This window comes from Palaemon carinicauda, chromosome 15, assembly GCF_036898095.1.
Source record: "Palaemon carinicauda isolate YSFRI2023 chromosome 15, ASM3689809v2, whole genome shotgun sequence".
Lineage (NCBI taxonomy): Eukaryota > Metazoa > Arthropoda > Malacostraca > Decapoda > Palaemonidae > Palaemon > Palaemon carinicauda.
The window spans coordinates 130,425,286-130,555,483 of NC_090739.1; the positions used below are offsets into that span (position 1 = coordinate 130,425,286).

General features: G+C 39.4%; 2 protein-coding genes across 7 annotated transcripts; one reads left to right on the top strand and one right to left on the bottom strand.

The window, feature by feature from the left end:
• The first annotated feature begins 15,087 nt into the window (after window positions 1-15,087).
• LOC137654749 (calcium channel flower homolog) lies at window positions 15,088-80,781 on the top strand. 6 transcript variants are annotated; one of them, XR_011046709.1, is made up of 6 exons: window positions 15,088-15,288; window positions 43,955-44,027; window positions 56,269-56,394; window positions 57,703-57,810; window positions 65,924-66,088; window positions 75,344-80,781. XR_011046709.1 is itself a non-coding variant. In XM_068388676.1 (6 exons), exons 1-5 carry the CDS (start codon window positions 15,207-15,209, stop codon window positions 60,649-60,651), a joined length of 459 nt encoding a protein of 152 aa, XP_068244777.1. In that variant the 5' UTR covers window positions 15,088-15,206; the 3' UTR covers window positions 60,652-60,679; window positions 75,344-80,781. The 6 variants fall into 6 exon arrangements, 5 of the variants coding, with proteins under 5 accessions (XP_068244777.1, XP_068244778.1, XP_068244773.1 ...); XM_068388676.1 differs by lacking the exon at window positions 65,924-66,088 and adding an exon at window positions 60,582-60,679; XM_068388677.1 differs by lacking the exon at window positions 65,924-66,088 and adding an exon at window positions 60,582-60,652.
• Window positions 80,782-88,382: 7,601 nt separating this feature from the next.
• LOC137654750 (V-type proton ATPase subunit F-like) lies at window positions 88,383-120,169 on the bottom strand. The gene is made up of 5 exons (XM_068388678.1): window positions 120,014-120,169; window positions 105,630-105,711; window positions 103,637-103,719; window positions 90,061-90,186; window positions 88,383-88,673 (listed from the first exon to the last, which is right to left on the bottom strand). Exons 1-5 carry the CDS (start codon window positions 120,062-120,064, stop codon window positions 88,644-88,646), a joined length of 372 nt encoding a protein of 123 aa, XP_068244779.1. The 5' UTR covers window positions 120,065-120,169; the 3' UTR covers window positions 88,383-88,643.
• Window positions 120,170-130,198: the final 10,029 nt, after the last annotated feature.

The window sequence follows — 130,198 nt, forward strand, 5'->3', positions numbered from 1 at the left end:
ATATATATATATATATATATATATACGAGTATACAGTATATATATATATATATATATATATATATATATATATATATATATATATACTCGTGTATGTATATATATATATATATATATATATATATATATATATATATATATATATATATATGTATATATATACTCGTATATGTATATATATATATATATATATATATATATATATATATATATATATATATATATATATATAGTATATTTATATATATATGATATATATATATATATATATATATATATATATATAAATATATATATATATGTATGTATATATATATATATATATATATATATATATATATACATATACGAGTATATATATACATATATATACATATATATATATATATATATATATATATATATATATATATATGTATATATATACTCGTATATATATATATATATATATATATATATTTATATATATATGATATATATATATATATATATATATATATATATATATATATATATATATATGATATATATATATATATATATATATATATATATATATATATATATATATATATATATATATATATATAATATATATATATATATGCTCGTATATATAATATATACAAATATATGAATTCTATATATATATATATATATATATATATATATATATATATATATATATATTATATATATATATATATATATATATACTACATACATACATACATACATACATACATACATACATACATACATAAAGTATACACATAAACGCTTGACGAAGCGTTCATACAATCGAGTGACCCATAAATCCTCCAAGAGATTTTCTTATAAGCAACGCTAAGCATAAATCTCTTTCCACGTAAGCAACATCGTGTAGCACTCGGGGAGGAGCTTTGGACAACGACCTCTGGAGTTTGGTCATTGGATTTTGGGCTCACACGCCCCGTATCAGTGGTCTTAGGGCCACAGCTTCATTATCTAGGTGCAAAGGCTCCAGGGGGTGAGGGGGTGAGGGTAGGGAGAGGAAGAGGAGTAGAAGAGAGGCACTCAATGACACGGCAGGTTTACCAGGTTGGTCTTTTTTTTTTCAGACCAAAAAATTCTCAAATTTGGCCTTTTTTTTAAATTAGTTGGCCTTTAGTAATATAGAAAAAAGGGTGCTTCAAAGACTATATTTTTGGCCTTTTTCTAATAATGGGTTGTCCTTTTAAAGCTGTGGTTGATTATAAGTTGAAATTAATGTCTAGATCGATTACATGTTTAATAGATTTTCCAGGGCTGTTTTTTTTTTAGTGTTTAAGTGGTTTGTTTTTATTAGATAGATAATTATAATATCCCTTTAGTCTTACTTTCTAGTTTTGAATTAGAAAACACAATAGATTCTTTATATTTTACCTCCGTTTCTTCTAAACAACAGAGGTAACGATTGATCTCACGAGGAGAAAATGGTCTACATGCATAAAAATGGAGAGATGAATTCGTGATATATTTTCGTTCTAATATTCTTATATCGCATTTTTTTCAAGTACGCATTACTATCAAGTAATATATAACTAGTTTTAGTTATACTTTTATTCTTATACTTAGAGATTTTTACGTTGACTTGCAGGTCTTTGAATTTTCATTTGAGTTACAGTTTTTTTTTTTTATATATTATTAATTTTTACGTATTTATCTTAAGGAGGACGTATATTTCACGGTAATTTTCTAGTGCAAAATTATCTTTATATAAAATTTCCTAATTTATATACGTGATATCGATGAACACATTTCATGCAAGTTTCCTACTTTGTAACTTTTGAGAGAGAGAGAGAGAGAGAGAGAGAGAGAGAGAGAGGAGAGAGAGAGAGAGAGAGAGAGAGAGAGAGAGAGAGAGAGAGTTTAGTTACTAAAGAGAATACAGTGATATCGAACTATTCATATTTCAATCATTATTCTTTTTCTTAAGGCAAAACATGCAAATTATTATTATTATTATTATTATCATTATTATTATTATCATTATTATTATTACTATTATTATTACTATTATTATTATTGTTATTATTATTATTATTATTATTATTATTATTACTAGCCAAGCTACAACCCTAGTTGGAAAAGCAAGATGCTATAAGCCCAAGGGCTCCAATAGGGAAAAATAGCCCAGTGAGGAAAGGAAATAAGGAAATAAATGAAATGATGAGAACAAATTAACAATAAATCATTCTAAAAATAGTAACAACGTCATAATAGATATGTCATATGTATAATTATCTTTTCTCCCTTAGTTCGCTAATTCTAATGAATATACTTCACCCAAGGGGTTAACTACTGCACTGTAAATTTCCGTGACCACTTTCCTCTTGGTAAGAGTAGAAGAGATTCTTCAACTATGGTAAGCAACTCTTCTAGGAGAAGGACACTCCAAAATCAAACCATTGTTCTCTAGTCTTGGGTAGTGCCATAGCCTCTGTACCATGGTCTTCCACTGTCTCGGGTTAGAGTTCTCTTGCTTGAGGGTACACTTGGGCCCATTATGCTATCCTATTTCTCTTCCTCTTGTTTTGTTAAATTTTTTTATAATTTATATAGGAGATATTTATTTTGATGTTACTCTTCTTAAGATATTTCATTTTGCCTTGTTTCCTTTCCTCACTGGTCTATTTTCCCTGTTGGAGCCATTGGGCTTATAATATTTTGCTTTTCCAATTAGGGTTGTAGCTCAGCAAGTAATAATAATAATAATGATAATAATAATAATAATAATATTAATAATAATAAAAGGATACCAGATTCAATAAGGCCTTTTATGGCGAACCATTACACACTAGTTTAAAGGCAGAAGGACATTTAAAAACTTGATTTGCTTGTATCATCTTTCCTCAATATTTTATCAAGATAGAAAATGTCCCTCCAATCTTTAAGAAGTTAAAAAAAATGAGATTAAAACTGTGTAAAGGCCACAGACATTAAAGGCCAAAGTACAATGCATTAAGGCCTTACATAGATCTAGATTTCTTGTCCAAATGAAGAAAAAAAATTGAAGCCTGTCAAAGATTGTCAATGAAACAATATCCAACAGATTTTGTAGATTTGAGAACAAAGTAGTCAGAAGAATATTGAGAGTTAAATGGCACGACATGGTTAGAAATGAAACTATAAGAGAGATTACTCGAGTTCCATGCGTAGAGTTCATGGTGAGGGGTAGATGGAGATGTTTAGACATGCTCTTCGTACTCCCCAAGAGAGATTAGCTCACCAAACTTTCAACTGGGCTCCACAAGAGACTAGAAGAGTTGGGAGACCCAGGCCTACTGGCTGAGGACTATAAATCGTGAAGTGGGAGATGATGAATGGAGAAGTATTGATTAAATGCTCAAGATAGAGACGACTGGCGAAATCTGACCGAGGCCCTTTGCGTCAACAGACTTTAGGAGGACATGATGATGATGGTTATAGACTTGGACAAAAGTAAAACTCTCTCTCTCTCTCTCTCCTTCCTCTCTCTCTCTCTCTCTCTCCTCTCTCTCTCTCTCTCCTCTCCTCTCTCTCTCTCTCTCTCTCTCTCTCTCTCTTGTTCTTACATAAACTAATCAAAATTTATAACAGTTTAAGCAATTGGGCAAAAAATTCAGCATCTAAAACAAAACACATTTATAGAATATAAAAAAAGAACAATAACTAAAAAAATTACATTACTTACCAAAACTCAGCGCAGTTAAAATCCAAACACACTTCGTGCCCATATTTACTTATTCATAATTTTCCAATATTTCAAAAATAGGCAAAAAAAAGCCGTCTTCCCGAAAAAAAAAGTAAACAATTCAAAACGTTTGAGAATGCACTCTATGATTCCTCCTTTTCGAATCTATTTCTCTGATCCTCTAGATATCCTGAATGATCCTTTACCCGAGATCAGATTCTTAAGTATCAGGAGGATTTTGCACGTCCGCTCAACCGTGACAGAGCCTCGTGTCCTACTGAGCCCACCAGATATCATTAATGACAGATGTACTGAATGATGGTCCTCCCCCAGGGTTGCCAGGTTTTCTAAAGGAGAAAAAGGCCAACTTTTAAATAACAGAAGCTTTAAAAGGCCAAAACTTAGTAGTAAAAGGACAAAAATATAGCATTTATAGCCAATCAATTTCAAAAAGGCCAAATTGAGATATTTGACACTAAAAAAGGCCACAATTAAGAGGTTTGGCCTGAAAAAGGCCAACCTGGCAACCCTGATCCTCCCCTATCCTAGTCGACCCACCTCCTCCTCCTCCTCCTCTTCTTCTTCTTCTTCTTCTTCTTCTTCTTCTTCTGATTCCATTGTAACGTACTTACAGACCATTGGCCACTTAATCTTTCTACTCCTCCTCCTCCTCCTCCTACCCCACCCTTTGTAAATCTTTTCATTGTGTCTCTTTATCATTCATTTCACAGTTTTTCTTCATAACGTGATATCTCGATTTTTCTCTTTGTCTGTTCTTGGTTTCTCTCGATCTTTCATTTCACAGTTTTCAAATCCGTTCTTCCTGTTTTTCTTCTTTCTTTTGGATATAATTTAAACCAAAGCCTTTCTCCTTTCCTCCTTTTTCCTCTAACATTTTTCATAACTATATTCAAGAAGATCTAAGTAATAAGTCTGTAAAGAAGAAATCACTAAGTGCATTCATCAATTTTTCCCCTTCCCTCCCTCTCCTTGTTACAAAATTATTCTTCTCATCAAACCTTATTTTCCTCTTCTTCGTCTCCCAAAAACCCAGATAACCAGATAACTTATCGCTTGTCATCTTGACCTCAAATAAACAGATCTGTTTACTGATTTCACCCTAAATTGAATCGTTAAATCAACTGACCATTGACCTCGTTCAGGTTTCCATCAGGATACATAGGAATGCATTCGTTCTCTTTAAGGCCCCGAGCACACTAGTCACTCTGTGGCACCACAAGTGGCCGCGCAAAGTGGCGGGCCAGAGCACACTAGCCACTTTTTAGAGCCACAAGTTGTGACCACATGTGGCGACCACATGTGGTTTTGTTTTGAATACCCAGCCACATGTGGTCGCCCAACCGATATCACTACATCTGATTAGCAGCCACATATGGTAGCCAGAGGTCACTAGTGTGCTCACAGCCAGCCACAAAACGTCGCCACAAAATGCGCTGTTTGTGGCGGGGGACGAGTGACAGCTTGCCACAGTCGCGAGCCTCAGACACAAGTGTGATCGGCAAAGCTCGAAAACAATAGGAACCTATGGGAGAAAATATCCCCGCCACAAAACGCAGCCACTTGTGGCTCTACAAAGTCGCCAGTGTGCTTAGGCCCTAAAGGTTTAAAGGCAACTCATGAATGGCAGAGGCAAGGAATAGCGTCAAGGCCTAGCTGGACAATTCCCTAGAGGAGACTAACCATAGCCTCTCCCTCCTAGCTGGGCCAGGGAGCACCAGGCAATGGTTGCTGATGATTCAGCAGGTAGACCTATAGGCTCCTCCAAATCCCCCATCCTTTGTTCACAAGGATGGTGAGGTTGCAGACACTACAAGAAACTATCGAGTTTCAACAGGTCTCGAGCACGAGTCCGGCCTGACGGTAGGCAGGGAAGTTTTCAATAGACCACCACAACCAGATTTAAACTTTCCTCAAAGTAAATTCGAATATTTCATTCCTTTGACCTTGCTTTAACTTCCAACAAGATATCTCGGAATATCTTCATTGCTTTGACCCTATTTGAACTCTTATTAAGATGTACCTGAATGTTTTAGCTCTCCGGACCTTAAATTCGACTTTTAGCATATCTGAATATCTTCGTTCTCTTGACCTTATCTAAACTTTAATCAAGGTATCTTTAGATATCTTTATTATCTCCCTTCCCATGACATCATTCAGGACGAGGACATTAGAGTGTAATACACGTGTATAAATGTATTCATTTAATACCGGGTTTTGAAATGTTTATTGCTACATTATCATCATCATCATCATCATCGTCTCCTCCTAGGCCTATTTACGCAAAGGACCTTAGTTAGATTTCGCGAGTTTTCTCTATCTTGAGCTTTTAAATCAATGCTTCGAGTTTTCTCTAGCTTGAGCTTTTAAATCAATGCTTCGAGTTTTCTCTATCTTGAGCTTTTAAATCAATGCTTCAGAGTTTTCTTTATCTTGAGCTTTTAAATCAATGCTTCAGATTTTTCTCTATCTTGAGCTTTTAAATCAATGCTTCGAGTTTTCTCTATCTTGAGCTTTTAAATCAATGCTTCGAGTTTTCTCTATCTTGAGCTTTTAAATCAATGCTTCGAGTTTTCTCTATCTTGAGCTTTTAAATCAATGCTTCGAGTTTTCTCTCTCTTGAGCTTTTAAATCAATGCCTCTCCATTCATCATCTCCTACTTCCCGCCTCATAGCCCTCAGCCATGTAGGGCTGTGTCTTCCAACTCTTCTAGTGCCTTATGGACCTCAGTTGAAAGTTTGGTGAACTATAGTCAATCATTTTTAACGAGACGCATTTGCACCGACTCGCAGTGGTCCCCTTTTAGCTCAGAAAAAGTTTCCTGCTACCTGATTGGTTAGAATTATCTTGTCCAACCAATCAGCGGACAGGAAACGTTTCCAAGCTAAAAGGGCACCCCTGCGAGACGGTGCAAATCTGCCTCGCTAAGAAGAATTGACTATAATCTTTCTTGATGAGTGCGAAGAGCATGCCAAACCATCTTCATGATGTAATGGAATTGTCCTTATTATAAGTACATGAAATTTTATCAACTCATGATTATTTGTAATGCTAATTCGCAAACAGGATTGCTTACATGTTAGTTTTAAAGGAATAGGACATAACGTTTATTAATTGAAGAAAAATATTAGATGTTCATAAATTCATTGTAAATTCTAGACACAAGAATTTCCTTGCGATGATAGACGAAGATGAATAGCCCAGTTGTTTATGACAGGTTGAGTAAATGAGATAGTATGGATTTTGCCTCGTTTCCTTTCCTCACTGGGCTATTTTCCCTGTTGGGCCCCCTGAGCTTAGAGCATCTTGCTTTTCCAACTAGGGTTGTAGCTTAGCAAGTAATAATGATAATAATAATAATAATAATAATCATAATAATAATAATAAGAATAATAATAATAATAATAATAATAATAATAATAATAATAATGATAATAATGGACACCTTTCAAATTCTTCTCTTCATTCATTGTCATCCCTACGTTATCAACAGCAACTTCCAGAAACAATACCAGATTTTTTTTTATCACAAACTGAGATTAAAAAAAAAAATTATTGTTCAAAACATTTTTATTTACAAGTAAGTTGGAATACCATACAGACAAGGCAAAATAAAACCCTTTTAGTGTGTTAAGACCGTTATTATCATTATCATTATTACTTGCTAAGCTACAACCCTAGTTGGAAAAGCAGGATGCTATAAGAATAGGGGCCCCAAAAGGGAAAATAGCCCAGTGAGGAAAGGAATCAAGGAAAAATAAAATATTTTAAGAAGAGTGACAGCATTGAAATAGATTTTTCTTATACTGTATAAACAAAAACTTAAACAAAACAAGTAAGAAGAGAAATTAGGTAGAATAGTGTACCCTCAAGCAAGAGAACACTAACCCAAGACAGTGGAGGACCATTATACAGAGGCTATGACACTACCCAAGACTGGAGAACAAGGGTTTGATTTTGGAGTGCCTTTCTCCTAGAAGAACTGCTTACCAAAGCTAAATAGTATCTTCTACCCTTACCAAGAGGAAAGTAGCTACAGAGCAATTACAGTGCAGTAGCTAACCCCTTTGTGAAAAGAAAAATTGTTTGCTAATCTCAGTGTCAGGTGTATGAGGACAGAGGAGAATCTTTAAAGAATATGCCAAACTATTCAGTGTGTGCGTAGGCAAATGGAAAGTGAACCGTAACCAGAGAGAAGGATCCAAAGTAGTACTGTCTAGCCACAACGTTGATAACATATGAATCACACATTACTTCATGTCTTATCATTTCCACCTTCATATCTAAATCAGTCATCCTTCTAATCGAAATGTTCCAGTTTCGATTTTATAGAACACAGAAAATCTATTTCTACTTACGTTCGAGTAAAATGCTTTTAGTTCGCTTTGGCATTAATGTGGAAAGGTTAAATCGAATTCTTTGTGGTAGTTAAGTAAACTGGAACTTAATTTTAAGGGAAATTGCCTTATACTAGAAGTATTAAAGTTATATATAGCACTGTTTGATTAGCTGTAGAGCATAGCATTGAAATGATATCCTCCATATATATATATATATATATATATATTTATACATATAGACATATATTTATCGATATATATATACATATATATATATTTATGTATATATATACTATATATATATATATATATATATAGTATATATATATACATAAATATATATATATATGTATATATATATCGATAAATATATGTCTATATGTATAAATATATATATATATATATATATGTGTGTGTGTGTGTATATATATATATATATATATATTTATATATATACATAAATACATATATATATACATATATATATATATATATATATACATAAATACATATCTATACATATTTATATATACAGTATATATATATATACATATATATATATAGAATTATGTAAATATTTATATATATAAAATTATATATATTTATATATATATATATACTGTATACATGTATACACACACACACACACACACACACATATATATATATATATATATATTATATACAGTATATATATATACATATATATATATATATATATATGGGTGTGCGTTACCATAAATATGCGAAATCCGTCATTATGCAAAATTCCTAGTAAACATGCATAGTAACGGATACTCCATTTGATATGGATAATCACTGAATAACTCCAATAAATATGCATAATTCCTAAAATCTTAGTAATTTTGCAAAATAACGGTTATAAACGTGGTTATCATACAAACTTGTTATTTACTCCGAGCCAATAATAATAATTTAGATGGTAATAATGGAAACAGCAAGCAATGTTTTTATTTATCTCTCGTGAAGAATGAAAAATAGCTAAGCAATAAATCTGCCTTGATGAAAAGAGATGAATACGACATGATTCTCAATTGACTAATTGAACATGAAATGGACGATGGCCTGGTGGTAGTGTCCTTGCGTGGTGATTGCCAGACTGGGGTTCGAGTCCCGCTCAAACTTGTTAGTTTATTTGGTCACTGCAATCTCACCATCCTTGTGAGCTAAGGATTTGGGGGGCGGGCGGGAATTTTGGGAGCCTATAGGTCTATCTGCTGAGCCATCAGCAGCCATTGCCTGGCCCTTCTTGGTCCTAGCTTGGGTGGAGAGGGGGGCTTGGGCGCTGATCATATGTATGTATTATCAGTCTCTAGGGCATTGTCCTGCTTGATAGTGCAATGACATTGTCCCTGGCCTTTGCCATTCATGAGCGGCCTTTAAACCTTTAAACTTTTAAAAGGATTATCGTCTCTTTAAGAAGTATGATGCAATGAACATAACAGTGGAAGACACAGCAGTGAAAAGGGGTTCGTGCCGTCTATATTTGTTCTAAGATTTACTTGAAACTCTTCTGTCTATTCATATAGCAAATGAACACACATTGGATGAGACATTTTATATAATAAAAGAAATGAAAAATTTTGCAAACATAAACATTACCGATATGTCTGTTAAAATATAGATTAAATTTAAGTTTTCCATATATAGAAAGCCTACCAATAACTTTTCATATGTACATTTCTACTCTGGCCACTTTAAAAATATAATAAAGTATTCTGTTTTTTCCTCCATGTACCTTAAGGTACGTAAAGAATGAGTTCAGTAAAATTGAAGAAATTGCTACTCATCTTTGTTATCCCAAATATTTTCTAGAAAGCTGTATGAATAAGGCTAAGAAAACATTTTATAGTGTCCAGTTAAAGAAAAAGGAAACCATTGATAATATGCTTTGTTTGCCATTTCATGATTGTTTATTTAGATGTTATACCCCTTTTGAAAAAACTAGATACTATAGTCAATTCTTTTTAGTGAGGCAGATTTGCACCGACTCGCTGGGGTGCCCTTTTAGCTCGGAAAAGTTTCCTGATCGCTGATTGGTTGTACAAGATAATTCTAACCAATCAGAGAGCAGGAAACTTTTCCGAGCTAAAGGGCACCGCTGCGAGTCAGTGCAAATGCGCTTCATTAAAAAAAATGAGTATAGGGTAGTGCTTAAAGGTAATTGTACATTAAAATAACATGTTGATTAAGAATACTGTAGCTCTGAAAAGGATAATAATATAGTATATAGTATTCCTTGATAAGATTGTAACTTATTCTATGTCATCCAAAGATATTTCAGTCTGATTAAAAAAAGCATAAAGTGACCGTCTCTAGGGGTTCTCTTAATAATGCCTTGGCCTCCCACTGGTTAAGATCAAGTCATAAAATTGGATGGTCAGACACGAGTGAAATAATCCATGTAAATGACTATACCCAAAGGAATATTGTTAAATCCTCTTTAATCTCCTGTGTCAAAGGTCAAAATTTGAATCTTAAGCCCTGGTCTGTTTTCCGTTAATCCGGTGTTATCCTTTTATCTAAAATCTGACTTTTCTGGAATTATCAAAAATTTCACAGCTGTTGGATCCCCTTCGCCTGTATAAATACGATGTCTTTGTATATGTATTCTCATTGTTGAGTCTGTTGATGTCCCCAATGGACGAAAGTACTAACTCCAATCAAGTCTTTTCATTTTTCCTTCCGTAGCTATAATACACACACACACACACACACACACACATATATATATATATATATATATAAATATATGTATATATATATGTATATATATATATATATATATACATATATATACATATATATATATATATATATATATACATTCTAAATTTTTACACCTACTTCTATGACTTATGGAGGAGGGTAACACCAATTGTTCTTAAGGGTGAAAGTGCTTGATCCATACCATTGCGTTTGACCCCAATCGTCACTGGTACCTTTATTAGCTGAGTGGATTTCTATTATACCTCTATATTACTTACAGGTGAAATATCCTAATTCTACTATTCAAACGTTGAAGCTTTGTAAAAGGAGAGAGAGAGAGAGAGAGAGAGAGAGAGAGAGAGAGAGAGTTGTGTTTAGTTTTCTTCTTCCTCTCTACCTGCGACCCACAACGGCCGACCAACAATTAGGTACATAATTCACTGCTTGGGTGAACAGAGGCATACCGGATTGATAGGCTTCGCTATGTACAAAATACTAAGTATATATATATATATATATATATACTGTATATATATGTATATATATACTGTATATATATATATATATATATACTGTATATTCAGCATATATATATACGTATATATATATATATATATATATAGAGTATATATATACATATATATATATATATATATATACACTATATATATATTTAACAACAACAACAACGTATGCAGCCGTTTCTGGTTCACTGCAGGACAAAGGTCTCAGATATGTCAATTCATGTCTGGTATTCTAGGTTTTAGCCAGTTTTCATCACCCCGGTGGCCAGTGCGGATTGGTGATGGTGGGAGATTTTCGTATGTTCGCTCATAGTGAACCAACTTAGTAAGATGCTTAGGATTTTCAAGTACTGACCCGCAATTACTTAAATATATTAAAAGCAGAATGATGAATACGTTTAATGTAAATAAAATAGAATTTAAAACTATTAAAAAGTATTCACGGCTAGATATATTTTTTATTTAAAAACATATTTAGATAAATAGTAAAAATTTCAATTGTAAATACGCTATATGTAAAATAAAAGAATATTTATTTAGATATACTATGATGTATATATGTTATAAATTCTAAAATTGTAAAGGTGTATTTCATAATAAATGCTAAAAAAAATAATGACGACCCTGACTAGTTGAGCTTTGTTTATCTCGAATTCACAAACCCTTTCACCACATTATTGTATCCCCACTTATTGTGTATGTGTATTTATATGTATATATATATATATATATATATGTGTGTGTGTGTGTGTGTGTGTGTGTGTGTAGCCAAGTATGTGCGTGCATTGTTTGAGTCCAGCAGCATATTTCAAGATCACATCCACAGTACATCCGGTATTTGTAATTATTGTTATCGCTCTGGTTTATCTCTCATATCTTATCTGTGAGAATGATTCATTAGATTATGGGTTATACAAATTAAATACGACGCTGACGATACACTTAGATTATCATAGACATTCCATGGCGGATAAGAAAATCCGTAGACATTGCGCACCAACGAAAAGAAATAGGCCGATTTGTCTCCTCCTCTTCCATCTTGGAATAGGCTACCTGGTTGAAGGCAAGGCCTTGGTTGAAGGGAGGCCCACACCGCTATCGTATCCTAAATGACAAAGAATATTCTCTAATACGCAATACTTTTCAAATCTTTTACTTTTATTCAGCTGATAAACGACTAAGCTAACGGAAATTTGGTAATCATTCTTACATTCTAGAAATAATTTTATGTTTTCTATTCATTTACACATATTTGAGTTTTCTATAGAATAATGAGAAACTGTATTTGACATATCCCTGATAACTTTGTTACATCAAAGATATGTAGGCCTACCTAAGGTATGGAGTATATATATATATATATATATATATATACATACAGTATATATATCATCACCTCCCGCGCCTATTGACGCAAAGAGCCTTGGCTAGATATTGCTAGCCGCCTCTATCTTGAGCTTTTAAATCAACACTTCTCTACTCATCATCTCCTACTTCATTCTTCATAGTCCTCAGCCATGTAGGGATAGGTCTTAGCAACTTTTCAAGTGCCATGAGGAGCCCAGTTGAATGTTTGGTGAACTAAGATATATATATATATATATATATGTGTGTGTGTGTGTATATATATATATATATATATAAATACACACACTATATATATATATATATATATATTCTTTCCGATCACGCCTAATGGCATTGCCAGACGTATGACTACTCATCCTTCAGGGAGTGAGGAAGGGTTGTTGAATCTGCAAATCTCCATTAGTGTGCGTATGTATCTGAATATTTAATTGTCATTTTTGATGGGTCACATATACTAGTAGGCCTATATATACATAGCAGTTGTGGCATTGAGTATTGGTAACACTTTCCTAGTATGCTGTATCTTTTCTTGTCTCAGAGGACTGAATTTTGAAGAAACAGACTAAATTCAAATCTAGCCAACAGCTGTTTCAACCAGTAATTAATGGCTTCCATCAGGGCACATTTACAGAGAAATCCTTTTGCAGTGCATTCATACAAATGAAAATTAAAATAAATCTAAAATCAACAAAATAGATAAAAAACAACAAATATGATCGAGTGAAGATATTTTGCCCAAAAATTTAGAGTAAAAGACTACTATAGACATTTGGATCCCTATTATAACATCAAAGTTCCATATATATATATATATATATATATCTGTGTGTAGGTATGTATGTGTGTATTTATGTGTATTTACATATAAATAATCTTTACGTTCTACTCGGTGTATTTACGTTAACCGTTTGGAAGTAAATTCATGTTATAAATAAACACACACACACATACATATATATATATATATATATATATGTATGTATGTGTGTGTGTGTGTATGTGTTTATAAACTGAACTTTATGAGTTTTTTTGCTGATTTGAAAGAAAAAATACGAACGGTGTATTTCTGCCGTTAATACTTTGACTATGAAAATTATGACATCATTGCCTGCTCCAGTAGATGTGATATGCATATTAAAGTAATTGCTCTTTGCCTTTAGGATAATTACGTGTCTGGCATTATATTTTCAACTACAATACATTTTAATGATTGGAGGTTGCCTGCTCCAAAAGGATATGATGTTATCATTTCTATTGTTTTATTGACAATAAAGTCTGCGTTCCTCTTTTAAAGCATAATAACTATATATATATATATATATATATATATATATTCCCTTAAACTCTCTCTCTCTCTCTCTCTCTCTCTCTCTCTCTCCTTTCCACAAGGTCATTAGGAAGAGGTATCTTTCTAAATTGTAGATTTCTTTCTTTTCATCACTATCTTGGAGGTTTTAGATTTAAGGAACGTCTCTCTCTCTCTCTCTCTCTCTCTCTCTCTCTCTCTCTCTCCTTTCCACAAGGTCATTAGGAAGAGGTTTCTTTCTAAATAGTAGATTTCTTTCTTTTCCTCACTATCTTGGAGGTTTTAGATTTAAGGAACGTCTCTCTCTCTCTCTCTCTCTCTCTCTCTCTCTCCTTTCCACAAGGTCATTAGGAAGAGGTATCTTTCTAAATTGTAGATTTCTTTCTTTTCCTCACTATCTTGGAGGTTTTAGATTTAAGGAACGTCTCTCTCTCTCTCTCTCTCTCTCTCTCTCTCTCTCTCTCTCTCTTTTCCGCAAAGTTATGGAGTGGGGTTGCTAACATCACGTCTTCCCCAAAAGTATTCATCAAAGTTAATATATATCAACACCATCTGTCTCTACTTCTTGGTAGGCCATACAAGTGTAGACCAGACCCAAGGATGCCATCGCGGGGAAAACCTGTCATCTTATCCTAACATTTATTTTATTACACAATAGTTAGATATTAGAGGGGATTGAACGTCATATATATTGTAGGTACAGTAGAGTTTAGCGTGAAACATGATGAAATACAATAGGCTACAGTATTGAATACATTCTGGTGCATGTTTCCTGGCTGAAGTAACTTCTAGCATCAGGTTATAAGTTATATGAATGGTACGTTAACTAAGCCACTTATTTCATCACGTTCGTTGCTCACTGAATGGTCATAAAATGGTTTATGAGAGAGAGAGAGAGAGAGAGAGAGAGAGAGAGAGAGAGAGAGAGAGAGTGGTAAGTTGATAATGCCCAATATATATTTCCATATGATAATAATTAATCAATAATAAAAAAAAAATATCATAAAACTGCTCGAAAATTAAGAATAATGACTTAAAACTGTGTTTAAAAAGTTGTTTTGTGATCCCGTACGAAAGGAGGCAGAGGACATTGGCGCTAGTGGTCGTCGTTTGTTCTGTTGTCAGCTGTCATCGACGAACGAACACCAGCAGTTCTGTTCTTGCCGTGCTTTGGCCGTGCTGTGATTGTAATTACGAGTGCAAATACTTTAAGGACCTCCGAAAAATGAATGCCCCATTACAGCAGGAAGCCATTCCATGGTGGCAAAAATATGGTGCCCGTGGTGTGGGCTGTGGAGGAGGCATAAGTAAGTGGCGAAGGGTAGAAAGTGTGATCTGCTCCCACACACAGATTTTGGTCTTTCGTCATTTTTATATAAATGTCTTTTTTATTCTCTCCTTAGGAACTAATTCACTTCTAATAATAGCTTATTTATAGTCAATTAACTTATTTCGAAAGATCTCTTCATTTAACCTGTTGGTTAAACGTCTTTGGATTAGGTCAACTATACCCTAAGCTAGGCTAGCCTCCGCCATTATTCTTTTTAGCCTTAATAGCTTTAATTGTTTTTGGGTAGTTTGTAACACATCTTTCAAATCATAAAAGTGATTTTGATATAGGCAAAATCTATTTTTGGGTGAGATGGCCATGTCGTCCTGATGGAAGTTCCCTTCGGCTGCTTCCTACTGTATAATATTTCTGCAAGTGGGGGAATGTCATAAACAAGTGATTTAAAGAAATAATAATAGGTCAGAAATGCAAAATAAGCCCAAGGTAACCAGTTTGAAAAATATATGGGTCATGTAAATGGCTGAAAACAGACCAAAACGTGATTATTTAACTTTTGATATTTGTTAAAGGGTACAGAACCTAATAAACCCACCTAACCTAACCTAACATAAGCTAACCTAGTAGTTCCCAGGTCACAACCCCTAGCCAGGGGCCACCCCCTTCCCAGGTCACAGCCGCTAGTTGTACCTCCCTTCCCAGGTCACAAACTAAATCACAAATAAATCCTTACCTTATGATTGACACCGTTGCCTTTTTCTTTTCTTTTTTCTCTTGGCAATCTTTATAGAAGCTTTGCAATAGAAAATGTGCTGGTCTTCCCTGAAAACTAAGTCAGAATTGGTCCTTTGAGGCATTATTTTGCTGTTCTTTTTTAATTTCACATGAGTAACCATAGCTTTACACTGAACGGAGTGTATTTCCATCATAATCAATTGCCGACATAAACGAAATTATACTAAATTTTGAAATAGATTGATGTGCTTCCCATAAGTTCCCTCTTGGAGATGTCTTTAGGTGATGGAGGTTAAGTTGAAACTGAAGGTGAAGGTGGTAAAAGAATGGCAGTTGTAGAACAACATCCGGGAACTTATGAAGAAGTACCTGTGAGCTGTTAATTGGTTAAAAATACCACCTGATAGATACGTCATTGAAAATGCACAGAAACCAAGCATGCGCAATAAGTCCCCTTCAGTCTGTCAGATGTAAACAATGGACAGAGTTAAAAACATACTTCACATTTTAATCGACCAATACGTAAGTTATCATGCCCCAGCCCCTAATAAACATACTTATAGAAAAAATACCAAACTAGCCAGCACTCGCCCATTTCTTATAGCAAATTCCAATTTTGCTAGAAACTAGAGTATCATATATTTACTGTTTTTAATTTGTTATTAAAAGCTAGCTAATGATTGCCTCATAAAAAAAAAACTAAAGCTGCTAAAAGTGATTGCAATCAATGCATTCCCAGTAATCCCCAATCAGTCTCAAAAGTAAACAATGCACCTAGAAAATGATATGTTCAGATTTTAGTCAAGCGATGCACAAGTTGTTATGCTCCAGCCTCCATTAGTCATTTTAGTGAATTCCAGTTTCCCGAGAGATTAAAGTATCATATATTGACATGTGTTTTAATTTGTTTGGGCAGTTTATAGCACATCGAGTATATTGTAAATCATCCTTGATACTTAAACGTCATTTTCATCTATGAGATTTTAGATAGTTTATATTGTTTTAAATTATAATAATAGCCTATGATACTAACAAAATGATCATGAGTAAGGTTGGGCTACAGTAGGATAGACTGTTCTATCTCATTTTATACAACAAGTACACTAAAATTTGCTCAGAAATTAAAATATGGTCATGAAAGCAGGTCAATGCTAGTGTTATATACTTCGGCCTCCACATTATCTAACATAGCTACAAATTGGATTCATTCTATTTTACTGTCTTCATCAGTATCCCCTGTTATAGCCCCTTGAGACTAAAACTGGTACATTAATTTAGTTTTCTACCTTATGGCTCTGTACAGTAGTTAACTTTGGTTTCAGACTTAAGGGTGGGAATTTAAATTTCATCAAAGTCACACCAGAAACTGTATAACATTTTAAATCTCGCATATAACCGTGACTGTTTTGTGGTATTCTTACACCACTTTTTCTTTTTTCATGTTAGGGGGTTTTGTGCCCTATGATTTTCCAATTACCTATATAAACCTAGAATGCAGTGTTCCTCATCATAGCACACCCAATACCTGTGAACAGCTCTCATATAAAGTTATACCTTACAAAGCTCTTGAGTGTGATTTATGTACAATCTTCACCCAACCCTGAGACAAAATCAGTTGGCAAAACCAGAATTGTAACTTTTTGTGATCTATAACAGTTTCCAGATATTTATGTATATCTGGCTAGTCACAACTTATATGTGAAACTAGTCACATTAATCTGTATTCATGGTGGATACTCGAACACTAATTTTCCGGTGTCTTCTACATTGTAGACAGTCAGTGTGAAAGATTCCAGGGTACATATCCTCCCTCTATGCAAATTTGATAATTCCTGTGTTATTTATTATATCCAAAGCTTGAATTTCAAATGCAAAAAAAAATTAGCTTGAGAAAGTTTTAAGATTTATGGTGATCAATATATTCTGAAGAAATTTTGTTTATAAACATTAAACTTACCCGGTGGTTATATAAAAAATAGCTTTAGTCTCTGATGTCCGGCAGAAATTCAAAACTCGCGGCAATCACAGATAGAGTAGCCAGGTGTACACCAGTGACCTCACGCAAGATACATAGAACCATTCCATAATTCCTCAGATCTTCTCTGCCGGCGACGTTGTTGGAATTCACTCGTTAATTAACCTGGATTTTGGCAGTTATCTTTGGTGATGTACTACAATTTTGGTTATTGGTTTTCGCTTGTTGGATTTTGCTTTCGGATTCTCTTGAAACTTTATTGATTTAGATTATTTTGATTATCTTGACCCTTGCTTGTTTTGATATCTCTTATTAACTATTCATAATGGCCGACCCTTCTCCCGCTCATAGAAAGTGTGTGAAAGGGTGTAAGACCCTGCTTCCTAAAGCAGCTGTAGATCCCCACTCAATTTGTGTTAAATGTAGGGGTAAAGTATGTGAGTTGGGGGATCGGTGTGACGAAAGTGTTTTGTTGTCTGAGAGTGAGTGGCTGGCTTTTGACTGCTACACTCGTAAACTTCAGAGAGACAGAGTTATTATTATTATTATTATTATTACTTACTAAGCTACAACCCTAGTTGGAAAAGCAGTATGCTAAAAGCCCAGGGGCTCCAACAGGGAAAATAGCTCAGTGCGGAAAGGAAAAAAGGAAAATAAAATATTCTAAGAAGAGTAACAACAATAAATATCTCCTATATAAACTATAAAAACTTTAACAAAAGAAGAGGAAGAGAAATAAGATAGGAGAGTGTGCTCGAGTGTACCCTCAAGCAAGAGAACTCTAACCCAAGACAGTGAAAGGCCATGGTACAGAGGCTATGGCACTACCCAAGACTAGAGAACAGTGGTTTGATTTTGGAGTGTCCTTCTCCTAGAAGAGCTGCTTACCATAGCTAAAGAGTCTCTTCTACCCTTACCAAGAGGAAAGTGGCACTGAACAATTACAGTGCAGTAACCCCTTGGGTGATGAAGAATTGTTTGGTAATCTGTGTTGTCAGGTGTATGAGGATAGAGGAGAATATGTAAAGAATATGCCAGACTATTCAGTGTGTATGTAGGCAAAGGGAAAATGAACCGTAACCAGAGAGGAGGATCCAATGTAGTACTGTCTGGCCAGTCAAAAGACCCCATAACTCTCTAGCGGTAGTATCTCAACGGGTGGCTGGTGCCCTGGCCAACCTACTACCTAGACGTAGTTCATCTCGTTCTAGAGAATTATCCTCTTCCCGTGTCATTGAACCTAATCCTTCCCCTGTAGTGGTAGTTTCTGATCCCACTACTGTTACCACTGAGCCTGCGCTTAAAGATATGATGGTCGCGATTCAGGCCCTGGGAGTAAGGGTTGAATCGCTCGCTGCGGACAGGAACCAACTTATGTCCGATGTGAATCAATTAAAAAGTGTTAGTGCGAAAAGTGCAGTGGAGGGTGCGTCTGCTCGAACCTGTGGTTCACCTAGCCTTAGACCCCTTCCAAGCTCCCCAACCCCTGGGAGAAGGAATGTCGATCGGCGAAAGGGAACGAGAGGCGTTATCGCTCGAGCAGATGTCCCCGCGAGCGTACCTGTTGTCGCTTCACAGGACGCTCACCCTCACCATGGGAAAGGTGAGGTTAAGGTGTTTTCCTCATCCTCGGATGACGCAGCGCACAGCAAGGGCTGGCGTCAAGCCTCCAGACCTCTTAACCCTTTTACCCCCAGGCTATTTGGAACTTTCCAACCCTTAACCCCCAGGGATAACATTTTTTTCAAGCACATTTTGCAGTATATTTTTTTTTAAATTGCTCTAACAGCCTTAATTTTCGTCATAGAGAGGTCAGGTTGGTCTCAATCTCTTGAAAAATGCCTGAAGTTTCTCAAAAAATTATAAAAAATATGCAGTTTTTTGCAAGGACGTATCGGTACGTCCTTGGGGGTAAATGGATGAGTATTGTTAAACGTACCAGTACGTCCTTTGGGGGTAAAAGGTGTAGAACACCGGAGAGGGGTTCACTCTCTCGGCTAAAGTTCTAAGTTATTGGCGTGTAGGTCTTGAAAACTCACGTCTTTTATAATTAGATATATTGAAGAGTACAACTTGTATATCGGACGAGGTTTTAGCTGCAAACAAAAAAAACAGCTCGTCAATAAGAAAATACAGCAATGGTACAGGATTACATTAATTGCAATAGGGTTCATTATAATACATAAATACAAGTCAATAAAGAAAATACAGCAATGGTACAGGATTACATGAATTGCAATAGGGTTCATTACAATAAATAATAGACTTACATCTTTTCCCAACGCCAATTCTGTTTCAAGTTCAGTTCAAAGAACATTCACAGGTGGTACCGTTAATCTCCTGCGAGTGATTAGTTATCAAGCCAAATGTGTGATTGGTCCTTCACACACGGAGAGACACTCCTAAATCACCGCATCAGTCAACACAGCAAGCTGAGCACAGAGATGCTCACACCACAGCGGACAGCCATGCACTGCCAAGGTCCGGGGCCGTGACGTCACTCTGTCTAGCGCGAGATGCCCCTCTGAGCCGACCAATCATGGAGCTAGACCATCGCTATGCCCATATAAGGTTATGTTTTCAGCGCTTAGAGTTGGTCCTGGAGAACGTAAAGGAAAACTAAATTAATCCTCATGGTTAACAAAGAACACAAAAAAGAAATTCTTGGAAATACGTTATGGCGTATCTTACAAAAGGGTTAAGAGGAAAATGGATGCAGTAGCTCATCGTCGTGACTTGTCGCCGCCAGCGCCTGGATGTAGCCATTGGAGCAGTCCTGAGTGTTTCCCTTCGTCTGATGAAGGTTCTGCTAAACGTCCTGATAGGATGTCAGAATCTGACAAATGTCTAGAGCCTGTTGCGGATCTAGTTCCTGAGTCTGGTATCACCGTTCATGCTCCGCCGCCACCGTCAGACTGGTTGCCGTCTTCCGGACGCTTGGCGCGTTTCTTGAGCGATGAAGAAGGCAAGTTTGCGGTTGAAGTTACTTCACCTACGTCACCGCAAGATGACCTGAATTGGAGTATGTTGCAAGACATGCAGCAGCAGCTCTCGTCTTTTATGCAGACGTATCATCCTGCTGTCAACAAGGAAGTGGTTCGCTAAGGTCCCGACTGCAGGAAAACTTGACTGTAAGCGTCGTAAGGTGGCTAGTATAGAAGCGCTTGACGACTGACAGCTTCCCAAGCGTCAAGCAGTTAAACACGGCTCTAAACGTCGTGATAACGTTTCTGTGAAACATCGAGATCCTGATCCTCTTGACACCAAACGTCAAGCTACCAGGCGTGACGCCGAGCGTCAACCAACCAAGCACGACGACCGCCATGCAGCTGAATGTGACGCCGAGCGTCAAGTTAGACGTGACGTCGAATGTCAAGTGAAACATGACGCCCAACGTCAATCAGATGTTGAACGACATGCAGTCGGACGTGACGCCAAGCGTAAGAGCAGTGGACGTCATGATGACGTCAGTCTTACCGAGCGTCAAGATCGTGGGCGCCGTAGTGCCGATCCTCATGATCGCGAGCGACTTCTTTCTGAGCGTCAAGCGTTGGATCATCGTGACACTGTGCGTGATGACCCTACACCTGTGTTGGACAGTGGTCGGGCTGGTAAGGAGTCTCCTCTTGTTCTGCAAGATGCCTCTACGACAGTTAGTTTTATCAGAGGAAGAGCCTGATGTTCACTTTTCCCCGGCTGAACTTTTGAATGATTTCTCTGAGGGAGAAGAGCCTAAGACCTTAAAAAAGATTATGAAAGTCTTTACGGAACAATTTCCAGACCAGTTTGTTCCTGTTGCTCCGCATTCACCGCCTTCGGAGTTTACCTTAGGGAAGGCAGTGAAAGAATCGCTGTTCACTATGATGGTTCTCTCTCGGTCTTCGAAGAGAGCTTTAACCCTGGATAGGTACGCTACTCGGACACCCCTTTAAGGGTATACTCGGTCGCGTGCGACCCCGACTCCAAAAAAAATTCAGGAAAAATTTAGTTATGCATCAATCTGTATTGTTTGAGTTGCTAAAAATACTTCAAAGAATGCTAAAAACTACTCAAAATATAAATGATACCCATCTACAAAATAACTATTTATTGGAAATATATTAAAAATTTAAGTATACAAAAAAAAGACGACGTAAATATTCACAAAAAATAGAAATATACATATACACATAAATCCCTTTAGGGACACCTTCTTAGATGGCAAAGCAACAGCGTGTAATTGCTGTAAATGAGTTGGACCCATAGAAGTCAAGATCTGAAATGAGAAAAAAAGGGTAACTTTTTTTGGCCAAAAAAATTTGTCCAAATTTCAATAATTTTTTTGGGTACCCAAATGAAATAGGAAGAGGCTAATTTTTTTCATAGAATAAACTCATATTATCCTAGAACAGAAATACATAATAAAATGTGCACTAAGATGTAATTTACTGTTATATCAGGGGCGAAATCTAAAGGTCATTTTTTGACGGCCTAGTTTCATAATGTAAATTTCTTATGAAAATCATTGTATCTCCTATAAAATATGATATTCATGCATTAAAATATACCAAAATATCACGAATTCTATACAGAACAAGAATATATAGAGATATGCCAACTTACCTTTCGGGTATGTCAACAAAATGGCCGCAGACCTCAACAACTCTTACAGCCCAATCTACCACTTGAAATGAAGAATGGGTATGTAAATTTCAAGGTTTCAACAACATCTCTTTTTAACTCCATTAGAAGTGTGTTGATGACATCCATGCCGAGGGAATACTGCCTGCTGGCCATTATTGAAGATAAATTCTAAATAAATAGAAAAAAATCAGAAATTTGCAAAAAATTAAAAAATTCAGAAATTAGCATTTGAGGGAAAATGGACCTCATGGCTATATATGGCATCTAAGCCAAAACCAATGTCATGCAAGTGGTAGACACACCATCCACCCACACTTTCCAACTATAAAGAACCAGACAAGTATCAACACTATTCGACAATTTATAATTATGTAATAACTTTGCTGTTTGATCACTTACCCCTATAAAGGTATGTCAGGGTCGAGGTCGACCCCTGGGGGGATAAAAAAACGGGGAAGGAGGGAAGTTAGACGAAAGTCAGTCCTAAAGCAGACAATGGCATGTAGACTAGTCACCCCTTGCAGGTCGATCACTTCCATATTCGAGACAGCTGATGATTTATGGGGAAAAAACAGGTTTTGAAAATGCTGTAGGGGTCGCGTACGACCCATCATACCCTTCCAGGGTTAAGGATGTTGGGAGATTGGATGCAGTCCCAAAAAGACCAAGGCAAGACAGCCTTCGCTTTTCCTCCAGCTAGATTAGTGTCCAGGTCAAGTTTGTAGTACGAGATAGGAGAAGTTCGCGGCTTGGGAGTTCCTGCCTCTGCCCAGGGTGACTTTTCAAGCCTAGTAGACTCTCCTCATCGGTTGGCCATGAGAAGGACTAAGATTCTATGGTCGACTTTTGAGTTCGATCATCTCCTCAAAGGCGTCTTCAGAGCCTTCGAGGTTTTCAACTTTCTGGATTGGACTCTGGGAACCTTGGGGAAGAAAGTTTCAACCCTAAAAGATCCTGACACCGATACTTTTATATATATGTCGTGTATGGATAAAGCCGTTAGAGACTGCTATAATGAGTTGGCAGCCCTATTCACAGCTGGGGTTCTTAAGAAAAGAGCAGCAGTGTGTTATTTTCTTTCTATGGGGGCTACTTCCTTCCAGAAGTCGGAATTGCTGTTTGCACCTCTTTCTCCTTCTCTGTTTCCTCAGGAGTTAGTGAGAGAGGTTGTTTCCGCTTTGACCCAGAAGGCCACTCAAGACTTGGTCTCAAAGACTGCTAGGAAGGTCCTACCGACTTCCTTTACTAGCCGTAAACCAAAAGAAGAAACTCCTTTTCCTGAATCTTCACAGCCTTTACGAGGAAAGTCCATCAGTAGGGGTAGCTTCAGACCCGACGGGAGGAGAGCTAGAAGGAGAGGTTCCAGACCTGGGCCAAGCAGAGTCTGACTGCTTTCGCCTTCAGACAGCAGTAGGGGCCAGACTGAACAACTTCTGGCGAGCCTGGGAGAGAAGGGGAGCAGACCCTTGGTCCGTTCGTGTTTTAAAGGAGGGATACAAGATTCCTTTCATTATGAAACCTCTGTTAGTTTTAGATCCGATAGATCTCTCTCCCAGATACAAGGAGTTGAAGAAACAGGCCATGCGCCTCCAAATGTCTCTTGTTGGAAAAGAAAGCAGTAGAGAGGGTGCGAGACTTGAAGTCACCAGGGTTCTTCAACCACCTATTCCTGGTTCCCAAGAACTCGGGGGGATGGAGACCAGTCCTGGACGTAAGTATCCTCGACGACTACGTTCAGAAGACGAAGTTCTCTATGGAGACGCCAAAGACTGTGCTAGCAGCAGTAAGAAAGGCCGACTGGATGGTCTTGTTAGACCTCCAGGACGCTTACTTTCATATCCCCATCCATCCAAGTTTCAAGCGTTAACTGAGGTTCGTGTACAGGAAGGAAGTCTTCCAGTTTCGGGCCTTGTGTTTCGGCCTCAGCACCGCTCCTCTAATTTTCACGAAGCTTATGTTAAATGTAGCGAGTATGCTGCACTCAAGAGGCATCAGAGCCTCCTTGTATCTGAACGACTGGCTTCTCAGGGCTCATTCCTTCAATTGCTGTCTGGAGGACCTGCGTCTGACATTGAGATTGTCTGAGGAACTGGGTTTTCTTGTAAACACAAAGAAGTCTCAATTGATACCATCACAGAAGATCCTCTATTTATGGATGGAGAATCGGAGTCTAGCTTTGCAGGCTTCTCCGTCACCCTCAAGGATACAACAAGCCCTCCTGAAACTTCGTACTTTTCTAGAGAAAAGAGTTTGTTAGGTAAGAGAGTGGATGAGTCTGCTGGGAACCCCCTCCTCACTGGAACAATTTGTTTCCCTGGGAAAACTGAATCTCCGGCCTCTTCAATTCCACCTCAATCTTCATTGGAACAAAGAGGAGAGCCTCGAGACGGAAAGCATTCCCCTTACGGAACCAGTAAGAAGGTGCCTCCGGTGGTGGAACGACCTGGGCAAGCTTCAGGAAGGTCTCATTGGAACAAAGGAGCCCAGACCTTGTGTTGTGTTCCGACGCCTCGGACTCGGGGTGGGGAGCAGCACTGGGCAAGTTGGAAATCTCAGGTCTGTGGACAAATGATCAGGAGAGCCTCTACATCAATCAGAAGGAGCTGTTGGCAGTCCTGTTGGCCCTCCAAGGTTCCGAAGGGTCAGTGTTGAACAAAGTGGTGCAGGTCAATGCCGACAACACCACAGCATTGGCCTACATAGCCAAACAAGGCGGGACTCACTCGAGGTCACTTTACGAGACTGCAAAGACTCTTCTCATTTGGGCAAAGGAAAGAAATGTAACCCTGCTTACAAGATTCATCCAAGGAGAGAAGAACGTGATGGCGGACAGCCTCAGCAGGAGGGATCAAGTTCTGTCCACAGAGTGGACATTGCATCTAGAGGTATGCGAGAAGCTATGGCGGATTTGGGGTCGTCCGTCCATAGAATTGTTCGCAACCTCGAAAACGAAAATGCTGGAGACACTGCTCCCCAGTTCCGGATCCCGAAGCAACACACATAGACGCTTTCCTGCTGGATTGGTCTCACCTGGACATGTACGCGTTCCCACCATTCAAAGTTCTGTACAAGGTGTTACAAAAGTTTGTGTCACACGAGGGAACCAGGTTGACTCTAGTGGCTCCCTTTTGGCCATCAAGAGAATGGTTCACAGAGGTACTGGAATGGATGGTGGACTTTCCGAGAAGCCTCCCATTGAGAGTAGATCATCTCAAACAACCTCACTTGGCAAGACACCATCAAAACCTCCGAGCTCTACGTCTAACTGCCTACAAACTATCGAAAAACTCACAAGAGCTAGAGGATTTTCGAAGGAGGCAGCTAGGGCTATCGCTAGAGCAAGGAGGGCTTCTACCATCAAGGTTTACCAGTCCAAGTGGGAGGTTTTTAGAGAATGGTGCAGAACTAACTCAGTTTCTTCATCCAGTACCTCTGTAACTCAAATTGCTGACTTCTTTTTAGACCTTAGAAGAAAACGCAACTTTTCAATATTAATCTTACCCGATAATCATGTAGCTGTCAACTCCCGTTGCCCGACAGAATTCTACGGAAGGGATACGCCAGCGATCGCTATACAAGAGGGGGGTGTACTCACAAGCGCCACCTGTGGCCAGGTACTGCAGTACTTCTTGTTGACACCACCTCAATTTTTCCTCTGTCGTGCCTCCGGCTAGACCTACATGGATACGCTGTTGATTCTGGAGTTTTTTGCTCACGTTTTGGTGATGTATTTGCTCTAGAGTTTAGCTTTCGCTATTCAGGAAGTTTTATCATTAGCTTAGCTAGCTTTTGGAATTAATTTGATTAATTATGGTGACGAAGAGAGTATGAACTCTCTTTCACTTTTAAATGGCCGACCCTTCCCTTAGACGGAAGTGTTGGTGTCTAAGAGAGTATAGACTCTCTTTCTTAATTTTGCTTAACAAAAGTTATAGATTTATTTTATATCTCTCCGCCTTTTATAGGCCTCTTCGATTAACTTCCTTTTATTATAAACTTATTAAAATTAATTTTTATATTTGTTTATATTCGACCTTTCCTAATAGTAGGCGGTCTTTTCTTGGTACCGAAGTTAATTAACATTGAGCCTGTCATTTCGGTTTTACCTGTTAACATATTATGCTATTTTAATGTTTTTCAAAGTTGAACTAACGTTTTGTTTTGTCTCTGCAGTTGTTGACGTTCAGAACGTTCAACTTGCGCTCTATCGTTACGATAGAGAGAGAATTTTCACGGTGTCACGTTGCAGTAAGAGTAACCGTTTCTAGCGTTTTGTTCATTCTTTCTTAGCTTAATGGTTTTAATTCTAATAAAGGAACTTTTTATTTGGGAAATCTTTCAGTTTTTTTCCTTTAACAATAATATGTTTTAACGATATATATGATTGGGCTCTTCTCTCAGGTTCTAAGTCAAGAGAGAGAGAGAGAGAGAGAGAGAGATAGAGACGGAGGGAGAGAGAGGAGGATAAACGTTTCGTTCAAGCGAGTAACGTTGTTATCGTTTTTGCTCTTCTCCCTAGTCTCTTTAGGGGAAGAAGGTAAATGTTTCTAGAGTTTTATTCTTGTTCTCAAGCTTTATGCGGTGAGAGATTTTAAACGTAGTTTATTTGATCTAGTGTTTAGTCTCTTTCCAGCCACTGAATTATTTATCTTTCATTAGATTTTTCTGTTACATTGTAATTCTGTTTTCGCAATTACTAACTTTTAAGGAAGGATAGAATTGCGTGTTTCAGGTACAAACCACTTAAAGTTTCGAGTTCAGTGAAATAAGTGCGAACAGAAAATCAAAAGTGATAAGTGATTAGCGCAAAGTGTTACAGTGTTGCGTTCGAGGGTTCGTCTGTTCGTGCCAGTTGTTCGCCTAGTCTGGGACCTCTTACAAGCTCCCAAGCCCAGGGGAGAAGTAATGTCGAAGGACTTATGGGTTCAGCAGGCCTTGATCGACGAACAGACGTTTTTCCCTCCGTGGTTTCGGGTGTATCTACACACGTTGCCGACGTGATCACCCCACCCACACAAAGACGAGAGAGCCCTTTTATTCCTCGTCTGCGGAAGAGGTTTCTCGCAGAAACCATGGACCAAATCTTGCAGCTTTTAAGTGCAAGTCGGTCCCTTCCGCACAAGTCCAACTCCTAGGTGTAGCCATTAGCCCTGGGTCAGTTCGGACTTGCTGCAGTACGACAACTGCACACCTCCCAGAGAGGCAAGGTGGTATCGCAACAGGCAGTAGCTCCGTCTGTTGCCGCACCAGCTGTTTTAGACCCTCAGTCTCAACGGACAGTAGCTCCGTTTGTTGTTGTCTTTCTTAAACTCTAGTGGTCTATACTGCAGACAATGCAGTCTCAGCTTGCGGTGTTGATGCAGGAGTTTCAGGCAGAGAAGGTTTATACACCTCCTCCTGCGAACGCTCCTCCCCCTCTGCGCAGTACAATCTGCCAGACGTATGAGGTTGAGGTTCCTCTAGCTACCTCCATGCGTGAGCTGCCGCGTTGGGAGTTGCCAGATACCAGCGCTGTGCAGCAACCTCCACTTTCCTTGAGGCTGGAGCCTCTTACCACGCAGCAACCTCCTCAACAATGGGGGCAGGAGCCTTATGCCTTACAACCTCCTCTTCCCTTGAGACAAGAGTTTCTTGCAGTAAGACCATCCTCGAGGCAGCAACCTCTTGAGGTACGACAACCTCTACCATCCTTGAGGCAGCCACCTCAGCTCTCGCAGCTGCAACCTCAACTCTCGAGGCAAGCACCTCAAGAACATCAACTCGTGAGACAGGAGCCGCGTTCTGCGCAGCCGCCACCTCAACTCTCGCAGCTCACACCTCAAGAACCTCAACTCGTGAGTCAAGAGCCTCTCTCTGCGCAGCCACCTCAACCCTTGAGGCAAGCGCAACTCTTGAGGCAGGAACCTCATGCTATGAGTCAGCCACCTCAACGCATGCATCTGCCACTTTCTCCTCAGCTTGAGCCTCTTCCCATTCAACTTTGAAATAACAAATGACAATAATAACACCTCATTACTTTCATAACTTGCATTTGTAAAACATATACATGTATGCCTACACAAACATTATGATAATGGAGGTTATTCGTATTACTTAAAAAAATATATATGTATTCCTTGCAATATATTTTTAACAAAATCGCAAAATATGGCAAAAATATCTTCAAAACAAAAATGAATCATGAGTTATGAATGTAATGTAAATATTATGTTGATATTAAAACCCCATGCAAGCATGCATGAAGTAATGCAGTGTTGCCAACAGGGCGAGTTTCCCTTTCCTGAGGTGAAGTAGATTATAGTACGTATATTTAGTGCAGCTTAATTCTACGATTATCATGCCGGCTATCAAATTCATCAACAAAACAGTCTAAATCAATTCCCTCGGCACGTGCACTTTCAATGGACAGTAATGCGATATTACTCAATCTAGCACTGGTCATGGAATTTCTGAGAAATGTTACACGCCATGCAACATGCTCTGCTTACCTTACAGCATGCTCTACATACAGCATGCTCTGCATACAGCATGCTCTGCATACCTTACCGCATGCTTCTCAGTCACACATCTTTGGTTGTTGCCAACTCACTAGACTGTCAAGCAGTTTCATAACGTTGCCTTCTAGTCTGCTGCTTTTGCACCAGTGAAACCCTCACTGAGAGAACTTAGCTTTTCTCGGATATGGTCCCTGTAGATGAGAAAGTGCTTTTCTCCCTCCTTCTGATATTCCCTTGAGGACTCTGTCATTTGGAGAGGACCCTTTAGCTGCGTAGCCTCCTATGGACTTTTATTTAAGCATAACATGCTTCCAGGGAAGGTAATGGTTCCACTTCAGTCGCTAACCCCGTCTGTTACCACACCTGCTCCCATAGACCTTGAGCTGTGTTGCAAGACATGCAGTCCAAGCTTAGTCCTTGTTAGAGGATTTTTTGTTTACGGAGTCAGTGTGTCACTGGGAAGACGTTCAACAACCAGCAGAAGTGACTTGTTGTGACGCAGTGCGGCAACCTCAGCAACCCGATAAGGAGTTGTCTGTACGACCCAGACAGTCTAGATAGCTTCGGGTTGTCACTGTACTTCCTCGCTTCCCCATGGTTGACAGTTCACAGACTGTGCAGCAGTACCATGATCTTGTGTCCGGCTCCGTCAGACGACTGGCTTTTAAGAGCTCCCACAAGTCGTCGCTGTCTGGAGATTCTCAGATGGACTATGGATCTGACCAAGGAACTGGGCCTCCTGGTCAATTTTGAGGAGTCCCAGCTCATCCCATCCCAGACCATTGTCTACCTGGGTATGGATCTTCAGAGTCGAGCTTTTCGGGCTTTTCCGTCGGCCCCAAGGATCTTCCAAGCCCTAGAATGCATCCAGAGCATGCTGAGAAGGAACCGATGCTCAGTCAGGTAGTGGATGAGTCTAACAGGGACACTTTCATCGCTGGCCCTGTTCATCGTGTTAGGGAGACTCCACCTCCGCCCCCTTCAGTATCATCTAGCTGCTCACTGGATAAAGGACATGACGCTAGAGACGGTCTCAGTTCCTGTTTCCGAAGAGAGGAGGTCTTCTCTCGCGTGGTGTAAGAACAGCTTTCTTCTCAAGGAAGTCTACCTTTGGCTGTTCAGAAACCCGACCGCCGTCTCCTCTCGGACGCATCAGACACGGGCTGGGGTGCGACTTTGGACGGACAGGAATGCTCGGGAACATGGAATCAGGAGCAAAGGACACTTCACATCAATTGCAAGGAGTTGTTGGCGGTTCTTCTGGCCTTGATAAACTTCAAGTCCCTCCAGCTTAACAAGGTGGTGGAGGTGGACTCTGACAACACCACAGCCCTGGCTTACATCTCCAAGCAGGGAGGGACTCTTTCGTGGAAGTTGTTCTAGATCGCAAGGGACCTCCTCATCTGGTCAAAAGATCGAAAGCTCACGCTGGTAACGAGGTTCATTCAGGGCGGTATGAATGTCATGGCAGATCGCCTCAGCCGGAAGGGTCAGGTCATCCCCACAGAGTGGACCCTTCACAAGAATGTTTGCAGCAGACTTTGGGCCCTGTGGGGTCAGCCAACCATAGATCTGTTCGCTACCTCGATAACCTAGAGACTCCTGTTGTATTGTTCTCCGATTCCAGACCCAGCAGCAGTTCACGTGGATGCTTTTCTGCTGGATTGGTCCCATCTCGACCTGTATGCATTCCCGCCGTTCAAGATTGTCAACAGGGTACTTCAGAAGTTCTCCTCTCGCAAAGGGACACGGCTGACGTTGGTTGGCTCCGCTCTGGCCCGCGAGAGAATGGTTCATAGAGGTACTGCAATGGCTGGTCGACATTCCCAGGACTCTTCCTCTAGGAGTGAACCTTCTACGTCAACCTCACGTAAAGAAGGTACACCCAAACCTCCACGCTCTTCGTCTGACTGCCTTCAGACTTTCGAAAGACTCTCAAGAGCTAGGGGCTTTTCGAAGGAGGCAGCCAGAGCGATTGCCAGAGCAAGGAGAACATCCACTCTCAGAGTCTATCAGTCTCAAGGGGAAGTCTTCCGAAGCTGGTACAAGACCAATGCAGTTTCCTCAACCAGTACCACTGTAACCCAGATTGCTGACTTCCTGTTACATCTAAGGAAAGTAAGATCCCTTTCAGCTCCTACGATCAAGGGTTACAGAAGTATGTTGGCAGCGGTTTTCCGCCACAGAGGCTTGGATCTTTCCACCAACAAAGATCTACAGGACCTCCCTAGGTCTTTTGAGACCTCAAAGGAACGTCGGTTGTCCACTCCAGGCTGGAATCTAGACGTGGTCCTAAGGTTCCTTATGTCATCAAGATTTGAACCTCTCCAATCAGCCTCTTTTTAGGACCTCACATTAAAAACACTTTTCCTCGTGTGCTTGACAACAGCTAAAAGAGTAAGTGAGATCCACGCCTTCAGCAGGATCATAGTTTTCACATCTGAAACGGCTACATGTTCCTTGCAGCTCGGTTTTTGCTAAACGAGCTTCCTTCACGTCCTTGGCCTAAGTCGTTCGAGATCCCAAGCCTGTCCAACTTGGTGGGGAATGAACTGGAGAGAGTACTTTGCTCAGTTAGAGCTCTTAGGTACTATCTAAAAAGGTCTTAACCTTTACGAGGACAATCAGAAGCCTTATGGTGTGCAATCAAGAAGCCTTCTTTTCCAAGGTCTAAGAACTCAGTTTCTTACTATTCAGGCTTCTGATTAGGGAAGCACATTCTCATCTGAAGGAAGAAGACCTTGCTTTGCTGAAGGTAAGGACACATGAAGTGAGAGCTGTGGCTACTTCAGTGGCCTTCAAACAGAACCGTTCTCTGCAGAGTGTTATGGATGCAACCTATTGGAGAAGCAAGTCAGTGTTCGCATCATTCTATCTCAAAGATGTCCAGTCTCTTTACGAGTACTGCTACACCCTGGGACCATTCGTAGCAACGAATGCAGTAGTAGGCGGGGGCTCAGCCACTACATTCCCATAATCCCATAACCTTTTAACCTTTCTCTTGAATACTTTTTATGGGTTGTACGGTCGGCTAAGAAGCCTTCCACATCCTTGTTGATTTGGCGGGTGGTCAATTCTTTCTTGAGAAGCGCCGAGGTTAAAGGTTGTGATGAGGTCCTTTAGTATGGGTTGCAGCCCTTGATACTTCAGCACCTTAGAGTTGTTCAGCCTCCTAAGAGGAACGCTGCGCTCAGTAAGGAAGACGAACTTATTTAAGGCAGAGTAATGGCTCAAGTCGACTTCCTTACCAGGTACTTATAATTTCATTGTTATTTTGAATAACTGATAATATGAAATACGGGATACTTAGCTTCTTGATATACATGTACACTGGTTTTCACCCACCTCCCTGGGTGTGAATCAGCTACATGATTATCGGGTAAGATTAATATTGAAAAATGTTATTTTCATTAGTAAAATAAATTTTTGAATATACTTACCCGATAATCATGATTTAATTGACCCACCCTTCCTCCCCATAGAACCAGTGGACCGAGGAAAAATTGAGGTGGTGTCAACAAGAAGTACTGCAGTACCTGGCCACAGGTGGCGCTTGTGAGTACACCCCCTCTTGTATAGCGATCGCTGGCGTATCCCTTCCGTAGAATTCTGTCGGGCAACGGGAGTTGACAGCTACATGATTATCGGGTAAGTATATTCAAAAATTTATTTTACTAATGAAAATAACATTTTTCTTCCTCTACCATCAAAGGGTACAGGAGTATGTTAGTGGCCGTCTTCAGGCACAGGAATTTGGTCCTCTCTGATAATAAAGACCTTCAGGACCTTCTCAAATCATTTGAGACTTCTAAGGAGCGACAACAGGATTCACCAGCCTTGAATCTAGATGTTGTTTTGAAGTTCCTCGTGAGTGACAGGTTTGAGCCCTTACACTCGGCTTCTTTTAAAGATCTCACTTTAAAGACACTTTTCTTGGTTAGTCTGGCAACAGCTAAGAGTGTCAATGAGGTTCACGCCTTTAGCAAAATATTGGCTTCAGTAACGGCAAAGCCATATGCTCCTTGCAACTTGGATTCCTGGCCAAGAACGACCGTCCTTCTCATCCATGGCCTAAGTCTTTCGAGATTACAAATCTTTCCGATGTGGTTGGTGAAGAGTTGGAGAAGGTCCTGTGTCCTGTAAGAGCACTGAAGTTCTATCTGGATAGAACTAAAGAATTAAGAGGCAAGTCAGAAGCTCTTTGGTGTGCAGTCAGGAAACCCTCGTTACCAATGTCAAAAAACGCCCTATCATTTTTTATAAGACTTTTAATAAGAGAGGCTCACTCATACTGCGGTGAGGCAGACCTCAAACTGCTGAAAGTGAAAACTCATGAAGTTAGAGCTGTTGCAACTTCTATAGCTTTCAAGCAGAATCGTTCTCTGTAGAGCATCATGGATACAACCTTTTGGAGGAGTAAATCTGTGTTCGCCTTGCATTACTTGAAACATGTCCAGACTCTTTATGGGGACTGCTACACTTTGGGACCATTCGTAGCATCGAGTGCAGTTGTGGGGGAAGGATCTACCACTACGTTCCCCTAATCCTAGTACCCTTTTTCTTCTCTTGGAACTTTTACTATTTTATGGTTGTTTATGGAGATTGGTCGACAGTCTTCCACAATTTTTTTATTTTAGTCAGGTGGTCAATTTTGTTCCTTGAGAGTGCCCAGAACAAGGGGATTGGTTGTGATCCTGTCAACATAGAGGTATTTACACCAGTTTGACAGCTCCTAGAGGTTTTCAGCCCCCTGGGTGGATCGCTGGATCTCATAAGGAAAGCGGACATAATGAGGCAGAGAATCATTGAAGTCAGCTTCCTTATCAGGTACGAACCCTTAAGGTTGTTTTTATTAACTCTTAAGTAATATTCCAACAATGTTGGCTGTCTCTAAACCTCCACCGAGGGTGTCAATCAGCTATTTTTATATAACCACCGGGTAAGTTTAATGTTTAAAAATTATATTTTCATAATAAAATAAATTTTTGAACATACTTACCTGGTGGTTATATAAACTTTATTCCTCCCCTCTAGAGACCTATGGGCATGGAAGATCTGAGAAATTATGGAATGGTTCTGTGTATCTCGCGTAAGGGCGCTGGTGTACACCTGGCTACTCTATCTGCGATTGCCGCGAGTTTTGAATTTCTGCCGGACGTCAGAGACTAAAGCTATTTTTATATAACCACCGGGTAAGTACTGTATGTTCAAAAATTTATTTTATGAAAATATTTTTTTCCTCCAGTTTGGTTTTCAGCTGCTGATTCTGATCTTAATTTGTTAGAAAAAAGCTTGCAGTCTATTAAATTTCTTATTCCTGCTCTGTATATCAATATATGGCACTGTCATTCAGATAGTTGTATGTTGCACACAAGATTTTTCATAATTCTGACCATTCTTTGCATTCATATCTTCACAAACTGTAACATCCTGTACGTAATATTAGGTATACAGTCAATTATAATAGTCTTGTCTTCTCCACCATAAGACTCGTCACAATCAATATTCTAGAAGTTTTATTGCAGCTGTGACCAGATTGTGGAATTATCTTCCTAATCAGGCAGTTGAATTGGTGGAATTTCTGAAGTTCAAATTCACAACAAATTTTTTTTGTGTTGTTGGCAGACATAAGTTACTAGTCATCATTTATGTATGAGAGATATATTTTAATGTTGTTAGTGAACCTAAGATATTTTGTTTATTATTCGGTACCTCGTCATATAGTTTATTTCCTTTCCTTACTGGGCTATTTTTCCATGTTGGGAGCCCTTGGCTTATATCATCTTGCTTTTCTGATTAGGGTTATAGCTTACCTAGTAATAATAATACAGTCGCCTTCTTCGAATGGGGAAGTAGGAGGAGTACTTCTCCAGTCAGATGCTTTTTTCAATATTAAACTTACCCGATAATCATGTAGCTGTCAACTCTGTTGCCCGACAGAATTCTACGGAGGGATACGCCAGCTATCACAATACTAGAAGGGGGTGTTCTTACCAGCGCCACCTGTGGCCAGGTACTCAAGTACTTCTTGTTGACACCTCCTCAATTATTCCTCTGTCGTGCTTCCGGCAAGACGTTCTGGGATACGCTTATGTTCTTGGAGTATTTTCACGACTTTGGTGAAGTATTTCTCTTTGATTTCGGCTGTCGCTTTACTGGAAACTTCTATTTTAGCTTAGTTAGCTTTTGGAATTAATTTGATTAATTTTGGTGACGAAGAGAGTATGAACTCTCGTTCACCTTTCAATGGCCGACCCTTCCCTTAGACGGAAGTGTTGGTGTCTAAGAGAGTATAGACTCTCTTTCTTAATTTTGCTTAACAAAAGTTATAGATTTATTTTATATCTCTCCGCCTCTTATAGGCCTCTTCGATTAACTTCCTTTTATTATAAACTTATTAAAATTAATTTTTATATTTGTTTATATTCGACCTTCCTAATAGTAGGCGGTCTTTTCTTGGTACCGAAGTTAATTATCGTGAGCCCGTCATTTCGGTTTTACCTGTTAACATATTATGCTATTTTAAGGTCTTTGAAAGAATTTCTTTGATAGTCTCGTACTTTTTCAAAGTTGAACTAACGTTTTGTTTGTCTCGGCAGTTGTAAACGTTTCAACTTGCACTCTATCGTTACGATAGAGAAAGAATGTTCACGGTTTCACATTGCAGTAAGAGTAACCGTGTCTAGCGTTTTGTTCATTCTTTCTTAACTTAATGGTTTTGATCCTAATAAGGAACTTTTCTTTTTGGGAAATATTTCAGTTTTTTTCCTTTAACAATAATATGTTTTAACGATATATATGATTGGGCTCTTCTCTCAGGTTCTAAGTCAAGAGAGAGAGAGAGAGAGAGAGAGAGATAGAGACGGAGGGAGAAAGAGGATAAACGTTTCCCTCAAGCCTGCCAGGCGTACGAGTAACGTCGTTATCGTTTTGCTCTTATCCCTAGTCTCTTTAGGGGAAGAAACTAAACGTTTCTAGAGTGATCTAGTGTTTAGTCTCTTTCCAGCCACTGAATTTTCTTTCATTAGATTTTTCTGTTACATTGTAATTCTGTTTTCGCAATTACTAACTTTTGAGAAGGATAGAATTGCGTGTTTCAGGTACAAACCACTTAAAGTTTCGAGTTCAGTGAAATAAGTGCAAACAGAAATCAAAGTGATAAGTGATTAGTGCAAAATATGTCAGTGTTATGCGTGAGGGTACTTTTGTGCGCGCCAGTCGTCCTCCCAGTCCGGGACCTCTTGCAAGCTCCCAAGCCCAGGGGAGAAGCAATGTCGAAGGGCATAAGGGTTCGGCAGGCCTTGATCGGCGCACAGAAGTATCCTCGGTGGTTGTGGGCGTGTCTTACCGAGACCGTCACTCCCACCCGCAGACGATTGAGCCCTTATTTTGCTCGTCTGCAGAAGAGATTTAGAGGAGAAAATAAAGGCAGAGTTACGCTGGTCTCAGGTCTCAAGACCTCTTAAACGTAAAGTCCAGACCTATGCCAGACGTACGAAGTAAAGTTCAACAACCCGGATGCAGTCATTGGGTTAGCTCTGACTCTCCTCAGTCATCAGTTTGTCGGGCTGAGAGTGCGCCTACACTCCCCCCCCCCTATGCTCGCTCCGCCTGATCGCAGTACCACCTGCCAGGCGTACGATGTTGTGGACTCTACTACAGTCCATGCAAGCACAGCTTTCGGACCTGATGCGTGAGTGTCGTGCTGAGAGTGTTGCACCTCCTCCTCCTCCTGCACCGGTGGTGCACCAACCGCCTGCACCCGTTCAGCCTGTGCTGCACCCGCCTGCACCGGTGGTGCACCAACCGGCTGCACCCGTTCAGCCAGTGCTGCACCCGCCTGCACCGGTGGTGCACCAACCGGCTGCACCCGTTCAGCCTGTGCTGCACCCGCCTGCACTCGCTGCACCCAGGCACAGCACCTTCTGCCAGGCGTACGATGTTGTGGACTCTACTACAGTCCATGCAAGCACAGCTTTCGGACCTGTTGTGTGAGTGTCGGGCTGAGAGTGTTGCACCTCCCCTGCACCCGTTCAGCCTGTGCTCTACCCGCCTGCACTCGCTGCACCCAGTCGCAGCACCATCTGCCAGGCGTACGATGTTGAACCTCTTTCTGTGTTCGCTGTTCCCAGTGTTGTTCAGCCTCAGCCTTCTTTAAGGCAACCTTCGGTTTGGGATCAGGAGGATTACCACACTCTTCCTCCTCCTCCCCTGGCTGCTCCACCGGTGGTGCAACTCTCGGTGGAGGTACAACCTCTTCCACCTGTGAGTCAGTCTCCTCAGCTGCTGCACCGAACTCAACCCGTGCACCCTGATCCTGCGCCTCAGACACCTCTGCTTGCGGGAACTTTACCTTGTTCTGCACAACCTCGGTCTCTTCACGCTCCACTCATACCACAGGAACAGGAACTTTCTGCACCTTCCACTGTTGTTGTTCCAGCTCGTTCTGACTCTGCTGTTCAGCATACCTTACCTCCATTTCAAACCATGGCAAAAATATGAATCATGAGTTATGAATGTAAGGTAAACATTATGTTGATTTTTAAACCCCATGCAAGCATGCATAAAGCACTCTAGCACTGGTCATGGAATTTCTGAGAAATGTTAAACGCCATGCACACGTTCTGCTTTCCTTACAGCAGGCTCTGCTTTCTACATGCTCAGCATTCAGCATGCTCTGCATTCAGCATGCTCTGCATACAACATGCTCTGCATACAGCATGCTCTGCATTCAGCATGCTCTGCATACAACATGCTCTACTTACAGCATGCTCTGCATACAGCATACTCTGCATTCATCATGCTCTGCATACCTTACCGCATGCTTCTCAACATATCTTGGGTTGTTGCCAACTCACTAGACTGTCAAGCAGTTTCATAACGTTGCCTTCTAGTCTGCTGCTTTTGCACCAGTGAACCCTCACTCAGAGAACTTAGCTTTTCTAGGATAAGGTCCCTGTAGATGAGAAAGTTCTTTTCTCCCTCCTTCTGATATTCCCTTGAGGACTCTGTCATTTGGAGGGAGCCTTTAGCTGCATAACCTCTTATGGACTTTTATTTAAGCATAACATGCTTACAGGGAAGGTAATGGTTCCACTTCAGCCGCTAATCCCGTCTGTTACCACACCTGCTCCCATAGACCTTGAGCTGTGTTGCATGACATGCAGTCCAAGCTTAGTCCTTGTTAGAGGATTTTTGTTTACGGAGTCAATGTGTCACGGGGAAGACGTTCAACAACCAACAGAAGGGACTTGTTGTGACGCAGTGCGGCAACCTCAGCAACCCGTTAAGGAGTTGTCTGTACGACCCAGATAGTCTAGACAGATTCGGGTTGTCACTGTACTTCCTCGCTTGCCCATGATTGTCAGTTTACAGACTGTGCAGCAGTATCATGATCTTGTGTCCGGCTCCGTCAGACGACTGGCTTTTAAGAGCTCCCACAAGTCGTCGCTGTCTGGAGATTTTCAAATGGACTATGGATCTGACCAAGGAACTGGGCCTCCTGGTCAATTTTGAGGAGTCTCAGCTCGTTCCATCCCAGACCATTGTTTCCTTGGGTATGGATCTTCAGAGTCGAGTTTTTCGGACTTGTCCGTCGGCCCCAAGGATCTTCCAAGCCCTAGAATGCATCCAGAGCATGCTGAGAAGGAACCGATGCTTAGTCAGGCAGGGGATGAGTCTAACAGGGACACTTTCATCGCTGGCCCTGTTCATCGAGTTAGGGAGACTCCACCTCCGCCCCCTTCAGTATCATCTAGCTGCTCACTGGATAAAGGACATGACGCTAGAGACGGGCTCAGTTCCTGTTTCCGAAGAGATGAGGTCTACTCTAACGTGGTGGAAGAACAGCATTCTTCTCAAGGAAGGTCTACCTTTGGCTGTTCAGACCCCCGACCACCGTCTCTTCTCGGACGCATCGGACACGGGCTGGGGTGCGACACTGGACGGACAGGAATGCTCGGGAACATGGAATCAGGAGCAAAGGACACTTCACATCTATTGCAAGGAGTTGTTGGCAGTTCATCTGGCCTTGATAAACTTCAAGTCCCTCCAGCTTAACAAGGTGGTGGAGGTGAACTCCGACTACACCACAGCCTTGGCTTACATCTCCAAGCAGAGAGGGACTCATTCGAGGAAGTTGTTCAAGATCGCAAGGGACCTCCTCATTTGGTCAAAGATCGAAAGCTCACGCTGGTAACGAGGCTCATTCAGGGCGATATGAATGTCATGGCAGATCGCCTCAGCCGTAAGGGTCAGGTCTTCCCCACAGAGTGGACCCTTCACAAGATTGTTTGCAGCAGACTTTGGGCCCTGTGGGGTCTGCCAACCATAGTTCTATTCGCTACCTCGATGACCAAGAAGCTCCTCTTGTATTGTTCTCCGATTCCAGACCCAGCAGCAGTTCGCGTGGATGCCTTTCTGCTGGATTGGTCCCATCTCAACCTGTATGCATTCCCGCCGTTCAAGATTGTCAACAGGGTACTTCAGAAGTTCGCCTCTCACAAAGGGACACGGTTGACGTTGGTTGCTCCCCTCTGACCCGCGAGAGAAGGGTTCACCGAGGTACTGCAATGGCTGGTCGACGTTCCCAGGACTCTTCCTCCTAGAGTGGACCTTCTGCGTCAACCTCACGTAAAGAAGGTACACCCAAACCTCCACGCTCTTCGTCTGACTGCCTTCAGACTATCGAAAGTCTCTCAAGAACTAGAGGCTTTTCGAAGGAGGCAGCCAGAACGATTGCCAGAGCAAGGACGACATCCACTCTCAGAGTCTATCAGTCTTAATGAGAAGTCTTCCGAAGCTGGTGCAAGGCCAATGCAGTTTTCCTCAACCAGTACCACTGTAACCCAGATTGCTGACTTCCTGTTACATCTAAGGAACGTAAAATCCCTATCAGCTCCTACGATCAAGGGTTACAGAAGTATGTTGGCAGCGGTTTTCCGCCACAGAGGCTTGGATCTTTCCTCCAACAAAGATCTACAGGACCTCCTTAGGTCTTTTGAGACCTCAAAGGAACGTCGGTTGTCCACTCCAGGCTGGAATCTAGACGTGGTCCTAAGGTTCCTAATGTCATCAGGATTTGAACCGTTCCAATCAGCCTCTTTTAAGGACCTCACATTAGAAACTCTTTTCCTCGTGTGCTTAGCAACAGGTAAAAGAGTAAGTGAGATCCACACCTTCAGCAGGAACATAGGTTTCACATCTGAAACGGCTACATGTTCCTTGCGGCTCGGTTTTTTTGGCTAAAACGAGCTTCCTTCCCGTCCTTGCCCTAAGTCGTTCGAGATCCCAAGCCTGTCCAACATGGTGGGGAACGAACTAGAGAGAGTACTTTGCCCTGTTAGAGCTCTTAAGTACTATTTAAGAAGGTCAAAACCATTACGAGGACAATCAGAAGCCTTATGGTGTGCTATCAAGAAGCCTTCTCTACCAATGTCTAAGAACTCAGTTTCTTACTTCATCAGGCTTCTGATTAGAGAAGCAAATTCTCATCTGAAGGAAGAAGACCTTGCTTTGCTGAAGGTAAGGACACATGAAGTGAGAGCTGTGGCTACTTCAGTGGCCTTCAAACAGAACCGTTCTCTGCAGAGTGTTATGGATGCAACCTATTGGAGAAGCAAGTCAGTGTTCGCATCATTCTATCTCAAAGATGTCCAGTCTCTTTACGAGTACTGCTACACCCTGGGTCCATTCGTAGCAACGAATGCAGTAGTAGGCGAGGGCTCAGCCACTACATTCCCATAATTCCATAACTTTTTAACCTTTCTCTTGAATACTTTTTATGGGTTGTTCGGTCGGCTAAGAAGCCTTCCACATCCTTGTTGATTTGGCGGGTGGTCAATTCTTTCTTGAGAAGCGCCGAGGTTAAAGGTTGTGATGAGGTCCTTTAGTATGGGTTGCAGCCCTGTATACTTTAGCACCTTTGGGTTGATTCAGCCTCCAAGAGGAACGCTGCGCTCAGTAAGGAAGACGAACTTAAAAAAGAGACAGAGTAACGGTTCAATTCGACTTCCTTACCAGGTACTTATTATTTCATTGTTATTTGAGATAACTGTTATATGAAATATGGGATACTTAGCTATCCTTTAATCTTGTACACTGGTTTTCACCCACCCCCCTGGGTGTGAATCAGCTACATGATTATCGGGTAAGTTTAATATTGAAAAATGTTATTTTCATTAGTAAAATAAATTTTTGAATATACTTACCCGATAATCATGATTTAATTGACCCTCCCTTCCTCCCCATAGAGAACCAGTGGGACCGAGGAATAATTGAGGAGGTGTCAACAAGAAGTACTTGAGTACCTGGCCACAGGTGGCGCTGGTAAGAACACCCCCTTCTAGTATTGTGATAGCTGGCGTATCCCTCCGTAGAATTCTGTCGGGCAACAGAGTTGACAGCTACATGATTATCGGGTAAGTATATTCAAAAATTTATTTTACTAATGAAAATAACATTTTTCAGCTGATAGCAGACATCCTTATTTTCCTGTGGAGAGAGAAGCTCTTTTCAGTCTCAATGGTGAAAGACTATCTCTCAGCCTTGAGCCAAGTCTTTAGGTTGAAGGGCGTAGAAATTTCCTCTTTGTGGGAATTTTTGATGCCCGTGAAGAGCTTTGAGCAGTTTTGCTCACTGAGAAACCTCAAGCCACCCACATGGAACATCAGAGTACTTGAGTCTGAGGAGGGCCTCTTACAAACCTTTAAATCAGGCATCCGTCAAGGATTTCGACGCTTAAAACGGTGTTCTTACATGCCCTGGCCTCGACTAAAAGGGTAGGCGAGTTATGTGACGTATTACATCTAATGTAGTCATTTTTATTTTTTTTGCTCCTGAGTTAGTTGCTAAAACTCATACCCTGGCCATAAGTGATGAGGTGTGAATCGATCTATATCTCCTAGGTAAGAAACCATTAATCAGGATGATTACCTCTTTGTCCTGTGAGGACACTAAAATGCTACCTGAATTGGACTCAACTCTTCAGACCATGGCTACAGAATCTCATCAGCTTCTGTAGGCTTGTGAATATCTGTAGAAACACAATCTCCCTCCAGCTTTGCAAGACAAATAGGCAGCAGGGGAATTAGAAGAACCTGCATATGCACGTGTGCCAATCCTGAAGGTAGGAGTCTGGAAATGCCAGACAACCTGTACAGCCCACCATTTATGGAAATGCACCCACAAGTCATTCAACATATTTTCTGTAGTACTTAAGCCTTAAGCCTTTTTTTCCCCTTTTTGGATACAAGTCTAGCATTAAAAGGTAGAATGACTGGCTCTTCTTAATTTTCCTGGCCCCTCTCATGGGGACAAAGTGGTTGAAAATGGATATGTCTTTGGGGATACAAGTCTAGCATAAAAAGGTAGGATGAATGGCGCTTCTTAACTCTCCTGGCCCGTCTCATGAGGACATAGTGGTTGAAAATGGATATGTCTTTGAGGATACAAGTCTAGCATAAAAAGGTAGAATGACTAGCTCTTAACTTTCCTGGCCCCTCTCATGGGAACGAAGTGGTTGAAAATGGATATGTCTTCGAGGATAAAAGTCTACCTTAAAAAAGTAGAATGACTGACTTTTCTGGCCCTTCTCATGGGGACGAAGTGGTTGAAAATGGATATGTCTGGGGATACAAGTCTAGCATAAAAAGGTAGAATGACTGGCTCCTCTTAACTTTTTTGGCCCCTCTCATGGGGACAAAGTGGTTGAAAATGGGTGGGTCTTTAGGGATACAAGTCTGGCATAAAAAGGTAGAATTACTGGCTGCTCTTAACTTTTCTGGCCCCTCTCATGGGGACGAGGTGATTCAAAATGGGTGTATCGCTCCAATGGAAGTTAATGCAGGTTATCTACCATACCAAGTAACTCTTCTATTTAGGTTAGGATAGCAGTGTTTTCCCTCATACTTATGATGAGGGGAATATGGGCAGTAATTTTAACCTATCACTTTACTTTAGCATTATGATTTAAACATCATATCCCATAGGGATGTAGGTTCTTCCATGACTGTCTAGATGACAGAAGCCTAGTCTGTCACCTGTAAATTTCAGGTTGTAGGGGTGAATTTGGGTTACAGGAGCTTTCTCCTTCCTAAGAATAACTCTCCTATTGTAGGACGAAGGCTTGTATCTGTGTAGGAACAAGTTACAAATTCTTAAAAATAATTTGTATTTTTCCTAACCATTCAAAGCTGTCTTTTGAATTACACTTCCTGCCTCAAGTCCTAGTGAAGGTCAGAGTGGCTACTCAGTGAGCTGGTAGGGAAGAGGGTACTCTCCCCCATCCCCAGTTACCCACCCAGAACTACTGACACCTTGATATAAGTTTTAACTGGCAAGTTCCATTTTTGCTAAAAGCATATTCTTATTAAAGGACTCAGATTTTTATAGTTGGGAAAAATACTAATTACTGTACAAGTACTTGGAAGAAATTGTGATTTTGATGGTGTAAAGAGGAGATACGTACAGAATATTTGGTGATTTTAGTTTTTCAAGGTTTCTAAAAATGCATCAGATTCATGGTTTGAGCTTTCTGGTTTTAGCTATTTATTCATTTTTCAAACTAATTGTGTAATTTTTTGTTATGCAGAATAGTTATGTATTTTAGATATACTGTAATCAGTTTTATTTTAGATTATGATTGTATTGCATTTCTTACTGTGACTTCAGATTTCAAGCAATTTATGAATCTTTTAACTTGCAGTTAGTTTTCATTGAGTTTGAACAGTTTGAATTCTATAAATGTGACTTTCTAAGCATGAAGTTGTTTTATACATAGCTGTCTATTCTTTTTATTCTTTGATAACATTATCAATAATATGGTTGCATTAATTCAACCTCCTCTTGATTTTCAGTTGCCTTATGTCTTGGTGTTTTCAACTGTATCACAGTCTACCCCTTATGTATTGTTGCTGGTATATGGCAAATGTAAGTATACGATAATTTAATGTTACCGAGTCGATATGATATTATCGTAGAGGCATATTACGTCTAGTTATCCTTGTGCAGTTCACATTTTGGTACTAAACATTCTTTAGTGTTGTATAATTCTTCAACCCCAGCTTCTTTCCCATTTATCAGTTATTCTTTGTCCCTTTTCTTCTAGCGGTACAACTTCTCAAACTTTGTCTAGCTCCAGTAGTAACCTCCTATTGCTTCATCTCGTCTAGCTGTACAATTTCTTAAAATTTGCCATACCCCAGTTATCATCTCTTACAAGAATAGACTACAGTACTCTTGAACTTTCCTTAGAATCTTCTTATAGTTATAATGCTGATAGAATATTGCTTATGAGTTTGTTACTGGGGTAGTTTGTATAATGACTGGTCTTGTACTGTACAAAATTCATTCAAGGTCCTTAGAAGTTTTAAACCCTACGTTTTAAATATTTAACTTAGCCGGTGATTATATAATAGCTGCAACTCTGTTGCTCGACAGACACATACATAAAAAACTCGCCAGCGATCGCTATGCAGGTTGCGGGTGTGCCCACCAGCGCCAACTGTCGGCCAGATACCACTCTCGATGTAAAAAAACCTTCAATTTCTTCTCTGTCGACGTGTCGACAAGACGTACTTTACTCGCTGTTGAACCTGGAGTTTTTCCCATCATATTTGGTGAAGTACTTTAATTTGGTTTGAGCTTTCGCAGTACAGGTGTTTTTCTTCAAATAAATCCTTGAACTCTTTTTTGAATCGGATTAATTGTTGATGACTTAGATCGTTTTTGGAATTTTCCCTTGACTAATTCAAATTGGCTGACCCTTCTCAAGTTCCCAAGTTTCGAAAGTGCAATGCTATGGACTGTCATAGGCGTCTTCCAAAGGCTTCTCTCGACCCTCACACTGTTTGTTCCAATTGTTGGGGTAAAACCTGTCAATTGGAAGATCGGTGTGAGGAATGCGTGGGCCTTTCGGAATTCGATTTTATCGAATTTGATAAATATACACGCAGACTAGAGAGAGAAGTTCTTCTAGGTCGGTAGATTTTTCCTCTCCACATGCCCCTGAACCTATTCCTTCCCCTGTAGTGGTTGTTCCTAACCCTCCTCCTAGCACTCAGGAACCGTCGATGGCAGACATGATGCGTGCTATTCATGCCTTGGGGGAGAGAGTTGAGGCTTTAGCAAGTGACTGAAATCAACTCATGGCGGACGTAAAGGAACTCAAGTGCCAAAGTGCCACGAAGGATAGTGTCAAAGTGCCTAGTGTTACGCAAAGTGTTGTGAACAGTGTTGGCTCGAGGGTTCGTCTGTTCGTGCCTGTCGTCCTCCTAGTCCGGGACCTCTTGCAAGCTCCCAAGCCCAGGGGAGAAGCAATGTCGTACGACTCATGGGTTCGAGAGGCCTTGATCAGCGAACAGACGTTCCCTCCAAGGTATCAGGCGTATCTCTCCAAGATCGCCCCTACCTAAGTAAGACGAGAGAGCCCATTTTTACCTCGTCGTCCGAAGGTATTTCACGTAAGAAACCTTGGACCAAGGTCTCCAGACCTTTAAAGCGTAAGTCGGTCCCTTCAGGACAAGTCCAACGTCCCGGATGTAGCCACTGGGACAGTTCGGACCCGTTGCCGTCATCTGATGACTGCTCGCCGCCTAAGAGAGGCAAAGTTGTGCCGTCTCATTCGCTAACCCCGTCTGTTACCGCACCAGCTTCCGTCGACCCTAAATGGGTGTTACTGCAAGACATGCAGTCTAAGCTTGCGTCCTTGATGGAGGACTACAACGCTGAGAAGGTTACCGTTGAACCTACTGGCCATCAGCCATCCAAGCGTTCTGTTGTGCGTCCTGTTGACGTGGATGTAGCTTTCTCGCGTCAACCAGTTGGGGTGGTACCTCCACCGATGCGACCTAGTGTGGATTTCCAGCCGCACGTTGACGGTAGGCAACGCACTGATGCGATTGGTGACGTTCAGGACGTTCATCATCCATCAGAGTTGACTTGTTTTGACGTGGTGCGTCAACCTCCGCAACCCGGTATGGTGTTGACTGCACAACCCAGACGGTCTAAACAGTCTCGGGTGGACGCTGTGCGTCCTCGCGCACCTGTTGTTGTTGACAGTTCCCAGACTGTTCAGCAGTTCCAGGACGCTGCGTCCGGCTCAGTCACGTATGCACCTGTGCGACCGGACTCTGCGAGTCAAACGTTGCCTACACCTTTGCCGTTTTCTCATCAGTTATCGGATGAGGAACTGTCAGATGAGGATGTTGCTGAACCACAGCCTGAGGATCAGCCTTCAGAACTTGATGAGCCTAAAGCAGTTCAACCATCCTTGGACTTTAGAAAAGTCATGGCTGTGTTTAAGGAGTTGTTCCCTGACCACTTTATTTCTGTGGCTCCTCGTTCGCCGCCGTCAGAGTTTGTCTTAGGCGTTCCTACTACCATGCCTGCCTTTACTAAACTCGTTCTCTCTCGCTCATCTAAGAGAGCTTTACGGATGTTAGGCGATTGGTTAGAGACCAAGAGGAGTTTAGGGAAGACAGCATTTGCCTTCCCCCCATCTAAACTCATCTAGATCGAGCGTCTGGTATGCCACGGGAGAAGTTCTCGGCTTGGGAGTTCCTGCCTCTGCCCAGGGCGACTTCTCAAGTCTTGTAGACTCTCCCCGCCGCCTTGCCATGAGACGCTCGAAGATTTGTTGGTCACCCTCGGACCTGGACCACCTTCTTAAAGGCATATTTAGGGCGTTTGAAGTCTTTAACTTCCTGGACTGGTGTTTAGGAGCCCTGAGTAGGAAAATCTCTTCTGCCGATAGGGATGTTCCTTACTCATTATGTCCTGCATGGACAAGGCCGTCCGTGATGGGTCCAACGAGCTTGCCGCTTCATTCACGTCCGGAGTCCTAAAGAAACGAGAGTCTCTGTGCTCTTTTCTGTCAGCAGGAGTGACTCCATGCCAAAGATCCGAGCTACTCTTTGCGCCCTTGTCTAAGTGCTTGTTTCCTGAAGTCTTGGTTAAGGAAATTGCCTTGTCTTTAGTGCAGAAGGACACCCACGATCTAGTTGCGTCCTCGGCTCGCAAAGCTCCCCCTTTGCCTGCCTTGTCTGCCAGACCTAGGATAGACACTCCTGCGTCCAGGTTTATCCCGCCCTTTCGTGGCAGAGCCTCCAGCAGGGGAGGTGCTCGTGCCGAAGGGAAGAGAGGGAAGAGGAAAGGATCCAAGTCCTCTAAGGGCAGAGTCTGACTGCCCGCAACTTCAGACAGCAGTAGGTGCCAGACTCAAGAACTTCTGGCAAGCCTGGGAGAAGAGAGGCGCAGATCAACAATCTGTGAGGTTGCTCAGAGAGGGGTACAAAATCCCTTTTGTACGCAGACCTCCTCTAGCGACATCCCCCATCGATCTCTCTCCCAGGTACCGAGAGGAAGAAAAGAGACAAGCCCTGAAACTGGAAGTGTCTCTTTTGCTAGAGAAGGGAGCGGTGGTCAAAGTCTCGGACCTTCAATCACCGGGGTTTTACAACCGTCTCTTCCTAGTATCAAAGAAGACAGGAGGTTGGAGACCGGTGCTAGACGTCAGTGCTCTGAATGTCTTTGTCACAAAGACGAAGTTTACCATGGAGACCACAAAGTCAGTCCTAGCAGCGGTCAGAAAGGAAGACTGGATGGTCTCTCTAGACCTAAGGGACGCCTACTTCCACATCCCCATTCACTCAGACTCCCAACCTTTTCTGAGATTCGTCTTCGACGATGTGGTGTACCAGTTTCGGGCCCTGTGCTTTGGCCTAAGCACAGCTCCTCTCGTGTTTACGAGGCTTATGAGGAATGTGGCAAAATTCCTCCATTTATCGGACATCCGAGCCTCCCTTTATTTGGACGACTGGCTTCTCAGAGCCTCTTCCAGTCATCGCTGTCTGAAGGATCTCAATTGGACTCTAGATCTGACCAAGGAATTGGGACTCCTAGTCAACTTGGAAAAGTCACAGCTGGTCCCATCCCAAACTATTCTGTATTTAGGGATGGAGATTCACAGTCAAGTTTTTCGGGCTTTTCCGTCGGCCCCCAGAATAGATCAAGCCCTGCTCTCCATCCAGAAGATGCTGAAGAAAGAACGCTGCTCAGTCAGGCTTTGGATGAGTCTGGTAGGAACGCTGTCATCCCTGGAGCAATTTGTCTCGCTAGGAAGGCTACACCTCCGACCTCTTCAATTCCACCTGGCTTTTCACTGGAAAAAGGACAAGACGCTAGAGGCGGTCTCGATCCCGATTTCCGTAAAGATCAAGTCTTGTCTGACTTGGTGGAAGGACAATATCAGCCTACGAGAGGGCCTTCCCCTGGCAGTTCAGAAACCCAACCACGTTCTCTTCTCGGACGCATTGGACTTGGGCTGGGGCGCGACGCTGGACGGTCGGGAATGCTCAGGTCTGTGGAACTCGAGTCAGAGGAGCATGCATATCAACAGCAAGGAGCTTTTGGCAGTTCATCTGGCCTTGATAAGCTTCGAGAATCTCCTTCGAGGCAAGGTGGTGGAGGTCAACTCGGACAACACCACGGCCTTGGCGTACATTTCCAAACAGGGAGGTACCCACTCACTGACTCTGTACGAGATCGCAAGGGACCTGCTCATCTGGTCAAAAGATCGAGGCATCTCCCTAGTAACGAGGTTCATCCAGGGCGACTTGAACGTCCTAGCAGATTGTCTCAGTCGGAAAGGTCAGGTAATTCCAACCGAATGGACCCTCCACAAGGATGTGTGCAAGAGACTTTGGGCGACTTGGGGTCAACCCACCATAGATCTCTTTGCAACCTCGCTGACCAAGAGGCTTCCAATCTATTGCTCTCCAGTCCCAGACCCAGCAGCAATACATATAGATGCCTTCCTCCTAGATTGGTCACATCTAGATCTTTACGCATTCCCACCATTCAAGATTGTCAACAAGGTACTGCAGAAATTCGCCTCTCACGAAGGGACAAGGTTGACGTTAGTTGCTCCCCTCTGGCCCGCGAGAGAATGGTTCACCGAGGTACTTCGATGGCTGGTAGACGTTCCCAGAAGTCTTCCTCTAAGAGTAGACCTTCTACGTCAGCCACACGTAAAGAAGGTACACCAAAGCTTCCACGCTCTTCGTCTGACTGCCTTCAGACTATCGAAAGACTCTCGAGAGCTAGAGGCTTTTCAAAGGAGGCAGCCAGTGCGATTGCCAGAGCAAGGAGAGCGTCTACCATTAGAGTTTACCAATCGAAGTGGGAAGTCTTCCGAGACTGGTGCAAGTCAGTTTCCGTATCCTCGACCAGTACCTCTGTAGCCCAAATAGCTGATTTTCTCTTATACCTGAGAAAAGTACGATCCCTTTCAGCTCCCACTATCAAGGGCTACAGAAGCATGTTGGCCTCGGTCTTCCGGCATAGAGGCTTAGATCTTTCCAACAATAAAGATCTGCAAGACCTCCTTAAGTCTTTTGAGACCTCTAAGGAACGTCGTTTGGCTACACCTGGGTGGAATTTAGACGTGGTCCTAAGATTCCTCATGTCAGACAGGTTTGAGCCTTTACATTCAGCCTCCCTGAAAGATCTCACTCTTAAGACTCTTTTCCTGGTATGCTTAGCCTCGGCTAAAAGAGTCAGTGAGCTTCATGCCTTCAGCAAGAACTTCGGGTTTTCGTCAGAAAAAGCTACTTGTTCTCTGCAGCTTGGTTTCCTAGCCAAAAATGAGCTACCTTCTCGTCCTTGGCCTAAATCTTTCGATATTCCTAGCTTATCGGAGATCGTAGGCAATGAACTAGAAAGAGTATTATGCCCTGTTAGAGCTCTTAAGTTCTACTTAACTCGTACTAAACCTTTACGAGGCCAATCTGAAGCGTTATGGTGTTCGGTTAAGAAACCATCCTTGCCTATGTCAAAGAATGCTTTGTCATATTTTATCAGATTGTTAATACGAGAAGCTCATTCACACTTGAGTGAGGAAGACCGATCTTTGCTTAAGGTTAAGACGCACGAGGTTAGAGCTGTAGCAACTTCTGTGGCCTTTAAGCAAAATAGATCTCTGCAAAGTATAATGGACGCAACCTATTGGAGAAGCAAGTCAGTGTTCGCGTCATTTTACTTGAAAGGTGTCCAGACTCTTTACGAGAACTGCTACACACTGGGACCATTCGTAGCAGCGAGTGCAGTAGTGGGTGAGGGCTCAACCACTACAATTCCCTAATTCCATATCCTTTTAATCTGTCTCTTGAAATGTTTTAATGTTGTTTTTATGGGTTGTCCGGAAGGCTAAGAAGCCTTTCGCATCCTGGTTGATTTGGCGGGTGGTCAAAGTCATTTCTTGAGAGCGCTCAGATTAGGGGTTTGATGAGGTCCTGTTGTATGGGTTGCAGCCCTTGATACTTCAGCTCCTGGGAGTCTGTCAGCATCCTAAGAGGATCGCTGGGCTCCGTAAGGAAGACGTACTTACAAGGCAGAGTAATCGTCTAAGTCGACTTCCTTACCAGGTACCTCTTTATTTTGGTTTTGTTATATTGATAACTTTCAAAATGAAAAAACTCTTAGCTTATACGATGTAAACATATTTAACTCTGGTCTCTACCCACCACCATGGGTGTGAATCAGCTATTATATATTCACCGGCTAAGTTAAATATTTAAAAATTATATTTTAATTATAAAATAAATTTTTGAATATACTTACCCGGTAAATATATAAATTAAACGACCCTCCCTTCCTCCCCAATAGAGACGCAGTGGGATGAGAAGAAATTGAAGGTTTTGTTTACATCGAGAGTGGTATCTGGCCGACAGTTGGCGCTGGTGGGCACACCCGCAACCTGCATAGCGATCGCTGGCGAGTTTTTTATGTATGTGTCTGTCGAGCAACAGAGTTGCAGCTATTATATATTCACCGGGTAAGTATATTCAAAAATTTATTTTATAATTAAAATATCATTTTTCACAGAATTTTACTTTTTAAAATGTACCTATAATGAGCATGTAGATGGAGTCCTGCCCTACATTAAGTGAATTTATATTATCATCACTGATGAAATTTTTAATTGGTTAGTTCTGTCATGATAATAATATTGTGAAAGAACTGATAAGACTTATTGTGAAAATTTGTTCATTCAAAGCCTACTAATCTGGGAAACCTTAATGCTTGTAATGAGTGAAATCTTGAAAGAAAAAAGTCTAGATATGCTACGAAAGGCCAGGCATAAAAGGGAAGAGAAGTACCACAGTACTACTCATTGTTAACTCTAACTTTGATCAAGTAATGTGTTGTAGAAAGTTTTTGTTTTTTGCATGTCTTTGAGATTTGTATCTTGCAAATGTTTCCCATTTGTTCCGTCTTACTATTTTTGTGTGTATTTTGTGTAATGGTTTTTATTTCCAAAAGTTATTTGAAAAATAAATAGCAAATCACTTGGAAAGCTGTGGAACAGTTGCAATTACTGTTGTTGAATTGGAATGGACTTTGTCAGCAATTCCATAAATGACTTTATACTCCCCAGAGGCATTTTTGTTTGCTCATGTATTTTTTTTTACTCGTGAAAATAAATATGGCAAGTTTTTGCGGTATTTGATTACCAAGAAAATACAATCTAAAGATGGGGAAGGAATGGAGGAAAACTTATTCTGCTGACCTCCATGCAAGTGCAGAAATATGTTGGCAGAACTTCTTGCTGATATTGAACATGTAACCAAATATCTATGTATCCTCTGCGTGTGTTATCACAAGATAATTCAACATGTTTATTAAATGGCCAGAGGTCTAAACAAAGCTTATGAACGAGAGGAATTTAACTGAAGCCGAGGGAAGTCCCTTGTAGAAGAGGCATCCCGCCTTTAACTACTGTACTGTGAATCCCCTCGCTTTTAAGTTTCTACTCATTATCACTGCAGTATTTCTTCTGTTATGAATTTTCTCACTTTCCAATGGAACGATCAAAATATGCCCTGCTGTCTTCCCCAAAAGGATTTTCTGTCATTCTTGCCTCTCCTTTGTGTCTTCATTTTATATGGTTAAGGATTTCTCAAGTAATTGGGAAAGTTTTACAAGCGTCCAGAATACACTCTTACTGAGGAACTTGGGAATTTCACAATAACTTTTAAAACCTATGGAATGTGATGTAATTAGGTCCTCAACTTACAACATCCAACTTACAAACACTTGGAAATACAAACTCAAATTCAACTGAAAATAACAAAGATAAGATAAAGAAATACTGTAAAAATCAATATTACATCATTTGATACAGCAAGCAAAATGGCCTTTGTAATAACCTGATATCTATTTCAGCTACTTTAGTAGCTGGAAATCATAGGCATGGGATTCAGGTTAGACCTACACTAGGCGTAAAGTTAATAAAATTCGACTTGCAAACAATTAGACTTAAAAAGACACGTCCGAACGTTCACGGGTGCTAACAAGGAATGATGAGAGAAGGTTAGGTAGTGGTGGTGGTGGGGGGGAGGGCAGTAGCTGTAGTGAACGACACCTCTTAGTAACGGGGGATTTTGATGAGGGAGAAGTCTAATTGGAAAGGGATCAATGGTAGTGGTATCACTCGCCCCAGTTTTAATACACACCCTTAAGGGGTGAGCGAGCTGGATATATTCCTAGCATTCCATGCAACTTTTTTCTCTGGTATATTTAGCAGTATTTATACCTTTGAAATGGTGCTTTAAGGAGCAATTCACGGAGCGACACAGGTTGAGCCCAGAAAACAAGTTCTTGGAACTAATTAGGTTTGTAATGGTTTTATGTTAGCATACTAATTATGCAAGCCAAGTTTATCATACTGGAATTTTTATGCATGCATATCAGTCAAGCTTGACAAAAGTTCCTTGTAACTGGTGGGGAAGCCTTATAGTAACCAGTTTCTTTTATGGAATATGTTTGCCTGTCTCACCTTTGCATTTTTTGCTTGTACAAAGAGTGGTTGTAGATGGGCACCATAGTGAGTATAGGAATGTGACATCTGGTGTTCCTCATGGTAGTTTTCTTGGCCCATTGATTTTCATACTATAAACACATGACAATGTGGTTAAGCTTAAAAAACAAGCTTGTTGAATATGCAGATAATGCTACTCTATCTGCATCAATTCCATCTCCTGAATGTTGATCTAGGGTTGCTAAATCCCTTAATAGAGATCTAGCTAAAATTAGTGCATGTTGCAAATTATGGGGCATGAAGTTGAACCCTAACTAAACTCAAAGTATGATTGTAAGTAGGTCGAGGACAGTGGCCCCTCGACATCCAGATCTCTCCATTGAAAATATTTCTTTAACTATGTATTACTCTTTTAGAATTTTAGGTATGATTTTTTATAGTAAATTTACCTTTGAGAAACCCATTTGGTTTGTCACCTTCACTTGCACAAAAAATTGGCATAATGAGAAAGTTTTTAAAGGTTTTTAGTGACGAATCTATTCTGAAGAAGTTTTAATTCTTTCGTGCTGCCTTGTTTCTAGTATTGTTCTCCTATTTGGTCTTCAGCTGCTGAATCTCATCTTAATTTGTTGGACAGGAACTTACTGTCTCTTAAATTTCTTATTCCTGATCTAGATTAATCTCTAGCACCAGAACACTGGAATGGACAAACAACCTTAGTAATTTTTCGTAGTTGGGGAAACATCCTTGTTATAGGGATGAAAAGCTATGGTTGCAAGAATAAGCAGTTGAGGGATTCTGTTATTGAATGCAAGTATTGGTATTGGAGTGTAAATTCAAGTCACTGGCTTTCAAAAACTAGTTATTATTGAAGCCTTTTTTACACTATATTTTCCTTTTTTCCCATTTTCATCAGTAATAACATGAATTCAGCTACAACACATTTTTCTTGTTGCTATCTGTCCATATCGATTGTTCCCCTCTCTACAACAACTGACGAGGGTATCATAAGTTTAAAATATAAGCCTGGGCACCACTGCATTGGAAGACCACTTTGCTGTCTGTTTCATCAAGCATAGTGTGGAATAGCTCTTAGTAAGTACTAACTTTAGGCTCTGCTATTGAACATTTACAAGTACAATATATGTGAATTCAAATAATAAACTAGAAATGATAATCAGACAAATGCTTTACCTCAAAACTTTGCTTATGATTATTACATTTCTGTACTAAGGAGATTGAATTGATTTAAAGATCAACATTGTCAGAATTGTTTCATTTCCATAAGATTATTGTAAAAGATTCGGCCGTGCAAGGAAATCTAAGAAGTCTCTGATTTATGGAAGAGATTAAGAGGATACACACATTCCCAATTGTATCTTTTGACCTAATTGAATACTGTTTTAGGAATAGTTGTAGATCATAGGTATTTTTGCTACCTTCTGAAGACAGGGATAGCATTTTGATCTACCTCTTGAGTACTCTCTTGCCTTTAGTGCCTTAGTAGACGACTTGTTTGATGTTCAAAACAATTGGTTTAAGGACCTAAAGTTTCATGTTCTTTGTACCTTTGTTTGGAAATTAAGTACATTTGAACATCTATTTTTGGAAACGGTTCAAGTATCCCTTCTGAGTTCAGTAAGGGTGATCAGATTTTGACATTTTAAAAAGATACTAATTTCAAAAGTCAGTATGTGGTTTCCCATTTGTTGTTATCGCAGCATACTGAAACTCCTCTAGTGTGGATAGACTTCCAGATTTTTTCCTATTACATTTTGTCTTACAAATATTTGAATAACCCTTCCTCAGTAAACCCAAGTACCTTGTTGTAATAAATAGGGCCATCTCAGTCATTGCGGTGTCCTGTAGATTCATTGGTAGTGCTCCGGTATTGAGGTGTCCTGTAGATTCATTGGTAGTACTCCGTCATTGCGGTGTCCTGTAGATTCATTGTTAGTCCTCCGTCATTGCAGTGTCCTGTAGATTCATTGTTATTCCTCCGTCATTGCGGTGTTGTGTAGATTCATTGTTAGTGCTCCGTCATTGCAGTGTCGTGTAGATTCATTGTTAGTCCTCCGTCATTGCAGTGTCCTGTAGATTCATTGTTAGTCCTCCGTTATTGCAGTGTCCTGTAGATTCATTGTCAGTACTCCGTCATTGTAGTGTCCTGTAGATTCATTATTAGTCCTCCGTCATTGCTGTGTCGTGTAGATTCATTGTTAGTGCTCCGTCATTGTGGTATCCTGTAGATTCATTGTTAGTCCTCCGTCATTACAGTGTCCTGTAGATTCATTGTTAGTCCTCCGTTATTGCGGTGTCCTGTAGATTCATTGTTAGTCCTCCGTTATTGCAGTGTCCTGTAGATTCATTGTTAGTCCTCCGTCATTGCAGTGTCCTGTAGATTCATTGTTAGTCCTCCGTTATTGCGGTGTCCTGTAGATTCATTGGTAGTGCTCCGTCATTGCGGTGTCCTGTGGATTCATTGTTAGTCCTCCGTCAGTTATTGCGGTGTCCTGTATATTCATTGTTAGTGCTCCGTCATTGCGGTGTCCTGTGGATTCATTGTTAGTCCTCCGTCAGTTATTGCGGTGTTCTGTATATTCATTGTTAGTGCTCCGTCATTGCGGTGTCCTGTGGATTCATTGTTAGTCCTCCGTCAGTTATTGCGGTGTTCTGTATATTCATTGTTAGTGCTCCGTCATTGCGTTGTCCTGTAGATTCATTGTTAGTGCTCCGTCATTGCTGTGTCCTGTAGATTCATTGTTGGTGTTTCATCATTGCGGTGTCCTGTCCATTCATTGGTGGGGCTTCATCATTGCGGTGTCTTGTAGATTCATTGGAAATGCTCCATCAACAGTGTGCTGTAGCATGAACATGGCATCAATGCTCCATAGAGTATATAGATGATGTTATTTCCTTGTGTTGTGTTGGTACAGTGCCATTACCCTGCTCTAGTGTCATTAGTGTCTGCTTCTCACTACAGCAGAGGTATGGCATTAGCTCCTGAGAAGAGAGAAGACAAAGTTAAGCATAAGATTCATATAGCTGTATTTTTTATTATTGTGAAGACTGCCTTTATGGATGAGCTGTGTTGGTTTTTTAGAAGTGCAAACTATTATCGAGACCTAACCAGTGGAGGGGTATCTCAGTTTTAACCACTGTTTGTTCAAATTTGTAATTCATAAAATTGAAAAATTATATTTATAGCTCATTGTTTTATTACTTTTCCTTCACTGCTGATTTTTTCCTTTGTATTTCAACACATAAGTCTAGAATGAAACTAATAAAATATTGAATGACTCATTGCTGATCACTGTGATCATTTATAAATGTTCTCCTTTTCTTTTACAGGATGGCTGCGTTCATTGTGATCTCTGCTGAAGCGCCGTGTTGTTGTATGTTTGTGGAGTTTGTTCAAAAATATTCGAATTGGGTTGAAACTCGACCTCATTGGCAGAAAGCAGCATTTTATGTGATGTAAGAGTAGTTAGATTTCCCTTTTTTACACTTATTTTCATGAATTTCTTTACTTATTTGAGAGTTTTCTAAGCCAAGTATTGCCTGTGTAAAAGTTAAATCTGATTCTCTTTTCTGTGGATTATTTTAAGCTTTAGGTTTTATAGTCTCTCTAAATGATGTTGAAAGGAACTTGGAATCTTTCACATTGTATTTGCGGTAGATTTTCCTTTTTTATATATAAATTACATACAGTATATTATAGTAAATTGTTTGTGTGTTTTGTAGCAGTAGATATTTTGGTGAGGGAAGAAGTAATCATATAGTTAAGCAAGCAATGAAGACAGTACTGTAGAATGATTTTGTGGAGAAAAGTATAGGGATTTTAATAAAAAAAGGTAGCCTTCCGGCAAGAATTATGAAAGCAGCTCCTGTAGGAATGAATTTGGATGCTGATCTTTAATGGCTGTAAAAAGGTAAGTTGAGAAGTATTGTTTGCCTTATTTATAGATAGTTACATGAGTGGAGATTATGTAAAAGTAGTTTTGTAAAGGTTATTTTCATGTAAAAAGATGGGTTAAGTCAGTTTGAAGTTACATACAACACCCACTAAATAGTGGAGGTAACCCAAAAAGTGCTGTATCAATGGAGAAAAGGTCTTGGGATTAGTATTTGGTAGATTCTGGTAGAAGAATAGATTGAAGTCTAGAAGCAGCTACAGGAGAGAGAGAGAAAATGCGGTTAGGAAGGAATCATCATGTGAACACAAGTGAAAGATAAAAGAATTTTGTGTAGCAATGTAGAGGGGGTGAGGTTGATGCATTGCTTGTCAGTTATTTTGTTTAGGTATATAAAGTAGCTGCTGCTTCCTCCGATGCCTTAGATGACCGCGGAGGTAGCAGCAGTAGGGGATTCAGCATTATGAAGCTTCATCTGTGGTGGATAACGGGGGAGGGTGGGCTGTGGCACCCTAGCAGTACCAGCTGAACTCAGTTGAGTCCCTTGTTAGGCTGGGAGGAACGTAGAGAGTAGAGGTCCCTTTTTTGTTTTTGTTTCATTTGTTGATGTCGGCTACCCCCCAAAATTGGGAGAAGTGCCTTGGTATATGTATGTATGTTATAAAGTAGCTGTTATTTCGTTGGAAGGTTCTTCCTTAATTCAAGTACTGTATAAGAATTCAGTTTACTTCATGTATGTAAAACAATTATCTTTTTATTTTGTGAGCAATACCAATTGTGTAAAGATTGGTGAATTTTGAAATGGTTGAACTATCATATGAAAAGTGTTAGATCAAGCTCCTTATAGTTTTTACACTCCTCCTTCTTACAGCATATCATTACCAGCAATCATCATGTGCCCAGGCTTATCCACAGTGTTCGGATCTGGACTCATTTTTGTGACGGGGGTGTTGTATGGCTTGATGGCTCTTGGCAGAAAGTAAGTCACTGTTAAGCTTTTTGTTATTTTTATTAATATGTAACATTAACTCTTCTTCTTCTCTAACTAATTATATTAGATTTTTACATTATCATCCTATTTTGCTTTATTATAATCTTGAAAGTCAAAGGTCACATGGCAATGTTTGTTATTGCAGGTTAAATTTTATTGTTTAAAAGTATAGTACAGTACTAAATAATGGGAGAAATGAAAGGAAGACTTCAACTTCAATCTAGTAGTGTTATAACTTGTATGTGGAACTATTTCCAGTTGTTCAACAAGTAAATTATTTAGGACTTACTTTATCCACTTGAGAAAAACTAATCTAATTTTGTGCCGAGACGTAGCATTTGTTGAGAAAATTAAGTTTTTCCTTAAATAGTATTTCATGAAAGATTCTTGATGTATCATCTTTAGTTATGTAATGTAAATGTATACTTAAAGTATTTTTAAAATCATCCATTTAAGTTGAAAATTATATACTTGAAGTTTTGTATTCTATGTTTAATAAAACTTAGGAATGGGATAAAAGTAATTTGGACATAATATTGCACTATGATAGGTATGCCTTTCATGATAATTTTCAGTAGATGTTTGTTACAGTTTTCTTCAATTAATTGGGTCAAGGGAATTTAGTTTCAGGACCTTTGTTCTTGAGAAGTTTTCCACCACCTTACCGCCATTTTATCTCGGATGGTTATAAAATATGATTGGATATTTTACTGTACATATCCCAAATTACAATTTGGATAGATTCTTAACTCAGAGAGACAAAGTTATACTATACTTCATTGTTAACCCTTTTACCCCCAGGCTATTTAGAACTTTCCATCCCTTAACCCCCACTGGTTATTTTTTATTCAAGCACATTTTGCAGTTTATATTTTTCAAATTGCTCTAACAGCCTTAATTTTCATCATAGAGAGGTCAGGTTGGTCTCATTCTCTTGGGAAATGGCTGAAATTTCTCAAAAAATTATCAAAAAAATAAAAAAAAATTGTAAATAGCAGTTTTTTGCAATGACGTACCGATACGTCCATGGGGGTAAAGGGATGTGTTTTGTGAAACGTACCAGTACGTCCTTTTGGGGGTAAAAGGGTTAAAAATTATATATATTTTTTTAATCTTTCAACCTGCTGTGGCCTGTGAAAACATTTGCCAGGTACCGGTACTTGCAAAGAGCAGAAAATTCCATGAAAGTTAAAATTAAAACTGTAACTTATGTATGAGACTATCGCCTCTGGAAAATCCACTTTGGAATATTTTCTTCCCGTGAAGAACAAGCCAGCTTTAATTTGTAATATTCTAGTTTCATACTCTTGGCAAGATATTCTACTTGAATAATAGTTTGATTAGCCTTGGAAGTGGAAGTATTTAAGCTCCTGAAGCAAAAATGTTGAGGCTTTTATTATTTTTTTTTATAACTTTCTTATTCTCTGAGTGTTCATTATGGCTTTGAAATGAACAAAACTAACTAACTTTTATTTAACATTTGTAATGGGAAAATTACCTAAAAAACATGAACATGGTGCTAGTCAGATAAGATAACATAAGTTATGATCCTTTAACAGCTATAACATACAAGGTCTGATGTTGCAAAAACTGAAAAAAAGGTAACATTTTGCAAGGTGCAATCTGTCCTATCAGAAAAGGCTTTCGTGCAAGTTGTTGTCTATAGGGGTTGAGTCATGAACCATGCTCCATTTTGCTCTAACTTTAATTTAATAAAGTACAGTATACTGCAAGTTTTCTTGATATTTGTTTCAAGTTAGTCCCTGTCTTAATGATATAAATAATTTTCTTCAGATTTAAGGTGGTGTCCATGTGTGTGTCTGATTAATCGAACCATAGTATTATCAATATAAATGAAATTTTTTTTAGTATTTAGTTGAATATTGATCTTCATACTATACAGTGCAGTTTAGAATTAGTATCAAAATTATATTTTCTCATAAGTGAATATTTTTTATATCTGGATTTTCATTAGATGTTGTACATAGTACTATATTTTTTAAGTTTATTGTTTGTGTAAGAGGAGGCAAAAGAGTATATGATATGATTTCATAGATTAGTCACAGCTGAAAAGTATGTTTATGACATAAGCTGAATTACAATTTTGATGGAAAGTTTTTATACAGATTAAAAGAATTATGGTGTTGAGGTCTGTAGCAGTTGCTTTGTGTGTGTGTGTATTTTTAGGATGGTAATTTACAGCGACAGACATTTGGTGTTGGACATATCCTAGGTTGCATCTGTAATCTAATGCTGTTGTAGAGTGGACTAAATTTCATGTCCAAAACAAGATTATTCATTGTGTTTGGGAATGCTGAAAATTACTAATACGCTTTTTTAAAAGAGTTGCAGTAGTGTATGATATAATGATATTTGTACAGTGGTATCAAATATCAGTCATAATATCTACCTCAGGTCTTGTATGGGTTTGTTTCATGCTAATTTATATGATCTATGAACTGAGAGGACCAAGTTTTGTCAGACTGCAGTAGAAGTAAAGGAATATTCTTATATACTTTACACTGGAGTGGCAATTGATCACAAGGTTTCAAAAACACTGAACACTGGCATAAGCTAGAAAACTGTCCTAACTCTGTAATATGATTTGTTTTCATCTAACATCTCTTGATTTTATGTTTTCTTGGGAAAAGGGTTTTCAAAACATTTGATTGCTTGAATAATTTTTGAAAGCAAAACCATGTCACGTTTCCTGTTTATGTTTTTTATATATAGAGATGTAAATTTTTGATGTCCAACAGGGGAGAGAGGGCTGCTCATATCTCAACTCCAGCTTCATCTCACTCTCAGAATGGGCTTCCTGCTGTTTAAGGTTTTGAATCCTGTAGTTTCTGTAGCAGTATGTATATCGTTCTCCATTGTACCTAGTTCATTTAAATATGTATGTGCTTGCGTCTAACAGATACAGTACTCTAATACTATCCTACTGCAGCAAGGCAATAAATTCCAAACGTAAGCTATGCCGATAGGACTATTATTTTTCTGTAAATGATTTCTGTCTGATCTCTTGACTCTTCTGTAGTGATCATACAATGGATTATTTTTACATTCAGAATACACCCATATCACGCGAATGATGAAGGCATGTGGTTGTGCAGCATATTGGTTTACAAAATCACAGAATTTACAGTTTTTTTTTATTTCTAATTCTATGTATTCCCTGCAACTATATCAGTTGTCAGCAGTCTTTTCCTTAGATGGTGTCTTTAGTTTTTCTAAGGAACTATTTTATTTAGATTAGAAAGCTCTTGTTATAGTTGCTGAGGACCTATCATTATCAACTTCTAACCTCAAACTTTATTTGCAAGTCTTTCCTTTCTCCGTGAGTAGCATTTCAATACTTTTGCTTGGAGACTAGCATAGTAAATTTATAATTTGGTCACCATCAATGAGCATTTCACTGGAATGGTATAAGTTGCTCGGAATTTTATAGTGTTTTGTGGTATTTGAAGCTCCATCATGCACCTTCTTGAGATTGTGTGTGAAATTTTAGGCTTGGGGCTACTTAAGATGGTATTTGAATTTAATATGGTAAGGATGATATAGTTTGGAAAGTCAAATGATGGTAGCCTTAAACACATGGAGGTGCTTTGGACACTTTTTGACTTTGGAAGGATGAGCTTGGAGATGGGAATCATGCTTAATAGGATTAGCTAAGATAGTAATAGAAATAGACTAAAACCTGTTTTGATAGTAATTGAAATAAACAAAAGCCTAGCAATTGAAATAAAGAATAAAGCTATTTCTGCCCAAACCTGCAAAGGAAGCACTTGCAATTTGTTTTCACATGTTCTATATGATGAATTTAATATCAAATATTTCTGTATTATACAACTTTTTTTAAACAATTTTTATGCCTAATTTCAGGTTATTTCTCAAAGTTAAAATTTGCAAAATGCTCGCCATAAAACGCTTTAGCTTAAAAATCTTTGGGGTAGTATTCAGTACACTTGAGCGTTGTGCACTGTGATTTCCTTGTTGGAATAGTTATTAATATAGACTTTTAACATATATAATTCTATGACAGGCTGTAATTTAATGTAGGCCCTTGGAAAATTAGAATAATAATGAAGAATGAACACTGAAAAAATAATGATCTGCACGCTTTCTTGGGAAGGGACCAGCTAAATACTAATGGACTTTAAAAGAAGAATATTTTTTTCTATTAGAATTTTAAGATTTTTTGATAATTGTCTAAAAGAAGCATATTTTTTTCTATTAGATTTTTAAGATTTTTTGATAATTGTCTCAAAGAAGCATATTTTTTTCTATTAGATTTTTAAGGTTTTTTGATAATTGTCTTTGATATATTTTTTTTTTTATATTTGCAATGAACATTTTCAACTGATTATAAATGCTGTAGTGGATGCTATCGGAATTGAAAGATTACCTTCTGTAGAGTTTGATTATTGATACTGTATATTTTGTGGCATGCAAACATTATTTTTCATTGTTTTTCACATGATAAAACTAGTAAACTCTATTAAGTAATAAGCATATGAAAGTAGCAATTCTATATCAGAGACTTCTGTCTAATGCTTTCTTAAATAAAATTTTGACTAGATAATGATACTGTAAAAATTTTTCTATATACCTTGCTCATAATATTTTGTCCTGTATTTGTCCTATATAGTATAAATAGCATTGAATATTTTTCATTGTGGGGGATGGAGCTGGGTTGGGGAGTCAGCTGACAAATACTAAACAAAAATCTGTATTTAAACAACTTTTTCTGCAGGTAGTTGGCCAATTTTCAAATAGAGGAGCTTTAATATTGGTTATGAATTCCTAGTCCTTGTAGTCTCACTAATCTTAAACCAAGGTTTATGAGCAGTCAATTCCAGGTACATCCCCTCACAGGATGTTGCCATGTTTCAGCCCGTGCCGAGTCACTGAGGCGGCAGATTTGTCTGTTGTGTCGTCAGTTATGAAATGTGTGCGTCTGTTAACACCACATATTATTATAAAGTACATGAAGTGAGATATTATTTACAGCATGGAGATCAACAATAATTCTCTCTCTCTCTCTCTCTCTCTCTCTCTCTCTCTCTCTCTCTCTCTCTCTCTCTCTCTCTCTCTCTCTCTCTCTCTCTCTCTCTCTCTCTCTCTTTTTTTTATTGTATTTTTTTCATGTAGCTCAGATGTTCAATCAATTGCCTATGATATATCATGGAATATTCCTCCGTACTCCATCTGCAGAAAATACTGGCTTATGTTGAAGGCAGTGTTTTGGATTGGCTATGTAGATGTGAACGAGTTGCTGGTCTATCATTGTCTGTGTCAACACGGAAAGTTAACAGCAGAGCATACTGTCATCAGTACAGGAAAACGTTTAAATAACCGGTGCCAGTTTATTTCTCTACTGAGCCGTGTGGCTTGTCTGATCTTAAATTTCAAACTGGCTTGTTAGTGTCCATCAAAATGACCCATTAAGTATATGTGACATATATACAACAACGTTGAGCATGTGTTTCGTAGTCAATCATAACAGAACAGCAACATTAAAATATATATGATACATTTCTTTATTGTTTTACAAATTCTTCATACTTTACAAGTTTACTTTCCTTTTATATGTTAAAATATTCACCTTTATATTGTATCGGTGTTTGTTTACTTATCCATAATGTCTTTGACCTAAATTAGGAAATTGGCACTTCTCTTGTTTAGACAGCAAGGCAATGGTGTAATTGGGTATATTCCCTGCTCGACTTCCGTTGGTTTTAGAGAATCTATTATATGCCATATCGGATCATGTGGTAGCTTACACGCACGGTATATTTAGTTAAACTTATTGTTGAGTCTGCTCTTAAACCATTGTGTGTTGATGGAGGAGACATTTATTCATTCCTCCCCTCCAGTATTTATAGTCCTGTCTCTTCAGAATTTGCATAGGTTTTTCCCACATTCTAAATTTTGAGGCTGTCAGTTATCTTGGGTTTGATTTTGGTAGTTTTTCATGTTTGGTGAAAAGGAACTCCTTTAACAATAAAGTTCGCCACCGTTACCCTTAAAATCCGCCTTCCTCTTAAGTGTACTGTTGTATCTTTAGCTTTTTTACTCTTAAAAAAGCAAATTCTCCTAATGTTTCTCTGTCCCCCTTTCATGGAAAGCTGTATGAAAGCATCATATTTTACGACTAGCGGGACTAGAAATTGGCACTAGTGTTTTACTACCTTTGTTTGCATTATTGTTCATATTTGTTGGGTACCAACTGTTCCTCTCTGAGACAGGTTTCAGCCCTTCTCAAAATAAAATGTCTCAGTGCTAACTTTCTTTATATCTTGCTTTCTCCTAACTTAATCATCAAATCCAGCTAACTGAGATCACCCTAAGGTTTCCATAATACCCAGGTTTACTGGTAACTATATCATTATACTGAATAATTATCTATTTGCAGTAAACAGCGTTTTGTCATAATGTCTTTACTTTATCTAGAGTATTCAGCAGTGTCTGGCATAAGACATGTTAGTCATACAGTGGTACCTTGGTTTACGAGTTTAATTTCTTCTCAGAGCGAGCTCGTACTCTGAAATGCATATGCACTCATTTTTAAAGGGTTTTAATGGCAATTATTGATCAATTCAAAACCCCTAGGACCAGAAATGAATACAAAATTTTTAATGCAAAATAGAAACGGTACTGTAAAAAACAACTGACACAGAAATTTGATAAAAAATTACTACATGGCAACAGTCCCTCCTGGTCTCTCTACTTCAGAGAAATTCTGTACACTGCATGATGGTCTTGTTCTTACAGTACCTCTCCACAAAAATATGCTTACGGAGGGAAATTTTTGCTTGCACAAAGATTCAATACTCGTAAACCAATTTTATTTATTTTGCTTGTAATCACTCACTTGTAAATCGAAGTACTACTGTACTTTATAATAGTGTTTTCTCATGTCGTTATACATTATTGATGCCAAGTCTGCTTCCTTCTCCTGTCTTAGTTTTTTGGGAAACTTTTTCTGACCCATTCTTTTCTTCCATTTTATTCTAAACCATCTCCAGTTTTGTATCTCATGTTCATACCTTTATTTTGTTTTCAACAATTTTAATCAAAACTTTCTTCCTTCTGTATCTTATGTTCATACTTTAATTTTAGTATTCTTTCATTTCCAAGTTATTTACCATCACTGACAGTCAGTAGTTAATAATTTTAAGTACATTTGATTAAGGAATCTGCTCCTCAAGTTTAATTTCTAATTAGAAATCATTCTACATATTTTTCTCGACCTCTCCCCAAAAGTTTGATCTGTCAGCTATTAAGAATATGGGAATTTAGTATAATTCAATTCATCTTGAGTTGAAAAGTCTTATAGAAGTTGTAGTCGGCTGGAAATATTGATTGAATGGTTAGTTTTTTTTTCTCTCCGAAATATTGTTTGACTTTGTACATTGATCAACATTTTTGGTATCCAGGTTACTTGAATTTCTCATAGAAACATCATATATGGTTGTTCATATTCGTAGATGATTCTGTAGTTTATTTCATCTGTTCTCATGTCTAAGCAAAGTATAATGCATCACGCTTGTTGGATAAGCTGTTAAATCAGTTATAACGAACATACACTACAGCATGCGCTGTCAATCCACATTTGTGATAAATTCGGAAAACTACTTTTCAAAGGTTTCATATTGTCAAGAGGATTGTTAGGGTGAAGAATTTTACCTTTTATAGTTTAACTACGTGATAAGGGCAGAAAAAACTTGTATATACTGTAACTTTTTTTATTCTGTATGTTTCAAAACCATTAATTTTTTTACCATTTTTAGATTAATATGGGCAAAAAAAACTTGTATATAACTTTTTGTTTCTGTATGTTTCAAAACCATGAATTTTTTTGTTCATAGTCCTTGATCTCTAAGTGCAGGGAAAGCAGTTTTAACACTTAACTTGTACTAGGTTTTAAAATTGCCGTAAGATAACAGTATTAAATGGTTACTAACATGGTTTATTTTTAAAACTTGATTTATAAGAAAAATGTCCAGTGTCACAGGTAGTCTCTCAGAACTTGGTTCTCGTATAATATCTTGATGATATGGTCATGATTGGTAAATGTCAATAATATCACAAATAGGGGTAGCCGAGAGGACATGATCGCCGCAGCCCAGCAAAACACTGGGCCTGCCAACTCTCAAAGTGCCATCCTAGTGGACGACCCTGAGGCTTGGCGCTCTACTTGAGCCCAGTAATGGCTCAGTTACAAGTACCATCCAGCATTTTGATAACCAGCTACTAACATGTTCGTTTCTTCTTAACATCTAACTCTTTGATGCATGAAAAGTAGCAGAATTAGAATCCCTTGATTGCTTTGTTTTTCTTGGCTTTGCATGCATAAAACTTAAGGTAATCTGATGACTTATCGCTGAAAATTTACTATTAACAAGAGTAACTGCTTTTTACTCATGACATTGCATTGGTAGTTACAGAAGGTACATTTAGTTATTTCAAAGTAAGCCAGTCTTAATTTCCTTAAGCTAAACTTGCTGGTTTAGTGCTGAGTTAGCAAGGAGTTAACTAGTCAGTACTACATATGAAAGAAGTCTTCTATTTGTTAGTACTCCCCACTAGGGGGAGTCTGATCCACATAATTTATGATTTAATTTTGGTGTGCTATGTATGTTAAATTTATCTTCATTAGTCTTAATGTTTGTCTAATGTTTTTACCTCTAAATAGTGAGTTATGAGTTTTCATTGAAATGTAATGCTGAAAAAAGGCATTACATTTGATTTTGAGTCAAAGATGCTGCCATTTTGTTTACATAGCAGCTTCATTTACTTGTTATATACAATGATAGTTCAATGAACTGTGAGTATAGAGCTCTTTCTCATTTCATGATTATTCTGGTTATTAGGTGCTTCACTTAATCCTTGAAAAATGAATATTTGATATTCACTATCGGCATTATGTTATACACGTCTTCATATCTAAAGGTTATATGGGTTGCAGGTATGTTTTCAGAGTATTCCTGCATGCCATTGTTTTAGATTGAAGCAACACAATTATATTACTAAGTACCAGTTAGTTTATACAGAGATTTTTGGACCTGAAGGGTATTAAAATAAGATTTAAGGTACTGTACATTAATAGTATGAAGTCAGGCATTTCTGTAGAATTAGTTCTTGAAATATTTAAGTTTGTCTAATATGAAATGAAAGACAACATTCAACCTTTGGGTCATGGCAAGGAAAATTTTGGCATTGTTAGAACATAAACATTACAGAATGCTTTGACTCGGCAAGTGCATCTCAACGCTTTAATACCAGCTCAGTTGTACCAGGTAATTACATCCGTGACATGGTTAAATTACCTAAGAATAATGATGAAAGACAAACAACAAAGGTATGGTCATCTCAGTGTATTGGACAGCAATTGAGAGAATGGCTCAACAAGTTTAATTTAATAAGTTTATAACATGCTTTGTTGCATAGATGTTCCATTTGTTATGAATGTAGTGAAAGCAAGATTATAGCAGATTACAGTCATTTGATATTAGATGAACTTTAATGGTGAAAAGAACTGCTACATTTTCAGCTTACGTAACTGGGAAAAAAAACTTTTTTTTTAGGTATGCAAACCCATACTTGAATTCCCATAGAGTTATCTGACTTGTAAGGCATATGCCTTGGACTGGCAGTATGATAGTACAACAGGTTTGAGTAAGGACAGTCCGATAAGTGATGAAATTTGTTTGGAAATTAATGAAGATGGATCCAGACAATACTGAGCAAGGTATTTTATTATTTTTATAACTACTACTACTAGCATTAGTATTCCAAGTGAGCCAGAATTTATATGAGAATATTAAAGAAGAAAAAAACATCAAAGCAGGCACTCAACAGAACAGAAGGTAGGATCCTTAGAAATGACAAATAGTCATTTAAACAAAAAACAGCAGTGCAAATAACAAAATAGCAGGTCTTTGGCTAGCTCTCTTTAAAAGACCAAAACTGTAATTTAAGTAAAAGACCAAAACTGTAATTTAAGTGAAATGAATATAGAAAAGACTCCTGACCCTGTGCAGTTGATTATGCAGACATACTGTATAGTGAGTAACCTGCTCTGCTTCCTGGTGCAAAGACATTAGGGAGCTAATTGATGTGGTCTGTTGTCATGGAGCTTCTGGGAGATAGCCAAACCATTATGTTGGCAAAAGATTAAATTACAATGAAGTCACCCCTTTGAGCAATCTTATCTGAATGAGAGAATCAGGGATGGTCCTAGTATCATCCCTGAACAGTAAGCCAGTAATTTTAGAGTAACAGATCAGAAATACAAGACATTAATGCCACCATCTCTGTAGTTAAGGGGAGAGTCCTACAAACAATGGTTTCTGGTCACAGAAATTTCTTTGTTGTGGGGGAAAAAGCTGCAACACTAAGTGAAATTAATCACAGTATTTATAATCATTAATTGCTTTCTCACCTATGCAAAAAAATTGTGGTGGGAGATTGGCTAATTTACAAATATTGTATTGTTTCTAATCATACACATCCTCTAGAATAGGGGAATGTCTTCATAGGAGCTGCAATGGCTGTTAAAATCATTAACAAGGTAGTTAATGAGGGGTGGTGAGCACAGGCAAGTTCCCCTGCCCAATCCCTGTCAAAAGACACTTCACTTTTATCTTCAACTGCAACGAGAACGAACCTACTGTTGCATCACATCAAAAGCTATTTAAGCTTTTTCTTATAGTTTTTAGCTTTTAATGGTGATACTGGCTTTGTGTATACAATGATAAGGGAAGAAAACAGGAATGGAAGTGTGTATCAGACTGCTTTTGTTTATGATAACCAGCAGTACAGTATATGCAATCACCCTTATTGAAAATTATTCCCTTTATACTAACTTTAGATCTTGGCCTCCTATAGGCAGGCATTTTTCTCTGAGGAGCGAGAGCGCTAAGTCATCTGTGATGTTATTCTTGGCGAGCACATGAATTGCCAGCAATCCTGTTTAGCACTTAATGCTACTCAACATGTTTGCCATACTGGAGCTTCTGGGTATACTTCTCTAGCTTAGTCCTGATTATGCTTCAGAATTAGGAAAACTCTGATCCACATTTGGGAGTTATTTTCAAGGTTTTGTAATGCGAGATAACTGCTGCACTCCAAACACGTGCTGTAAGCTCGAACATGCAAACCACTGATGGCAAGTGACCGAAGGAAATCTTGGCATTCCTTAGGTTTAGGTCTTGCAGATAAGCCCTCAATGTCTTGAGGGAGTTTGTACCTAAGGCTAACTGCACTAGTGTACCCAGTGTCGTACCAGTGGCGACACCAGGGATTTCAGTGGTGATCCCAGTGCCATTGGTGACACCAGTAATGCAGTTGTGGTGCCAGTAATTCAGTGGTGAGGTGAGGTGGATGAAGCACTGTACAGTATATTGCGTACAGTACTTGTGATATGCAGTATGTGTATGTTATACTTTACATTGTTCTATAAAAAAAGTTAAGTGGTTAACAAAGTGAATTACAGCACAAAAATTGGTACATCTTGACTTCTATCCATTTTTATTTTATTTATTGAATGTTAAATTTTTAGCATCAACTGTGCATCAGTCCACTGGTAGTAGAAAATGTGAAATGGCCATTTAGTCTTTTACAAACGTTCGTGTAATTTGGAGGATACAGCTTCTCTTTCCAACAGCTTGAAGGTTTAAAGTTTGCTCAAGAATGGCAGAGGCAAGGGAAAGGAGTCACAAGGACAATACCCTAGAGACTAAACATATATATTGTTCATATGATCAGGGCCCAGGCCCCTCTCCATCAAACTAGGACCGGGGATGGGGAGGGCCAGGCTGCGGATGACTTGGCAGGTAGACTAATAGGCTCCACCCCCCTCCTTAGCTCACAAGAATGGAAAGGTTAAAGACAAACTACCGAGCTTGAGCTGGTTTTGAACTTCTGGTCAACTGACTGCCATACAGGAAAGTTTTCAATTGGCTACCTTAACCCTAAAGAGAAATTTGTTTAGTTTCATTATTAGCCAAGCCTATCATAGTTTTAAAGGTACTCCATACACTATATAAGAGTAGGGTTTGTGTAGACAAGATTACACTTGAAATAGGCAAAATTGCTTTATTAATTAGAAAGGCTTAATGGCTTTGATTTTACAGCATTATCACTTGTTTTACATTGCCAAATTGTCTTGTTTCTGCAAGAGAGATGCTAAGTTAATAAATTTTATATATTTATTTATTAATGGATACCTTCTAATTCATATTCTTTCCTGAAATGAAGACTCAGCATGTTTTCAGAATATAGTAGTATTGACTAAACTCTAGCTTACAGCATTTATCACAAGACAGTATATCATAAGTAGAATAAGTGGTTTGTGTTTAAGGAACATTAAAATGTATTCTGTGTTTTTAATTGTTTTTTTTATTTTTAGTTTATCCTTTTGTCTTAAAATATGTCTTGATTTGTCTGGTGAAGGTAACTATCATTTTCTTCTCTCTTATTGTCTTAAGTTCTGGAAGACTGTTAGTTGTAAGTACTAAATATGAAGAAGTACAGAAAAATAGTAAGTACAAGGCCAAAAAAGTTTCAGAAGTGGTCATCAGTTGAAGCTTTGGTTAATACAAGCAAGAATTTTTATTAATTTTTTTCTTTATTTTGTGAGAAATGAGCTTATTTACATGAAATTTTAGCAGTTCTTCAAAATTTTAAAGGCATCTTGGTTACTACCATTAAAAGTAGATACATAATTTCTATAGAATGGATATTAAAAAAGGTGATTACACAAATTCACTTAAAGTACTTTTTGACATCTTTTACATTGGTATGGAAATGCTTCATTTATTAGCCTACTTGGACAGGTTTTGTATTTCAGGGAAGGAAAAATCCCATGTAAGATAGCAGAAATTTACTGATTTTGAAGACCATTCATGTACTGCATGCATTTCCTCATAACTTCTCTCTACTAAGAGGTCAATAATTTTTGAAGGACCATCTAGGATGTTTATCATGTATGTAATGTGGTGATTACAGCTTCTCTTACTCATAGTTCAAGTTTTTCATAGAATTCATGGTCATTTATAACCTAATCAAATCTTAAAATTTTGTGGTCACTTTTCATAATCTTCATTTTGTGTGTTGGCTCCCATGTTTGCATTACCTGGGTACTACGACCCCTATGTACCAATACTACATCTCTGCTCTCTGTACTAATGGGAGATTATCATTACCAGGTATACCTCCATTTCATTAATGTTGCTTTACTTTGATTGACATCTCAACATAGTTTTCCACATTAATTTGTTCTCTTTCCTATCATATTACATTTTAGGCATAAAAGATCCACTACTTAGATACAGTATTTTGTAAAATGTTTTGTGGCTATTTGTTGTACTACATTCAATCTGTCACCATTCTTACAGCTGTCACATGGTCATTCTCATGATAGGACCTTTTTCCCCCAGATATCATCCTCTGATTCTTGCACCATAACTAGGGCATCTGTATATAGTTGTTCTTAGAAGCTTAGTTCTTTATATGTATATGTACCGTAGCTTCCTCCTTTACTATTATAAACAATGTGTTCTGTTGTATCCTTCATGGCCATCAATATTGGTATTAAATTCTTAGGATAAACCTGCTTCACTCTATTCTTAATGTACATTAGTTGTGTGGTTAAGTACATATAACTTCATTGACTTGGTGAGTCCAGTTCTTTCTTTATTGTTATGTCCTCCTGTTCATATTTCTCCAACATCCACAGATATGTAGGATAGTATTATCTCTTTATCTTAGCATTTTACTTTTCCTGTACAGTAGTTGACTTTATAAAGACACTTTGTATTTATGACCCATGTCACTAATGTTAAATTTTTTCAGCATTTCTAATTCCTCCTTTCTAAATTTTTAAAGCATGCTTAAAGGAATAATCTTCTTTCATAATCTTTATTTTACTGTAAATCCTTTTTTTTTGCACTGATTGAAACTTTAGGCTTTCCTTATCATGTCTCCAGTCTTCCTTCATTTATTTTTTATGTTTAAGCTTATGGATGACAGGCATGCATGCGGTTTTGTTTCCATTTTGGTTTGGTGCTTTTATAAATCTCAGTTGAAGGTCCTTTTAAGCATCTCTTATGTATTTTCTCCACCTGTTCTCATTATGGCAAAATGATAACCCAGGACCCAGTGCTGGGTCATGGCCCAAATTCATAAATACTTCCCATATTATTATGCCAACATTTTCATTCCTTTTAATAAATGTAGAAGAGTTTTAAAGTACTGTTTCCATCGTACTAGTACATTACATTGCTTTATATCTCCAATCATGTAAACAAATTACATGTCTCACTCGGTAATTTTTGTAATAATAGTACTGTATACAGTAAAACCTAATTTTCTTGAAAAATAGTCTTCATTATTAAAGGAATTAGTATGCATTATGAATTGGGTAAAATGAATATAGTAGGATTTCATATACAGTACAGGGGGCTGTCAGTCTACGGTTACTGTACTGTGTATATTTGACATAGAATTTAATCATATATTTAGCATATCTGAACTTTCTTCCACTACAGACTTATGAGTTAGTTAAGTTTTTCCATGCTTGTATTAGTGCCAAGGCTTCTTATACCCATGCAATTCTTGAAAGCAAAGGTGCTGTATTGGATAATAGCTATATATATGTCAGAAGAAATTAACTTATAGTTCATTGACGGCTTTTTGTCATTAATATAGGCAACTTTTCCAAAGAAATTTTTTAGTAATGATTTATGATTAGGATATTTCTTTACTTTTTTAGGATGGTGAAAATAATTTTTAGACAAGGTATGATAATGGATATTGATACAAAATATGTTGTACCACCATAAAGGAAACTTGGCCAAAAATATATATGCATGTTAGTCTACACGGATAACATTACTTGGAAATTAGGTTTTTCTTTAGCGTACTGTATTATGGTGAATTATTTCTAATACCATGTCTGTTTACCATTATGCTGTCATAGGTTAACATTTTCAACAATATTCTTTTTGATAGTTGGTTCTACAGTTTTTTTAATTTTCAATATACAATGCAGATAGTCATGTGCGTTGGCTAGCCTATTTATTTTTAGAGTTATAGATTAACCACATTTTAGACATTTGGGTGACATCAAAAATAAAATTTTCATAATAAAATTTATTATTCCTCTTTCAGAAGCTTGGTTTATTGATGTTTACCAATAAAATAAAAAGGTTATCTTTCCTTTCAATAGATACTTACTTATAGTAAAGTAATGACATTTGCGGTAAAATAGCAAGAGGCGAAGTGCCTTGGGTTCTTTGTTATTCAATTTTGAAGTAAAAAAGAAGAGGGTGGTCATGTATATGAACATAGGAGTGTATAGAATTAAAAAAAATAGTTGAAATTCTCTCTATTTCTATGAATCTTGCCCGATAGTTCATGTTGCTTACCCCCACACAGTGGTGGAGTTGGGATGCCTGTGAAGGAAAGCGATAGGTCAAAAATAAAATCAAATTGTATATAACAATAAAAATTTTATGCTCATTGGTCTTAGATTGATAAATCAGCCATTTTGACAGCAAGTAATTTCAAAATACTTCTTGAAATGTGGGACTTCAGGTTGTTGTTCTAAAGATATTTGAAATATTTCACAAGCCTCCTCAGAGACAGAATATGAAAAAGGTCGGATAATCCAAAATTAAAATCAAATCCCGAACGTCCGCAAATTTCTTCCAATTTGTCCAAATTAATAGCATCCTCCTTATCAGGAACAGGGTTGTACTCCTTTGGTTTCGAATGTGTTCTAGTGACGACATACAGTATGTCTGAAAAACCCTTCTGTGGTCTGCCCTGCTACCATTATTGATTTGTGGTCTAACTTCATATTATCAAGGGTTAATAAATATCTAATACTAAATACTGTATCTGCAAATAAGCTCTTTTAGGTCCTTTGAAACGAAGTAACTGATAAATAGATTAACCATTAATTGAAGGTAAATCCTTGAAACTAATCATATACAGTATACAGTATCTTTAAATACAGCATATCAAAAGTTTTAAAAAAATTCATTGAGATACAGTACAGTATTTATAATAATCTACAATGTCCTTGCTGATGGGTACAAAGGCAGGAAACATATTATAATCGTGGACTACACTATATTGAAAATTATCTCTTATGATAAAAGACTGTAGCACAGCCTTACTTTGAATTCAAGATTATATACATATCTAATCCAAGATAAACCACACACCTTAAGTAACTTATTAGGATATTATTGAATAATTTATCTTAGTCTAATTTATTTAAGTCTTTTTAATAATCTCTCTTAAAGACTATACAAAACTTTTTTTAATTTACTGCTTCCTTAGTACGAGAACTGATGTGTATGAGATGAAGATACTTATTTTAAGTAATTAATCAGCTTTAGCTGAAATGTCACCTGGCTAGTACAGTGGTAACGTGTTTGCCTCGCATTCGCGTGGCAAGAGATCGATCCCCGCCCAGGCCGTGAGTTTAAGCTGTTTACTGGGGAGGCTACTGCTGTGGTAGGGCACCACAGTGGGGGTTTGGGCTTGCCCGGCTGACATTCTGGTGAGCATCTATTCTGATGGAACTGGAACTGAAACCAGACACCTTTAACCTTTAACATTAAACAGACAAGAGAATCATACAATATGAAGTGCCATCCATTAAAGAAAAACGAGGATGCATAGGAGTTCTTACTTAAGCGAGAGGAGGAATGTATGGATCTAGACTGTTGTACCAACTCTTGGCTTCTGCCTTGCCATCTAATTGTCTAAAAGAGTGACTAGAAATGTGGAAATGCAAGGGTTTAGCAGCAGAAAGATCTTGAGTAGTTAAAGGAATAAAGCCTCTGTGAGTGTGTCTCAACTGTACGGCACAGTGAACATTCAAAACCCTTAATGAATGAAACACCATTACCACTAGACTTGACTATGGAAGCTGGGGTACGGTAAGCAACAAGTCAGACTTGATGCCAGCAAGTGAAGACTTCTTGGCCTCCTGAGATTAACAACGGAAGCTAATTAAGTTTAGAGCTTTTAAAGCTCCTCGGTAACAAAACTTGGCTGGTTAAATGTGTATTATAAGAACGGTGCTGGCGTGTCTCACAGTCTGGAAGGGATGTCTTACAATTACCAAATCAACAGGAAAGCGGAATAACAAAGAATCCCTGGCACTTCCTATCTTTTCATTAACTGTTAGCATCTCGCATTACTCTGCTGGAGACATGTGTCTATTTAAAGGAAATGGGATACATTTTCTTGAAATTTTACGGATAAACAATAAGCACAGCTTCTGGTGAAAAAGCAATATGAACACCAGGGGAGGTTAATAGAAATAATAGAATATTATCCACTTGTGGTATAGGTAATAAATCTGATAACCAAGATGAGTGTGTACTGTCATTTAGGAGGTTGATACAATATAATTATATACTGTAGTGCATAAGTTTCCACAAATTATTTTAACTTGTACCTAAATATATTGATTAATTTATGATATTTGCAGAGGATCTCGAGACGACATGATAGCAGCAGCTCAGGGGTCTGTTCGATCAGGAAAAGACATACTAGTGGATGCTGAACAGCCACCAGCATCTGCTTGATTCCCCGACAGATTTTTTTTTCTTTTTTTTTTATATTAGAAACAAAACCTTCCAACCCTTGCTTGGGTAGCGAAAAGTGAAACTTATTTTTTTGGCCCACTAACTGTATTTTACATGTACCAGTAAATGAATGAAGGGAGCAGAATGTAACCTTGTATTTATACACGTATTTGTGCCATTTGAATGACTGAAACACTTGTTTATGTATTGTATTAGTAAACTGTATTTTTGGTAAGCATTTCTTCTAAATCAACGGTGACATGTATTTTATTGTACTTGCATAATTTTAGACCATCAAAAATATTCTGGATGACACTAAGGTATACCTATAGAACTAAGGAGTATTTTTTTATTTTTGACAGAGTAACTGAGAGATGCTTGGTTTTCAATTATTGAGCAAGCTTTAAATTGTAACAATAAACCTCGTGCTATTTTCCTGGACATTAATTTATCACAGGAACAACAGGAAAAGTATATATATACAATTATATATTTTACAGTGCTGGTGGGCTATCATGAGAATGTATCTAGTGTAAGAATGCATTTTTCTGTAAAGAACTTGAGAAACTGCCTTTTCTGAGTGCAAAATATCTAGACACAAGGATTGAGTGACTCCAGTAGGTGCATGAAGTTAAACTACTGATGTAAGTGCATGTTTTAGAAGGAAAAAAATAACCACATCTGTTTTCATACGAGTGCTGCTGATGAGATCATGTTTCTAAACTGTAACTAGCTGGCTATGCAGAATTTTGGTTATTTAATGGTATATGAGATTGTGAATTATGCAGTATATATATAAGAATTTTGAAGACTAGTTCATGAAAATTATGGCCATTCCTTCCATACTCCTTCCATTTTTAAGTTCAATCTTTAGATGCATTTTTCAGTTTAGCAAAATTTTCATCCAAAAATGTAAAATGTCATGCATGCATAAGCAGCCTACTGGGTAGACGATCATTGCCAATCACTGCCCGGATTACACTAATAACAGACATTAATCTGGTTGTAGCATGTGGTGCCCCATTTATTGCGAAACTTGATATTGTTTGATGCAGGTGTTTAATGAAATACCGCTATTGAAAATAGTCTTGCCCCATGTGTCAAAAGATTCCTTATACTATATTCAATCCTATTATTGATATCAAATAGTTTACAATCAGTCTACTTGAGTTAGTCTTAACTCTTACAAGGGTGGCCTGAAAAGGTTTCTTTGTATGAATATATTGGATCTTATTTGATATACTGTGTAGTAACTTCCGAAGAATTTAATGATTGGATGTATTAAAAATGTTTGAAAATTTATAAAAAAATTTTCATTATAACTGATGGATTCAGTGTATCAGTAGCAGTGCCAATTCTTTTTCAAATTATGAGTTTGATTGTTTGAAAATAATGTATAAATAATTTTTAGTATTTGTTCATCAATTAATGCAGAAAGAGAAACCCCTTTTTTCTCACTTACAAGAAATGCAAACGTCATTATTTTTCATATCTAAGTTGCTTTTGTGATCAGAATCAAAGTTTAAGTCCAAATTTTCTTCTTTTTTTCCCCATAACTTTTTTCTTGTTTTCAGTTTTTTCATGGCAATTTTACATAGTCATTGTAATGGTATGTGGTAGATTTTGATAAATCATTTAACAAATTTCAGTAAGCTTCATATCTGTATATTGCACAGTATTGATTCATTAAGGTCCAGCTACACATTTTTTTGTCATTTAAAGTTGTTTGCATTAAAAAGCATGGAAATTCACATCTTAAGTAATGTTTTTGAACCACTACTTAGGACCATTATGAGAGCAGTATTAATGGAAAGTGACTTATTTTGTGTTATGACTCTTTACTTATTTGAATTACTGCTGAAAGATAAAATAACCCTGTTTTTGGAGTACATTATACCCAAGAATATTTTATTAGGCTGTGGATTTTGATGTTACTTTTAAAGCCTACCAGTTTGAATTTTTTTGTTAAGTTTTATTTTAAGTGCATACACGGCACTATTCAGTATAGAATTATTTCAAAATAGGCAATTTTTTTTTATATATGATGTAGCTTGCTCTTGCCGCCTGGTTCCCAGGAGTCTTTCTTGTTCTCTGTTGTAAGCACTGCTCAAGCACTTGTCCTTGAACCCATTTATTCTTTATAGCTCTGGATAGAGTATTTTTTATTGAAAAGAGAGACTTTTTACAGCTTACCAAAAATAGTCACTAAAAGGATGCTTTAATGAGCTGTCACGCATCTTGTAAAAATCCTATTAAAAAGAAATGGATATCTAAATTCAGGCAAGCTTTTTAATTATGGTACTTTTATTTTCAAAAACACAAATACAGTGTATATGAGTACAGTATAACCATGTAATTGCTTCTTAGTACTTTGCCTTTAATTTGGGGTGTATAGTATTTTTTATATATATATATTTCTTTGTACTTAAAAGATTTTTTGATGCGTATATTATTAGGACAAACACTTCAGAAAGTGAAAGGTCCACAGAATATTTTCTAAGTACATTTATTTGTTATAGCAAGTCTTGTTTAACTCACTTTATAACTTTACTACTTTACACTTTTATATTTGATAATCAATTTAATCTATTTGAGTAAACATAAGCTGGCAGAATAAGAAGACACAAATTCACTCTTCTGCCCTTTCATCTTCTGTATGTAGGTCATTTCCCTGTTTTTCTTCTTAAAAATTAATCTGCCATTATGCTCTGCCTCATCTTGTCTTGTATGGTAACATGAGCTAGAATTATGGATACCTTTCTCATGCATCTCTTGTTGATGATGATTTATGTACTTTTTAAATCGGTGTCCCCTCCTAACACACAGGGATGACGAACATGGATTATCATCTTGTGATATTCTAAAACAGTTTTAATTTTTTTTACTCTCGGGTTGCTCCATATTTTCAAAAAGGTGTCTTTTAATATTTCTGCCAGAATGCTAAGGTTTTTTTTTTTTTTCAAATTATTACATATACCAGTATAATTTATTTATTTTCTTTTGAGTATTTTCAAAGGGAATTATTGCTGTAAAAATCTTGTTCTTCAGTCAAGGTATGAGGTTCACCCATGCATTGCACAGCATTTCAAGAAGTTGTGCCTTGTTATGATAGTTCTAAAGTTGAACATATATTCAAACAAATGTTAGTGCGAATATTTTCGGTAATGTTTTTCCTAGTTTCAAATTAGTTCATTGTTGTACCAGAAACGTCTGCGGATTGTTCCTTTTTGTAATGATAGTTAGCCGTGCTGTATATATTTGCTCTTGCTTCCTCTACATTAGGCATTTGCATAACTTTGAGTTTTATAGAAATGTCTTAGTTAGGCTGTGAGTTTTTGACATTTTTTAAGTGTTACGAAATCTTGATTTTGTACCTTTTACATATAGAAATGCCAGAAACCCCCCCCCCCCCACAAAAGAGGTGTTAGTATACTATTTATGCATAGTTTTGGAGAAATGATAATTTATAAAAGTGCCTCCCTTTACTGTACTGATGTCACCTCATTCTTTATGATTAGAAAATTTATGTATGATTATAAATAATTATGATATAGCCAAATATTGTTGAAGTAATTTTAGCCAAGATTTCACTGAATCTAATTTCTGGTAAAGTAACTTAAAGCGGAATTCATTTTCCCAGGGATATTGTCATTGAGTAGAATATCCGAGCACAGTGCTGTCGTAAATGTCATTAATATTGGTAAAAATTCAAATAATTTTTATTTCAGATAGGAAATTATTATAATTCAGACTTCCAAACAAATTATTTGGCAGATATGATTTATTTTGATCATGAAAAATTATTATTCACATTGCTTATCTGATATAAGAAGTTTTGCTGACGGTAGAGCGTATTCCATTAAACTGCATATCATGAAAGCTAGATTTCTAGTTTTATTTTATATGTGCTTTGTACTGTAGATACTGAAAGCTAAAACTAAACATGGTCATTATGATGGAGATAACTGTTAAAGTATAGATTCTATAGAGCACCAAAATCCTTATCTCATTGGATCTTGTTACCAACTTTTACTAGAGAGAATTTGGTATTTTTACCAATATGTGAAAGCATTATGCTTTCTCATTTTGGCATAGTGTGTGGATTGAGTTTATTAGTTGTATATTCAAGAAATTGTTCATTGTTGGATAATGTAGTAAATTCTAATCTGTTAATAGAAGCATGAACAAATATATACACTTGTGCATGAATTTATATTTCCTTTGGCAGTGCCACAAAGATCTGATATCAATGGCTAGTATGGAAGGATTGTGCAATTAGTGTACAATTGGCAGTTATTAAAGTTAACACCAAGGTATATATTAATTAATGTCTGAAACATTTTACTGTCATGTATGAAATTGCAAAATGAAAAAAAAAAATCATTCCATACCATTTATGCTTTGTGTCAAATTGTAAAGCGGATTTGTTTTGAAGTTATTAATAGTATTGTAACCAATTTAGAATTGTTTTATCAGATACTGTATATGAATTTTGTATCGGAGTACTTGACATCTTTTTGAGCCTTTAATTTGAAATGGTGTACTTATACTTTAATACAGAATTATGGTAAAGAATCTATGTTTACTGGAGTTGTTATAAAGGACCGATTCCTGCATATGTTATGAAAATGTTGTATGTATGATGTGTTAATAGTAGGCATGTATCCATTAAAGAGACTGTAAGATACTGTACATTTGTGTAAGTCTAATTGTGTCAGTCAGATGTAAATAATACAGTAGTTAGGTATCTGATGTTATTGGTAATACAATTCAGGAACTATTAGCTTATTGGTATATGATCTGCTTTCCAGCATCTAGTAAAAAGGAGTTTTTTTCCTCTGTGACAAAGGCTGCCTTCAAAGATTATTCCCGGTGGTGGATTTTTCCATGTTGCTTGTGTATAAAGTCTCTTAAGAGTTCCAATTCTCCACTAACACATAGTGGCCTGGATTGACTTGCCATTGGTGTACTTGTTAATAAATAAAAGGAAAGCCTTTGTTATATAAGGTTTTTTTTAGTTTGGTAATTTTGGAACATTAGAATGCCTTGTTTGGGAGTCAGGCACCTATGCTTAATGTCTTGCATTTTTCAGTTCAATGTACATTAAACACTGACAACTTCTTAACCTTCTGTAACTGACAAATAATATGGAAAAGGGCCATTTATTTGTAATAGTCTTTTTTTAGTTTTGTAGACAACGGCATTATTTTAGTGTAAAGCCCTTGTTTTTAGTTTCTTTAGGTGGCTTTTTGAAAATGTTGCACCATGTTTATTGTTCATTAAGCAAAATGTGAATTTGTGTAAAGTTATTTAGTGGTACCCAATAAAGTGGATCGATTTATTATCGTTTCAAACAAATTTCCATTCATCTAGATATAAATGAAAAAAAGGCAGAAGTTAGGACCTTAGGAATACAAATCAGGACTTACAGTAAACTTTTTGGTTCATCGAATATTTAGTTGGCAGGTTTCCTGTAAAGCTGGATCTACTGAAATGAAGTGGGACAAACATAAATTTGTTTATTAGAAGTGTTAGTCCCTCACTTCAGTTGCCCAGTAAATTGATATGGATGGGTTTGCTCTCAGCAAGAAAGAACTGTATGAAGAGGGTAGGATAGGTTTCTATTTTAAGTCGGTCAGGGTTTCCTAGAACTGTATGAAGAGGGTAGGATAGGTTTCTATTTTAAGTCGGTCAGGGTTTCCTAGACGAAGAGTGGATCGGTTAAGTTTTTATTGGAAGCTTGTTTAGAAAGGTGGAGTTAGGCCTATTTTCAGGTCAAGCTCATGGTGTGTCTCCACAAAACCATGTAGTTCCCATCGGGCAAATATATACCAGACCAGGATGGTTGTGATGTCAGAGGTGGATAAACAAAGACATAGATATGGCAACAGTGCTGCTAAATCTAGCTTAGCCCCATGCCCAACTTGTACACAAGGATAAGTTGAAAACCCTTGTTTACACACAGGTACTCAACTCTGTCAATGTTTGGGCTTGAGTCGCCACTGGAGAGATCTCATCCTCAGGCGGCCATGGGGAACTAGACAGGCCGGTGATGAAAGGTTACCAAGGAGGCGTAACCACGTCTGGAAGTTCTTCTCGTCTGAGAAAGGGTCTTGCGACCTTCCTCAGCCTTGCTATTCTGTCGTCTGATGGGAAGGCTTTGTGGAGATTGGTGTCTATTATCATGGCTAGGTATATGAGTCTCTGCATAGGAAGCAGGGAGGACTTCTCGAGATTTACCATGATCCCCAGATCTTGGCAAAGCCTCAGAAGTTTGTCTCAATGTTGAAGGGTTGACACAGAGTCTGCTAGGATTAGCCAGTCGTCCAGATAACGAAGGAGACGGATACCAATCCTGGGTGCAAAAGATGACACTGGTGAAAACTTGAGGTGCTGTGGAAAGACCAAGTACAGCATCTTGAACTGGTATTTCCTGATGATTAGGTTGAACCTCAAGTACTTCCTTGAAGAAGGATGGACTGGGATCTGGAAGTACGCGTCCTTTAGGTCCAGTGTGCACATGAAGTCCTGTGGTCTTACCACTAGTCTGACCGTGTCTGCTGTCTCCATGCTGAACGGAGTTTGTTTGACAAACTTGTTCAGAGGTGAGAGGTCAATGACTGGTCTCCAGCCTCCAGACGCCTTTCTTACAAGAAAGAGTCGACTGAAGAAGCCTGGGGACCCATCGAGGACCTCCTGGAGAGTGCCATTCTTCAACAGGGTCTGGACTTCTGCCCGAAGGGCCAGCCCCTTTGCTGATCCCATGGCAAAGAAGTCTATACACTCTGGATTCCTGGTCAGGGGAGGGAGAGATGTTATGAACGGGACGCGATATCCTAGACGAATCACGGAGATTGTCCAGGGTTCGGCCCCGAGTTGCTTCCACCTGTCCGAGCAACTATGTATGCATCCCCTACTGGTGAACAAGCAGGGGGAGTGCCTATCCTAGCGTTTGCAGCCTCAGCTGCTCCCTCTAGGATATTTTCCTCCCCTGGAGGACTTAGTGCCTTTCCCGTCTTTGGCAGGAAAGGGCTTCTTAGACACCGTGGTCTTCGCTGCTGTCTTGCTCGTCTTGGTCTTGGCTGGACGGGACTGAATAGATAATAAAGTTTAACTAAAGTCTATAGACAATAATACTGTACCATATACGCAGCGAGTAAATGAGCTGCCAAACTGAAACACTGTTTGCTTACATTCTCACAAATGAGCGCCAATGTATAGATGACGCAATACACATAAATGAAATAGGATCCTATAATGCACATAATGTAATAGGATCATATAATAATTATAACATGTACAACAGATATGAATAGACAATCCTCTATCTCCTCCCAAGTTTTTTTTGGGGTACTAATAAGAAAACTCAAAAACAAAACTGAACATGTTGGAGCAATATATGAAAACTACTTTATAAAAGCATATTAGCTATGTGGCTATGGAGCATAGCTGAATGAAAAATATAATATCATAAAGATAAATAAAGGGTGGAAAAGTATTGGTCTGCAAAAACGAATCAATACGTATTACAATCATAGTCAGTCAAGTAGGCAGGCTTCTTGCGCAGCCTCTGAGGACGATCCGGAAGGGCACTTGGGGGAGCTTGAAAGAAATTATTAGGAGAGGCATCAGGGTGTGCATCATGTAGTGCTGCGTCAGGTGCCTGTGGGTGGTGAACAGGTGTTATGGGAGATTGAGGACGTGGTGATGGGGGTGGTGTGGCATCTGTGGGAGATGTAGGCGCAGGGTGTGGCACTTCCAGTCGATCAGTAGAGTGCGGTTCTGTATCAGGTTCTGGTGGCGATGATGGGCGTTGACGTGATTTCTCGTGCTGGGGAATTGGGTATCCAATGGTTAATCGTGGTCGTCTTGGAATAGCAGGGATGTATTTCCTCAGAAATTGTCTGTTGCGAAGAGTAGCCCTTCCAGAGCCATCGACCCTGACAATGTACTGATCAAATTGACGCACTTCGGACACAACGCCTGTTTTGTCCCATTTTAATGGGTTCGGGCCTGTCTGGTTTTGGATGCGGACGTTGTCGCCAACTCTCAATGGCGGGGGCCGCTTAGTGTGCTCGGTCCAGTACTCGGCCATTCTCATATGGCGATTCCGGAGTGCTTCCTCGCGTTGTGCGAGGGTGCTTCTCCAAGTGGGATGGGGGTTGTATTTTCCTGGCAAGATGGGGATGAAATCCTTAATGGGCCTTCCGAAGATACACATAGCTGGAGAAACTTTGGTTTCTTTGTCAGGGGTATTCCGGTATTGAAGGACGGCGCGCTGAAAGGCGTCGATGTTCAGGTCTCCTGTGGGCCCAGTGTTGTCGGTGAGGAGTCTTTTCGCTATTTTAACGCCAACCTCTGCCCTACAATTAGAATGGGGAAAATAGGTTGAGGAAAGACGATGGTCGACCCCCCAAGCCTGAAGGAAATCTTGAGTGATTTTTTGCAGAGAACTCTGGGCCACCATCAGAAGAAAGCTCATCAGCGATTCCATATGTTGCGAATATCCTCCGTAGACTGTTGATAAGCCCAGTGGCACCATCTGCTGCGCGTTCGATGACAGGCCAATTTGAATACCTGTCCACTACAACGAGGTACTGTTGTCCTTTGTAGTGGAAAAAATCGGCACAAATATGCTGAAATGGATAGGCAGGAGGGTTTTGTGGATGTGGGGGAAGGGCGGGTTGGGAAGGTGCAATGCGGTTACAGTGATAACAGTTCATACGTGTGTCTTGGAGATCTTTAGAGATGCCGGGCCAAAATACAGACGAATCTGCTCGTGCTGTCATCGAGGTGATTCCCTGGTCGAGCAGCAGCTGTGTGGTTTATGCAATGGGCGGTCAGTAGGGCAGCAACAATGGCGTCAGACAGGTCGGGGGTCACATAATTGCAATTGTCGATGGGGCATTGTACAGCAGGCATTGTAATGTAGCAAGATCACTGATATTATCATAAATAAGATTCACTTTTAGAGGATTGTCTATTCATATCTGTTGTACATGTTATAATTATTATATGATCCTATTACATTATGTGCATTATAGGATCCTATTTCATTTATGTGTATTGCGTCATCTATACATTGGCGCTCATTTGTGAGAATGTAAGCAAACAGTGTTTCAGTTTGGCAGCTCATTTACTCGCTGCGTATATGATATTATCATTGTCATGTGATGCCGTGAATAGATAATAAAGTTTAACTAAAGTCTATAGACAATAATACTGTACCATATACGCAGCGAGTAAATGAGCTGCCAAACTGAAACACTGTTTGCTTACATTCTCACAAATGAGCGCCAATGTATAGATGACGCAATACACATAAATGAAATAGGATCCTATAATGCACATAATGTAATAGGATCATATAATAATTATAACATGTACAACAGATATGAATAGACAATCCTCTACTGAGGAGCTGGTGGTTTATAGGGCTTGGAAGTCAAAGCCCTATGGAGGAGGGAGTCCTAATTGGACTTCCTCCATCTCTCAGCGGTATGTTCCACATCCTTAGGCTCGAATAGAGGGGCTCCCTCTAGAGAGGAATATCTGAGCCTAGCAATCTCGGCATAAGCGACTTGATGGAACTTCTCGGACACCGCGTCCAAAAGTTTCAGGATGGTATTCACCCACAAGTATGAAACTCGGTGGGCGAGAAACTCGATCGTGCGAGTGCCTGAGAGCAGGAAAGTCTCCATTGCTTTCCAGGTACGTTCCTTGGAGAAATCTTCAGTCTGTACCAGAATTCCCAAGGTCCCTAACCAGATATCAAGCAATGAAGTAGCTTACATGGCGTACTTCATGACCTCCTCCTCGTTAAGGATCTCGGTTGCCGAGAAAAAGACCTGTCGATTGGAGTCTCTCTAGAGAGATTCCCTTGGTGAGCTGTTCCAAGGAGTGGTGGAGAGGAAGAGATGGATGAGGCTCCTCCAGAATCTCGAAATACCTCCTTGTTGGACAGGAGGAGGTGGGAGAAGCTGAGCCGGAACGATGGGAGGAGGCATATTCGGCGAGCTGTAGGGCAATCTTAGTCCTGGCACCCTTCAGCCCTTGAGACCAGGGCAGGGCTGCATTGGTCTTTGAAGGTTTCTGGGTGGCAAAGACACTAAGACCGTGTCCTTGCCCTCCCGTGGGGGTACCTCCGGGTCGGTAAACCCATTGAGAACCCTTATGAGAGTCAGAACCTGCCAGAATACATGTTCTGATTCTTTTTGCTCTTTCCGATGTTTGACTTGCAGCGAAGTCTCCTCCTTCCATCCCCGAGAGCTCTTTCCGGGGTGGGTCGCGGACATCCCTTTGAGTGACTGGCTGTCTCTGTAGACTTGGTAGTCTTAGAAGAGGACTTTGGCAGTGTCTTGGAGTCATTGGGCTCCTTCCGAGGAAGTAGGTAGGACTCCAGCATCGAAGGCCAAGATGTCATGTCCATCCTGATTTTCATTGGTGTTGGGGAACTCTCCGTGGGAGGGGAGGCTTCCTCCGTAGGTGGAAGGGAGGAGGTCCTTTTCTCACGCGACTCCCTTGGCAAAGGTGAGGTGGTTGAGTATCCCGAGGAAGATGCAGGAGGAGCTGGCCTTGATGGTCTAACTGGAGTCGGCTTTACCCTCGAGGAAGTGACCGCGTCAAAGACTCCTCTTTTCCTCTTCAGGGGGAAGGAAGTAGTCACGGTTCTTTGCCGAGGGTCTGCTGGAGCTATAGGCTGCTCCAAAGAGCGGCCAGACAGAGCAGGATTAAAGGCCTGTATCACTGCTCTGACTATAGCACTGAACCATGGCTGTTGACCGACTGACACACTGTCTGACAGATCCCCTGAAGGAAAAGGGACCGAAGGTGGCGTGCGCGCCGGAGTGTGATGGCGCGTAAGAGAGCGCTGGCGCGCAGGAGATCACTGGCGCGCAGGTTGTAGCTGTTGTATAGAAGAGCGTTGGCGAGCAGTTGACCGAAGTTGCGTGCGTGCGTGCTGAGGTTTTGGCGCGAGCTGTGTAGTTTTTGTTAGCTCTGTTGCGCCAGTGATTGTTGGCGCGCTGAAGCGTTGTAGAGCGCTGACGAGATGTTGGCGAGTGCTAGTGCACTGCAGGGAGCTGAAGAGCGCTGGGGCGCAGCTGCGCACTTAGGTAGGGCCTCAGGAGACAGGAACGGCGATGGTAGGGCGACAGGTAGCACAGGAACAGGGATGTGCCCTTTGGAAGGGCGAACATCCACCGGTGGAGATTGCGAACGATCTACAGAAGGGTCCAGGACCGAAGTAGGAGAACTAGTAGCAGCGTCGTCGGGAGAAGGTCCAGGAAAGGGCGAAGGTCGAGGGCCAAGAAAAGACTGAAGCAGAGACTCCTCTGCGGGTGACGGCTGCGATGATGAGGCTGAAGTGCCGAAGAGGTGCCTTTTCACTGTTGGTGAAGGGCGACTTCTAAGGCTTAGCGGCTGGCGAGCTCTGCGATGGAGACGCCCTCTAGGGGCCGTTGGATCAGCAAGCTGATCATGAGCAGCAGCAGTCTTCCGGAGAGGAGTCTCTGTGAGTGAACTCTCTCTAGGGGGAGAAACACTCGCATGAGAGAGACATAGGGTTAAGTTTCCCCCTCGAAGGATGATCAGGACTGGGAGAACCTAAGTCGGCAGCAACAGCTGGGGAGTCTGGAGGGGCAGGGGAGTTGGACACCACGACGTCGACGAGTGCAAGAGGATCTACCTCTTAAGTTGATGACGACTGCTGCACACTTGCAGCCCGGAGGATGAGCTGCAGCAAGGAGTCCTTGGAGGGCGGACCCGGAAGCCCCAAGGACGACCAAACCTGTAACACAGAAGACATAGACAAGGCCTCACCTGGGAGGAGTGGGGCAGCTTTGCTAAGGGGAAGCAATACCATCTCTCGAGGACTGGGGTTGGCTGAAATTAAATGGGTCTACGCTATTACTAGAAAGTCTTTCGGAAGAGACCGAATGAGTAGGAGACTGAAGAAGCAGCCTTGGGTTTTTCCCCTTCTTAGGAGAAATATTTCGCTTAGACTACTACCGCCGTCGTTCAAACCTCTCCCACTGGGAGGCAGACCTCTCCCAACACTTGTTGAAATCACAATGTTGACCTCTGCAGACGGGACAAAGGGTGTGGGGATCGGTCTCCACCGCCGACATATAGGTTCCGCAGGGCTGGCCATCGAGTCCGGGGCAGGTCCGCATGTTTGCAGAAGTCAACATATGCACACATTATTAACACACAAAAAAAGCAAAAAAGAATTAATGTCAGTCCAAATAACGCCGAAGGATGAGGAACGGCAACGACCGTACACCATCCGAGCCAAAAGTAAAGTGAGCTAAATCACCAATGTGTGAGTGGGAGTGGTAGCAAGCTACCTTCCCCTACCCCCACTAACTAGCAGTGTGGGTACTTAATCCTTGATAAATTTCAAGGGCTCGTCATTTCAGAGAAGTCTGGATCAATCACATTCCTATTTTATCATGAACTTACAAATGGAGATTCATTGTTGTACCTCTATCTCTGCATCCTGGGTAAGACTTATTCAACCAATCCCAATTTTTATTACAAATTAATTTCAATACTTACCCAGAATTCACATGATATCCCACCTGCCTCCTCTCTCAACTAAAGATTCTGAAGGCTCTAGTGTTACTGACAGGATGGCCCAGTGTTCAAGTGGGTCGGCGAACGTCATTAACCGTACCTAGATCTAGTATTGTGGTGGATAGGGCAGATTGGTTACTGTTGTCTTTTACTGTAATCTCAAGATTGAAAAGCTCTCTCTTCAGGATATTAACTTGCGACTTTTAGGTAAGACTCGTTGAAAATAGAACTAATGTAAATGCAGTATTATGTTGGGTCCCTACCTTATTTAAAGGGACTCTACTGAAAAGATAGTCTTTAGTTTTTAACAAAGTTATGATACTGTGTCATTTTTTGTCCCTATTAAGGCAAATACAAATAAATATATTCAAACAATAAACTATATTAACTATACATTCATTATAACTAGGAAACACCTAATTACAAAATTTAAAACTGCATATATGTTAGTTGCTTTGATGAAAACTGAAAATTTGATCCACGAATCTAAGTACAGTACAGTAAGAGGATTTCCAGCCATTACATAACTTCATACAAAAAAGAATCAATGTTGGAAATAATTGTGCACAAGTTTTGTTGAAAAAATCATGGAATGTTCACCAAAACAGCTTGGGGATAATACTTCTTTTAACGCATGTCATCAGCACTGAAGAGACCCTGTAAAAAATTAATCCATTAAAATCTTCAAATTGCTTTAATTAATAACAAATAAATTTAAATAGCCTGCATAATTGAACATCAAAGAAAAGTTACCTGCAATTACCTCTCAGGAAGAAAGGTTATAAAAAAGTAAAAAATACTATTAAACATTTGCTGCTACAAGAATATGGAAATTATAACAAACTGAAGAGCAAATACCTGCAGGCTAAACAGAAAAACTTGAAACCATCTGAAATGGTTAAAAGCTTAATCTTCAAATAAGAATGATTCACTACGTTTCATTGGTAGTAAAATAATGATAGAATTGTTAACCATTTCCATTCAAGTACTGCATAGTATATCAGTGCTGTACAGTACATATGTAAATAGTAACTACTGCACTGTATAATAGATTAAAAGATTTGCGATGTGTTATTTAACAAAACCCTTATTGGGATAATGCCATCAGTACACAACATGCAATGTTACAATAGGCATTACTTGAGGATCTTTCCAGCATTCTTCTACTTTACCTCTTATCTTTACTTCCTTTCTTCCACCTCGCTGTCCAGCCTCTTCTAACTTTTACTTCATAATGCAACTTCTGCGATTTACCCCAATTGCACTTGGGGGATGAATATCCTCATAAGGCCCTGTGCCAGACTGTATAGCCCAAATTCATAAATCCAATACAGTTCTACTAAGTTTAAAACAACCAAATAGCCTTTCAAGAATGCTAATTCTAGCATATATACCGAACGAATAAAGAGACATCCAAGTATGATACCGATTTTATTTATATATATTTTTTATGATAAATCAAATCCTTACCTTTAAACACACAATCTACCTCACTTTTTGAGGTAGCTATAGACCTGCTGATTACAACCCTATCTAGAGTTTTTTATTCTCGCAACACGTCTAAATATATACATATGCTGGAGGTAATATTTTCCTTAGTATTTAGTCTGGCTTTTCAATGGCCTTGGAGCATGTGATACCCTTCTTAAAATTTCACATGCTATACAAATATCACTTGAATATGGTACGGTAGTTTATGGAGTGGCTTTGATTTTATTGCTGCCTTTGACATGTTAATCACAAGGCCCTTGCTAATACAGAAGTTCATGAAATCCTGAAGTAAATATCACTAAAGATTTATTGCCGCCTTACAGATCTTTTGAAAAGGTTGTATTCTAAAGACTTCTGATAATAAACTAAAAAGCTCAAACCAACTAAACTCAGTCTCCAGACTGTTCTTTTATGCCAAGAAATTTATGCTTAGTTTTTCACCAACCACTTTTGATTGCTTACAAAATCCCACAAATATTAAACCTATTCAAGAAAATTAAAAAAAGCATAACACATTTGCAAAGAAGCATACATGAAGTTAGCTCATTCTTACCTTAGCTCTCCTAAGGACAGAATCTTTTGTCGGGTCATATGGATGGTCTTTTGAAGGAATTTCTAAAACAGCAGGAAGTGGGTTATCATTGTCAGTATCTATGACATGGCGAATTTGTTCAGCAATCTGTAAATCATAAAAATTGTGTTGAAAATCCATAAATTAAATTTCTAAAAGCAAAATTATTTCAATACTTATTCCATATTCATTCCCTAAAGTACATGCTTTTGAAGTATAGTAGGGTAAGGCAATTTTGGACAGAGGCAATTTTGGACAAGCGAGGCAAAAATTGGACAGATGCAATATCTCTAAAACTATTTATAATTTTCAAAAACTATAATGCTGTTAGAAATTCCCCAACCTTCTACTTTATAAATATTAGTATGTTTGGTTTTGAAAAAATATTAAATACCACTAGAAAAATTGTTGAATATGGGTGTCCAATAATTGCCTCACCTTCATTTTAGGGCTTCTCAAAAATAATACTAGAAATTATTTTTTCTAAAAAAAAAATAGTAGATGATACTAAAGGAAGGTTTTAAATAAAAAATTGATGAAAAAATCTGGAATATCTAGTGTCTAATTTTGCCCCGCCTCAAAAAATGGTGAGGCAATTTTAGACACTTAAATGAAAAAACAACTAGTTCATAATGTTAAGTTATTAAGTAATACAGTTTGTAATTTTCTTATCTTTTATATTATTGTTATATGTATCTATATATTTTCTTAATAATTTTAACCAAAAATGATAGTTATTTGAAAATATATTTTACCATATACTTCGAGAAAAAATATTGATTTGTAAAAAACGGAAAAAGAAAATGGTTTTCTTTTCAAAGAAGATATTAATAAAACCTATTACTAATGAAAAAATATGTACAATACAAAACCTGAAATAAAAGTGAACAATTCAATATATATTATAGCCATATACGTAACAAAATAAATGCCTGAATATAAGTCTTGTCTATTCAACTGAATGCTCAAAAAACTTCTTCTGTTCTTTTATAGATGGCACTAACCATTTTCGTTAAGGCCTGGGTTTCATAAATAAAGGACCTTTAATTACATCTGTGATTTGAAAAAGGTATGTATCCGTTTGGTGCTCTGGATACTCCTCTACCCCTGATGCCTGGCGGATGATCTTAGTGGAGTTAGTATGGACCGGCAGGGGTCACTTGTCTTAGTTAGGCACCGCGCATCACAAGGAACTGGCTGTCCTTTGATGACTCTAACCAACAAATCCTCCATGGATTTAATCTTTCTTTGAAAAGCGAAAATGAATGAATGGCCCCCCGTCCCGGGCGTTGCAGGGTGCTAAGAATCTCCCGGTTAATAAATACAAAAGAAAAATTGAAAATTGGTAATTGGAATGTTAGAAACATGAATCAGATTTGGAAGTTACAGCAAGTAGAGAATGAATTTATGAATTACAGTTTGGATATCTTGGCCCTAAGTGAAACACTTTGTAAAAGGATCGGTAAAGAACTCTCACCAAGGCAATATGATAAATTCGAAGATAATTTGTATTTTTCCTAACCATACAAACCTTAGCTATTTACATTGGGTTTACCTTTTAGCGCAGCTGAAATGGCGAGCCATTAGAATTTAACGAGGGTGTATTACCCCCGCGCTAGTTAGCAGGGGGGTAGGGGAGTGGTAGCTAGCTACCCCTCACCCCCCTCACACACCGGTGAATGCTTCACTTTCACTTAGAGGTAGGACTTGTCTTGGGGGACAGGGCTGGTGGGCAAATATATGTAAAAAGCTAAGGTTTGTATGGTTAGGAAAAATACAAATTATCTTCGAATTTGTCATTTGTTCCGTAACCGAAATACAAACCACGCTATTTACATTGGGTGACTTACCCCTTAGGAAGGGTGGAAAGTCCCCAGCCATACTGGCTTTGGCTTTACCCGGGGACTCAGAATCCGAGTGAGTCGCACTCGAGAAAAGGAGTCCCTGCACGTGGCCTACATAAGCTTGTGTGTGAAGGAAGAAGTGTGACCCTTCCTAGGCAGTTGACCTGGAGTTCCAGAAGGAACTCTGGGTTAGGACTTCCAAATACCACCTCGTCAGGGTATGGGGGACGCGACAGTATTGACTCAATACTCGGAACACAAGGAAGCATGGTTTACCTGCAGAGGTTTGAGGTCAGCTATGCAGAGACCAGGATGCTGCTTCCCAGTAGAGGGGATGATGAAGAAAGAAGTAAGGGCCAGACATACTTCTTTCGTTCATGCAGACTAAAACCTGATAACAATGCCCTCAACCTTCTGCTACCTGTCCAAAAAGGAGCCTGAGGTTAGACCAGCTGTTGTGTAGCCACCACAGAGCGATAGAAACGTATCGATACTCCTGTGGGTCACGCCCTGCAGGAAGCGGGCTGCGAAGGTCATTAGACGCTTCCAGACTCCAGCTTGTAGCACCTGCATCACAGAGTAGTATTACTCGAAGGCGAGGGACGTTGCGATATATTCGACATCGTGCTGTAGGGCGACATGACGGGGTGTCATGGGTAGATAGAATAATATAGGAAAGAATGTTAAAACACGTGATTTTTCTACTCTTAGAGAAGCAGAGAGAGAGAGAGAGATAAGGTCCCGCTATTGTTTATTGAAGCTGCCATCGTCAAGTTATGTGCCTAGGTTGGAGGTCTTTGAGCACAACGAGCCCCTGTCTATAGAGGACCAAGGAACCTGTAGAGAAGAATAAGTGTGTTTGTCGCCGAAAAGAAGTACATTAGCCGAAGGAGTCAACATTATGGAATTTGATTACACCAGCAGAGCGTTCGTCTAGGTGTTATCAGCGGTTTCAAGGAACACCAATGAGGATGAAGAAACGAGAAAATTTCCTTATATGGACCTGTCCATAGTTAACCCCTCCCATACAGGGATATATAAACTTCCACGCGATCAAGAGAGGGAGAACAGTACGAAAAAGAGACGAGGAAGAAACCCAAGAAAGAAAGAGAGAGAGAGGGCGAACAAGCTGAGTGAAGGAGAGAAGGCGTAAGGACGAGAATGCAGACGTAACCAGCTTTGTCCGAGATGTCCTAACGAGTTGCCTCCCGCCCTCATTACCCCCGACGAGCCGCCAGACCTGAAAACATCTCCGTTCCTGTCAACCGTCGAGAGCTGCTGCGAAGAGTAGTATATTCTTTTTATATTATTTATCTACCATCTTGACTGTTCCCCTATTTGCTGGAGTGTAGTTTAATCAAATGATTCTCTTTGTTTAGTTCAGTGCTTCCTAAGTACTCAATCAAGAAACATTCACCTTTGACTAGTTGTAAATAAAATTATGTTTTCTTTTGCGAGTTTCCTTTCTATATTTCCTATTGTTTCTTATTGGTTGTAGTTGAAATGTCCCCATCTCATTAATTAATTCAACAGAATCTGGTTCGATCCCCACGAGGATCGTAATAGTTGGCGACCTTTGCCAGGATTTTCGACTACATAACCAATTGAAACAGGGAGAATATAGAAAGAAACAGAATGAGTGCGATTACGAGAGATTTGATAGATTCAGGTAAACTTCTTGGTCTAGATGGCGATGATCTCCGTGATTATGTTATTAAGAGAGAACAGGAAACGTTTGAGAGAGATGAAAGAGCAGCTGAAAGAGAAGAAAATGAAAGAAAGCGAGAAGAAAATGAAAGAAAGCGAGAAGAAAATGAAAGACAGCGTAAGCATGAGTTAGAAATGGCTCGTTTAAGACAAACTCTTCATAACAGTCGGTCAGGTAGCAGATCAGGGAGCAATTCATCTTTAAATAGTGACACTGATAGTTTAGATATGAGTGCAGTGCTTAAACTTATACCGAAATTTGATGAGGAAGATGTTACGAAATATTTTATGTCTTTTGAAAAGTTAATGAACAGAGTAGGTGCTCCTAAAAGACAGTGGACTTTGTATTTACAATCAGTTTTAAGTGGTAAAGCACATTCTGTGTATAGTTGTTTGTCTGAGGATGAAAGTGAAGATTATGAAACTGTGAAAGAAACCGTACTTAGTGCATACAGATTGGTACCAGAGGCGTACCGTAAGAAGTTTAGAAGTTTGAAGAGAGATGATACTAGTACTTATGTAGAGTACGGAAAGAAGTTAGAAAGATCGTTTTGTGATTGGTTGACTTCCGCTGAAGTCGATAATTTTGAAGATCTAAAGAACTTAGTTTTGTTAGAAAGTTTCAAAGATAACATATCTCCAGACATCAAATTATATATAGAAGATAGGCGTGAAACATCTTTTGCCGGTGCTACGAGATTAGTAGATGAGTATAGTCTCACACATGGTTTAAGTGGCAGTAAAAAGAAAAACGATCTTTTGTCAAGTAAGGCACAACATAGTAAAAGTAGTTCTAGCAATAACGATTATAGGAACAGGGATTATTATCATTATTATTGTTACACGTGTGGGAAGGAAGGTCATATTTCTCGGTACTGTAGGAGCCAATGGGCAGTCAGTAATTCAGAGGTCATTTGTTACAATTGTAATAAGAAAGGTCATATAGCTAGGAATTGCACATTAGAAAGTACGAATGTGAAAAAACCTGTGTCACTAGTTAATAATCTTTCTTCAGGAAGGAATAATCTCTTGAAAGAAACGAGGAAACATTATGGTGAATTTTTGTCTGAAGGTTTAATTTCTTCTCTTAAAGGAGGTGATTCGAGGGAAGTAGTTTTGCTTAGAGATACGGGAGCGGCCGTATCACTCGTTAGGAGAGAGAGTGTACCAAGGAATGTAATAATCAGCATGAAAGAAAAAGTTATGCTAGGTGGGTTTCCGAACACTTGTGTAGTTTGTCCTTGGTTAAAGATGAAATTGGAAAGTCAGTTAGTAACAGGAGATGTAAAACTAGCAGTCGTGGATACTTTGCCCGTAGACGGCGTTGACATTATTGTTGGCAATGATTTAACTACCTCCAAGTGTGTGAATCCTATTTTGAGTGAAATTCAAGTGCCTGAGATGATAGTAACCAGGTCAGGATTGGATACAGATATTGACTACGGTCATAGGTTGTTCGAGGATTCAAACGTAGGTAATAGAGGCAGTGATGATGAGCTTAGCATAAGTGTAGCTGAGGAAACTGACTTTACAAATGTTGATGATGTGAACAGAGATGATGATGAAGCTGTCGAAAGAAGTGGTGTACAGATTAGTGTTTCAGAAACTAGCTTATTGAGTAAGGATGAACTAGTTAGGATGCAGAGGGAAGATGAAACACTAACTAGAATTTTTTAATGTGAATTGGATGATGAACCTGAAAATGTTTGTAAGGAAACATTTAGTTTAAAGGACGAACTTTTGTGTCGCTATGTTCGTCCTAAGACAGGTAGCAAAGATGAGGTCATAGAGCAATTAGTAACTCCTAGGAAACTTCGTGAATCAATTTTGAAATTAGCACATGATGAACAAGGACATTTAGGAGTAAATAAAACTTTCAAGTGTATAACTAAAACGTACTTTTGGCCTAAAATGAAAAGTGATGTGAAGAGATATGTTTTAAGTTGTCACAAATGTCAAATGGCAAACCTAATCAAGTAATTCCCCGGGCCCCGTTATGTAATATCCCATCGGTAGGAGAACCTTTTGAGAATGTCGTAATTGATATCGTAGGCCCTTTGCCCAGGAGTAAGGGAGGGAATATCTATCTATTAACAATCATTGATAGACTAACACGATATCCAGAAGCAATCCCAGTAAGAAATTGCAATGCAAAAACTGTAGTTAAACGCTTGCTGAACTATTTCTCTAAATTTGGACTTCCTTGCGTTATACAGAGTGATAATGGTAGCAATTTTGTATCAAAGTACTTCAGAGATAAAATGAAAGAGTTAGGGATTAAACTTGTAACTTCCACCCCGTACCACCCTGAATCACAAGGAATTGTTGAACGTTTTCATCAAACGTTGAAAAGTTGCTTAAGGAAGTTGTGTAATAATTTTGAGCATGATTGGGAAGAAAAGTTACCTTTTGTCTTGTTGGCTTTACGATTAACTCCTAATGACACCACGGGATTTAGTTCCTTTGATTTGTTGTTCGGTCACACCGCTAAAGGACCTTTAGAAATTTTAAAGTGTAAGTTAATGCAAGAAGAAGGTAGAAAGGATTACATACAGAATATCGAAAATCACAAAGAGGATTTAAGGAAAGCCTGGCAGATGGCAAAAGAAAATGAGAGCAACCGTCAAGGGGAAACTAAAAGAAAATACGATCTTAAGGCTAAAGACAGAATTTTCCATGTGGGTGATAAAGTCGTAGTATTAGTCCAGAAAGAAGGTCCCTCATTATCTTATAAGTTCGAAGGTCCATTTCCTATCATAGAAAAAAGGGGAAATTTGAATTACTTAATTGATATGGGTAAGCGTAGAGCTAAGTGGTTGCACATCAACTTGCTAAAGAAATATAATGAACGTCCAATGCCAGTTGTAACAGTGTCGCAGAGAGAAATTACTTTTGAGAAGAACTCTGATGTTCTTAATAATTTCACGTTGTTTAATTCTAGCTTAGAGGAAGAAAAAACAAGGGAATTATTCAATGTATTTTCAAATTATCCAGAAACTGTTAGTGATAAATTGGGTTTGACTAATCTTTTAGAACACGATATTGAGTTACAGGACACAAAACCCATTAGACAAAGCCCTTATCGTCTAAGCCCAGAAAAAGCAAATTCAGTTCGACAGGAAATTAAGTATATGCTAGACAATGGTTTGATTGTTCCCAGCGAAAGTGACTGGTGTTCTCCAAAAGTTCTTGTTAAGAAGGAAGATGGATCAGATAGGCTGTGTATTGATTTTAGAAAAGTGAATAGTGTTACGAAACAAAGTAATTTTCCTCTCCCCAGGATAGAAGATTGTTTAGATAAAATAGGAAATGCTAAGTTTATTTCTAAACTTGATTTGGCCAAAGGTTATTGGCAAGTACCTTTAAGTAGTCGAGCACAGAAAATATCTGCTTTCATAACACCTTTCGGTAGTTATGAACCCAAAGTTATGGCTTTTGGTCTACGAAATGCAGCGAGTACTTTTCAAAGATTAATGAATAGAGTTTTAAATGGAATTGATAACTGTGTTGTGTATTTGGATGATCTTGTAATATTTTCAGATACGTGGGAGCAACATTTACGCATTTTAGCTAAAGTATTGTCAGCACTTGAAAAAGCAAAACTTGTTTTAAATCTGAAGAAATGTGAATTCGGAAAAACCTCGATCACATATTTGGGTCATAAGGTAGGTCTAGGTAAGATTTGTCCAAAAGATGGGAACATAGAAGCTATCATCAACTTCCCAATTCCTACCAGTAAAAAACAGGCAATGAGATTCATCGGAATGATTTCATATTTCCGCCGATTTGTTCCTAATTTTTCAGAAATAAGTGCTCCAATAACTAATCTTTTCAAGAAAGGACGAAGTTTTGTATTTGATAATGACTGCATCGAAGCTTTCAATAAGTTAAAGGCCATAATGATTCACGAGCCTGTACTAATGTTGCCCGATTTTAGCAAGGAATTTAATTTAGCGATAGATGCAAGTGACATTGGAATAGGAGGAGTTCTGTTGCAAGAAGTGAATGGGATCAAGCACCCTGTGGCTTATTATTCGAAGAAGTTAAATAAAGCACAGCAGAACTATTCAACTATTGAGAAGGAATTGTTTAGTTTAGTATCAACCTTACAACATTTTGAGATTTATGTACGTAGTGGTCATGTTTTAACTGTGTATACTGATCACAATCCATTAGTTTACTTAGATAGGTTTAAGAATAAGAATAAACGTCTCATGCGTTGGAGTTTGGAATTACAAGACTATGATTTAAAGATAGTTCATATAAAGGGAAAGAATAATGTAATAGCCGACAGTCTTTCAAGAGACTTTTCAGAATGATATGGACGTTTGTTTCCTTTCTGTTTTTGCTTTTTCTTCTATCAACACGTAAGAGTGTGTTTTGCTTTTGGTTACATGATACGAGAGTAATGAAGTAATTGTCTCTCAGTTTAGGGATAAGTGATTTTCTCCTTTGATAGCTTTGTTTAAAAGAAAGATAAAATCAGTAGATTTTCCTTTTTTTTTTTTTTTAGGGGGACGTGTCATGTGTAGATAGAATAATATAGGAAAGAATGTTAAAACACGTGATTTTTCTACTCTTAGAGAAGCAGAGAGAGAGAGAGAGATAAGGTCCCGCTATTGTTTATTGAAGCTGCCATCGTCAAGTTATGTGCCTAGGTTGGAGGTCTTTGAGCACAACGAGCCCCTGTCTATAGAGGACCAAGGAACCTGTAGAGAAGAATAAGTGTGTTTGTCGCCGAAAAGAAGTACATTAGCCGAAGGAGTCAACATTATGGAATTTGATTACACCAGCAGAGCGTTCGTCTAGGTGTTATCAGCGGTTTCAAGGAACACCAATGAGGATGAAGAAACGAGAAAATTTCCTTATATGGACCTGTCCATAGTTAACCCCTCCCATACAGGGATATATAAACTTCCACGCGATCAAGAGAGGGAGAACAGTACGAAAAAGAGACGAGGAAGAAACCCAAGAAAGAAAGAGAGAGAGAGGGCGAACAAGCTGAGTGAAGGAGAGAAGGCGTAAGGACGAGAATGCAGACGTAACCAGCTTTGTCCGAGATGTCCTAACGAGTTGCCTCCCGCCCTCATTACCCCGACGAGCCGCCAGACCTGAAAACATCTCCGTTCCTGTCAACCGTCGAGAGCTGCTGCGAAGAGTAGTATATTCTTTTTATATTATTTATCTACCATCTTGACTGTTCCCCTATTTGCTGGAGTGTAGTTTAATCAAATGATTCTCTTTGTTTAGTTCAGTGCTTCCTAAGTACTCAATCAAGAAACATTCACCTTTGACTAGTTGTAAATAAAATTATGTTTTCTTTAGCGAGTTTCCTTTCTATATTTCCTATTGTTTCTTATTGGTTGTAGTTGAAATGTCCCCATCTCATTAATTAATTCAACAGAATCTGGTTCGATCCCCACGAGGATCGTAATACGGGGGAGGGTCTGGATTCAGGTCGAGATGAATGTCTTTGAGTCCGAGCTGAAGAGGTATACTGGTGACTCTCCCCCGTGTCCTTCTTGTGCTCTAACCCGGCTGCACGTGAGGACAAACTGCAGCTGTTCCCAAAGATAACCCCTCGATTCCTTTACTGACAAGAAGGAGAAGGTTTTGGGTCATCAGATACAAAATGGTGACTCGAAATCTTGAAGGAATTGGACCGAAGGACCGGGTCCCCAAGATTCTGAGTCTAGCCAACAACTCAGGAGCGAACCTGAATGTTGCCGTCCCCCATTCCTTAGAAAGGGCGGAGTCGTACGAGACCAAGAAGATTGCCTACACACTGGCCGCGGCCAGAGTGAGCGGAAGACCCAAGACAGAATACGATCCACCTCCTATAACTTGAAAATCAGGAGATAGGGCTGGGTTTCTATCAGAGACAGACAGTCACAGAGGAACTAATGTCCCCAAGAGATACAGCATGTTATCTTCAACATAAGGCTAAAACAATCACTTCTATCTTAGTCTAAGATAGAAAAATAACAGGGTATGATAGCTTAATGCATCAAGGTTAGATCCAGCGACATAATTCAACCTCTGCTCTCCCAGGAAGAAGGAAAAGAGGAAAATATGCCAGACACCCTTACATACTTTATCATATAGTCATCACAACCACTATCTTAGAGAAGATATGCTCAGCTATTACCAGAGGTCATAAAGAAAACGTATAGAGTGATTTGCGAGTGCAAAATACTGGGCTGTGAAAGTTGTCTGGCGTTTCTAGATTCAGGCCTTCAGGACATAGCCCACTGACAAGTTCTTCTTAATGGCTAACATGGCTCCTACTTCTCTGACCTTGAGAGAACGAATCGGTGCCAGTTCCTTCACCTCACTTGCTGCCTCAGTTTGTGCTCTGTTAATCTTCTCTCAACGCCAGAAGGAGATGGTGCTTTTTGGCCATCATCTTTTTGATCCTGCCAAAACTAAACAAGTCGTTCTATAGTTGTGGTCTGAAGGGTTGAGACCACTTCAGTTAGAGCCTCAGTGCCCTTACAGGGAAAAGATATAAACCGTCCAAAATGTTGCTTCCCTAAGTAGGAAGATGGAGAAAGATTTGAATTTTGTATCATTTACAGCCGAATTCTGAATTTTAGCCACACCTTTCTCCAACCCCGGGAATGATCAAGTCGATAAGATAAGCCATGCAGCTCTCACATACTCTTCGTAAAAGCTAGGGACAATAAGAAGTGTGTCTTGGGAGTTAGGTCCTTAAAAGTTCGTAAGGGGCCCTCTTCAGGGGTCTCAGAACTCTGTACGCACTAATGTACTTCTTACAGTGACCTTTGCCAACCGAACAATACTCTGGCTAGCTGGATTTAGTCCGATATATCCAAAATTTGTTATAACAGTACCCATTACTAAGAGGTCCTTCTGTAATACAAATTCCTTTTACATAAATACTATTTCATAAACAATATTTCTTGACAATAAAATTGATTTTCACACATTCTTATCTGTGAATTGATATATACCAGCATTAACCAAACAAATGATGCCTAGAATGCCTAAATTCATTGGTTATGTACATTTAAATGAATTACTGTACTTGAATAATAAAAAATCCATAATGCATACACAAAAATTATATCCCACACAGGACTTCATGCAAGTACAGTAACTGATGAGAAACTATTAAATAAATAATAGCTGGCCTTTCTTCAACACCACAAAAAATATATTACACTAATGCTTGAAAAATTATAATTTCAAAATTAATTTGTATTTTTCCTGGCTATACAAACCCAAGTCCTTTAAATTATGGAAAGTCTTCAGTAGAGCTGAAATGGTCGCTGAATTCGTAACGAGATAAGTAAGTGAGCACAAGTAGCCACCTCCACTTCCCTGTCAGAGACTTTTCATTAATGACCTTCAGGTCTGGACTGGGAGAGGTGGTAGAAGAGGGAAGTTCAACTTTAAAGGACTCATTCTCCCTGGTCCTGTACAGGAGTGAGGGAGATAACTCCAATAACCTCATAGCTGCCCATCATAAGGATGAGTAGGCTTTTGAGTCCGTTGAAGGCTCCGTGATGCTTTCTGAAATGAGCTAGACAGCTTAGGCCTGAGTATCAACGGCCCTTCCTTAGACCTGGGAGAACCAAGAAAGGGGTGTCAAACTAGGTCTCTTTATGGCTTCATGAGATCATTAGAGCATACCAGCTCGGACAATTGTTTATGAAGATGGGTATTGGTCCCACCTTGGTTTGGCTTTCCTGAAGAGTCTTGCAGTTGGTCAGGTGAAGGCAGGTGTTTGTAAGTAACAAACAAAATACTCCTTCGATTAAAGGGAGTACAGTATACTGTACCCACAAGTCTTACCATACTTTTTCTTTTGCCCTGTGGTGGCTACTCAAATATTTGTGTGACAGAAAGCATCTTGTCTATGGTAACGTGTCAATGTGAGCCTGAATGGTAAAATGACTGGCATTTTTGCTGCTTCTTTCCCTCCCTTTACTTTGTGATAAAGCTATTGTACTGTCACATGATGGATCGGACATTGATGTTGGTAAATTACACTTATAAGCACCATTCTTATTAGACTAGATCTGTAAGTAGTAGTTCTACCCCATTCTCCCTTAATGAGGGAAATGGTAATGGAATGAATATCAAACCTATTGGTAATCTTACACCAGGGTTTTCACTTCAGACCACATCTCTTCTTTGAGGGAGAAGGATTCCTTCATTGACCTAGTACCAGGCACATACCAAGTACAGGCCAGGACCTGCCAGTGCTAAGGAAGCGTCATTGATACTCAGGCCCAAGCTGTCGAGCTCATTTCAGATAGCACCACAGAGCCCTCAAGGGACACAAAAGCATCTCCTCTTGATTATCACCTGACACTTCGTACAGAGAAAGAGGATGGAGGAAGTCTCAAACGTGAAGTCATGTACCAATGGGTTCTGTGCAACGTTCCTACTCTCTTCACTGATGTTAAGGTTAGTAAAAAGACAGTCAAGTTAGATACTTGTCTCACAACCTTCTGAAAGGCTCATACGAAGTACATGTAAGACACTTGAGCACACAAGTCACATCCCTGGGTGGGCAAGACTACTGTACTTGAAGCTCCTCATGAGCACATACAACTCCTATGGTGAGGAGAGATCAATGCCCTTCAGTCAAAAGACTGTGCTCAAGGCTCAGTGGTGGTAACCTTTTATAGCTGCAACCAAGAGGTGCTTCTCTCAGCAAAGATAGATGGTGAAGTTTGTGATCTGCGCTAGAGATGCTATTACCAGAAAAGTACTCCTATGACATCAATTGAAGAAAATGGCTTAATTTCTAGGTAAATAGCTGCACAGGACCATTGTAGGTACACAAACGTCTGTGTTGTCAATCATGAGAAACTCTACACATGAAGGAAATGCTGGATAGCCTCCAACTGTGAAGTACAAGCAACATCATTGATTGGGGGTACTGTGCCTCTGAAGGTGCAGCCGACTTCAAAAGCATCTTCCTTCCTCATCCCTTTCACTTCTACCAACAATGCTAGGGCTTTCAGTGATGCTGGAGGATAATCTGCAAACCATATTGGCTTGTAAGATGGGGAGAGGCAGTGGTCCAGAAGAGATACTAAGTACCTGTCCCACATGACACTCATTACTCAAAGGTAAGCCCTGTGTCCATAGTACATGTTCCAATGGCATGATAGGCAGCCCCATATTCACAGCAGCAGGAGGGAGGGGGGGGGGGGAGAAACATCAACATTAGTACTGTACCTCCCCTTTTCCCTCTGCCTCCCTTCCTGAACAAGGCAGATTGGGGGTATTGAAAGGGCTGTGCATACAGAATCCTTCTGACTGGAAGACATTACAGGTGATTCTGATCAGGGTCTAGAGAAGCATAAATGGGATGTGGAGAGCTTCACCCATGCATTCAGCAGTGTCAGCACTACCTCTGGACCAACTTCCTTAGGTCAAACATCATCATCAGATATCTGCATGGCTATGCGAGAGCTTCCAGCACATGCTGGTCCAAAGCTATCACTTAGGAAACTTCACACACCACCAAACCCTGAAAATCTAGCCGAATCAGATCCGAGCTCTCCCTGCTCCTGAAGCATACTTTATGCCCCCAGGGCCGACCCAAGGGAGTACACCTAGAAGCTGCAGTGACAGGCAAATTCGACGAGGAGAGCAAGATGCCATACAGTCTCTTCATCACCATCTTTGGCACTGCTTATGATGACACCAAGGAGGACTTGACATTCCTCTTCCCCCCTCAATGAACAATCATGTGGCATACAAGAAGTGCAGAGAAAGAGTAGAACTACAGTCATTACTGCCAAAATTCCCAATTCATTTCCATAATAATAGCTCCAAACTCTTTGCGAACAAAGATAAAAGTGAGTCACTGACAGGAAAGAGGGCAGAGCTACTTGCTCGCACTCACTACCTTGTTATTATAATTCAACGGCCGCTCCAGCTCCACTGAAGATATTCCCTATTCTAAAAGATGAGATGTTTGTATACACACAGGAACAAATAGCACATGCAGTATTAAAACTTACGTTCTGATTTATTAGGATGATATCAATGTCATCCCTCTTCATGAATTTCTTGTATACTTCTTCTATTTCCTGCACACTGGTATCTGTAAATCATACATAAGAATTTCTAAGTAAATCAACTTACTAAAAAGGAAAAAACATTACTAACTTTGTAAAAGAGCAGTTGGAGAGAAATATAAATCATTTCCTAAAATCATTTCAAAATGGTCTATGTTGGACTACCTGCATCAAAACACATTTTGGTCATCTCTCATAGCACTCTTTCTTTAATGATTGATTTAGAGGTCTCCTTACACATGTTTATAAAATTAAGCTATAAAGGCATCACAATCCTGTTTCATTAACTATAAGGCCTTCGAATTTTTAAAGCCTAGGATGAGTGTGTAATTCCAAAATTGTAAATCAAAAGAATTACCCTTTTTATTAATTTGCAGCTGTTCACTAACCAAGCAGGTAAAGCTACATCAAGACAGTTCAAAGGTTATTTCAGAACAGCAACATCACTATGAACCCTTTACATGGGCACAGCAATCATAGTAAAAATTATTACCACCCTGCAAAATGATTATCATTAGAAATATCTAAGCAATTAGCCTTAGAAGACAACTACTGTACTATAACAAGACTACCTGTCACCAGAATTTGGCAATATGTACCAGGAACATCCCATTACATTCATCAAGAATGTTCAAAATAGGCAGCCAAAATATAATGACCAGGATAAACACACTCACTCACTCACTCACTCACTCACACTATATATATATATATATATATATATATATATATATATATATATATATATATATATATATATATATATATAATATATATATATATAATATATATATATATATATAATATATATATATATATAATATATATATATATAATATATATATATATATATATATATATATATATATATATATATACTGCATATATATATATATATATATATATATATATATATATATATATATATATATATATATATATATATATATATATATATATATATATATATATATATATACTGTACATATATATATATATATATATATATATATATATATATATATATATATATATATATATACTGTACATATATATATATATATATATATATATATATATATATATATATATATATATATATATATATATATATATATATATAATATATATATACAGTATATATATACAGTATATATATATATATATATATATATATATATATATATATATATATATATATATATATATATATATATATATATATATACATATATATATATATAAAAGGGATGGACTTGCTCTCTTAAAGAATGTAAAAGAATGATTAAATCTAAGACCAACACTAACTCAATAAAAAATCTTTACAAAACTAACAGGTACTCCCAAAACACATGAAAAAATTGAAGTGTGAAAAACATAAGAGCACTGACAATTGAAATAACAAATTAGTCAAAGCCAGCAAGATAAATAAAGGCTCTTGCAATGAACTAGTCCATCACTTGTCCATGCTTACCCTACATAAGCTGTTACAGGGGTACTCCAATAAATCACCTTGTTACTTGCAATTATTATTCTTCAATACCTATCGCATTCCAAACCAACTCTACCATGGAGGACATAAGAAGAACTAGTTTGTACTTAAATGTGTACAAATATTTTCAAGGCTAGGGAAAATTCAATAAATTCATAATTTTCAATGTAACCAATTTATGAAAAAAGTATTTCAGTACCACGGTATATACTGTACAGCATTTCTGAAACTAGTTAAAAGTAATAAGTGGTGTGAATGTAGTACAGTAATTGCAGGAAATAAACAATGGTACAAAAAAACTCAAAAAATTCCTCAAGACTACAAAAAAACAAAGTAAATTCTTTACTGATGCCCGCTTTCTTTAAAAACTTCTCATATAATCTAAAATAGCCTATAATACAGTAATAATGCAATACTGTATCAATTAAAACATTTGTTACTAACTTTTATCAACGACCAAAAAGTTTGGTTCTCGTTTCTTGTTGATCTCTCCAATACCTCCCAGAAGAAAACCGACACACGTGTCCTGCAAATAAATAAGTTGTGTCACTTGAGTCGTCTGCGAGAATTGTAAACAAAAGCCTGGTGATGCTAAGATATAATAAAAATTAATAATATATAGTACTAAACTTCTGCTCAATCTTAACAGAATTGCAGTGCATATTGTAACCAGACTTAACATAAAGGATGAATACAAGGATCTATAGTACATTTCTTTTATCGAGGCAGATTTGCACCGACTCGCAGCGGTGCCCTTTTAGCTCGGAAAAGTTTCCTGATCGTTGATTGGTTAGAATTATCTCATCCAACCAATCAGCGATCAGGAACCTTTTCCGAGCTAAAAGGGCACCGCTACGAGTCGGTGCAAATCTGCATTGCTAAAAAAAATTGACTATAGTCAGAATTTATGGTCATTCTCAAAATGTTACATAGTACAGTATTGTTCTCACACATAGAAGAATAATTTATAAACACTTTTAATTCAAAAGCAGTTTTCAAAACTAACCAACATAAAAAAGGAAACCCCAGTAGAGGGCTCATGTGATTAAATCTATTAAAATAGTGGTGCAAGTATAATAACTTCATTATAAGAAACTGATTACAGTATACAGTACTTCTTACTGTACAGTAGTGACAGCAATGTCATCGTAACTTAGGAATGAATGTCGTTGCTCACCATCAATAGGACCTCAAATTATTTCTTCACTTCTGCTGCACCTTTGTCTCTCAATGATGACATGGGATCCAAGCCTTCATCAGACTTAGCACACACTGTAGGTAGGAAACAAAAAGGGCACCACCCTTCTTTTTCTCCAACTGGACAATTAGTCCTTCAGCTCCAATTAACAGGAGTTACATATAAGCCCCTCCTATCATTTCTCTCACTGTGGGAGAGACAGTGTTGCCCATCTATGGAAGCACCACTCATCTATTTGCGATCACACGCTCCTATAGGATCGCCACCTCACCCGCTTGTGATCGCTTGCTCTTACAGGAGCGCCATTAGAGCACCACGTCTTCTTGCAATCGTGCGCTCACCTGTTCGCGATCACATGCTCTTATGCGAGCACCGTCTTACCTGTTTGCGATCACGAGCTCCTACTCGAGTGCCACGGCATCTGATCACTTTTCCCCTCAGCTATTTGAGAACATGCACATCTACGGAAGCGCCACCTCACACTCATGATAACATGCGCTTACGGGAGCGTCATCTTACCTGCTCATAACTGATCGTGCACCATTTCACCAGCCTGCAATCACACACAATCTCACCTGCTTGTGAAAGAACTCTCCTACTGGAAACCACCTCACCTGTTTGTGCTAGCGCTCTCAATTACTGGACTTATAACAGTGGGTGCGCCTGTCTATTCGTACTCTTGCAAGTACTTCCCCAAGTGGCATACACTCATTGGATCTTGATTTCACATCTCCTCACACTCTAAAGTGTGCTCTACTGCTGGCGTGCAATCTCCAGATGGGGAATGCTCAGCTGTTCGCAAACACCCTTCTAAAAAGCTACGCTCATCTAATAAGAGCTCATATTTCCTTTCTAGTAAGGCAAGAAACTTGGCAACTCTTCGTTCACCAACGAATTTCGTGAGGAGAGAGAATACTTAACGGAAACATTCCTTCCACGAAGCTACTTAACAGTATGTGATACAAGTGCTCACACATAGGCTACTTATCCTCTCTCAGAAGAACGAGCATGGACACTACAGGTAGGAGTAAGGGCCTCGCCCTCCTCTTCCTTTACTGAATGAGCACCCTCTATCTTTCGGAAGAGCAAGGGAAAAGATGTGAACCTAAAGTTGTTCCTTTAGGAACACATTGATACATGCTGTTTGTCAATCATCGTTGGTCTCCCAGCAAGTGAATATCATTTGAGTGGGCTCAAACTGAGACCAGCATGAACACTCACGTGAACACATGGGGAGCTGTCAACAGTCCAAATAACAGGACTTTGAACATGTACATACATGACTCCCTCGAGGATGAAGTGGAAGTACTTTCTGTTCAATTGGTGGATTGGTATTTGGAAATACAGTACAATACGCTTCCTTGATGTAAACGGAGAGCATAAAGTCATCCTTCAAGATGGCTGCATGTACTGTGCTTGCCGTCTCCATCTTAAATGGAGTCTGTTGTACAACAGTGTTCAGAGGAGAGGTTGATAACTGCCCTCCATCCACCAATCTACCTTTCCACCAGGAGACCCGTCTAGGACAACTTCTAGCACATTCTTCTCATTCATCGCCTTCACTTCAACAGGGCATCGCGCTTTTGGCTATTTCAGAGGGTACGTCAGGAATGTCATCGGGAAGCAAATGAGGGGAGGACAATAGTTGATGAAAGGTAGGTAGTATCCACCCTTTACAGTATGACTTCCACCACTCGCTTCACTGTGAAGTGTTGCTACAACATTGCCCAATGACTTGACAGGCATCCCCTGACTTGCAGCAGCTGTAGGAGGGGGATAGCCAATCTCAGCATCCCCTTCCTCCCTTCTATCTCCTTTTCTGACTCAGAAAGAGTGAAAGAACGAAGCAAGGTCCCCCCCTTTCCTGGAACAGCATATCTCAACCAGTGCTTCACCATCGGCTTCTTCAATGCTTGAAGCTCTGGGAGCAGATGATCTAGGAAGGCTATGGACCTTGAAGGTCACTGCTCTGTGGATTACGGAGTCTTAACTCTCCCTCCTCCGACAGTCGATGGTGGACTCAACGTCCTTCTGCAAGAAGTGTGTTGTTACATCCAGGATCAGTGCTTTCCTAAGGGAGAGAGCTGTGTTCTGTCCTACTTGACTGGAGAATCTTTCTGTGACTGCATCTCTCCTTTTCTATACCAGCAGACTGATGTGCAAGGTAGTTACTGCCTTTGCATCCAAGAGTATGAGGTTCGTGTATTTCTTCATCTTAGGATCAAACAGATTCTGAGATGAAGTGTAGTACATTAGTGCTCCCAACCAGGGGTCTAACCAGCTCATAGCTTGCAGGTTTGCCATAGTTGCAGCTTCCAAGGCTGTAGACTCAGAAGTCAAGAATCAGATGCCCTAAAAGTTAAGTGTCTGCAGAGGTGCCTGTTGTAGCTGTATCTATCAGAAAAGGCCAAGGGGCTGCTTCTTCCAGTACATAAAATCTTTGCTCTAGAGAAAGTCCGGAGACCTACGAGTTCACCCTGAGCTTCCTGTGTAAGAACCGACCACGGAAGCTCAAGGGCCGGCCTCGACCATCGAGGAGCGCCAAAGCGTCTGTTGATAGCAGTCATCCCGCCTATGATAGGCTCCGCGGACAACTCTCCAAGATAGTTACATTCACTAATGAGGGACAGGTCCTTGAGGAAGATGGATTCCCTATAGGGGTTTCCATTCTCTGCCAATAGTGGGCCTGATCAGGGTCAAGTGGGTCTCTCCCATTCCAAGAATCCTTGCATCTTATGTGAAGGGAGGAATTAACTGATGCTATCAAGAGTTTGTCCTTCCTTTTGGATGGAGCAGGGTCAGTACTCGACAGAAGAGGACGGTCATCAATCAGCGGTCAAGCTGCCTTTCCTTCTGAAGACCAGCTGGGACTAGAATACTAGGCTCTGAAGGGCAAGGAGTGTTGTACACTGAACAGTCCGAAGGATCATTCTCAGTGTACCTGGCCTTGTCTGAGGAACGGTTTTTGTAGGAACAACTGGAAGGTGGTGGCTTTCTCTCCTCCAAAGAGATTGAGAGCTAGGACAAAAATATCTTTCTCGAAGGTTATTAGCGATTGACAAGTCTAAGCATATGGATAAAACCATAGAGTCAGAACGATCTCAGTGAAATTGACGTTCTTTTTGGTCTGGTTTCCACCAAGTTTGTGAAGCAACCAGGTGACTAGGATTTGCAAAGTGCCGAAGTTTTAGGTTTCCTCTCTTTTAGATCTCCCATTTTGTGACTTGTGAAGCAATCTATGGCTGGTAGCCTTTGAGCGAGATGAACAAGTGTCTTCGTTTTGAACCGGATCATAAGGGGATTGGGAGAGTTGTGTCTCAGTGCGTGGTTCAGTGTACAGTAATGATCTGTTAACGGTTAAGCTTTAGTATGGAGATTGTGCAAAATCATGTGTTTTTGGTGAATCTTTAGAGCATGTAATTTCAATGTTTGCCTGCACCAATTCCTCCTTAGCTCGTGATGAATCCGCTTTAAAGCGTGATCACTTTTCCCTTGCGTGCTTGTTCCTTAAGAGCGTACTGTTACATCCTTTGTGAATGCCGAATCATCCTTAGCGCATGTAAACTTCTCTTCAGTGTATGCTTTTCAGTCACCACAAACCAATGTCCAGGTCCTTGTAGAATCTGTCAATACTAGTCACACAAGAGGGAGTTCCTTGAGAGATGGACAGGGGGTATCAACTTCACTAGTGGAAAAGAATACTGTACTGTACTTGTGTCTTGCCCAAGAACACCCTGAGAGCAGGTGGGGGGGGGGGGGGGGGGACTTCCTTTCACTTTCTCCCATTGACCTTGGACATGGGGGAAAGAGAAGAAAAAACAGCTGGTTTTGCACCCAAAAACGGGATAAGGAGCTTGTGAATTTCTTCGGCATCAGCTTGGGCGATGGCATCAAATCCCTCTTCGAATTCTTTCTCTTCTTCGAAAAGAAGGCCACTTCCTATACTCAGAACAGGGGGAAGCCTGCAAGCAATTATGCCCTCTGCAGAAACTACACCAAAGATGTGGGTCCACTTAGGTTGCTGGGGCACCAGCCACCCATTGAGATACTATTGCAAGTGTGTTATTGGGTCCTTTGACTGGTCAGGCAGTACTACATTGGCTCACTCTCTCTGGTTACGGTTTATCTTTCTTTTGCCTAAACATACACCTAATAGTTTGGCCTATTCTTTGCACATTCTCCTCTGTCCTCATACACCTGACAACACTGATATTACCAAACAATTATTCTTTGCTCAAGGGGTAACTACTGCCAAGTAATTGTTCAGTATCTACTTTCCTCTTGGTAAGGGTAGAAGAGACTCTTTAGCTATGGTAAGCAGCTCTTCTAGGAGGAGGACATTCCAAAAATCAAACCAGTGTTCTCTAGTCTTGGGTAGTGCCATAGCCTCTGTACCATGGCCTTCCACTGTCTTGGATTTGAGTTCTCTTGCTTGAGGGAACACTTGGGCACACTGTTCCATCTTATTTCTCCTTTTATACCTGTTTTTTTTTAAGTTTTTATAGTTTATATATGAATTCAATGTTACTGTTCTTAATATATTTCATTTTGATTGTATATTACTTCTCTAGTTATTTTATTTGATTATTTTTTTTCATTACTGGGCGATTTTTCCCTGTTGGAGCCCTTGAGCTTATAGCATCTTTTTTTTCCATCTAGGGTTGTAGCTTAGCTTTTAATAATAATTATATCGTTGGCTGGTTTTACAAAATGATATTTTGATTATAAAATAAATTTTTGAATATACTTACCCGGTGAATATATAATAGCTGACGTCTCGGACGGCTCGACAGAAACACAAAAACTCGCGAGCGATCGCCGTGAAGGTTGCGGGTGTGCCCACCAGCGCCGACTATCGGTCAGATACCGCATATACATGTAAACAGCCTCAGTTCTTCTCATTCCGCTGGGTCTCTATCGGGGAGGAAGGGAGGACCTTTAATTTATATATTCACCGGGTAAGTATATTAAAAAATTTATTTTATAATCAAAATATTATTTTTAAATATTAAACTTAGCCGGTGAATATATAATAGCTGATTCACACCCATGGTGGTGGGTAGAGACCAGTATTAATACAATAAAGGCGTATATGCTTAGAGTTTTTGACAGTTATATCATAACAAAACCCAAATAAATATAGGTACCTGGTAAGGAAGCTGACTCTGACGATTACTCTGCCTTGTTAGTCCGCTTTCCTCACGAAGCCCAGCCATCCTCTCAGGATGCTGAAAGACTCCCAGGAGCTGTTATATCCAGAGCGGCAACCCATACAACAGGACCTCATCAAAACCCTTAATCTGGGCGCTCTCAAGAAATGATATTTGACCACCCGCCAAATCAAAAAGGATGCGAAAAGCTTCTTAGCCTTCCGTACAACCCAAAACAAGATTAAAAACATTTCAAGAAAAAGATTAAAAGGATATTGGAATTAAGGGAATGCAGTGGTAGAACCCTCACCCACTACTGCACTCGCTGCAACGAATGGACCCAGTGTGTAGCAGTCCTCATAAAGAGTCTGGACGTCTTTTAAGTAAAATGAAGCGAATACCGACTTGCTTCTCCAAAAGGTCGCGTCCATAATACTTCGCAGAGATCTGTTTTGCTTAAAGGCCACTGAAGTTGCTATAGCTCTTACTTCGTGCGTCTTGACCTTAAGCAAGCAACGATCTTTTTCACTCAAGTGAGAATGAGCCTCTCGGATTAAAAATCTAATAAAATACGATAAAGCATTTTTAGACATAGGCAATGATGGCTTCTTAACTGAGCACCACAAGGCCTCAGATCCACCTCGTAAGGATTTGGTACGAGCTAAATAAAACTTAAGAGCTCTAACTGGACACAGTACTCTTTCAAGCTCGTTGCCTACGATCTCTGACAGGCAAGGTATATCAAACGACTTAGGCCAAGGACGAGAAGGCAGTTCATTTTTGGCCAAGAAACCAAGCTGAAGTGAACATGTGGCTTTATCTGTAGAAAAGCCGATGTTCCTACTGAAGGCATGGATCTCACTGACCCTTTTAGCCGAAGCCAAGCATACTAAGAAAAGCGTCTTGAGGGTGAGATCCTTCAGGGAGGCTGAATGTAATGGCTCAAACCTGTCGGACATTAGGAACCTTAGGACCACGTCTAAGTTCCATCCAGGAGTTGCCATACGACGCTCCTTAGAGGTCTCGAAGGACTTAAGGAGATCTTGGAGATCTTTATTATTGGAAAGATCTAAGCCTCTATGTCTGAATACAGAAGCCAACATGCTCCTGTAGCCCTTAATAGTGGGCGCTGAGAGGGAGCGAACATTTCTCAGGTGTAGGAGAAAGTCTGCAATTTGGGCTACAGAGGTACTGGAAGAGGAAATGGATGATGACTTGCACCAGTCTCTAAAGACTTCCCACTTCGACTGGTATACCTTGATGGTAGAAGCTCTCCTAGCTCTCGCAATCGCTCTGGCTGCCTCCTTCGAAAAACCTCGAGCTCTTGAGAGTCTTTCGATAGTCTGAAGGCAGTCAGACGAAGCGCGGGGAGGCTTTGATAAAGATCCCTTACGTGGGGCTGCCGTAAGAGATCCATCCTTAGAGGAAGACTCCTTGGAACATCTACCAGCCATTGAAGTACCTCTGTGAACCACTCTCTCGCGGGCCAGAGGGGAGCAACCAACGTCAACCTTGTCCCTTCGTGAGAGGCGAACTTCTGCAGTACCTTGTTGATGATCTTGAACGGTGGGAATGCGTACGCGTCCAGGTGAGACCAGTCCAGTAGAAACACATCTATGTGGGTCGCCTCTGGATCTGGGACTGGAGAGCAATAGGTCAGGAGCCTTTTGGTCAACGAGGTGGCAAAGAGGTCTATGGAGGGTTGACCCCAAGTCACCCAAAGACTCTTGCACACGTCCTTGTGGAGGGTCCATTCTGTGGGGATCACCTGACCTCTCCGACTGAGACAGTCTGCTAAGACGTTCAAGTCCCCCTGGATGAATCTTGTCAACAGGGAGATGCCTCGATTTTTTGACCAGATGAGGAGGTCCCTTGCGATGACGAACAGTGTGTGGGAGTGAGTGCCTCCTTGCTTGGAGATGTACGCCAATGCTGTGGTGTTGTCCGAATTGACCTCTACCACTTTGTTTCGAAGAATGCTCTCGAAACTCATCAAGGCCAAGTGAACCGCTAACAGCTCCTTGCCGTTGATGTGCATGCTCTTCTGATCCGACGTCCAAAGACCCGAACATTCCCGACCGTCCAGAGTCGCTCCCCAACCCAAATCCGACGCGTCTGAGAACAACACGTGGTTTGGGTTCTTGACTGCCAGGGACAGACCCTCTCGCAGACTTATGTTGCTGTCCCACCAGTTCAGGCATGCTTTTACTGGCTCGGAGACAGGGATTGACACAGCTTCTAAAGTCTTGCTCTTGTTCCAGTGTGAGTCTAGATGGAACTGGAGAGGGCGAAGGTGAAGTCTCCCTAGCGAGACAAATTGCTCCAGGGATGACAGAGTCCCTAAGAGGCTCATCCAACCTCTTACTGAGCAACGGTCTTTTTTCAGCATGAGGCGGACTTTGAGCAGGGCTTGCTCTATCCGGGTGGCAGACGGAAAAGCCCGAAAAACTAGACTGCGAATCTCCATCCCCAAATAGAGAATCGTCTGGGATGGATTCAGTTGAGACTTTTCTAAGTTCACCAACAGTCCCAACTCCTTTGCCAGATCCAACGTCCAGTGAAGGTCCTGCAGACAGCGATGACAGGACAATGCTCTGAGAAGCCAGTCGTCCAAGTACAGGGAGGCTCGAATTCCCGATAAATGAAGGAATTTTGCCACATTCCTCATGAGCCTCGTAAACACGAGAGGAGCAGGGCTGAGGCCGAAGCACAGTGCTCGAAACTGGTACACCACATTCCTGTAAACAAACCTCAGGTACGGTTGAGAATCTGAGTGAATAGGAATGTGGAAGTACGCATCCTGCAGGTCGAGAGAGACCATCCAGTCTCCCTCTCTGACCGCTGCTAGGACGGACTTCGTGGTCTCCATCGTAAATTTTGTTTTTATAACAAAAACGTTGAGCGCACTGACGTCCAGCACTGGCCTCCAACCTCCCGTATGCTTTGGGACTAGGAAGAGACGGTTGTAAAATCCCGGTGATTGAAGGTCCGAGACTTTCACCACCGCTCCCTTCTCTAGCAACAGAGACACCTGCTGATGTAGAGCTTGTCTTTTTGACTCCTCTCGATACCTGGGAGAGAGGTCTAGAGGAACTGTTACTAGAGGAGGTCTGCGTACAAAAGGTATTTTGTACCCCTCCTTGAGCAACAACACAGACTCTTGGTCTGCACCCCTCTTCTCCCAGGCCTGCCAGAAGCTGTTCAGTCTGGCCCCTACTGCTGTCTGAGGACGTGGGCAGTCAGACTCTGCCACGGGAGGACTTGGATCCTCTCCTCTTGCCTCTTTTTCCGTCGGCACGAGCGCCTCCCCTGCTGGGGGCTCTGCCACGAAAGGGCGGGATAAACCTAGTCGCTGGGGTATCGATCCTGGGCCTCACAACATAAGACGAAGAAGGAGCTCCCTTGCGAGCAGAAGTAGCCATCAGGTCATGTGTATCCTTCTGTACAAGCGAAGCCGCAATGTCCTTGATCAGCTGTTGAGGAAACAAGGCAGCTGATAAGGGGGCAAAGAGAAGCTCCGAGCTTTGACAGGGAGTAACTCCTGCTGAAAGGAAAGAGCAAAGGGTTTCCCTCTTCTTCAGGACTCCAGACGTAAAGGTGGCGGCGAGCTCATTGGAGCCATCGCGGATGGCTTTGTCCATACAAGACATAATAAGCACGGAAACATCCTGGTCGGCAGACGAGATCTTCCTGCTTAATGCTCCTAGAGACCAATCTAAAAAGTTAAAAACCTCGAAGGCCCTGTAAACCCCTTTAAGGAGATGGTCAAGGTCCGAGGAGGACCAACAAACTTTAGAGCGTCTCATGGCCAGGCGACGGGGAGAGTCTACGAGGCTTGAGAAGTCACCATGGGCAGAGGCAGGGACTCCCAAGCCGAGAACTTCTCCCGTGTCATACCAGACGCTCGCTCTAGAAGCTAGTTTAAAAGGAGGGAAGGCAAAGGCCGTCTTCCCCAAACTCCTCCTGGTAACCAACCAGTCGCCTAGCAAACGTAAAGCCCTCTTAGAAGAGCGAGAGAGCACAAGCTTAGTAAAAGAAGGCTTCGCAGCAGCTATGCCTAGCGCAAACTCTGACGGAGGCGAACGAGGAGCAGAAGTAACAAAATGGTCTGGGAAAAGATCCTTAAAAATCATCATGATTTTCTTAAAGTCCATAGAAGGTTGCGCAGCCTTAGGCTCTTCAACGTCTGATAAAACATCCAAAGGATTATCAGTAGGTGGAGGATCATCAACATCCTCATCTGAAGGAACCTCGTCCGACAATTGATGAGTCTCAAGCAAGGGAGAGACCTGCCGCGGTGGCAATGCTTGACAAGCAAAGTCCACACGCAAAGGAGCAGCAGTAGCAGTCAAGGAAGCTACTTTGCTCCAAGGTTTCTTTTGCGAGAAGCCTTCGGATGACGAGGAGAAAACAGCCTCGCTCGTTTTATGGTAGGGGCGATCTTGACGAGACACGCGTGATACCATAGAGGGAACGTCTGTTCGTTGGTTAAAGCCTCTCGTCCCCTTAAGTCCTACGACATTACTTCTCCCTGGTGCAGGGGAGCCTGAAAGAGGTCTAGGACTAGGAGAACGACAAGCACGAACAGACGAACCCTCGGTCGCAACACTAAAAACACTTTGCGCACTAATCACTTTATCCCCACGATTTTCTGATTTGGCACTCTGACACTTTAACACATTCACATCCGCCATGAGTTGATTACGGTCCGATGCTAAGGACTCAACTCTCTCGCCCAAAGCTTGAATGGCAAGCAACATATCCCGCATGGATGGTTCATGAGTGCTAGTAGAGGGTTCAGGAACAACTACTACAGGGGAAGGATTAGGTTCAGGGGCATGGGAGGAGGAAAAATCCAACGACCTAGAGGAGCTTCTCCTCACCCTATCTCTCTCAAGCTTACGAGAATACTTATCAAACTCTAGCCAGTCGAATTCCGAAAGGACCACGCACTCATCACACCGATCTCCTAATTGGCAGGTTTTACCCAGGCAATTAGAACACACGGTATGTGGGTCGAGAGAGGCCTTGGGAAGACGTTTGTTACAATCCCTAGCATTACATTTACGAAATTTAGGTCCAGGGATAGGAGAAGGGTCAGCCATTTTGAAAAGTCCAAGAAAATCCGAACAAATCCAAAGTCATCAACAATAAACGCTATCCAAAAAAGGGTTCAAGAGTTTTAATTGAAGAGAAAAACACCTGTCACTGCGAAAGCTCAAAACCAAAAAGAAGTACTTCACCAAGAATGACGAAAACTCCAGGTCAACAGCGAGCGGAATCAACTTGTCGACAAGACTGACAGAGAAGAACTGAGGCTGTTTACATGTATATGCGGTATCTGACCGATAGTCGGCGCTGGTGGGCACACCCGCAACCTTCACGGCGATCGCTCGCGAGTTTTTGTGTTTCTGTCGAGCCGTCCGAGACGTCAGCTATTATATATTCACCTGCTAAGTTTAATATTTAAAAAGCAAAGTTGCATGTTTACCCAAGGAGCTGATATCATAAAGCGCAGGCAAAACAATCTAGAAAGGGAAAGAAGAGCAAAAGTTGGGCCAAAGCATGACGGAGGGAAAGTACACTACTGCAGAGTCAAAGTGAAGTGAAGGTAGAGTGCTGCTAGTTGGGTGGACAGAGCTACCCACCAGCCAGCTGTGGTTATTTCATTGAAAATCTTAATAATAAGCGTTCCAGCTTCAATCAAGTCATGCTAATATTTTATTCATCTATTTTATCAGAGCTACCCGACAGCCAGCTAAGGTTACTTCATTGAAAATCTTAATAAGCGTTCAAGCTTCAATGGAGTCATATTGATATTTTAGCATTATCTTATTCATCTATTTTATCACTTAGTTCAACTGGATTTTGCTGTCATACCTTGCGATTTAACATTATCTCATTGGGTTAATATATGATACTTCAATTACTGTACTACTGAAATTGGAATTCGCTATAAGAAATGGATGAGTGCTGGCTATTTTGGTATTTTTCTCTATATATTTAATGGGGGCTGAGGCATGATAACTTATGTATCAGGTGATTAAAATGTTTAGTATTTTTCACTCTAACTCTTGTTTATTTACATTTGCAGGACTGACGGCAAGTTATTGGTACTGCACATGTTGCTTGCGCTCGCTCGTGCAAGCCAATTTTTTTTTATGACTCACAGTAATCATTACCTGGACTTTTTAACCAATTACAAACTTTCAAGTATTCATGCACAAGTTCCCGGATGTTATTCTACAACAGCCATTTATTTTCACCCTACCTTTCATATTCAACTTCACTACCATCCCAAAAAGAAATCTTAAAGAGGGAAGTACAATCTATTTCCAAAATTTAATGTAATTTAATCTATGTTGGCAATTGATTATGATGAAAACACTCTCCATTCAGTGTATAGCTATTGTTGCTCATGTGAAAGTGCGCACCACATCTATATAATGCTTCCCAGAACATAGGAGCAGTGAGATTATGTTTATTTGCTAGTGATGTGAGCCACGGTGGAGCAAAAACCATTAGAAGAATGTTAAGTGAATCACAGAGAATTGTGATACTTTAATTCTCATTCACTTACATGAACCATATATTTTTCAAACTGGTTATCCTGTATGTATTTTACATTTCTGACTATTAATACTGCTGAAATTCACTCGCTTTAGACATTTCCCCACCCCCCCAAAAAAATCTGGTTTCCCACCTGGGTCCCCCATGATTGTCTTTATACAAGGGGGTTCAAAAACTCATGAACAGGTGGTTTGCCCAATAATCATGGTCAGAAATGCATAAAACACAAAATAGCAAGTAGGAAAAATATATGATTCATGTATTCGGCCAGACAACGGGGTGTATGTTTAACAGCGGCCACCTGTATGTATGATAACGGCTGACTAAGAATACAACAGTGTAAGGGGGGGGGGTCACAGGGGGTGTCAGCGCCCCTCCCAGTTAGGAAAATAGATAAGGACACAGCTTGTAGGCTAGGTTGGAGGGGAGGTATGTTTAGTTTAGTTGGTGTCCACATTTTATGCTTGCTGGAGGAACTGGCCGCTGATATACAAAGGCTTCGAGACATCTTTTTGTGATGTTAGTGAAGTTGAAACTAAAGAAGAGGGTGGAAAAAATGGCTGTTGTAAAACAACATCCAGGAACTTGTGCATAAATATTTGGAAGCTCGAAATCGGTTAAAAAAGTCAGGTAATGATTACGTCATACAAAAAACAAAACAGCTTGCACAAGAGAACACAAGCAATGCCAATAACTACCCATCAGTCCCCCAAATGTAAATAAACAATGGAGATAGAGTGAGAAATACTTCACATTTTAATAGACCGATATGTTTAAGATATTATCCCCCAGCCCCATGAAATATGGAAAAAAAAAAATAAACTAGCCAGCGCTCAGCCATTTTTTATACCGAACCTAAGGTTCGCTAGTAATTAAAGTATCATATATTAACCAACCTTTATTCTGTTTAAAAGAGTATCTCATGACAGAAGCACCACCCATCATATTTTTATTGAACTACTGGGTGAAAGGAGGCTCCTGTCACATGCTCAGATGACAAAAGGAGCAAAATTGAAATTTCTTATTAAAATCTGTAACTTCATTAATAGAGGTTCCGCCAGTAGTATATGGAATCCAAATTAGGTTATTTGCAAAGATCTATAAATTATGCGAGTTCCAACGTCCTAACTAATATTGCAGCGTTCTATAATGAAACTAAATAAAGTTTACCTCAAAATTAGACAGGCAGGCGATAAAAGGAGCCTTTGTATATCAGCGGCCAGTTCCTCCAGTGTGCATATAAAGATGGACACCAACTAACCTAAACTTTCCCCCCTAACCTATAAACCATGTCCTTCCTTACTTACCTAACGGAGCCTTTGTATATCAGCGGCCAGTTCCTCTCATTTGGATTAAAAATTGACAAAACTAATCTAAATTTTCCCCATAACCTAACCTACAAGCTGTGTCCTTACCTACTTACCTGACGGGGTGGGGGGTAACGCCCCCATGCGATCACCCCTACCACTGCCGTATTCTAAGTCAGCAGTAATCATACATACAGGTGGCCGCTATCATACACAAACCCCAGTAAAAACTTGAAGGCTCAAAGTAAGAATATAACTGCCTCACCATCAAGGCATTCACTTGTGACCTTAACCTATGTTAGCCTACTGTAAGTTATTCTACATAAAAGCCAATGTGCAATTGGTCAAGTATTCTCTAGGAAGTTCCGGAGAAGGTGAGGAAACAGCTTTTTGTGTAACTTCTACCAAGGTTAAGCTGCAGCACCAAACACCAGTCTAAAATATACGTGACTTCAAGGTTAGTATAGGGTTAGAGACATATCTTGCCTTACTTTAAGCCTCTATAATTCCTGAAAAACTAAATACTTATGGCAGTTTCTTTAAAAAACATTTGTCGTCTAGTTAACCTGTCTTACATATATATAAATGACAAGCAAGACTAACCTCATCGCCAATAACGGCGATTAATTTTCCCTGCGCAGCTGATATAGCCATGGTTTCGTCTGCTCCTCTGTCTGTGTTGTCTTGTGTTTTGAGAGAATCATATGAGTTGTGACGTCACAGAACTACGGTATAGATTTGACAGCGTGATCGTCATGGCTACTTAGACAATGTACGGTAAGGTAATTATTTCTTGGGCATTTATTCGAATAAAGGATGTGATGATATACTTTTTGTAATTATTCATCTTTAGAGAGGATCTTGGTTCTAATTTTCATAGAAATATTACGTGTATTTTAAGTGAAATAATGGAATGATATGAAAATTCATGATAATCAAAGATATGTCAAGGTAAACATTGTAAAGTTGTTCACAAACCCGAATTGGCTTTAGTGAGTCCAACAGGTATTATGTACCGATGATGATAAATTAGAATAGCCCTTGACAGTTTCGCAGTATTTTATCCCATCATATTCATAAAGCAACCCTTTCCATATATGCAATGAATATGTTATGTGTGACTCAGTTTGTCAAAGCAGTTCTTTCTAGTTTTCGAAAGTAGGCCTAACTTACATTATAAACGATTTAAAAATTAGGAAAAATTGAAAATAATTTTTTCAAACAACAATCAGAACCTTTGAAATAAGTTTATTAACATGGCGCCACAACCTTAGACCATCGAATCTGATTTTAGTTACAATATTTCAAGATCAATCTGTCTTATGAGCGTCGTGAAATTCAAAATTGTCTCAAGACAGTGACATCCTAAGAAATTGACTTATCATTTATATCACTATTGGTTAGGGTTACCAATAGTTTTCCCGGGATATGTCCTGAATTTGATAATTTTATTCCTTGCCCCGTATATAGTAGTAAGTTGGCACGGGCACCAGCCACCCGTTAAAATACTACCACTAGAGTTATGGGGTCCTTTGACTTGCCAGGCAGTACTTCACTGGATCCTTCTCTCTGGTTACGGTTCACTTTCCCTTTGCCTACTTATACAACGACTAGTCTGGCCTATTCTTTATAGATTCTCCTCTGTCCTCATACACCTGACAACACTGAGATTACTAAACTATTCTTCTTCACCCAATGGGTTAACTACTGCACTGTAATTGGTCAGTGGCTACTTTCCTCTTGGTAAGGGTAGAAGAGAGACTTTAGCTATGGTAAGCAGCTCTTCTAGGAGAAGGACACTCCAAAATCAAACCATTGTTCTCTTAGTCTTGGGTAGTGCCATAGCCTCTGTACCATGGTCTTCCACCACCTTGGGTTAGAGTCCTCTTGCTTGAGGGTACACTCGGGCACACTATTCTATCTAATTTCTCTTCCTCTTGTTTTGTTAAATTATTTAAAGTTTATATATGAAATATTCATTTCAATGTTGTTACTGTTCTTAAAATATTCTATTTTTCCTTGTTTCCTTTTCTCACTGGGCTATTTTCCCTGTTGGGTCCCCTGGCCTTATAGCATCCTGCTTTTCCAATCAGGGTTGTAGCTAAGCAATTGATAATAATAATAATAATAATAATAATAATAATAATAATGATAATATGTCTCTCTGTAGGAAGTTCTGGACTCTTATCCTGATTTTAGTTCATCATGGGAAACGTCCCTGCCTGGCGTTCTGCTGGACGGGAGATCGAGTCCCACCCAAACTCGGTAGTTTCTTGTAGTGTCTGCAACCTCGCCATCCTTGTGAGCAAAGGATGTGGGGTTTAGTAGAGCCAATGCGTCTACCCGTTGAATCATCAACAGCCATTGCCTGGCCCTCCCAGGTCCTAGTTCGGGCGGAGAGGTATCTTGGGCGCTGATCCTATGGATATGTGGTCAGTTTCTAGGGCATTGCCCTGCCAAAGCATTGTCAATGTCTTTTACCTCTGTCATTCTTGAGGGTCCTTTAAAGTGTACCATGTTAATCTTATTCTGTATCGATATTATAGGTCTATCAAAAGTCCTACAGGATGAAGTGAAGTTTAAACTATTTGTGGATTATACACAGTTTAAATTCTCCACATTGGTGATATTGCTGAAACTTTAAACAAGGTTCTTTCCAACGTTAGGGAATGGATGGCAGTTAAACTGCTAAAATTAAGTGAAAATAAAACTGAGATTGTGATGGTTTGTAAGTAAAACCGCTTAAGAAACTTAGGTGACATCCAAATAAATTTTGACAACTCGGTCCCGATTTCTATTAAAGTTCGTGACCTAGGGGCATCATTTGACTGTAATTTGTCTCTCAATGCTCAAATAATAGAGTAAAATCAGCTGGATATCACCTTGGAAACATTGCTTTTGGGATGAAGAAACTGTATAGAAACTTATGATAAACTGTGTTATTACCAGGATTGACTACTGCTACTTGAGAAAGTACAACTTAAGAAAGAAATTACAAAACAATAAACAGAAGAGTGAGAGTGATAAGAGGAAGATAAATGATATAGAAAAGCGTATCCGACTATACCCCCAAGTAAGAGAACTCTAACCCAAGCCAGTGGAAGATCATGGTACAGCTGGTATGGCACTACCCAAGACTAGAGATCAATGGTTTGATTTTGGAGTGTTCTCCAAGAAGAGCTGCTTACCACAGTTAGAGTATCTTCTTGAGGAAAATAACCAATGAACAATTACCTTACAGTAGTTAACCCTTTGAGCAAAAAAAGTATTGTTCAGTAATCTCAGTGTTGTCAGGTGTATAAGGACAGAGGAGAATATGGAAAGAATAGGCCAGACTATTCGGCGTATGTGTAAGCAAAAACAAAATAAGCCGTAACCAGAGAGAGGGATCCAAAGTAGCAGCCTACTGTCTGGCCAGTCAAAGGACCCAATAACTCTAGTGGTAGTATCTCAAAGGGTGGCTGGTGCTCTGGTCAACCTACTACCTACATTGATTATAGTAACTATGCTTGTGAATTATATACGAAGTATGAAAACAAGAGTACCATTTTTCTTATCCTCAGCTAGCGCACACCTTCTAAGAGGATGGCAACAGAAGATGAAGGAAGACAACGTTGAATGGAACACCTTAGTGAGGTTATGAATAGGAGATATGAAGGGAATAATTTGATTGATATACCTGAAGCTGATGAAGACCTTGTTAGTCCCATGAATGAATTCAGTGTGTTTGAATACAAAGCTATCCTAAAAAAAACTAAATAGATGGAAAGCCCCGGATATGATGGAACAACTGCAGAGATGATACTGGCCGAAAATGAAGTGACTACCGGACTACTTACAAGATTATTTTGTAGAATGTGGCATGAAGAGGCAAAACCCGATGAGGAAATTAGAAAAGAAAGGAAACCTGACTGATTTAAATAATTACAGAGGCATAACACTTACGTCAGTTGTTATGAAAATATATATAGTATGCTTATTCTAAAGAGACTGGAGAGAAAGATTGACGAAAAGCTGAGAGATGAAAAAGCAGGATTTAGAAAAGGTAGAAGTTGCACTGACCAAATTTTCATTTGGAGACTTGTACAGCAATGCGTAGAATATAGAAATCCCCTTTTGATGGCATTTGTGGACTATGGAAAAGCCTTTGATAGTATACACTGGCCAATTTTGTGGAGAGTCCTGCGTTATTATGGAATTCCTCTTAAATATGTAAATTTGATTAAGTCTGTTCATGAGCATAGCAAGTGCAAAGTTAATGTTAATGGAGTCTTAGAAAATGAATTTCCAGTGAACAGCGGAGTACTCTCATGGAATGCGTTGTCACCTATGTTGTTTATCCTCCTCATGGATTTTGTAATGCATAGAAGAGTCAGAGATGGTGGAGAAGGATTGGACTGGATTGGTGATAGGAATTGAGCAGACCTAGAGTATGCTGATGATGCTATCCTTGTTAGCAGAGCACCACAGGATTTGCAATGCTTGCTTACCAGCATGCACGAAATATCACACGAGGTTGGGCTGAAGATAAATAGAAGAAAGACAGATGATGAGAACGGAATATGCAATGGAAGATGAGATATCATTAGAAGGAGTAAGGATTAATGAGGCAGAATTATTTAAGTATTTAGGAACTTTAGAATTAGAGTTTAGTGAAAGATTGAAAAAAGCAAATCAGACAATGGCTAGGTTAAGTAAAATTTGGAAATCAAATCGCCTGAAATTACATATTAAAGTCAGACTATATATCAGTTTAGTGAGATCGGTGTTACTGTATGAACATGAGTCATGGTATGACAATGAAACAATCTCCAATAGATTTAGTAAATTTGAGAACAAAGCCCTCAGAAGGATATTGGGAGTTAAATAGCAGGACAGGATTAGAAATGAAACTATAAGAGAGATTACTTGAGTGCCATATGTGGATGAGATCCTGATGAGGGGTAGATGAAGATGGTTTGGGCATACTCTTCGCACTCCCCAAGGAAGATTAGTTCACCAAACATTCAGCTGGGCTTCACAAGGCACTAGAAGAGTTGGAAGACCCAGACCTACATGGCCGAGGACTATGAAGCACGAAGTAGGAGATGATGAATGGAGAAGTATTGAATTAAAAGCTCAAGCTTGAGACGACTGGCGAAATCTAACCGAGGCCCTTTGCGTTAATAGGCGTAGAAGGAGATGATGATATAATTAAAAAGACATAAGTATGCTTGTGTGTATGTGTGCGTATGTGTGTGGGTGTTTGTACACGCGCGTAAAATTTCTTTATAGCTCACTTATAATGTGAAAAAACCCTCTTGGATTCCTGAAAATTTCTAAGACGGACAAAATAAACTATTCAATATGTTTCGTGTTATCTTTTTTGTCCACACCGAAGGCCCGAGTCGCTGAAGTTTGATGAAAAATAATAAAAAAAATTATGTTGCACTTTTTTTTCGGATGAGCATCATTCACATTCGAATCAATCTTCTCGCATCAAATACCCCATTACGTTAACAAGAGGCAAAGAAATCCATAGCCATTGCGTTCTCGAGGGACGAAATGAGATCATGCCTGTGAAAGGAGATGTCTTTCCCAAACCCCATTAACAATAACAGGACGATCGTCTCTATTTCAATTGTTCGTATTTGTTGAATTATTGTTAGAAATAGAGAAATGCTTATTATGAATGGAGACTGTCCATTTTGAAATTAATTGGTTAATGTAAAGCGTAGAAATGAGGGTGTGTTTAAACAGAGGCGCCACCTCCCATTTCAGGCCCCATTGATCTGTCCGTAGAGTTTTCTCGCCACCCACACTCACAGTTCAGTGTTGCCAGATAGGTAACCTAAAAATCCCCAAAACTCAAGATAAAAAAACCCTAAACAACCCAAAAATCCTCATTATTACAAACTTTCTTCTGATCCTGTAGGCTTTACTAATAAACAAGTTACTCACTATACTTCATATAAATGCAAGCAAATTAATTGCAACGATAGAAAGGTTTACTCATCTTTGTTTCTTCATCATAGAAATTTGTACGGAATATCCCCATCAGACACCAAAAATTCCCAAATCTAGGGATAAATTCCCATATCTGGCAACGCTGCGTGACCCACTCATGGTTTGCGCGCGCTTTCCACTTTATTTACCGGCACTGTTATCTCCAGCCGACAGACGTTCACTTCTGTCGGCTTACAAAGAAAAAAAAGGGGAAAAAACTTCCTAGGGTTATTGTAAAAATGGGCTTTATTGGTGTTATTGTTATTAATGTTGGTTTTATTACCCCGATAGTGTAATGAAAATATTGGATTTGATTACAACTTATAGATTTCACATTTCTTGCTTATTAGTTAACTATGCCCAAAACTTCCTAGGGTTATTGTAAAAATGGGCTTTATTGGTGTTATTGTTATTAATGTTGGTTTTATTACCCCGATAGTGTAATGAAAATATTGGATTTGATTACAACTTATAGATTTCACATTTCTTGCTTATTAGTTAACTATGCCCAACATTCACTGCTATCCTACAGTGAATTAACAAATAAATCTCAAGACAGATTAACGGCATGTTAACCAAATTCAGTAGTAAATTTCCCGTTTAAGTGATGTTTAGTCGGTGCCATCCATGCCAATACAGTTTGTATGAACCCGCGCTCTTACACGGATGTTTCTCAGTTTGGACATTAAAGGGGAAATACACACGTGGCTGGCATTATCAGACTCCAAACCACAAAAACTTATTGGTTCCTCTTTGATAGAAAAAAGAATTAGCTCTGCAGCCAACAAAATTTGATTTGTTTTTCCAATCGTATAATGTTTTATTTGTATGTCTGGAATTGCCATGATTATATTAAAATCCTCGTCCTGAAAATGGAAATAATAATACTAATAGGTGACTTTTCTATTCGATCTGATCTTAAAATGCTAGCTAATATGGATCTTTTCAATTTGCCGATGTGGTGGCAGTTAGAGAGGTAGATGAATAAATATTCTCTCTTATCTTACTCAAAATACATCTGTAGGCCTAGATTATCAATGTAAAAAGGCCTATATTAAATGTACTTGCTTTCATTTTAGTTATTTTACATGTATAAGTAAACGGGAAGGGCTAATTTAATTTAATCTTTATAGAGCGCACCTGGGAGGAGGTTGGTGACGTCATGCAATGCAGGATATTTTTTTTTTTTTCGCAAAGATAAAATGGTTACTGGAAATGGACTGGGGTTTAAGTCACGCTCGATCTCGACAATTTCTTGTAGTGTTTGCAACTTCACCATCCTTGTGAGCTAAGGAAGGGGTGTTTGGGAAGCCTATAGGTCTACCTGCTGAGTCATCAGCAGCCATTGCCTGGCCCTCCCTAGACGTAGCTTAGATGGTGAAGGGGGCTTGAAGGCTTGAGCGCTGATTATATGTATGTATGGTCAGTCTCTAGTGTATTTTCCTGCTATCTAGGGAATGTCCCTGTCCCTTGCCTCTTGTCATTCATGAGTGACTTTAAACAGAATGGGATTTCCACAATCTGCTGAAAATTACAACGTACTGTAAAACTTCCTGAAATGTTCAGACGGTATTCTAGTTGTGTCTGTGTTTATTTATTGATATATAGTTGTATTTGTTTACTTGGTCCCTTTACTGTTTCTATATTTGGATCTACATAGGCCTACGCCAATACTGCTACGCCAGCCCTGTGCATTCCTCGAATGTATTTACGTTTTGTGGTGTTTAATATCTGGGAGGATATAAGCCTATTGTTTTAGGACGGCATCTCGTTATGGGAGTCCTAAACAAATTAAAAAAAAAATGTAGAAGTCAATTTTTTGTCGGGTCAGTATCACGAAGAAAATCCTAAAAATCATCTATACTAAATATCGAACATAATTTCTGGTTTTGTAGAAACCTATTCTTCAGTGTGATATTTTTTTTATCGGCTGCACATTGATGTTATATGCAATATCAGATAGTTGTTTACTGTTACGTTGTTTGCATACCATTACGTGCATTCAATAGGCTAGGTATATACATAATCTGGAATTTAAAGTCTCTCTCTCTCTCTCTCTCTCTCTCTCTCTCTCTCTCTCTCTCTCTCTCTCTCTCTCTCTCTCTTCTGAAAATAAACTAACCGGGTGATATGGACAGACAAGTCTCCGGGCTATAATTGGTTAAACTACTGGCAGCTGAGAAAACTTCAGTGACTTTTGAGAAAGAAAATTACCTTTAGAATTATATTTCTTGTTTCATAGATTATTATATCTTTCTTTTAATTAATAAGATATTTTGTTGCATTAGGGAATTAATAGCCTGCAAACAAAAAAACTGTCATAAAGTTCAGCCTCTAATCTAAAAATATACTTTTGCTTATCAAAATGCATATCTCAAAGCAGTTTTATTCATTCGGTTAAATCTTAGAATAAAGGAAAATGTGATTTTTTAGCGTTTATGCCATATCTCCTTTCCGTAAGAGCACCCACCTTAATTATGTTATATCAGACATCGTTATCAGAACGGACGCTTCACCGTCATGTGTCCCTGGAGGGACAATTTTGACGGTTGGAACAGCAATGGCAACTCTTATCATTCGGGACCTCGGTGAATCAACAGGTAGCAGCCAATAGCGAACGTCTCCCTTGCCAACGTCACAAACTCGATCGATCTTCGCGTGCCATTCAGCCTCTTGCTCTCTTTATACGTGTGTGTGTGTGTGTGTGTGTGTGTGTGTGTGTGTGTGTGTGTGTGTGTGTGTATGCGTGTGCCTTTTCCCCATTCCCGCATCCACTAAAGACTTATCCCAAGGCATGTGGATTCGTCAATTGCTCGACGTAAAACTTGGCACTCCAAGCATTTTGGTTTCTTGGTGGGGACGAGTTTCTGCACCACCTTTATTAAAGCCTCCCCCGTCCTTGTTTTTCTCTCCTTTTCGCTTCTTCCTCTCCTTTTCTTCTCTCTTTCGGAGTGTGGATCTCTGAAAGTTAGGGGCGGGTGCTCTCTCTCTCTCTCTCTCTCTCTCTCTCTCTCTCTCTCTCTCTCTCTCTCTCTCTCTCTCTCTCTGAGGCTCCCAAACACACCAGCAGCGTTGCAGTGTCAGCAAGGAGCAGGCAGAAGTCACTGCCTCTTGTTTGTGTGTTTCGGGTGAGCATTATCCCAAGCTTCACGTCTTCATCTTCGTGACGGTTCCTGGATCAACGAATAACTGGCATTCAGCGGTTAGTATCCAAACACAGGTGTTCTGTTCTAATCCAGATGGCTGTCTTTAGCTGCAGTGGCAGTAAATCCAATGGCACTACCTTGCATAGGCTAGCCCAGGCCACCATATGGCTCAGTTGACCGTTGGTAAGAGAAGATTCTTTTCCATTGGTCCCAGAATAGATATTTATATGTAACCTCTCGACGTCATGTTTTATTAGTATGTATCTTTTGTCATACGTGGTACTAGAGGAATATGCTACCTTTGGATAATATGTATTACATGCTTAAGATAATTATATGAAAATAATCATTTGGACTCGGGATTGCATTGCGAAATAAAGTGTTTTGTTAAATATTGCACAAGAATATTTTGCAGAAATTGTAAGAGCTATTTTCCGTGACTACATATATGTTCATACATTTCTTTTTAATGAAGTATATATCATAACACTCCTTTCTCAAATAACCTCCTGGAAATATTAAGGGGAAATATTAGTCTATACAATTATTTCCAAGCATAGAAATATCAATATAGGTCATCTGAAGAAATCTTTAGAAACGCATTAGCTTAATTGTGAAAACGCACTGAGAATTTATAATATAAGGTGAGCATACGGAGGAATATATTTTACTTCGAGTGTGTAGTGTATATAATGTCCTTTCCTATTTAATTACTAATAAAGATGACGCAATTAGAATTTTTTTAGGCCAATGGAAGGTTGTTAATCGATTTTTATATTGAGCTGAAGTGTGTCAGTGTTTTTTTTTTTTTTCTAAATCTTTGAAGATTAGACTTTACTAATGGACTTGAATGCTTTTAGTCCCATCTGGGAAATTCAAACTGATGGGGTTTGAAGTTAATATTGGTCGATGGGAGCTTTCAATATTGCTTAATTAAAGATGGCAGTTAACGGAGGGATATGTCTACTGATAAGTTATTGCTATCGCTTATGCCTTGGTAAATATTGATTTATTGTATTCGGTGACATAAGAGCACATAAACACTAGCACATACGTAAAAAACACCAACTCGTATGTGTGTATGCACATATATGCTTATCTATCTACACACACACACACTCACACACACACACACACATATATATATATATATATATATATATATATATATATATATAATATATATATATATATATATATATATATATATATATATATATATATATATATATATATATATATAGAGAGAGAGAGAGAGAGAGAGAGAGAGAGAGAGAGAGAGAGAGGAGAGAGAGAGAGAGAGAGAGAGAGAGAGAGAGAAATCTATTCATAGTATTTTTTGGACACTATTTAGTCTTATCTAAGTTACTTTTAATAAATAAAAGAAGACATCGCCAACCTTCATAAGCCTACAGAACTTGGCCAAAGTCTTTTAGTGATAAAGGAAACCGAAAGGTTTGGTGGAAGTTGAGAAAGTTTCGTGGTTAAGTGGTTCTCAAAAATACTCTCTCTCTCTCTCTCTCTCTCTCTCTCTCTCTCTCTCTCTCTCTCTCTCCTCTCTCTCTCTCTCTCTCTCTCTAACCTACTAGTTGTTTTTACAGCCACGGAGATGTCTCAAGCTATTAAGAGAAATCCAGACATCAGTTTCATTTCCGGT

What these genes read in the sequence shown, in the direction of transcription:
- LOC137654750 (XM_068388678.1), bottom strand. Translation starts at nt 120,064, where the DNA reads ATGGCTATATCAGCTGCGCAGGGAAAATTAATCGCCGTTATTGGCGAT. An exon ending in TCGCCGTTATTGGCGATGAG is followed by an intron (nt 105,712 to 120,013) that starts GTTAGTCTTGCT and finishes ATTTATTTGCAG; the next exon opens with GACACGTGTGTCGGTTTTCT. An exon ending in CTGTCCTTAGGAGAGCTAAG is followed by an intron (nt 88,674 to 90,060) that starts GTAAGAATGAGC and finishes AATTTTTTACAG; the next exon opens with GGTCTCTTCAGTGCTGATGA.
- LOC137654749 (XM_068388672.1), top strand. Translation starts at nt 15,207, where the DNA reads ATGAATGCCCCATTACAGCAGGAAGCCATTCCATGGTGGCAAAAATAT. An exon ending in GGGCTGTGGAGGAGGCATAA is followed by an intron (nt 15,289 to 43,954) that starts GTAAGTGGCGAA and finishes CTTGATTTTCAG; the next exon opens with TTGCCTTATGTCTTGGTGTT. An exon ending in TTGATGGCTCTTGGCAGAAA is followed by an intron (nt 57,811 to 65,923) that starts GTAAGTCACTGT and finishes TATCACAAATAG; the next exon opens with GGGTAGCCGAGAGGACATGA.